This window comes from Silene latifolia, chromosome 3 (genome assembly GCF_048544455.1).
Source record: "Silene latifolia isolate original U9 population chromosome 3, ASM4854445v1, whole genome shotgun sequence".
In the NCBI taxonomy this organism is placed as follows: domain Eukaryota; kingdom Viridiplantae; phylum Streptophyta; class Magnoliopsida; order Caryophyllales; family Caryophyllaceae; genus Silene; species Silene latifolia.
Window position 1 is genome coordinate 7,757,564 of NC_133528.1, and position 137,415 is coordinate 7,894,978.

The 137,415-nt window shown below is 39.6% G+C and overlaps 9 protein-coding genes, 1 long non-coding RNA gene and 3 other non-coding genes across 13 annotated transcripts; 8 read left to right on the plus strand and 5 right to left on the minus strand.

Moving 5' to 3' along the window:
* Positions 1–38,175: 38,175 nt before the first annotated feature.
* On the plus strand, positions 38,176–39,444 carry LOC141645870 (protein LIGHT-DEPENDENT SHORT HYPOCOTYLS 10-like). Its single transcript, XM_074454045.1, has one exon. The coding sequence runs from the start codon at positions 38,503–38,505 to the stop codon at positions 39,100–39,102; it is 600 nt and encodes a 199-aa protein (XP_074310146.1). The 5' UTR covers positions 38,176–38,502; the 3' UTR covers positions 39,103–39,444.
* A 2,791-nt stretch (positions 39,445–42,235) lies between these two features.
* On the plus strand, positions 42,236–42,308 carry TRNAF-GAA (transfer RNA phenylalanine (anticodon GAA)). The gene has a single exon. It is a non-coding gene; the product is annotated as a tRNA-Phe (tRNA).
* A 751-nt stretch (positions 42,309–43,059) lies between these two features.
* Positions 43,060–43,962, minus strand: LOC141645871 (uncharacterized). Its single transcript, XR_012545193.1, has 2 exons — positions 43,672–43,962; positions 43,060–43,544 (listed from the first exon to the last, which is right to left on the minus strand). It is a non-coding gene; the product is annotated as an uncharacterized LOC141645871 (long non-coding RNA).
* A 3,579-nt stretch (positions 43,963–47,541) lies between these two features.
* TRNAF-GAA (transfer RNA phenylalanine (anticodon GAA)) lies at positions 47,542–47,614 on the plus strand. The gene has a single exon. It is a non-coding gene; the product is annotated as a tRNA-Phe (tRNA).
* Positions 47,615–52,345: 4,731 nt separating this feature from the next.
* Positions 52,346–52,418, plus strand: TRNAF-GAA (transfer RNA phenylalanine (anticodon GAA)). The gene has a single exon. It is a non-coding gene; the product is annotated as a tRNA-Phe (tRNA).
* A 755-nt stretch (positions 52,419–53,173) lies between these two features.
* Positions 53,174–60,033, minus strand: LOC141647018 (uncharacterized). The gene is made up of 8 exons (XM_074455050.1): positions 59,482–60,033; positions 55,874–56,008; positions 55,302–55,493; positions 55,111–55,172; positions 54,807–54,964; positions 54,214–54,362; positions 53,946–54,083; positions 53,174–53,506 (listed from the first exon to the last, which is right to left on the minus strand). The coding sequence occupies exons 1-8, from the start codon at positions 59,845–59,847 to the stop codon at positions 53,321–53,323; spliced, it is 1,386 nt and encodes a 461-aa protein (XP_074311151.1). The 5' UTR covers positions 59,848–60,033; the 3' UTR covers positions 53,174–53,320.
* Positions 60,034–61,948: 1,915 nt separating this feature from the next.
* On the plus strand, positions 61,949–65,312 carry LOC141647019 (multiprotein-bridging factor 1b-like). Its single transcript, XM_074455051.1, has 4 exons — positions 61,949–62,186; positions 63,786–63,869; positions 64,295–64,377; positions 64,845–65,312. The coding sequence occupies exons 1-4, from the start codon at positions 62,045–62,047 to the stop codon at positions 64,962–64,964; spliced, it is 429 nt and encodes a 142-aa protein (XP_074311152.1). The 5' UTR covers positions 61,949–62,044; the 3' UTR covers positions 64,965–65,312.
* A 339-nt stretch (positions 65,313–65,651) lies between these two features.
* On the minus strand, positions 65,652–72,701 carry LOC141647020 (tubby-like F-box protein 7). The gene is made up of 4 exons (XM_074455052.1): positions 72,177–72,701; positions 69,065–69,155; positions 68,599–68,728; positions 65,652–66,523 (listed from the first exon to the last, which is right to left on the minus strand). The coding sequence occupies exons 1-4, from the start codon at positions 72,537–72,539 to the stop codon at positions 65,959–65,961; spliced, it is 1,149 nt and encodes a 382-aa protein (XP_074311153.1). The 5' UTR covers positions 72,540–72,701; the 3' UTR covers positions 65,652–65,958.
* Positions 72,702–75,246: 2,545 nt separating this feature from the next.
* Positions 75,247–75,936, minus strand: LOC141648603 (uncharacterized). The gene has a single exon (XM_074457331.1). The coding sequence runs from the start codon at positions 75,934–75,936 to the stop codon at positions 75,247–75,249; it is 690 nt and encodes a 229-aa protein (XP_074313432.1).
* A 434-nt stretch (positions 75,937–76,370) lies between these two features.
* On the minus strand, positions 76,371–77,382 carry LOC141648604 (putative mitochondrial protein AtMg00310). Its single transcript, XM_074457332.1, has 2 exons — positions 77,326–77,382; positions 76,371–76,841 (listed from the first exon to the last, which is right to left on the minus strand). The coding sequence occupies exons 1-2, from the start codon at positions 77,380–77,382 to the stop codon at positions 76,371–76,373; spliced, it is 528 nt and encodes a 175-aa protein (XP_074313433.1).
* Positions 77,383–77,539: 157 nt separating this feature from the next.
* Positions 77,540–97,395, plus strand: LOC141648605 (uncharacterized). Its single transcript, XM_074457333.1, has 8 exons — positions 77,540–77,624; positions 79,711–79,745; positions 80,315–80,603; positions 82,465–83,003; positions 83,663–84,200; positions 84,273–85,673; positions 96,528–96,649; positions 97,357–97,395. Exons 1-8 carry the CDS (start codon positions 77,540–77,542, stop codon positions 97,393–97,395), a joined length of 3,048 nt encoding a protein of 1,015 aa, XP_074313434.1.
* On the plus strand, positions 87,017–92,206 carry LOC141647022 (uncharacterized). The gene is made up of 3 exons (XM_074455054.1): positions 87,017–87,105; positions 91,364–91,674; positions 91,775–92,206. Exons 2-3 carry the CDS (start codon positions 91,378–91,380, stop codon positions 91,964–91,966), a joined length of 489 nt encoding a protein of 162 aa, XP_074311155.1. The 5' UTR covers positions 87,017–87,105; positions 91,364–91,377; the 3' UTR covers positions 91,967–92,206.
* Positions 97,396–118,040: 20,645 nt separating the features above from the next.
* On the plus strand, positions 118,041–120,290 carry LOC141647021 (uncharacterized). Its single transcript, XM_074455053.1, has 3 exons — positions 118,041–118,138; positions 119,436–119,752; positions 119,854–120,290. Exons 2-3 carry the CDS (start codon positions 119,450–119,452, stop codon positions 120,043–120,045), a joined length of 495 nt encoding a protein of 164 aa, XP_074311154.1. The 5' UTR covers positions 118,041–118,138; positions 119,436–119,449; the 3' UTR covers positions 120,046–120,290.
* The last annotated feature ends 17,125 nt before the right edge of the window (positions 120,291–137,415 follow it).

A 137,415-nucleotide genomic window follows, 5' to 3' on the forward strand; every position in this document is an offset into this window, starting at 1 on the left:
GTTATTTTTTGGTTTGATAGATTAGCTAGGTCATTCTTTTAAATGAAGAGAATTAAATCAAATTAGGTTGACTTCAAATGACATTTAATTTGATGTTGTACAAATTTGAAGTTATATAGTCATGTGCATACAACTTATATGGTGCCATAACCGCATTCTTAGAGATTTTCGGGTATCAAATCTGATAGTTTAATATCTTTACTAATACAACATTTTTAGACATCTTTAGACAGTCGAAATCTGTAACTTTAACTATTTCTTTGGAATTTGGGGTAGCAAATTATGAAACTACTGTTGTCAAAAAAAAAAAATTATGTTACTCCTTATGTAACTCCTATTGCTATATTTACAACCTTATAATGTAGTAACAAAATACGAAAATATGTTTAATAGATTCGAACATTTTTAGGTGTCACAATATACTATAAAATGTAAAATTGCTAAGAATTTATATCATCACTTGAAGACAGGGGCGAGGCTACCATATGGCTTGGTGTAGCAGCTGCTACACCAAAACTTGAAAATTCCCTTACATAATTTACAACTTGCTACACCATAATTAATGCTTTCATACTTTAATTTCTTTAATATTGACTGCTATTTTCCATACATACAAAGTCACACAGATAAACATGCAATTTAAGTTCTGTATTTAATACGGAGTAAATGACTCTCTTCCCATCCTACTTCCTGCGTTTAACTCTCATTTACCAAAAAAAAACTCTCTCAATTCCTAATTAATGGCAATCCATAACATTCATCTTCTTAATTGTTTGCCTAAACATTTTTTTCTTTCCAAAATTCTCAAATTTTAATTGTAATTTGTAATGTCAAGTACTACATCTTTACTAGAGGTGATCATGGGGCGGGCCAATGCGGGCTTGGACCGGGCCCTTCTAACGAAAGCGGCCCATTTGTGTGGGCCGGGCCGGGTCGGTCCAGATGCGTGGACTTATTTAGCAAGCCTAAACCCGGCCCTTATGGGCTAATGCGGGCTTTTGGGCCTAAATGGGCTTTTTCGGGCCCTAAAATTTACGACTTACCCTAGGAAATAATTAGCGTAATACCTTCAGTTACAACTTTTAAAACATACAAGTGTATAAAATTGCACAAAATATGATGAAATGCATATTAATTGCTCTCTAAAATAAAATAATGACAAAAATCGCCACTTTAGAATGCTTAATCATGCATTCTTAGATATGATTTATGTTATGTATACTTTGTTTTATAAATCTAAAAAAATATACTTGATTTTTAAAGAGTCGAGTATAACTTTAACGCTACTTTAATAGGTTTTATTAGAAAAAAATATTCATTATTAATAAATATGGGCCGAACCGGGCCAAAATTTGGGCCAAACGCTTGGCCCAAACCCGGCCCCAAAATATTTTGGGCCTTTTTAGACCGGCCCATGGGCTTTTTTGGGCCAAAACTAAAGGCCCAAGCCCTTCAAAAAACCGGGCTGGGCCGGATCGGGCCAATGGGCTTGGGCCATTTGATCAGCTCTAATCTTTACTACTACCGGATTGTCTCCTCAAACATGTTTTTTTATTTTACATTTTGATATTGTTTAATATTTATTTTTTTGTGAATAGTGATTTGCAAAATCCGTGAAATTAACGGAATTGCTCTTGTAGTTATGTAGTATGTATATCTATGTTAAATATCACACTCTTATAGTCTTCTTTGATTTCTAATTTACACTTTGATGCAACTTTTATGAATTTGGGTAATCTTTCATGTGAATGATCAAAGAGAATATTTTGGCACCGCAATGGTGATATTCTAGTGCTTAGGAATTGAATTTTTAATATTGGCAGAATATTCAATCTGAATTTCAAGAATATATTGAATATCATACTAAAAGTATTTAAAACAATGATAGAGTTGTGTTTGGATCCGTTTTATAATTATGTTAGTACGTCTTACACAAGACTAACTATGAATGGTTGAATGATAGTTTTAGTTACTTTTGTAGAAAGTGATCATTTATTTTTGAAAGTTACGGTAGTTGAAATTGTGAGTAAATTTTTGAATATGAGATGACGTCAAATAGTGTAGATTAAAATAGTAATCTACGTTTTGTGTACTTTAAATATTAATACATTTTTTTTATCCGTGTACTATTTCGCTACACCAAAAATAAAATCCTGTCCTCGCCCTTGCTTGAAGAGTGTAGTAAGTAACTAAGTAAGGAATAGAAAATGATGCTGAGGATTGTTATTTCCGACCTTCTCTTCTACTTTCTCTTTAAAACCGATTAAAATATCGCATATTTTGTTTGATCCAGTGGACCAATTATCGATGGTGAGAGGGTAAATGAAGAAGGTTGTAACAGGGAGAAGGTGGATGTCAAAGCTATTTGTCAAGTCAATTAGCTTAATTACATTGTCTAGCTATCATTAAGAACTTTAAATTAGCCTCGGATTATTTAGACGTAAATCCAATACAACATTGATAACGAGCATGTGGTATTGACGAGTCACATGCATGGCATTTAAATCTGCAGATTAAATTAAAGATGTTAGAACTTACAAATGAAAAAGCCAATAGTGGCAGTGGCAGATTTAGAGGGTTAGCGGACGCCTGACTCTGCTGAACAATGCAAAAGTAAAATTCAAATTTTTAAAATTTTTTCGAGTTTGTCTTATGATATTACTTGATTTGTCCCCGTTTGAATTTTTTCGTCTTTTAATCATAAATCATGGCTTTGCCACTATATAAAGTATTAATCAAATATGTTCCTCGTAATATAAAACACAAGAAGGTTGCATATCTTTAGCTAGCTAGGGATTTCCTTGGTTTAATCTTTTCACAAGCGTTCATGGAGACATGGACGAATTCTACATGCGTGATTCATCGTGAAATAGTTGTGTATTTATAGAAATATTACGGTTCTTCTAACATTTATTCTAAGGGCATATAATAAAATACTCTGTACTTTCTTATATATTTATCATGAAAAGAGTCGAAAGCATTTTTGTACTTTCTATTTTGACACGCCAATGAGAAAATAGATAAAATGTTAATGTGTTTCCTGAGAACAAGAAGGTCCTGTTTGGCAAACAGTTGAAACACATTCATAATAGCGGATGACGTTAGCAGAATACGATTAGCAAATTTTAGTAACAGGTTTGACTATCAAATCAAATTAGCATATTAAGAAAGAGTGTTTGATAATTAGCATATTATAGGATAATTAGAATGATTTCATGAATAAACTGAATATGATAAATTGCTAATACAATATGCTGCTAATAGCAGCATATTAAAAAATAGTAGATTGCGGCTAATATGCTATCAGAATACGTTGTTTACCAAACACATGAAAATGGTAGATTGATAAGTCAACCTACTAATTAGGCCGGAATTTACTAATTTCACTCAATATGTAATTTACCAAACAAAGCCGAAAACTATTAAAATAGGGTTATGCTCTTTCATGGACGCGTTTATATGTCAATATACACCATTTTCCTTATGTGAAAACTATCTTTGATTGGTGTGATTCAGATTGGGGTGATTGACCTTTGACTCGACGTTCTGTTTCGGGTTGGCTCGTTTTTCTTGGCAATTCTCCCATCTCGTGGAAGACAAAAAAGCAATAGACCGTCTCTCTTTCCTCCACTGAAGCTGAATACCGATCTATGGCCTATGTCCTTTGTGAACTTAAATGGCTTCTCGGTTTGCTTGACAGTTTGGGCGTTTCTCCGTCCCGTCCCATGCGTCTATTCTGTGACAGTCGGTCGGCATTACATATTGCACAAAATCATGTCTTTCATGAGCGCACGAAGCACATTGAGATAGCCTGTCATTTTATTCGGGATGCTATTTCTGACGGTTTGATCCTTCCTTCTCACGTCTCTACTAATGATCAGCTTGTCGATATTCTCACTAGATCTTTGGGCTCGGTTCAATTTGATCACTTACTTCGCAAATTGGACATTCTTGATTTCCATGCTCCTGTTTGGGTGGGGGGAGGGGGGGATTAGGCCGATTTAGGCCGTGTTGCTTAATTAATGGCCTTGACCCAATATCATTTGTATTTATATATCGATTATGCTAATGAGAAGTGACAGACGATTTACACTAATAAAACATTTCCACAAAATCTCATTGAAAACGGCGATATCCGTCACAAGCTTGTGACGGATACCATTTCCTCTCACAAAATATCCATGAGAGGTGAGTGGGGGAGCACATGGGAGGTGCCCCACCTTGTCCCCTCTCCCTTTTTGTGAGAGGTCTTCAGCTTATGACGGGATTAGCCCGTCACAAGCAAAACGCTTTGATACATTTCGCACCTTAATCGGTTAATTCTCTTTACAAACAACACAACATGCCAACATGTGGACGCGGGCCCACGGGGGCGCTTGGGAACAAGCGTTTGCATTTGTGGAGTCGCCACCAATTTATTGTGGAAAATTGGAAACCGTTCGAATACTTCGTGTCATGTAAAGACACAAAGTAGTGACATGAACACCAAGACTCGTTACCTGATAGGCTATCGCACACCTATACAAAGATAATATTTATACCCTAGACAACAAATGAATGTAGTACTTAGGGGTCGAACCCAAAAGAGACGGGAGTTATTAATTAATTGTTATGGATTGAATTTTACCTTGGTAGATTATCAATTGATTGATTGGGTTGAAGTGGTGTAATGATAAAACAATAATAAAGAAAATGTCTAGGGAGGTCGAGTCACGCATGCTAATTATATAAATGCTCATGTCAAGTTAGGAAGTTGATTTTACGATAAATGTTTAGGCTTAAAGACATCCACCTTACGATATTAGTGTCAACCATAGACCGGGTTCTAGAGAAACTCTCTTCCATGACTAGGTCGTCCTACTACACATGCTTAGTCTAATTCAATTCCGTGCCTCTCGACTTTAGAACGAATGAACAAACTTAATCGATGAATAAGGCCTTTAAACATAGATTAAACATTATGGTGCTAACATGTGATATAAATAATTATACAATATTAACTTATCCTTATTTTGACATTTACATATTACTTAATCATGCATGGCTTCCTTTATTCCCTAGACAAATGTAACTACTTAAACATGATGAAAATGTAAACTACACTAATGACAAATGAAATGATAAACATAATGAAAATATGAAAAGAAATACCTTGCAATGGAAATGGAAATGGAACTTGGAAGAACAATACTTGAAATTTAAATTGTAAATGAACTTGAATGGAAATTATATTATAAATTGAAATGCTTAAGGAAAATGTAAACAAACTAAGGTAAACTAAAGTTAATCTAAGCTAAGCTACTACTAATATATAGAGAGAATTTTAGATGGAAAAATATGTGTGTAGGTTGTACCCAAGTCGTCCCTAGAGGCTTCTATTTATAGGAGATTAGGGAAACGTATGCATTTGACGGAGCATTGAACACATTCGTGGACTGTTCAACCCCGATCGGGGTGTGTGTTTCTCGCTTGTTTGTCTTCAATTGTGATTAATTATCAAATGTTATCCAATGCTTATGATTTAATGCTTGTTTAATCACCCGATTAATCACACTTTGGCATCCCAAGCTCCTCAAAGCATCCAAAGTAGCATCCAATATTTAGCATCTTATGTTTGCATTTTGTGGACTTTGCATTTGGGCTTGACTTTCATTTGACTTTGTTGCGCATTTCTTCATTTAATCCATCACTTTTGCTTATGCAAGTCCATGCATTATCTTCACGCTAGTCCATCTTACTTCTTTGTTAGCCAACCTTCTAGTTTACTTGCAAATGTGTAGGATTAAGCTCCTAAAAGCTCTTATACCTACAAAACATGACTAAACATACAAATAGAACTAGAAAGCAAATTTAACTCAATATCACTAAGGTAGTGCATAATGACATGTATATTGGATCTAAAATATGGGGATAAAATATATATAAATTGGACTTATCAAACTCTCTCAAGCTAAACCCTTGCTTGTCCTCAAGCAAAAAATCATCCCAACATTGCCAATCCCAAAATAGCTTACAAGCAAAATGATTCAAATCCCTAAACAACATGGGCATAAGGATAAGCAATATCACGGTTGAGATTTACACTACGGCGTAGCGTGGTCGACTTCAAGTAAACTTTTCGGCTCTTGCATGATCTTTTGACTTTCGGACTCTCACCATCCACTCATAACTCAATTTCGTGTAAAAGGCCATTTTGTGATTAATCACTCAACAATCCTCGACTTATGAGAGTGTGCCCGCAATCTAATATGGTAATCAATCAAATCATAAGCCAAAACAATCAAACGCAAGCAAAATGTGAAACCAAAGGGTAAGAAGAAGGCTTTTTGTGACATGGAAAATAAGGGGAAACAAAAGAATTATGGTATGTGGAGCTAAGGTTAAGCTAGCAACAACCATAAAAGGATGCTTAATCCAACCTAAATAACCCAAATAGAAATCAAATTGACAAATGACTTCTTACATTACTAATCATGAGAAATTCTCCATAAGATATTGATAAACACATGAGAACTCTTAATAACACAACCTCTTCTTCCTTTCTTCCAAATTACAACACTTTATTCTTTTCATTATTTTTTTCTTTTTCTCCTTTTTTTCATTCTTTTCGGACTCTTTTTTTTTTCTTTTCTTGCTCCAGTTCTTTCTTTCATAACTCCGGAAAACAACGACATATCCGGCAAACCAATTTCACAATGATATAGATTTTAAAGAGCATCCCAATTTTGAGCATCTCATCACCAAAAGAACTTAGCTACTAGCTTAACAAGGGTAAGCTATTTATATGTAGCTAGGGAATAAGAACATGTGAAAGGGGCTAGAAAATGGGCTAATTTATCAAAGTTAAGGGCTTCAAAAATGCATAGCAAAATGAAAGTAATGCTTAAAGAGATGAATTAAAGACCATACTTTTGTGTTTTGATGTAACACACACCATAAGGAGACCTACCATTCACTTAAGTGAGACCAAATAAAGATGAAATGGCCTTTAAGGAGGTTCTACCTTACCAATTTTGTAGCTTGCCAAAAGTCAAGATCAAGCCTACTTGGTTTAATTTCCATCTTCCACCTACTATGTCAAGACATCCCCATGCATGCTATATCCCGTCAAAAGTAGCAAATCAAGTAAAAAATGGGACAAACAAGAGGGCATAAGTAGGACAAGCAAAGAATTAGAAGCAAAAATTCACACAAATTTTTCAAAAATTCTCACTAAATCTATACTAACTAAATGCAAACTAACTAATATGCGAATGCAATCCCCCCCCCCCCCCCCAAGCTAAACAGAACATTGTCCTCAATGTGCCAACAATCAAATTACCCAACTAAACCATAAAAATGGCGCAAAGCACATAAACAAGAAGGACAAGAGGTCATTTTAAATGGGTTGTGAGAAATAAACTAAAATGCAAAGGAAAGAAAACTTACTAGACTAACGAGCCTCCCCCAAGCTAGCATAAACATTGGGGGATTCCTCCAATTAGCATCTCATCAAAAAAATGGATCAAAAATCCGGTGGGTACGAGGTCCTTGATGCTAAAAGAGGTTTTCGGAGGTGATTTGATAGAAAAATGAAGAAAAAATAGAGATAAGAAGTACCGTCCCTTACTTTTGAAGCATAAGGAAAAGATTAGCATATCCCGTCTTTTTATTAAAACGCGTAAAAAGGAAGAAAGTCACGACCCCGATCGGAGTTGACCGTTGACTTTTTTTTTTTTTAAATAACGGAAATGTTACGACCCCGAACGGGGTTACAACATGGGGTAGTATGCTATCCTTCAAAACGCCTCTTCTCCTCTTCAAACACCTACAAATCACAACTCAAAATAGCTAATTAGTCTAAAATTTATTCCTAATTCTAATAAAACATGAAATTGCGTAAAAATTGAAACAAAACAAACTAGTTATTTTCTAATGAATCCTCCATTATCCTCTAAAAAGCACGTCAATGCCCTTAGAAGTCTATCGTATATCTGCGCATGAGCAACATGAAAACATATGTACGCAATTGATAAGATTAAAACATGAAAGAGCAAGGGTAAAAATTTATAAATCTTATCGATGGGCGCAAGAGAGACTTCAAATATTACCACCGTATCACTCCACTCGTCAGCAAGAGATGGAGCATCATGCTTAAGACCATAAAATAAATCGTTAGAGCACAAATTATAATCATATATGGTCTTAAATGGGTGACATAATGAATGAAAAAGGAGAGGGTCATCAAAAATAGGGGGTTCATCCCACTTAATTTCCATATCAAAATCGCTTAGCCCTCTATCTTTCTCGAATGGATCAACAATATCTTCTACAAATAAATTGTCAATGGGGTCAAAAGACTCGGGAGAAACCTCATTAGAAGTACAAAGAATCTCGACAAATTCATTTATAGGAGGTGACTCATCTACTATGGGGTTAATGTCATCAACATGAGTCTCTACATTTTCTATTTGAATGACACTAGGGGAGATTTTAAAAGATAAAATCGGACCATCATCATCATCCAATAAATCAAAATCATTAGATTGAAAAGACTCACATTGGGGAGGTGAAAAAGCAAAATGAGAGAAGATAGGCTCACGTCGTCTCGGTTTCTCTTGAGAATTTTTTCCCAAACGAGCCTGTAACACTTTAAGCTCCTCTTCGATGCGCCAATAATGGAATTGGCGTGCTAATTCCCGACATTCGGAAGCCATGAAATTTAAGAAATTCAAAAGTTCCGGCCCAATCATGTTGTAGAGATTCCCATTACTCAATTTTAGAGTCAATCCACGGGTCTCGGAATCCATGCCGCCAAGCACAAAATGACCCAAGTAATCCCAATCAAGGACATGTCCAAAGGAGATGAGACTATCACAAAAGTAGTAGAATCGGTCAAGATAGTCAGGAAAAGGCTCATCTTGGAGTTGTGGGATGAATTCCTAACTCATTATGTAAGGCCAAGCTTTATTACCTACAAAAAAAAAGGCACTAAAACTACAAAGAACCCGTGAGATGATCCCAAGGAACAAGTGTTCCTCGAGAAAAAATAAAACAAGATAAATTCAACAACTAATTAGCAAACAAAACCGTCTCCCCGGCAACGGCGCCAAAATTTGATAGGCTATCGCACACCTATACAAAGATAATATTTATACCCTAGACAACAAATGAATGTTGTACTTAGGGGTTGAACCCAAAGGAGACGGGAGTTATTAATTAATTGTTATGGATTGAATTTTACCTTGGTAGATTATCAATTGATTGATTGGGTTGAAGTGGTGTAATGATAAAACAATAATAAAGAAAATGTCTAGGGAGGTCGGGTCACGCATGCTAATTATATAAATGCTCATGTCAAGTTAGGAAGTTGATTTTACGATAAATGTTTAGGCTTAAAGACACCCACCTTACGATATTAGTGTCAACCATAGACCGGGTCCTAGAGAAACTCTCGTCCATGACTAGGTCGTCCTACTACATATGCTTAGTCTAATTCAATTCCGTGCCTCTCGACTTTATAACGAATGAACAAACTTAATCGATGAATAAGGCCTTTAAACATAGATTAAACATTATGGTGCAAACATGTGATAGAAATAATTATACAATATTAACTTATCCTTATTTTGACATTTACATATTACTTAATCATGCATGACTTCCTTTATTCCCTAGACAAATGTAACTACTTAAACATGATGAAAATGTAAACTACACTAATGACAAATGAAATGATGAACATAATGAAAATATGAAAAGGAATACCTTGCAATGGAAATGGAAATGGAACTTGGAAGAACAATGCTTGAAATTTAAATTCTAAATGAACTTGAATGGAAATTATATTATAAATTGAAATGCTTAAGGGAAATGTAAACAAACTAAGGTAAACTAAAGTTAATCTAAGCTAAGCTACTACTAATATATAGAGAGAATTTTAGATGGGAAAATATGTGCGTAGGTTGTACCCAAGTCGTCCCTAGAGGCTTCTATTTATAAGAGATCATTAGGGAAACGTATGCATTTGACGGAGCATTGAACACACCCGTGGACTTTTCAACCCCGATCGGGGTCGTGTGTTTCTCGCTTGTTTGTCTTCAATTGTGATTAATTATCAAATGGTATCCAATGCTTATGATTTAATACTTGTTTAATCACCCGATTAATCACACTTTGGCATCCCAAGCTCCTCAAAGCATCCAAAGTAGCATCCAATATTTAGCATCTTATGTTTGCATTTTGTGGACTTTGCATTTGGGCTTGACTTCCATTTGACTTTGTTGTGCATTTCTTCATTTAATCCATCACTTTTGCTTATGCAAGTCCATGCATTATCTTCACGCTAGTCCATCTTACTTCTTTGTTAGCCAACCTTCAAGTTTACTTGCCAATGTGTAGGATTAAGCTCCTAAAAGATCTTATACCTACAAAATAAGACTAAACATCTAAATAAAACTAGAAAGCAAATTTTAACTCAATATCACTAAGGTAGTGCATAATGACATGTATATTGGAGCTAAAATATGGGGATAAAGTATATATAAATTGGACTTATCATTACCCTTAGCATTCTATGTCTAGAATGACTCTCGTGGATGTCAATGAACAAGGATGTTCACAGAGATCTGGAGTAAGGGGTGAGAGTACGTATTAGGAAGCTCTTTTGATCGAACACCTAATCCCGCCCGCCTCGATAGCGGCCTCTACTAATGATTAGGGAAGTTGTCTATACTTGATATATTGTCAATTATATGCAGCTATGCAACATCCAATAAATTAATCCTAGCATGTGAGAATTAATACTAAGTCGGTGAACACGTAATTTAACATGCAATTGAGTCAAAGTAGGAATTTAAGTTGATTACATGTGAGAACATACAAGCAATAATAAAATGAATACAATAATAAAAATACAATAAAGAAAATTGCAATAATTACATCGAATTAATTGATTTATGTCGAAAATACATTTAAAACGGATGTTTTAGAAAAGAAAGAATAAATAAATTAACGAACGGAAATTAGGGGTGATAATACGAATAATAGTTAATTAATACGTAAACTAATAAACTGGGTCAAGCAAAATGGGAGTTCAGAGACAGAAATCAACCAGGAACAGGCGCAACAGAGCTGCGTCCCTTGGAAGAGACGCAACAGTTGTTGTGTCCGTTCCTTGGCTCAGTTCTGGCTGTGATGCTGGGATTGCAAATCGTTAATATTCGTTGGTGATTTTAATGATCGATTATGAATAATTGACTCGGATGAAAGTGATTAACAGATTATTTACATGTGATTAAGGTCATAAAAACAATAAAACATGAGATAAAACTAATTAGGACTAATTATTTACAAGATTCAAAGGATTATTAACAAATTAAATAAACTAATTAGGTTAAACAAACTATTAATGATGAATTATGATGGATATGATAAAATAACAGATGGGAATATATCAAAGATCGAATTCCAGAGACTCAATATGGGTAAATCGAACCTCTAAAAACCGAATTTGATTTTAATGACGAAAACCCGCAAATATGGATTATAAGGGATTTAAGTCGGGATTTAATGACGAATTAAATACTAATGATGATGAATAATATATTAAATTACTATGTTTAAATCGTTATATCAAAGATTCGAAGAACAAATGAAAGAAAATAAAAGAAGCGAATTGACAAAAGACGAAGGAAGAAGAAAGGAAGCAAGAACAGCGGCAGCCTCACGAAGAGGCGCAGCAGTTGCTGCGTCCTTTCTCGACGATTGTCTTCTGATAATCCGTAAAAAGGGTTTAAAACAATGGTTTCATAAATCGGTTTTAAGAATACTTTCGACATAAACCTTACATTATGGTTACAAAAATAAAGAACAATAATAAAAGAAGGATTTACATCCTCAGACTTACATGTTTGACAAAACGAGATGAACTAAGTTAACGTTTAGTGATGCTCGACTCGAATGTACGACGAAAGTGCCCTCTAGGTGGAAAACGAACAAAGTTGATTAAAGTTGATTGATGGGGAGTTGGTCAAATTGGTCGGTCATGCAAAACGAGGCTCGTACTCAGAAAGATCCGAGCTTACGTGGTCGAAAGTTCAAGCACGTAGACGCCAAAAAAGTAAGAACGTGGTCTAGAATGCAAAGGGAGAAGAGAAGGGCGGACACTCGCGTGAGAAATATGTGAGACCGAAGGTCTCTATTTATACTAATCACACGACGGAAGTAGGGTTTTTCGGAGAAACTTTGGAAGTGAGTCTCAAAAAGATATGAAAAGATACGAAAAATACGCAGAAAAGGACTTGGGAAGAGGCGCAGCAGGCACTGCGTCTCTTGGAAGAGGCGCAACACTTGCTGCGTCCTTTCCCAAGTGGTTTCCTCCTAAGGAAGAAAGATTTCCGTATTTTGTTTATGGAATAACGGATTAATCTTGTTTTCCTTAATATTTTATGTGAATATTACGGGATATTCTTTACCAAAGATTAAAAGGTTGGAAAATATGGAATAGAAATATCCGGAACATTCCAGAACCTTCTGACTCGGTTTTAGAAAATGAAGACGGTTTTTTGACGCGGACTCCTAATGTACTCTAATTACTGCCAAAACGACCGTATCGGCACGTAGATGACAATTAAGAGGTAGACACAAATGTTTGAGCGACCACTTGACGATAAACTTATGAACTGTCACAAATCGTTCCGTATACCAAACATGCTGCCCAATCATCACCGGGTGGTTTGCGGGAGGTGCAGAAATGAGGTATCTACAGAGCCCCCACTTTGACTGAGGCTTGGACAAGGCGAAAGTCAAAGTATAGCCATCAGGTCAATCGAAGATTACAACCTGACGACTATGGCGACACGAGGCGGTTCAAGGGGTCTGAACCAATGACCTATCGTCGGTAACATTTTAGAGTCTGTCGACTATCGGGGAGGGTCTTTTAAAGTCCATTAGACTACGTGAGGAGGCTCGCCAGCGGTAAGAAGATACCATACCTAAAATTCCGTGAAACTCCATGGGAAACAAACTGCGATATGGGGGAGAAGACAGCAGGACATAGTCAGGAATTGCTGGAGAAATCTGCTTGTGGTCAGCTTCAAACAGTTTTCGGAAGAGCTTGGGGTCGATGTTGATCTCCATGTCTCGAGAAGGAATGTCTATCGTGTACTCTCGCTGGGAGAACATAATCGGGAACTGATCTCCATGTCTCGAGAGGGAATGTCTATCTGTGTACTCTCGCCGGGGAAACATGATAAAGGCGTGTCGAAACACCTGTCAAAGAAGAATTGCTCGTTGTGATAAGCTAGGTCTTGGCAAAGACATGGCAACAGTTTGCTGTTGGCTTGAAAATACGGGTCCGGGCGAAGAATATACGTCAAACGGACCAAATATGTGATATGGCATCGAGGAAGAGGCACACCAAAGATGGGCCCACAAAATAACGAATCTTCGAAAATTCATATGGAGGGAAACTGAGGAAGAGGCGCAGCAAGAGCTGCGTCCCTTGGAACAGGCGCAGCACCTGGTGCGTCTTTTCCTGAGCGTGTCAATCCTGCGTAAAAACCCAATGAAACAGGGGTTTATGTTTCATTATTTCGAAATACAATTCCTCAATTTCTCTCTCAAATTCCAACCATTTCCGTCAAAATTTGATCCAAAAGCTTGAATTTGCATGACTAATCGAGGTATGAGTATTAATCTTGCATTTATCTTCCGTAATAGATCAAATTGGACCGACAAAATTAGGGTTTTCAACCCTAATTAGTCGAAAATTTGGGGCTTTTCCCCCAAATAATTTTGCCTTGCAAAATTGACCTTGTAAATGGCTAATTGGTAGTATAATGATCATAATCATATTAGAGCTGATCAAAAGCGGGCTTGGGCCGAACATGGGCCGGGCCTAGTCGTTAAAAAAGTGTCCGACGGGCCGTATTTTATAGCCCGAGCGCGCTCAGCAGGCCATTTTTCATTGTCCGTATCCGCCCACTTCATGATAGCGGGCCGGCCCGCGGGCCTGACTAAAATAAAGTACAAAAATTAGTGTTTCTATTAAAACACGAGTTTGTTATCGCTACATCCCCTAAATCTTAACAATCGTCTTTAAAAGCTTACCCTTAAAAAAGTATACTAATTTTCAAAAGATAAGTTTACTAGATTTTGGAAAAAACACAAGTTTGGCAATGTTCTGCTACAAACATCAAAAGTTCATTTTTGCCTCGGTATTTGTGCGTCACTGTTAGCGGTTACATACACTCCCGTGTAAATACTTGAAGATAGTATATTTATACAACATTCCCGTTAGCATGTCCATTCTCGGAGAATCTTTATACGACAAGTGTAAATACTGACAATCTCCCACTTATACGTAAGCTATAAGTATTTATTTGCGCTACCTAATTGGTTTAGAGTGTACAAATTACAAATGAAATGAGCAGAGAAAGTCCGAGGATTGAGGGTTTTTATGAGGTCACTATTAATAGCGGGCCTAGCGGGCCGCCCATGGGCAATTTTGCTTAGTCCAAGCCCGTCCATTTATTCTAGCGGGCCTAGTTTTCTTGTCCGTTACCCGTTTAATTTTTGATTTTTCTTGTCCAAGCCCGCTATTTTAGCGGGCCGAACGGGCTGGGCCAAACGGGTCAGCCCGCACTTGATCAGCTCTAGATCATATCCATGTATTTGTTTCGAATTTTCATTAAGTTTTGAGCATTTGAGTGAAATTGTGACGGTCTCACAGCTAAACCGTAAATCGCTTCAAAAGTAGCCTTAGGATTGCCCATTTGTGACAAAATTTAATATTTGGAATCCCTGTATGATAGGTAAACTTCCTACCATCTCGGAATTTTGATTGGTGACGGCTTTTTCAGGACACTTTTTAGGGCATAATCGTCGTTATAACGAAATGCTGTCGAAATTCCGACTCGAACCCATGACTAGGTTTCAACTTAGGCTTGACTTAACCTAAATTACCACATGAGCGGACGGGTTTATGGAAAAAATTGCCAAAGATGGCGAGGAAAGAGCGATTTCGGAGCTCCGAAAACTCGAAAATCCCCTAATTAAGGCTTGTCGTCACTTGACGCGGCCTAAATTCACTTTAATTTTGCAGATGACGAGGGTTCTACATCTGGGAGGGATCCCATGGACGTGGATACTGCTCTTGACCCTTCTCAGATGCTTGAGGAGGCGTTAGAGGAGGCTTTCACCGCTGCGGTGACAGCTGCTGAGGACGAGGTCCTCGAGGAGGTTGTTGAGGAGGAGGAGGCCCCGGGACGGGCCAACGTTGGACGGGGTGGTCGCCAGCTGAGGGGAACACCTACGTGGGCTGAGACCTGGGACAGTAGGCACCTACTTTATGCCGCAGAGGGTCACATGTCCTACAGGACTGTGAAGAGCTTGGTAAATCGAATTCATCACTCTTCATTCATCTTCTTTCATTTCCATTTGTCAATTCTTTTCATTCAAACTAAAGATAGCTTTTGTTTCAAACCAACATAGGAGGCTGGGAACATCAGATCATTCTCGGGCTACACGACGACGATGGGGTGCTACGAGAGGCTGTCGGCGGAGGAGCGAGCCAGGATCGAGCGGGGAGTGTTCGGTGCTTTGGTGCAGGCTTGGAGGGATATCGCGAGGAGGAAGCTTCGGGCTAACCTCAGTCTGGTCCGAGCTTTCTTGGACCGGTTTTGGGACACGACCTCCATATTTCACATGCCTTTTGGCAAGGTGGGGGTCACATTAGAGGATTACGGCATGATTTCTGGTCTGCCGTGTGGGACTGAGGTGGTGGAGTGGCCGGAGACAGCCATGAGGGTAGACTCGGCCGAGGCGAGGAGGTTTATTGGCTGGAACTTGGCGCCGAAGGCTGTTGCGGTACCCGGTTTGGTGCCTAGTTCTTACTTTCGGGATTACTTTACGGGGAAGACCCCGGCATCGGTGGTGATCGAGGGGAGAGAGACGACTCCTCCTCCCGGCACTGCATAGCAGAGAGTCCGTTTGTGGCTCTGGTGGTTTCTGTCTTCGATCTACCTCGGAGACAAGGGAGAGAGGCTTTTGACGAAGCTCCTCCCCTTTCTTTCTGACCTGAGCTCCCTAGGCCGTTGGGACTGGGTCACTGCTGGTTTCGCGGTCCTCATCCGCTTCATAAGGGCCATGGTTCGTCCGGAGTTAATGGAGAAGGGGACTTCTCATGCTGCTGTCGGCCCTGGACTGCTGTTGGAGGTATGAACCTTCATTTCATTTTATGAAAGATCATTTCTTTTATTGTCAAATCACGAAAGATCATTTTTGATTATCTTGATTTACAGGCGTGGGTGTACTCCTACTTTCTAGGCCTCGCGCCCAAGAGGACAGAGCCGGTGGAGAAGGCCTATCCCGTTGTGAGGGATTGAGTGATGTGTTATACGAGGAGCCGGCGTTCCTTCCACGACGTCTGTCGGCGGGAGATGAACGTTCTTCAGTTGGACGACGTAAGTACTTCATCTTCGTTCATTTCTTCATTACCTTTTTCAGAACTGATAATAAGAATGACTTCTTGTTTGCTTTTCCCAGTGGGTGCCCAGGCCTTGGGTAGAGTACGCTGGCGCTCCTCCCTTTGTGGCTGAGGTCCTTCGACCTAGGAGCTCGAGCAGGTTGCTGCTGAGGACGTCGACGAGTCCTGTGTGGTACTTGGGTGAGTGCTTGGCTCGTCACTGCTCTTGGGATGTCTTGACGGTTCCCATCGATCCTCCTCGGACGATGTTTAGGGAGCCTTCTGAGGCTGAGAGGGAGGCTGACCTGGCTGGCGTTGGTGGTGACGCCCTCTTTCTTCCAGGCGAGGTCTACTCGGCGTTCCTCTACGAGAGGTTGGCGTACTGGCCGGTCATGTTAAGTGTTTTACTTTCCTTTATTTTTGATTATTTTGAGAACACGATGAATGATCATCGGTTAATGGAAATCACTTGACTTTGCAGGAGGTCGAGGCGGCGGGCATCGAGCCCCCAGAGTACCCCAAGACCCTCGAGTACACTGACGCGACGGGGATGACGACGATCTCCGAGCTGCGTGACTTTGATGCGGCAGTGAGAGATGCTGGCTTGGACGAGTGGAAACATCTGATTCGGACGGTGAGTCTCCTAACTTGTATAATTTTGTGCCAGAACACATTTGCTTGAGTTTGTCCAATCGTTAATTTCTCTTCTTTTGAAATGTAGGTTGCGCCATCTCGGTTCGTGGCTTTGTGGAGGGTAGCCAACCGGCTGCGGGCTACTGTCGACGAGACACTTGCTGGCGGCCGAGGACGTCAGGTATGAACCTTCCGTTTACTTTTTTTTCGAATTTACTAATTTTCCTTATGTTTGAAATGATTGACATGATCCAATTCTTGTTGTTTACAGAGGGAGCGTGAGCTTGCCCAGTCTCGGGAGGAGACAACTCGCCTGCTGAGGGAGCTCGAGGTCCGTGACGCCGAGGTTGCTGCTCTCGAGGCGAGAGTTGCTGAGCTAGGCGGCGACCAACAGTAGTTTGCTTGTTGTTGTTTTTGTCTTTGGCTGTATTTTGCACATTTTGTACATTTTTAGGACCTACATTTTGGACATTCGGACTTTGTTTTGGGGCTCGAGCCCCCAGTTTTGTGTACATATCCCCTCTTGGTTGTATATATGATGGCCTGAGTGCCTTTGCTGTTGGGTTGTTTTGTTTGTACCTGCAGGTTAGCTTTGAACAAGTTTGGTAGATGACGGTTTGCGCCGTCATGCTGTCGAAATTTACATAGAACATACATTTGTACACATGGCCTAAATTAGCGCAAAACAATGACTCGAAAATGCAAAAATTTTGACGAGAAATGACCGGACGGTAGGGAGGCGGGAAATGACCGGACGGTAGGGAGGGTTACCCCCTAAAAAAAGAAAAAATAGAAACATATAAGTTTGAAGGTTAATGTGTGATGTGAGTGAAATGATTCCCAAAAAAAAAAAATGCATAAGTGTGCTAAAATGACGAAAATGTCGGTATCGCCTCGAAATGCGTGCTCGTGAAATTAGAAAACACGAAATATGGCAACTTGACGTATTTACCAAAATAATAACCCGTATGAATAGGAAACTAGTTTTGTGACCCGTGAAAATCACGGGTTTGAATGTTTTTATTCTTTTATTTTTGCAATATCGTTCATGAATGCGTTATTCGGCTTGTTTGTCTTCTTGCTTATTATCTTGAAGACAATAAAGAGGGTTCTGCCACAGTTTCTGAGGATAAGTATATTATAATATCTAAAGAGGCTTGAAAATTTATTATATTATAATAGTTGGAATTTGTTGGAAATCACAAACTCTTTATTGAACAAATGATACCAAAATCCATGAATCCCTCATTTTAAAAAACATACGAATGTCCATTCTCTGATTTCGAAGGCTGGTATTGCATATAAATTAACTGAGAAATTGTATTGTTTTGTGTTTCATCAGAGCACTTTAAACAACTTATTCTCAAAGCATAGAAGCAAAAGTAAACACAAATTATGGGAAAACGTAAAATTGCATTCAAACAGTAGAATATTAAGTTCGCAAACTACTCTTATTTTGCTAAGGTCCTCGTCGTATTTGTCCATTCACTGATTGTTGTCTTGTTGTGTTAATCACTGTCAGTCCCCTTTCTGTTTTTATTCCCTGCTTTTTTTTTACGGTGTTTAGATTGTCTCTGGATTTCGAGGGCGCTTGGCTTTGTCACGGTGGTTATTCAGTTCACTCAACATTGTCGGCTTTTGGTATTCTAGTACTTGATATATTGTTTTCAGTGTTGTTTTGGTGCGTTCTAAGAACCTTAGTCCTATTTTTATCCGGCAATAAAACAAAAAGTTGGACACTTGAACATCTAATTCTATTCCTTATTACTTAACGTATTCTAATGAAAAAAGAAATGTAAAATAAAGTAAATATGTAAAATATATAAATGAATGGATAATAATGATATTTTATAACTGGATTTTACATATTATCTTTAGTCAATTAGAGACGATATGAATAATGCGTAGAAAGCGCTCTGTTATTATACAACTTATGTTTATCTTACTAATTAGGCTAAAATTACAAGTTTGTTTTCTTAAATGCAAAGGAGTTTGTTAAACTTTTTCAGCAAATAATACATTTATAATTCTTGTCGATTTGTCGGTCTTACAACATCGTCCTTGTAAATTCAATTGATTTCCAATGTATCGGGAAAAATATTATTGAAATGATTTTTGTATAACGAAAGACCTAAGTGATATACTTAAAATATTAGCAAGGAGTTGATGACATGTGATTTATACAAATAAAATTTTAGAATAAATAAGCATTTAATAATTTTTAAAATAAATTTTGTGTGACCAATTTTGTAGAGGATACACGAGAAAATGTATATGTTCAACAATGACATCATTCTAGTTTCATTTCTATGTCTCTTGTCAATAAGAGTCCTCTCTATATCTCTTGTTGTTTGTGAACTTTTATGTGAGAAGCTTTAACGCCTATCCCAATGAATTCCAAAGAAATAAGAATGCACAGTTTGTATTATTATACTTCCATTTTTTTAATTATCACCTCATTTACTTGTGCGCAATAATTAAAATTAGGAAAAAGTTTGCAATTGGTGGAGTAATGGGAGAATTTTACCTTTAAACGATGACATTTATTTTGTAATTTTTAAAAAAGTTATAAGAGGCATTTGGTAAAAAACACGTCCCAAAGTAGAAATTAAAGAAAAAAGAGTGATAATATAAAAATAGACAAAAAAAAGAGAAGTGATGTGATAATTAAAAAATATTCGTAACAATTGATTATGAGAAAAGAAAAATATATACAAATCATTACAAAAAAAATAAACATTTCTCGAAGAAATATTGAGCGTGCTAGAAGAAAATATTTGATGGAAAACAAAAATGATTTAAAGGCTTGAAAACATTCAAAGTTGAAACAATGGATTGGAGAATGATCATCAGATTCCAATCAAAAACCATGCAAATTATTTACCTTGATCCGCATTAAAATATCCAATTTATATCCTTGGAGCATATAACTTCAACACTTCCATTAAGACATTTGATTTATAATCTTGTTTGTCGACTAAAATATTTGATTTATAACCTGATTCACAAAATACAAGTTGAAGAGTACACGGAAAACTAATACAGTGCATGAAAAGATGTAAGACAATTTAGTACAATTTACAAAATTTGTCAATTAATATTTCAAGGGTTGGAATATATAATAATGTAACATTTCACCAATAATTAGAGATTCATACTAAAAATTTGATATTGCGCATACACAATAGTAATAAAAAAAAGGAGAACTCAATAAAAAATGAAAAATATATTCAAGTCAAAAGATAATTGCAAAGAAGTTCCATAACCATTAATTCCAGATTTCATGCAATGTTTTTGATATGTGAGTATGTCATCCTCCTGCAATTTTAATACAAACACAACAATAATAATTAAATATTATTCTAACTCTTAATTAGTTCAAAAAATAATAAGAATAAAAAAAAGTTAAATAATTCAATTGGTTATATATGCATACTTTACCTACCAACTTTTTGGATAAAAATGAAAAATTGGATTGTTGTAATATTTATATAAGAAATTTTTTGTAATTAATTATATAATTAATTTCAAGAATTTATTTGAGAGAAGAAGAATGTTTTGTGAACTAAGGGGAAGATAAAAAAAAATTATAGTGAAATAAATACAAAATATAATAATTGTGAGGAAAACCAAAAGACCATTTATTAAATAAAAGAAAAAAAATTTAAATAAATAGGTAGATTGATACCAAATTTATGAGAGGAAAATAAAGAGTTTGTATTAATTTGTTTTTTGCATTTGCAACTAATATTTTTTATTTTGTTTGTATTTTATAAGTATGTAACACATGGTATTTAGAGATTACTTTTAGTTAGATAATAAAGTATCAAATATAATTGAATTATTATTAACCAATAGAAAAATTACACAAAAATAATAATTAAATATTATTTTAACTCTTAATTAATCCAAAATATAATAACAATAAAAAATTTAAATAATTCAATTGGTTATATATACATACTTTACCTACCAACTTTTTGGATAAAAATAACAAAAAGGATTGTTGTAATATTTATATAAGAAATTGTTATAATTAATTTCAAAAATTTATTTGAGAGAAGAAAAACGTTTTGTAAACTAAGGGGGAGATAAAAAAAATTATGGTGAAATAAATACAAAGTATAATAATTGGGAGGGAAAATCAAAAGATCATCTATTAAATAAAAGAAAAAAAAATAAATGAATAGGTAGATTGATATAAATTTATGAGAGGAAAATAAATAGTTTGTATAAATTTCGTTTTTGTGTTTGCAACTAATATTTTTTATTTTGTTTGTATTTTATAAGTATGTAACACATGGTATTTAGAGATTACTTTTAGTTAGATAATCAAATAATTAATATAATTGAATTATTATTAACCAATAGAAAAACTACACGTGGATTAAAATTAAATGCTTTAAGTAGGCATATTTATAGATTTACATATGTATTCAATTATTGAAATTGAGCAAGTTTATTGCAATAATATTTAAGAAGGAGTTGCACATATAAATAATTTTAAATTAGAGTGATGTAATTTTTTTTATCCGTTCAACCAATTATACTTTTAAAAATTAAAATGTCAATGTTTAATGTTAAGTATGTTATTATTTGCCCTTAATATTTACAAATTCTTTATTATTTCATAAACCGCGTAAAATTAGAATTATGTGATATTTATTTGTTACTTAAAATATCCTAAGAATAAACGTAGAAATTTAAAATTTAGTATGACTTTTGATTTTTAATTTATCTAGAAATTAAAAATGCCAAAATTTAATGTTTTTTATACTAATTTATTTTTTATGTAAATATTTTAAATTTGTGTATCGTTTTAAATGGATCATTATACGAACATGAGTTACGCTCTTACTTAAACACGTCACACTACACGGAGGATTGGTGACGTGGAATTTTGGTAATGCAAGGTGGCATTTAGTAATGCGAGGTGGCATTGTCTATGTGGCCTTTAAAGTTTAGCCTTTTAATAGTATTTATAGATTATTCTTTAAGTAATTTAGGAAAGATCCAACGCGGAAAATCACAGAAAGAAGGCTGAGGAAGAGGCGCAGCAGGTGCTGCGCCTGTTCCCCGGTGTATCCGTCCTGACGGGTTTTAGGAAACAACTTTTTAGTATAAATAGAAACGTCGAGGGAGGTTTTATTCACATCATTCTTCCGTCTTTCTTTGTCTCATTACATAAAGCTCTCAAAATAAGCATACATCATGAATACTCTCGAAATTCGTCTAAACGAGTGGACAAATGAGTTCTCTAATGTGGAGAAACACGACATGGGTGCTTATAATCTTGGATTGCTATTGATTTTGAAGATGATCAAGGTAGTCAAGCCGTTCCTAGATGCTTGTCTTGATTATTGGGACCCGAATTATCACGTATTCGCCTTCCCCGGAGGCAATATTTGCCCATTTTCCGAAGAAATTGCTGTGAATGGTGGTTGGGACCCGGAACATTTGCCTGCTATTCCCTCCACTTCTCAAGGGTATAAGAACAAGTTTAGGGACTTGCTTGGGTTGGCAAGAGCTGATGTGGACCGTCTTGTAACCTATAAAGGAGTGCGAATGTTGGATTTCATCGATCGATTCATCAATAGGGCAGATCCCACCATCTCTTATGTTGCCAGGCGAAGGGCGTTCGGGTTTTGCCTACTACATGTATATGTCCTTCAAGAGCATGTTGATGAGGATTTGAGAGGCGACCCTCGTTACTTGAGCTTGATTGAGCAAATGGAGCTGCGCAGGAGCCCAACTTGTCTGTGCTTAGGAGAGATCATGTCGGGTTTAGATAACAGGAAAGCCAATCATGACCTCCCTTGTCTGTGCTTCTGGTAGGTCTGGCTTATGGAGCGTCTTCGATTGATCGAGCCCCCAGTTAATGTTCCTGCTTATCATGCTCGCTCAATTGTAATGAGGACCAGGCTCTACATGGTGGACTTCACTCGAGTCTGCAACTACTGGGAAAACAAATTGAAGAGTGAAGATGGCCCCTTGATTTGATGGATCGTACCATGGTGGCATCTTAAATCTGTCACTGGAGTATCATCCTTGGACCCTATCCGGTCTGTGCGCATCCCTGGCTTAGAGTTTATGGTATGCATCTTCCCAGAGAGGTTGATGAGGCAGGTTGGGTTGAAGCAGATGATTCCGAAGCTTGACACTGTCCCGCAGACTGCCGTGGCGCTTACTACTGAGAGTCGAAGAGAATGGGCCATCAAATGGGCTCAAAGGAACATATGGTTCTTGAATTCTTCTATTAGTGCTCTATGGGTGTCGGATTCCTATCTGCGGTGGAGGAAAGCTACTACTCCGGAGGAGCGCGAGCCTGTTGACTACAAGGTTCGCGAGTGGAAAAGGAGAAAGAGAAGCATTTGACTGAGGGAGAGGAAGAAGCTGGATTACGACTTCTCCTGCCGTCGAGATGGTCGTTGACAAAAATGGCAAAGCAAGACCACGAGAGAGACCGTTGGTGATTAGGTCTGAAGTGGCGCAAGAGCGTACGACTCGAGGTCGGGACAAGAAATTTGACATAAATGACAAAGGCAAAGGGAAAATAGAAGAGTAGCCTAAGTCTTTATTATTATTTATTATTATTATTGTAAGAAGAAGTTGGGGTTTTTAGAATCCTAGCCTATTTATTTTTATTATGTAATGTACTATTATTGTTAAATAAATGAAATTAAAAAGGTTAAATGGTCATGAAACCGTTATGATTTTCTATGATTATTCTTGTCGAATTTCAAATGCAATTGCAAATGTCCTTCTATTTACATTTAAAATAAGTAAATGGGTTGTATCCCGTGAAGGATTGCCTATGTATTCATTTAGAAAATGAAATCAAACCCTTGCGCGTAGTTCGAGTAAATGTAAAAGAATATTTGTTCTAAGCAAGAGCTTGTAATGAACTTAGAAAATAAGCATGAGCTTTACTTACTCCTAAAATGCAATTTAGTTTGTTTGATGATATGAGGATGACAAATTGTCAAAATGCAAGAGCAAGATGACATTAGCTTAAATTAGCTTGGCCAGGGGCCGTTTATTTCGTGCCACAAGAGCGACACGCGAGGTTACGCACGTTTTTGCTCCTATTCTAGGCATAGTAGCGTTTCAGTTGGTCGAGGTTTGTTGGGCTGGCAAATTCGTTCCCATCTAGGTCTGTGATTTTAACCGCACCCTCTGGAAGTATGGACTTGACTAGTAATGGCCCGGCCCAATTGGGTTTGAATTTTCCTCGTGGATCGACGGGTAAAAGAACTCTAATTGATTTGAGGATCAAGTCTCCTTATTTGATGTTCCTTGGCTTAACCCTTTTGTTGAAGGCTCGTTTGATACGTGCTTGATATGCTTGCACATTATGTAATGCACGTAACCTTCGTTCATCCAAGAGGATGAGTTCTTCATATATGTCCCTCTTCCACTCGGCTTCTGGGATTTGACTTTCGAGTAAAATACGCAAGGATGGTATTTCTAGCTCGACTGGTTGTACAGCTTCCATGCCGTAGGTCAAATAGAAGGGGGTGGCCCCAGTGGGCGTCCTAACAGATGTACGATATCCCCATAAAGCTAAGGGTATCTTGCTTGGCCAATCTTTATAGTTGTCAATAATTTTCTTGAGAATCGTGACAACGTTCTTGTTTGCCGCCTCTACCGCGCCATTGGTTTGTGGTCTATATGGCGAGGAGTGGTGATGCTTGATTTTGTACGTAGCTAGCAATTGTTCAGTCTCAGCTTGGAAATGTGATCCATTGTCACTGATGATCTCATGTGGGCAACCATATCGACAGATAATGTTGGTTTGTATGAACTTTGCCACGTTCTTGGCTGTAAGACTGGTGTAGGAAGCCGCTTCCACCTACTTGGTGAAGTAACCGATTGCTACTAGGATGAAACAGTGACCTCCTGTTCCGGCTGGAGTGATCTTGCCGATAATGTCAATTCCCCAAGCAGAAAATGGTCAGGGAGATGTCATGGTGTAAAGCAATGAAGGAGGGACATGTTGTACATTCCCGAAGATTTGGCAATTATGGCAATGTCTTACATATTTGATGCAATCAGATTCCATCCTGGTCCAATAATACCCCAAACGTGTGATTTTCTTTGCCATCATGGGTCCACTCATGTGAGGGCCACATTCTCCATCATGGACTTCTTCCATCACTTTTCGTGCCTGTGAATGATCAAGACAACGTAGGATTACACCAAGAGGTGTTCTTTTGTATAATTCTCCTTGCATGAGAACGTATTGGGAAGCTAGCAAGCGGATAGCGCATTGTCCCCATTTGTCCATTTCTGGTGGGTAGGTGCCATTGAGCTTGAAGTTTAGGATTGTTTGGAACCAAGGTTCCTCTGTGATTTCCTCTTCATCGGCGATTTGGTGCACATAAGCTGGCTCTGATCGTCGTTCGATGCATAAAGGCATTTCTACCATGATGTCCGGCATGTTAATCAAAGATGCAAGTTTTGCAAGAGCATCTGCAGAATGATTTTCTTCTCGAGGTAGATGTAGGTAGGTTACTTGATCGAAGAATTGGGCAACTTGGTCTATTCTGGCTTGATAAGGTGCTAAGCTTTCGCTTCGGATTTTCCAAGATCCCGTAATTTGGTTGATGATCAAAGATGAATCCCCATGTACTCGAAGATTCTTGATGCCTAAACCTACTGCAGCTTGCAAGCCAATGAGACAAGCTTCGTATTCTGCAGCATTATTTGTCACCTCGAAGTCGAGTTTGACAGAGATTGGTGTATGCTCGCCTTTAGGAGAAATGAGCAACACTCCTATTCCAAATCCTCTTAAGTTCGATGCTCCATCAAAATAGAGGTCCCAGGAGTCTACATCCGTTTGGAGTATATCCTCATCCGGAAACGACCAGGTGTCTATCGTTTGTGTATCATTGATGGGATTTTCTGCGAAGAATTCGGCAACGACGCGCCCTTTTATAACCTTCAAAGATACATATTTGAGATCGAACTCTGAGAGCATCAAAGTCCATCTCGCTAAACGTCCATTGAGAACGGGTATCTCGAAGAGGTATTTGACAGGATCCATTTTGGAGTATATTTTGACGGGGTAGCTAAGCATGTAATGGCGCAGCTTCTTCGTTGCCCACACAAGAGCGAGGCATGTCTTCTTGAGTACCGTGTATTTGCACTCGTACTCCAAGAATTTCTTACTAAGGTAGTAGATAGCTCTTTCTTCTTTTCTTACGGTTTGAGCTAGCATGGCGCCCATGGCCGTTTCAGTTACCGTGAGATATAAACCAAGATGTTGATCTCGTTGAGGTAGCATGAGCACTGGTGGTTTGGCTAGTATTTCCTTGATTCGGTCGAAAGCCTTCTGACAGTCATCATCCCACATGGTGGGATCTGTTTTCTTTAACTTCTTGAAGATAGGTTCGCAGATCATGGTGAGTTTCGATATGAATCGACTTATGTACTGCACCTTGCCTAGGAATCCTCTAACTTCTTTCTCCGTTTGAGGTTGAGGCATTTCGATTAGAGCTTTGATTTTGGAAGGGTCTATTTTTATACCTCATTGGCTAACAACATATCCTAGGAGTTTGCCAGATGTTACCCCGAATGCGCATTTCTGAGGATTGAGCCTCATGTTGTACTTACGTAGCCTTGAGAAAAACTTGCGAAAGTTCGCGATGTGCCCCTCTCTATCCTTGGACTTGACAATCATGTCATCTACGTATACCTCAACTTCTTTATGCATCATGTCATGTAAGAGCGTAGTTGCGGTGCATTGGTATGTAGCTCCGGCGTTGATTTACCCAAACCGCATAACCGTGTAGCAATATGTTCCCCATTGGGTGACGAGGCGGTCTTATGCATATCTTCTATGGCCATCTTAATCTGGTTATATCCTGCGTATCCATCCATGAAGGATAGTAACGTGTGATCTGCCGTATTATCCACCAATTTGTCGATATGTGGTAGAGGAAAGTCATCCTTGGGACTCGCTTTGTTTAAGTCTCTAAAGTCAACACAAACACGGATTCTCCCATCCTTTTTGGGTACGGGTACTATGTTAGCTACCCAGTCTGAGTACTCGTAAACTTTGATGAACCCGGCTTTGAATTGTTTATCGACTTTTTCTTTGATCTTGAGAGCCCATTCTGTCCTCATTCGACGAAGCTTCTGTTTCACGGGTTTGAAACCTGGTTTGATTGGGATTCTATGCTCTGCGATGTCCCTGTCGATTCCTGGCATGTCTTTGTAGGACCAAGCAAAAACGTCTTTGAACTCTTGCAGGAGGTCTATGAACTTGGCCCTTTCAGTAGGGCTCAAGGTCGTCCCTATCTTCAGTTCTTGGGGTTCTAGTTCAGTTCCTACGTTGATGGGTTCAGTATTTTCTATCACTGGTCCCCCTTCCCCCTCTTGTAGTATTTCTTTGGCTATGTAGGGAGGTATTTCGATTGAGTCTGGGTCTGGGTCATCCTCATCATCATCGTAAACAGAATTGCATTCAAGATAACACGAAGAGTAAGCAGAACCTGATTTATTCATATTAAAATTTAAGAAAAGTTGGAACAAAGAAGCCATCTGACCTGTAGTCAGTGGCGGTAAAGGGACAGTCGTTGGGACATTTAGCGAACTACTGTTACTATTTGACACTAAGCTAGGAGAAACAACGGGAGTGGGAATGACGACAAGAGAAGACTCTCTAGGAACTTCTCTAGACTCCGACTCTGACTCTGACTCGAATTCATCGTCTTCTGGTTCTCCTTTTAACATCTCTCCTTCTCCAGTGGTGAGCTTGAAGAGCCTTCTTTGATGTTTGTCCACTTGATCGATTTTCTCCATCCTTTCTGCTGATTGGTGTTAGTTGAAGTGATCGTCTTGAGTATCATGGTAATGATCTCATCCTGCGCGGCTCTAACAAATTGATCCTCTCCAAATAGTAGACTCACGGCTTGTGCGTCTAAGCAAGGTGCTTGACGAGTCTTGACGGTAGGAACCGTTTCTGGAGGAATGAAGTAGCAATCGTGAAAGATCTCGATTCCAGCTAGCTTCCTTTCGAGATAGTGCCAAGGCTCGGGAAATCCGTGAAAGATATCTTGACTTCCTTCCCTAACAAAGTATCCATTTAGGGTAGGGAGGTAGAGTCGCATTTGGATTCCCACATTCTTACGGTTTTGACCTTGAGCGAGCATCTCGAGAACTTCCTCTTTAGTGGGTTTGTATCCTAGTCCAAGGGGTATTCTTTGTCAGTTACCCTCTTTGTAGGGTGCAAAGGTGTTTCTTCGGATAGGATTCAAAGGCAATCCCGGGAAGTATCCATGGGATTTGAGTATGTGGTTGACCACAAAATTAGAGTAGGGATTGAAGTATAAGGGTGCCAACTCACTTTCTATGACATTTATGATATGGAAGGCCCCAAGTTCATGTACTGGATCCGCAAGGACTTTATTACTGGACTTCTTTTCGATTACTGCCTTGATGGGTGACGAAGTGATCGTCACCACCTTACCATTTAGTGGGATTTTGATTTTCTGGTGGAGTGTGGATGTTACCGCTTTGGAAGCGTGAATCCAGGGTCTTTCCAGAAGTATGTTAAAGGATGCCTCAATGTCCACTATTTGGAAGTTGACCCTTCGCTCAATTGGCCCTGTGGCTATGGTTAAGTTAACAAGTTCGACTACCTTTCGCCGTGTACCATCATATGCGCGAACAACTTGATTGGTAGGGGTCCAATCCGACTCTTTCATGCCCAATTTGTATGCCTTTTTCAGGGGTATGACTTTGACCGCGGAGCCATCATCTACCAAAGTCATTGGCACATTCTTCTTTAGGCAAATGACAGTGATGTAAAGAGCAAAGTTATGACTAGCACCAAAGGGTGACAAATATTCATCCGAGAAAGTAATAGGATTACTTAGCTTTGGTGATTCTTGGAAGACCAAGTTTACCACGTCGTCGGGTGTGGAGTTATGTGCCACATTTAGTTTGGTCAAGGCTTACAGTAAAGCTTGGCGATGTGGGAATGAGGTTGCCACGAGTTGCCAGACTGAAAGATCAGCCTTTGTCTTTTGTAGTTGCTTTAGCAAATGGTCAGTAGAGCCATCTTCATTATCATTTAGTGTGACCACATTGGTTGGACTGTTTGCTGTGGGGTCGTTTTGAGAAGTGTTTTGGTATGGGCGTCCCGAACGAGTAAGGTGGTCTACATCTTGGTTTTCACCATTTTGGACTATTTATTCACTGATTTTGACTAGGCAGTGTTCAGTGAGATACTCGTCTTCATCATCATCGGCCCATATCCCATTGATGGCAGCAAGTTCCCTCATTCTCATGATTTCGGCTTCCAATTGTATAATTTGGTCGACTAGCTCATAAATCATGGCTACTACTTCTTGCATTGTAGTGTTTTGAGAGAAGACTAGTGGTGCACATTATTTAGGTGTGGCGTTGGGATTACGTAGGGTTGCCACTGCATTCTCTAGTTCCGTGACTTGCCTATTCGCAATTTTTGTCCATGCAATGAAATCGGTGATAGTTGGAGAAATGGTAGAGTAGCTCTCTTCATTATCTATTGCATGAAGTTCATCTTCAACTGGAGAAATGAGGTGTGAACAATCTATTGTAGATTCTTCACTTGTAATCACTAGAATTCCAAGAGGATTCTGAGCGTTGTTAGGCTTACCTCCAGGCGGTATTGGTAGGCGACCGTCTTCAATCATATCTTGAAGTACATTTTTCAGTTTGAAGCATTTCTCTGTATCATGTCCCTTACCTCTATGGTATTCGCATTACGAATTCTCGTCCCAGAACTTAGATTTCTTTTCTGATTCGGGTGTAGGGCCTATGGGTTGAAGTTTAACCAGCTTCATCAACCTTTTTAGAGCATTGGAATACGTGTCCCCTAGATTGGTGAATTTCCTTGGTGGGGTATTCTTCTTAGATGGCTCGAGAAGGTTAACTTCATCAGTTTTGCTAGTAGATCCGTAAGAACGACTTGTTGAGCCTTGATATCCACGACCTATCGTTTTGGACAAGAGCCCTTTACGGATGTCATCTTCGATCCTCGTCCCTAGTATGGTTAAGTCTTTGAAGGTCTTGATGTTTTGATACCTCGAATGATTTGCATAGATGGGCTTTAGGTTGTCCACGAATTTCTCCACGAGGGTAGCTTCATCTGGACGTTCAACAAGTTGAGTACTAGTCTTCCTCCACCTACTTAGGAAGTCAGTGAAATCTACTTTGTCATTTTGGGTAGTAACCTCTAAGGTGCGCATGTTGACTTGGATTTCAGCATTATCCGTGTATTGCTTAGCAAACTCGATTGCGGCATCATCCCAGGTAGCGATCTTCTTATGTTCTAGAGAATAGAACCATTGTTTTGGGATGGTGTCAAGAGATGAAGGAAAGATCCTTAAGAACATCTCGGGTTTAATGCCTTTGATAAACATGTAATCCTTGAAAGCACGGATATGGTTCAAAGGGTTTTCATGCCCCTTGAATTTAGGGATATCTTTCATGTTGAAGTTGGTTGGCAACTTGGAACTCACGGCTTCATATTTGCGATTATTTTCCCTATAAATGCCATCCCCTTTGATATACATCAATTGTTCTTCCAAGTATTGGAGTCGTTTCTCAGCTGCAGTCACACCTATGGGAGGGTTTTCGTCCCCGAAGTTATTCACAAGTTCATCAGACACTTCACTTTCTCGAGGAGGCATCCTCGTTTCCACGGCATATATTCGGCCCTCAATTGTGTCAAGGCGATCATACACTTGGTCTTGAGTGACTTGGAGACGAGCTAGTGCGGCTAGGATTTGATCATTACTATTCTGGAGTTGGTTGAAGTTCACGTCGCTTGTTTCAGGTATCTTGGAAACTGGATAAGAGATTGACGACGAATCAAAACACGATCGACCATCCTAGCACACTTACTTGAAAAGAAATGTTTTGACTTGTAAAGGGGAGTGTGCCACTTGTGTCAAGTGAGTTTTGAGGATATGACGAAGTTTGAAAATGTTGGTCCTAGTCAACTTTAGTGTAGTTGTAGGAGTGGACTCGAAGTGAGGCTTTGAAATGGGTTTTGAGGCCCGAATTTTGACTCGACAATTGAACATAGTTTCGAGTGGTTTTGCGCTAATGTTAGGCCTAAGTTTCGAAATTTTTACATTTTAAAGAATGATTTTGATTTTACAAAAATCGTCATGGTTTTGTTTAGAAATGGTGATCACATAAGGTACAAACATTATACAAATATTATAACGGGATGCTGAGTGCATTTAGAAGGGGTTTGGTTTAAAGGGCGGGTTGCCATACCGAACAATCAAACCCAAAGTCTGTGGAGAGGCTCGTACCAAACAAGAATAAGGTCGATTCCTAGTCCATTTCCTCAAGTAGTGAAAGTCCTTGATACAAACAAGAGTAAGTACCATGATATGTATGACGTCAATCGCTATCCATCCTTAGATCCAAATAAGAATTAGGACCGTTTAGACGGGACGATTGGTCGAATGGGTTGGGTTGGGACCAGGAAGGCCGAATGAAACGATCTAGGAAGACCGAGTTATGAAAACCGACAATTGTCTTGTACAAACTATTCCCTAACCTTGTTCAAGTTTCACCCTTTTGGCTACACGTAAGTGTATTATCCCCAGCGGAGTCACCAAATTATGGACGCGGGCCCACGGGGGCGAAAAGAGAAGCAAGCTTTTCTTTTGTTGCATTTGTGGAGTCGCCACCAATTTATTGTGGAAAATTGGAAACCGTTCGAATACTTCGTGTCATGTCAAGACACAAAGTAGTGACATGAACACCAAGAACTCGTTACCCTTAGCATTCTATGTCTAGAATGACTCTCGTGGATGCCAATGAACACGGGTGTTCACAGAGATCTGGAGTAAGGGTGAGGGTACGTATTATGAAGCTCTTTTGATCGAACACCTTATCCCGCCCGCCTCGATAGAGGCCTCTACTAATGATTAGGGAAGTTGTCTATACTTGATATATTGTCAATTATATGCATGCTATGCAACATCCAATAAATTAATCCTATCATGGAGAATTAATACTAAGTCAGTGAACACGTAATTTAACATGCAATTGAGTCAAAGTAGGAATTTAAGTTGATTACATGTGAGAACATACAAGCAATAATAAAATGAATACAATAATAAAAATACAATAAAGAAAATTACAATAATTACATCGGATTAATTGATTTATGTCGAAAATACATTTAAAACGAATGTTTTAGAAAAGAAAGAATAAATAAATTAACGAACGGAAATTAGGGGTGATAATACGAATAATAGTTAATTAATACGTAAACTAATAAACTAGGTCAAGCAAAACGGGAGTTCAGAGACAGAAATCAACCAGGAACAGGCCAGCAGAGCTGCGTCCCTTGAAAGAGGCGCAACAGTTGCTGTGTCCGTTCCTTGGCTCAGTTATGGCTGTGAAGCCGGGATTGCAAATCATTAATATTCGTTGGTGATTTTAATAATCGATTCTGAATAATTGACTCGGATGAAAGTGATTAACAGATTATTTACATGTGATTAAGGTCATAAAAACAATAAAACATGAGATAAAACTAATTAAGACTAATTATTTACAAGATTCAAAGGATTATTAACAAATTAAACAAACTAATTAGGTTAAACAAACTATTAATGATGAATTAATGATGGATATGATAAAATAACAGATGAGAATATATCAAAGACCGAATTCCAGAGACTCAATATGGGTAAATCGAACCTCTAAAAACCGGATTTGATTTTAATGACGAAAACCCGCAAATATGGATTATAAGGGATTTAAGTCGGGATTTAATGACGAATTAAATACTAATGATGATGAATAATATATTAAATTACTATGTTTAAATCGTTATATCAAAGAATCGAAGAACAAACGAAAGAAAATAAAAGAAACGAATTGACAAAAGACGAAGGAAGAAGAAAGAAAGCAGGAACTGCGACAGCCTCACGAAGAGGCGCAGCAGGTGCGTTCGAAGAGGCGCAGCAGTTATTGCGTCCTTTCTCGACGGTTGTCTTCTGATAATCCGTAAAAAGGGTTTAAAACAATGGTTTCATAAATCGGTTTTAAGAATACTTTCGACATAAACCTTACATTATGGTTACAAAAATAAAGAACAATAATAAAAGAAGGATTTACACCCTCAGACTTACATGTTTGACGAAACGAGATGAACTAAGTTAACGTTTAGTGATGCTCAACTCGAATGTACGACGAAAGTGCCCTCTAAGAGGAAAACGAACAAAGTTGATTAAAGTTGATTGATGTGGAGTTGATCAAATTGGTCGGTCATGCAAAACGAGGCTGGTACTCAGAAAGATCCGAGCTTACGTGATCGAAAGTTCAAGCACGTAGAAGCCAAAAAAGTAAGAACGTGGTCTAGAATGCAAATGGAGAAGAGAAGGGCGGACACTCGCGTGAGAAATATGCGAGACCGAAGGTCTCTATTTATACTAATCACACGACGGAAGTAGGGTTTTTCGGAGAAACTTTGGAAGTGTATCTCGAAAAGATATGAAAAGATACGAAAAATACGCAGAAAAGGACTTGGGAAGAGGCGCAGCAGGCACTGCGTCTCTTGGAAGAGGCGCAACACTTGCTGCGTCCTTTCCCAAGTGGTTTCCTCCTGCGGAAGAAAGATTTCCGTGTTTTGATTATGGAATAACGGATTAATCTTGTTTTCCTTAATATTTTGTGTGAATATTACGGGAAATTCTTTACCAAATATTAAAAGGTTGGAAAATATGGAATAGAAATATCCGGAACATTCCAGAACATTCTGACTCGGTTTTAGAAAATGAAGACGGTTTTTTGGCCCGGACTCCAAATGTACTCTAATTACTGCCAAAACGACCGTATCGGCACGTAGATGACAATTAAGAGATAGACACAATTGTTTGAGCGACCACTTGATGATAAACTTACGAACTGTCACAAATCGTTCCGTATACCAAACATTCGGCCCAATCATCACCGGGTGGTTTGCGGGAGGTGCAGAAATGAGGTATCTACACAACACGAGTTTTGTTTTGATTTATTTCCTAAACATTATTCCACATCTATTTTAGATAATAGAGTACTAGATAAACTCTCTAACTCATAAATCATATGGTAATTAAAGTTTTCATTTACTCCGTCTGCCTGTAAACGTAACTAACACATTACTGATAAACCGTTAAATCTACATTTCTTTAACTACATTCGTACTTACTTTTCTTAGATTCGTTATAGTTAACTACAATCGTAATTACCTTTCTTACATACGTTATAACAAAAACCGTAAATCTTGTCATTATCATCCATCCATCCCTACCTCTAACACTCTAAACCCTTAATTATCATCCATCCATCCCTACCTCTAACACTCTAAACCCTTTTAAGTTTTAGATGCATGACTACTTTTTGAAAATTGACGAAGGCGGCATGAAGACGTGACATTTTCTCTATAGGTTCATGGACTTGGACGAGAATCTTGACCATTTTGTTTGATTTTTGGAAACTTATTGGAGGCAGGACAGAATTTGACGAATTTTAGCTGCCACTATTGACATTATATGTACTAATGTTTGCTAATAAAAACATGAAGAATGTTGTAATAATAGTGCTCAATTATTAGCTCCTTATATAGTAGTGCTCAATTATTAGCTCCTTATATTTTCTTTTCGAATATAACACCAACAACAATATCAAAGCCTGTCCTAATCCCAAAATGATTGGGGTCAGTTGACATGAATCATCATGGGTGACACACTCAAAAAGCGAAAATATAGTAAAGGAAAAGTGAAAAAAAAAAAAAATGGGGAGTGAAACATAATACAAAAGTTAAGTTAAACTTATAGGTTTTAAAATTGAAGCCCATATTTTTTTTATAAAAGAGTAAATTGATAAACAGTACCAATATAAAGACCTTTTTTGTAAATAGTACCAACATAATCAATAATTCATAATTAATACTCCATTTGTCTCAGTCATTTGTTATCTATCCATTTCGGCACAAAGACCAAGAAAATAAATAACAATTGACCAGGACGGAGGGAGTACCAAAATATTATGAACTATTGATTATGTAATTGATACTGTTTATAAAAATGACTCCAATATATTGGTATTGTTTATCAATTTACTCTTTATTAAAAATTATAATTTAAATCGTGAATAAAGATTAAAACGATTTTTGAAATTCGAAAAAAAAAATACTCTCTTTGTGGCTTTTGATTTCCATGCGTTCATTATCTTTATTATTTCATATATTGGTCACATTGTTACAACAATGAATAAAGATAATAATTGGCCGGTAAATAAAATTACAAGCAAGTTGATTAATATTAGTAACACTTTACAACGAAAAAAAAAAAGTCCGTAAAATGGTACTCCCTCTATACCAGGTCAATGGTAACATGGTAAAAATGGGATTTTTAAGAAAAGAAGGTAAAAACAGGGGTAAAGAGGAAAAAAAATAGGTGGAGTAAATATCGACGACGTTTTTATTCCAAAAGACAATTTTGGCCTTCACATCTCACTAACTCTCTTCTTTACCCTCTAACTCCAAAAATCCCCAAATATTCCCAACATCAAACACCATCACCATCACCACCTCCTACCACCACACCGTCACCAGACGCCGCCACTGCCGTTTACCGTCGCCACCGCTACTGTTCATATTCGTTTTTTTTTTTTTTTTTTTTTGTAATTAGTTTTGAAAGATAGATTGTTGTTTGTATTATTGTAATTGTATTGTTGTTTTTGTTGGCGAATCTTTTGCTAATTAGTTGTAATTGTATAGTTGTTTGCGTAGAATAAGTCAATTATATGTCGAATAATATTTTTGTTGGTGTCGAATTTGAGTCGAAAAAAATGGGGAAGGGGACACCATGGATGAAACGTGAGAATTGGTTGTTTCATCCATGGTGAAATGTGAATTTTGGACGTTTGGCCATGGAGGAACGATGGTTTTCGTCATTTGCCCATGGACAAACGTTGGAATCCCACGTTTGGCCACGGTGAATTTTTTTTTTTTTAAAAAAAAAAATTAAAAAAAAAAAAAATTCCCGTGGCCAAACGTGGGATTCCAATTTGGTCCATGGTGAACGTGGATTTCCATTGTTTGGACCATGGTGAACGTTGATTTCCAACGTTTGGACCATGGGTTGAACGTTGGATTTCAACTTTGGTCCATGGTTCAACTTTCGGGGGACAAATTTCAGATTTATGCAGAAAAATCGCAATGTTTGCTATTACTAAGTTAATATGTGACGTAAATTAATTATCGAACAGATTTAACAGTGCGAAAAAAAAATTAACCAAATAATGAAGCGATTAAGTTGTTTAAGTACCGCTGATTCGGGATCCGTCATGTTGTTAATTGTTGTTGTTGGTTTTTTTTTTAATTTAGTTGATTTTTAGTTGAATTTGAGAGGAAATTTTTTAGAGAGAGAAAGTGTTTGATGGGTGGAAGGGCAATTATCGTTTTTTTTTTTAAAAAACGTCGTCGATATAAATCAGCCCCCTTTGTGTAAATATCAAAAGGGTATAAGGATAATTTGGTAATATTGTGGGCCAAATAAGGAATGTTACCATTGATATGGTACGACCGTATTAAGTAAATGTTATCATTGGTCTGATATGGAGGGAAGTACTATATATGATTTACAAATGTCACAAAACCATGTTTATGTTGACTGAGAAAAATAATATAAATACAAAAAAAAACATATATAGCCAAATGTCATTAAGAAGGTCGCATTAAGTTAACTGGGAAGAACCTATAATTGGGAAAGAAATATTATTGCAGATATCAATTAACTTAGTTGGTAAAGTTATTAACGGTGATATTTATCACTATTGACCTATGTTGGTTAGCTAGCATCAAAATCACCTTTATAAGAGCATCTCTAATGGTTAAGCAAAAGGACTTACTTGCAAATAAAAAAGTTTTCAAGCTACTTGCTTAACCATTGGAGCACTTTACATGTACTAGCTTAAATTGAGCTAGTAGCTCCATGGAGCTATTAGCTCAAATGGGCCTACAAGAAAAAATCTACCAATTAAAACAACACTTAAATATTTTTACTTTTTATTTTCTAGGTAAAATAAGTAAATGTATTAATTAAAAGGGTGTTGTGGAAGGTAGTTGACATATGGGTCCATTTAAGCCACAACACTAACTTACCATTGTAGTAGTTTGTAGCTTAAAAATATTGTAGCTTGAAAATCTTATGTGGCAAAGGTAAGCTAGTGGCAACTAGCTTACCATTGAAGATGCTCTAACTCCCTTTACCTCAGAAAAAAAAAGTATTATTCTTTGATTGGTTGCTCATCTCACATCATTATATGATTTGTTACTCATGGATCTTTTTTATAATGGTAGTATTGTGCGTGAACGTTGTTGTATGATGATAAACATTGATCATTTTATGTTAAAATGTTATCACCTTAAAATTAGTAACTTTATTAAAAATAGTCACTTTTTAAAGATAAATGGTCAATTTTTGATACGATCGCACCATATAACGTATAATTTGTATAATTAATAATGGTGGTCCGACCAATATTTCATCAGATTATCTTCCCCTAATAATGATTTGTAGACTTGTAGGTTGTAGTATTATACTACTCATAGATTAATTAATGGAGTAATTAAATACTATATTTGAACCAATAGTTTGATTTCATAGATAATTTATTCACACACTTGATCGAGTGTAGTGTGAATAGCGATATAATGGCCTACATACACAAAGTTTGGCATCATCTTGGTTATTTAATTACTATACTATTCATGATAATTATTGCTTGTATGATGGAAACATAATGATAATCATTCTAGAAAAAAAGTAACCATTACCCCTAAAAGTCCTAAAATCGTACAATTGATTTAACAAAAATAATATTTTATTTTGCGTTGATTAAGAGTATTCCTTACCGACAGTTATTGGACCAATCTTTCTCAAAATATAACTTACTTGTTAATAGATAAACCCTTCTCTAATTTAGCTCTTTCATTCGCAAAAGAGCCAAATATCAAACCCTAAAACCACTTATTTAAGAGATCAAAATCCTTACTATTCATACCAACAAACTTTGGTAACAAAAAATAATGTGAAAGAGAAGAAAATTAGTGCCCTAAATTACTTTTAATTGGTCCCATTATCTTTTGTCTCTCTATCAATCACTTTCTCACTAATCACTATGAATCAATTCAAATAATGAAATTGATCTACTATCTTCCTCCTCTTTTCCTCATTACACATAAATCTTACCTTCTCCCATCAAAAAAAATAAAAATTCCACACCTCTCCTAAAAAAATTACCTATATATTTATTATATCGTCTCAGTTTTCCATCATTATTTTTACATAAATACATCAACCAGAGCGAGTCCAGAACTAATTTAAACTAGTTCTATTATCCTAATTGTAAACATGTCTAAAAATGGCATAAACGGCGATACCGGGGAGGGTAGGACCCACCAAATAAGGCAATCAACGGGTCCAATAAGCCGGTACGAGTCCCAAAAGAGACGAGATTGGAACACGTTTAGCCAATACTTGAAAAACCTACGTCCACCCGTGTCGGTCATGTCCCATTGTACGGACAGCAACATCTTAGATTTTCTTAGGTACTTGGATCAATTTGGTAAGACTAAGGTGCACCACTTGGGTTGCGTGTTTTTCGGGCAACCTGACCCGCCTGCCCCGTGTACGTGCCCCGTTAAGCAGGCATGGGGTAGCCTTGATGCCCTCATTGGCCGGCTTCGGGCTGCCTATGAGGAGAACGGAGGCCCGCCCGAGACTAACCCGTTTGCAAGCGGGACTATTCGGGTTTATTTGAGGGAGGTTAGGGATTCTCAAGCTAAGGCTAGAGGTGTCCCGTACAAGAAGAAAAAGAAGAGGAGGACGACTCCGATGAAAGGTGCAACGACTCCCGTTGTTACTACTGTTACTGATAATTATAATAATAATGATAATTATTATAATTATAATAATGATAATAATGCTACTAGTTCTTCAAGGTCTCCTTAATTTGCAATAATAATAATAATAATAATAATCTATCGAGTACTCGGTTATTATATTTATATTTTATATATAATTTTGTTTAATGTTGACGAGTTTTGTGTAAGGGTATTAAATATGTACCAATTGTAAAATACTCCCTTATTAAAATTTCAGGGTTCAGGTCAGTTTTGATGTAGACAAGTTTTGTTGCAGGGTACGGTACGTCTCCGTATTAATTAAACGAGCTTGATCATATATAGCAAATATATATAGGTAGGTAATGTCCATTTAAATGGACGGTCATATTATCATCCCTCAATTTCAATTTCATTTCCTAAATGCATACCTAGCTATAATTATGTTTTGTCTTTTTTTCCTCAGTGTACTCCGTATTTTTTACCGTTTGTAAAAAAAAAAAAAATTAGGTAAGATAAAATTAACAAGACTTGCTTGTTTTTTTTTTTTTTTTTTTTTTTTTTACTGTTTCATTCGCTGTTAGGGTGCGAGAGTTTTAGAAAGAGGCAAATTATATTACTAAATTAGAAGAAATCGAAAATTTCAATTAAAAATATGATTAAATTTTTATTGTTCAGAGAGGTGGACGTTCACGTTAACTCCCTTGAATTGGTAAATTGATTGATGTGAAAAATAAGGAAAATGCATAGAAGTTGCTTATTAGCTCCACCCACATGAAAATAAGAGTGCGTAAAATATAGTAAAACCCTAGGTTGGCTAGGCATGACCTTGGTGGAGCCAAAACCCTAATTTTTTATGCACTAATTTACTATTTACTTTAAGGTAACAAATGCAAAAAGACAACATATTGTTATTGTTTACTTTAAGTTTACTACAGTATACATAGGTTAATTTGTGATATGTTTATTACGGAGTATTACTTTCTCCTTCCCAGTAAACAGAGGAGGTAATTCCTTAATTGTCTTTTAAAATGTTCATTTTTATTAGTATTAGATATATACTTTGTACGGAGTATAATTTTATCACTTTTGACATATGACACAGACACAACACATATAACACATTTACACATTCTCATACGGAGTAATAATATACTAACGCGTTATTCTTATAATAAGTTCGATCATGATATTCATGGAATTACTTTTTTTTTTTCCAAACTCCAGTATTTTTCACATATACTCTGTTTATGTTAGTGGCGGCTCTTAAATATGTTTAGTGACTTTTTTAATTAATACATATACTATCGACCACTCACGATCGTCTTACATTTCTACTTAATAATAACTCATTTTATGTTACTATTGATTATTTAAGAACTCTTATAAAGAACCATTTTAATTAATGATTATGAGGAAGCAAGCTACGGTCAACTCTATGCAATATTTTATTTCAAAAAAAAAAAAAAGCTAGACTTTAAAAACTTCACACTAAAGTTTTAGTATCAAAAGTATACATTCATGCAAGTATATTCGTACTCGTACGTATTTACTCGTATGCTTCAATTTAGTAGATGTCCATAAATGTTACTCATAAAATTCACACTAAAGTTTTAAGTTTATTCACCCTTACGAGTTATGAGGACGATTGACGACTTCCATAACGTCGTCTTTAATGTCTACATGTCACCATGGTAAAAAAGATGACTAAGATTTTTCATTTTTCGCATATTTATTAAGAAAAAAAGTTACAAATTAAATTCTACCGTTACATTACACCCCATAAAATCGAGTCAAATTTATGTTGTCCATCTCAAACAATGTCAAATTTGAATTATATTTCTCACAATGTATATCATAATAATATTATTTTACATACAAAATATAGTCAAATGAGTTATAACTTATAATAAGGGCAGTGCATCGAAAGGGAATCGAATTTGAATTTGCGTATCTATCATCAAGAGCTTAAACAATGTACGTATTAGATTTCATGTCCCATTCTATTATTGTTTTGCTTTATATTATAGTATCAAAAATAGTGCTTTGTTTTAATATTGTGCACTATCTTATGCCTACCAATAAAGTTAATAAATATTCACAATTATTATGTTAAATGGTCGCGGGTCGCATCATATACATAGAATATATTACAACATGGTCAATTATGGGGTAGCATGCAAAAAACGATAACTATTAGAGGGACCCTAGAGATCAGCTATTCCATTTGCATTCAAATTCTTTACTTAAGTCATTTGCTTGCTCAATTAGTCTCTCGATATTAAGACTGATATATCCCTCATAAGATTAAAATGGGCAAAATAGGAACCCACGCCTATGCACTTACATAAATAGGACAAGATTTTCGTGAATAATATCTAGACGTTCTCCTTTTATCTTATCTATTAGTCTATTACATTATTATATTTGACTTCTTTTAAGTTTATTAAGAATTTATGGCTTTTGGAATAACGTCCTTCTAATTATTGTAGCATGCAATCATGCATGTCTCTTTCTTGCTTTCTAGGTTAGCAAATCAGGCAAATTATGTGATTTATATCTATATCATATGATTATTTTAGTATGCATAACCATTGATTAGTTGTACTAATTTTTAAGCTATGGTGATGGTACATTTTAAGGCATATACAAATACGTGGTAATGGTAGACCAAATGTTATGTTCATGGTATATAATTCTCGAGCATAAAATTATTGCACTTTTAAGTAGGCAGAGCGTGGATTCGATATCCAATCTAGAAATTCCAAAGGATAGTTTACTTGAATGAAGGGTTGGAATAATGTTGAATACGATAATTTGTACTACTCGTATGTATGTATTTTTTATTTCCAATTGATATATAACAAGGCTATAGTTCCACACTTCCACCACATAATGATTTTTGAAGTTGCGAACTTAAAAAGGTGCCAAAACAATTTCCCTTCCTTCAAAAACAGGTTTATCTATCAATATACATTGTAATGTTTAGTACTTTTGTATGACACAACTTAAAGCTTCTAATATACGACAATTCACTTACCGTCCTAAAACCCGATTCTATCTATCTCTACTAATGAAATGATCAGTTAGCGTCATGTCGTGGATAAATTTGTCACGAGTTCATTTGAACTTACAAGCAGTGAATCAATAGAAATGCGCGCTGTAAGCAAAGACAAGGGACGGGTCTGCTCCTATTATAGTTTTAGCGAATAGATACAACTTGTTAACATAAGAAACAACAAGCGGGGATAGCTCAGTTGGGAGAGCGTCAGACTGAAGATCTGAAGGTCACGTGTTCGATCCACGTTCACCGCAATCTATTTATTTTTAAATTTTTTAAAAAATTCCTGTGATCCGGTAAGCTTACAGATTAAGGGTTCGATCCCCGTTCAACGCAAATTATTTTTTCATTACATAATATTCAATGCAAAACTTTTCCTTGATTCCGTATTGAATTAATCAGTTTGGAAAAATAAAATAATAAAATTTCGCTATGAAACTTTATTTTACCCATGTGGTGCGAACTTTCAGCGACGAATAAAGGAAGCAGCCAAACTTGTGGGGCGCTGCCAGGGGTCGATTGAGAGTGTCATCCACGCTTTAGTGCAATGCCTATATGTGCAGGACATATGGGAGGTGGCATGTATGATCTTAGGGGCCTGCTGGAATTCGAGAAACAATGATATTCATGGAAGGGATCGACTGGAACCGCAGCGTGTAGTGGATGATGCCTGGAGCTACTGGAAAGCTTGGAAATTAAAAGTGCACAAGAGGAGAAAACGATCACAAAACATTGGGGACAGGAAAGGGAAGGAAGATGAAGACCGATTGTCAATATTGATCGAGTCATTTTAGCATCAAGTTCAAGTTTGTTAGACGAGACGCGAATAGAGCAGCCCACGGTATGGCTCACATTCCTCCTCTCGATTACTCGACGAGAGTTTAGGTAGGGGCGGTACCAGAAGCCATATCTACTATTGCTACGGTGAAGAAAATTCAGAAAAATGAATAAATAATACAATTAGTTTTTTACATTTACAATTTCACAAGCGATCCGGTTAGCTTAAGATAATAATGTTGTGCTCTAATTATAATATTATGCAGACGATCTTATACAAAACTTAATCTTTGAAGGATTAAGGAAGTGATCTATTTATAACTGATAATTGGCCAGAGTCTCCATTCAACAAGAAAACCTCTAGTGGAATGTACGACGAAGATGACGCCACAAATGAGCTGAATCTGTAAGTTGGCTGAAGGATCTTGCTTCCATCAAATAATTGAAACCAATACAATTTTCAATTTATTTTTGTCTCTATTTCATTCACGTTCATAAGTCCCAAATTTAGGATGAGACACAACAATACTGACATCGATCTTGAGTATTATAACACTGATTTGAACCTGGCCATTGCATGCAACACCAAGTATCAAATCCATATCTACTTCTACGTAAACTGCAATTATTTAAATTTATCAATTTCCTGCCTCCTGACTTATGATTTGTATTTTCTACCACATCTTTATGCCCGCATGATGGATCAAGTGCGCCTGCAAGTAACACCACCGGAGAAAATTGTGAATGTCATTTTAAGTTAACGGTTTTAAATAAGAATTTGTATGTGTAAGCCAAAAGACGAACTTGGATGTAAGGAAAAAAAAAATATAGAAAACTCACCATTTACGATGGTTATGGGGGAGAGAACAAGGAATACGCACAAAATGATGCCTACAAATCTACTAATGGCCATGGCTAAGCTCTTGGGAGTTTAAGAGTGGAGAAAATGGTGAGGTGTATATATGGAGTGTGGGGTTTGATGAAGGTAGAGATGGAGAGACAGGGGGAGAAGTGAGAAAGTGCGTTAATAATGAAGGTTTCAACTCTAACTTACTCGGTCGTATATGTATCGATTGCACTAGCACCGCACAACCACCTCCAATTCTGTGCGACAACCGTCACACTACCATGGCATCATCTACTTACTCGGTCGTATATGTATGTGAGAGAGAGAGAGAAGGGGGGAGATGTATGGCGGAAGTAGAGCACATGAGATTTGTTTTATTCTATGTGTCAATTTTGGTAGATGGGTAGATGGGTAGATGGGAGTCATGGGACAAGGTTTTGGTGGTCCGATTTAGACAGATGATAACACTTAACTAAAATGGATAAATCACATCAATGGTAACATACCATATTTGACATGAAAAAAAAAACTAAATTAGCCTTATATTTACTATCTATTTACAACTTTATCATCCACTCATCCACTCACCAACTACTTATTTAATCCACCTAAATTCATGTAGCCCGGTCCCAATCAAACTTTCCTACTCTACCTCTCACTTTTCAACCTTTCCTTAAATAATCACTTTTTCCCTATATTACCATTTATCTGGATCGGAGGGAGTATTTTATATTGCCATAATTGAAATTGTGTAATTTAAGATTCAATTAATGTTGCCAATAAAAATTTGATAATAAAATATCAAAATATGCATATGGAGCATTTCATTTGAATATGCATATGGGTGTGTTATGGGCGTGTATTCAAATCAATACTTGAGCAAACTGGTGGGTCATTCAATGATTTCAAAGCTCTCGTCTATAAGCTCACTAATTTAGGGCCCGTGCAAAGTTACATGGGTATATGTAAAAGAATTTTCGAAGAAATAAATCCATAATTGAAACTTTGTGTTTAGCATCGAATTTAGTCATTTACATTATCAATTTAGATACTAATTTCGTTTGTTATTTTATAATTAATCATTATTTGCCTCAATCATTTATTCACCTTTCATTAACATATTCTTCACATAAAAAATAAAAAAAATAGTACGGAGTATACATTTAATAATTCTCAGTTAAGAATTCTGAATCTGTTAGACCATCTTAAAAAAAATGTGTGAAATGAAATGAAGCAAACAACACAATTATTTGTGATAACATCTTGCCCTGCATGAAAAATAAAAATTGCTAATTCAAAGTTATGATTATAATCTACATCTTTTTTTTGAAAGGAACATTTCTTTTTAATGCTCAACAAGGTTTCACTTGGTGTCAAGATGGTGAGGCCTAAAACAATACTTTGCATTATCATCATATCATATCCTATGATATCATATCATCATCATATCATATCATATCATATCATCATATCATATCATATCATATCATATATTAAAGCTGAAACCATCTGCCACATGTCATGAACAGATGGCTTCAGCCACGTGTCAATTGCAGAATATCAAGTAATAATTAGTTGCTATTCATTTAAAATTTAATTTAGGCAATAAATAAACAGATTCTATAAAAAAGGTAATGTTACCAATGACATAAAATGTGGCATGAATATTTTGACTTCCCAAAATAATAATGGAAATTATCTTAATGTTATCTAATTCACGTTTGGCAAAATGAGTAATTCCTTTAATAATAATAATAAATTTTCTTTTAAAAAAAATGACTACATAAAAATCCCGTTTTGGTAATATGTTTTCGACTTAGGAAGATGCTACGGTTACACTTGGGTTCCGTTTGGCATGACACTTGAAGTAGCTTTTTTTTTTTTACCAAAGTAGCTTATTTGACCAAAATTTCAGCTATCTAATTTTTTTGCAAGTGTTTGGCAAGTAGTTTATTTGGTCAAATAAGGTACCTGAAATGAAATTCTACCTCAGGTAGCATTTGAGAAATCAGGTACCTGAAATGACTTATTTTCCATTTTGTATCCCTTTATTCTATAATATTAAATAATTTTCATATCCTTTTACGTCATTTTACCAAAATTAGCTACCTTTTCAGCTAGTTTGCCAAATATATTTTTATATAATCAGATACCTTATCAGCTCCTAATTTTTAGTTACCTTATCAGTTACCTTTTCACGTTTCAGTTACCTTTTTAGTTTTCAGTTACCTTTTCAGGTTTCAGCTACCTTTCAAGTAGTTTTGCCAAAGAGAGCCTTGATATATAGAATCTTCATACATTTATATTGCTTAGCTTATTTGACTAATAATCAAACAATGTCAAATGAGTTATAAGGACAGTCCATCGAAAGAGAATCGGATTTGAATTTGCGATCTATCATCAAGATCGCTCATTGACGATCTTAAACAATGTATTAGATTTCATGTCTCATTATATCCTATTGCACAAATTCTCATTGAAGACATGACATATCCGTCACAAGCTGAAGACGGATACCATTTTACCTTATAATGTACCCACTTTTTCTCTCTCTGCAACACTATTTATGTGGTCCCCTTTCTCCACTAACCCATTTTGTTACCATTTTATCTCACAAAATATCCGTCACAAATGGTAACCCGTCACAAGGGAGACCAATTGATCCTATTATTATGCTTTATATTAGTATAAAAAATAGTGCTTTGTTTTAATATTGTGCACTATCTCATGCCTGCCAATAAAGTTAATAAATATTCACAATTATTATGTTAAATGGTCGCGGGTCGCATCATATACATAGAATAACACAAATTACAACATGGTCAATATGGGGTAGCATGCAAAAAACGATGATTATTAGAGGGACCCTAGAGATCAGCTATTCCATTTGCATTCAAATTCTTTACTTAAGTCATTTGCTTGCTCAATTAGTCTCTCGATATTAAGAATGATATATCCCTCATAAGATTCAAACGGGCAAAATAGCAGCCCACGCCCATGCACTTACATAAATAGGACAGGGTTTTCGTGATTAATATCTAGACATTCTGCTTTTATCTTATCTATTATAGTACAGTATTATATTTGACTTCTTTTAAATTTGTTAAGAATTTATGGCTTTTGGAATAACGTCCTTCTAATTATTGTAGCATGCAATCATGCATGTCTCTTTCTTGCTTTCTAGGTTAGCAAATCAGGCAAATTATGTGACCATTGATTAAGTGTACTAATTTTTAAGCTATGGTGATGGTACATTTTAAGGCATATACTAATACGTGGTAATGGTAGACCAAATGTTATGTTCATGGTATATAATTCTCGGGCATAAAATTGCAGTTTTAAGTAGGCAGAGCGTGGATTGGATATCCAGTCTAAAAAATTTGAAGGGTTAATTTACTTGAATGAAATGTTGGAATAATGTTGAATACGATCATTATTTGTACTCTGTATGTATTTTTTTTATTTCCGATTGATATATATATAATAAGGCCATAGTTCCACCACATAGTGATTTTCGAAGTTGCGAACTTAAAAATGTGCCAAAACAATTTCCCTTCCTTTAAAAACAGGTTTATCTATCAATATTCACTGTCAAGTTTACTATTTTGTATATGACACAACTTAAGCTTCTAATATACGACAATTCACTTACCGTCCTAAAACCCGATTCTATCACAACTAATCAAATGATCAGTTAGCGGCATGTCGTGGATTAATTCGTCACGAACTCATTTGAACTTTCAAGCAGTGAATCAATGGAAAGTATAATGCTGTACGTTGCTTTAAAGCTAAGATAAGGGACGGGTCTACTCCTATTATATGTTTACCAAATAAATCAAAGCCGTTAACATAAGAAATAACAAGCGGGGATAGCTCAGTTGGGAGAGCGTCAGACTGAAGATCTGAAGGTCACGTGTTCGATCCACGTTCACCGCATATTTATTTATATTTTTTTATATTTTTTTTTATATTTTTTTAAAAAAAAATATGTGATCAGGTTAGCTTACAGAATAAGGAGTTCGATCCACGTTCAACGCAAATTATTTTTTCATTACATAATATTCAATGCAAAACTTTTCCTTGATTCCGTATTGAATTATTCAGTTTCGAAAAATAAAATTTCGCTATGCAACTTTATTATACCCATGTGGTGCGAACTTTCAGCGACGAATAAAGGAAGCAGACCGAACCTGTGGGGCGCTGCCAGGGGTCGATTGAGAGTGTCATCCACGCTTTAGTGCATTGCCCATTTGCCCGTATGTGCAGGAGATATGGGAGGTGGCATGTAGCTCGGAAAAGTGGCCTCGGGAAAGGGAAGGAAGATGAAAACCACCACAAGTCAGCTTCAGGAAGGTTAGTGGCCTCGGGGTGGTTATTAGGGAACATAATGGGTGTGCCAAGAGAGCGGGAGTGCAACGAGTGACGGAAAGGTGGGAGGCTAAGACGGTGGAATTTGGTATGCAATGGCATCGGACTGTTCTGCCCTCGTAAACCTGCTGACATCAAAGAGATTACCATCTAACTATTCTGATAATATTTATCGAATCATTTTAGCACCAAGTTCAAGTTTGTTAGAAGAGACGGGAATAGAGCAGCCCACGGTATGGCTCACATCCATCCGACGTCATGTTGGGTTTACCCGAATCATGAATAAAAATTAATTATAAAGTTTCGCCGCGGTGAACAAAATTCAGACAAATGAATATAAATAATACAATTAGTTTTACATTTACAATTTCACAAGTGATCCGGTTAGCTTAAGATATAATCTGCTCTAATTATAATATTATGCAGACGATCTTATACAAAACTTAATCTTTGACAGATTAAGAAAGTGATCTATTTATAACCGACAATTGGCCAGAGTCTCCATTCAACAAGAAAACCTCTAATGGAATGTACGATGAAGATGACGCCGCGGTTGAACTGAATCTGTAAGTTGGCTGAAGGATCTTGCTTCCCTTGGCGCATTGTATTGTTTTTATACGTGGACCTGTTCTCATCTGCCATATCTGTCCAGCAGGAAAAGTGAACGAAACCATTAAAACAAAACATAGGCTTAATCAAGCTAGGCTCGAGCACAATCTAGTGTAGTTCGTAAGCCAACTCATCTTACTTGTGCTTTAAGAAACGCATCTATGGCGATGTAAGGGATTCAGATGTAAGCTGTTTAAATGTAACAAGTGCAGACGGTACAGGCGACAAAATCTTGAGGTGAAATTAAGTCTTCTGTAAAAACGGTTTTCTAATAAGTAACTATTATGCCTCTCTCAACCCATTTCCCAGAGCCACGGAATGGTAGAACTATCAGTCCATCTTAAAATCGGTCTCTGCACTAGTGAAAAAGCCGCAATTTAAAATTCTGTGATCCGGTAAGCTTACCGAATAAGGGGTTCGATCCACGTTCAACGCAAATTATTTTTTCATTTCATAATATTCAATGCAAAACTTTTCCTTGCTTCCGTATTGAATTAAACAGTTTGGAAAAATAAAAATTTTCTCTGAAACTTTATTTTACCCATGTGGTGCGAACTTTCAGCAAGGGCCTGCTGGAATTCGAGAAACAATGATATTCATGGAAGGGATCGACTGGAACCGCAGCATGTAGTGGATGATGTCTGGAGCTACTGGAAAGCTTGGAAAATTGCACAAGAGAAGAAAACGATCACAAAACATTTGGGGACGGGAAAGGGAAGGAAGATGAAGACCGATTGTCAATATTGATCGAGTCATTTTAGCATCAAGTTCAAGTTTGTTAGACGAGATGCGAATAGAGCAGCCCACGAAATGGCTCACATCCATCCTCTTGATTACTCGACGAGGGTTTAGGCAGGGGCGGTACCAGAAGCCATATCTACTATTGCTACAGTGAAGAAAATTCAGACAAATGAATAAAAAATACAATTAGTTTTACATTTACAATTTCACAAGTGATCCGGTTAGCTTAAGATAATAATGTTGTGCTCTAATTATAATATTATGCAGACCATCTTATACAAAACTTAATCTTTGAAGGATTAAGAAAGTAATCTATTTATAACTGATAATTGGCCAGAGTCTCCATTTAACAAGAAAACCTCTAACGGAATGTACGACGAAGATGACGCCACGAATGAGCTGAATCTGTAAGTTGGCTGAAGGATCTTGCTTCCATCAAATAATTGAAACCAATGCAATTTTCAATTTATTTCCGTCTCTATTTCATTCACGTTCATAAGTCCCAAATTTAGGATGAGACACAACAATACTGACACCGATCTTGAGTATTATAACACTGATTTGAACCTGGCCATTGCATGCAACACCAAGTATCAAATCCATATCTACTTCTACGTAAACTGCAATTATTTAAATTTATCAATATCCTGCCTCCTGACTTATGATTTGTATTTTCTACCACATTCTTATGCCCGCATGATGGATCGCGTGCGCCTGCCAGTAACACCACCGGAGAAAATTGTGAATGTCATTTTAAGTTAACGGTTTTAAATAAGAATTTGTATGTGTAAGCCAAAAGACGAACTTGGAGGTAAGAAAAGAAAAAAAGAAAAAAAAAAATAGAAAACTCACCATTTACGATGGTTAGGGGGAAGAGAACAAGGAATAGGCAGAAAATGATGCCTACAAATCTACTAGTGGCCATGGCAATGCTTACTTGGGAGTTTAAGAGTGGAGAAAATGGTGAGGTGTATATATGGAGTGTGGGGGAGAAAATGGAATGGTAGATGGGGAAGTAGGAGAGTAAACCATAATGGAAGGACCTCAAGTTTCATCTGGTAGCTATAAGTACTTCAAATGACTTCACCGTACATTCGTACAACATTATGACTTAAAAAAAACAATAGGTCTTGGTATAGACGGGTGGGGCGAACAGACGGGTAAAAACCTCTAATAAAATGGATAGGGAGGACAAGGTGGGGCACCCCCCATGTGCTTTCCACTTTATGGCAAATGGGTATTTTGTGAGGGGAAGTGGTATCCGTCTATACGTATAGACGGATAGTGTCCGTCTATAATAAGAATTTGTGTAAAAAAAATATACTCCCTCTGTCCCAAGTCATTTGTTGTCCTTTTCCATTTTTAGGTGTCTCAGTCATTTGTTGTCCTTTCTATTTTAAGAATGCAATTGATGAGTAATTTGATCATTCTCATTCAATTTGTTCCACTTGTCATTTAGTTATTGGCTTTCTCCCTTTTCCTTGGTCTTTGTGCCAAAACGAAAGGACAACAATTGACCGGGACGGAGGGAGTATATTTTTATGAAAATCTTTTTGGTAAAAATAAATGTAGATATTTTTGTATCACATCATAATTATTTATTTATTTACACAAATTCTATTGTACGATTGTTGTTACTGTACGTGCGATGTGAAAAATGTGACCATTTTTGGGTAAATAGTGACCATATTTTATGACTAAAAAATGACCATTTTATGGAAAACCAAAAAACAGGTTGGCTTATTTTTATTGGTGACTCTCCCGTTTTATGGAAAACCAAAAAGCAGCACACTGTCTCGCTCTCTTCTGCTGAGGCGAAATATCGCTCCATGTCGGCTCTTCTTTGCGAATTGAAATGGCTTCAGGGGCTGCTTCTTGGACTCGATGTCACGATACCCTTGCCTATGAATTTTTATTGCGATAGCCAATCGGCAATTCACTTGGCTCACAATCCCATTTTCCATGAACGAACGAAACATATCGAGATTGATTGTCATTTCGTTCGTGATGCTGTTACTGATGGTTTGATCATACCCACACACGTCTCTACACATGAGCAATCGGCGGATATTTTTACCAAAGCATTGGGCGCTCCGCAGTTTACATTTCTTCTCCGCAAGCTTGGCATTCTTGATTTACATGCTCCAGCTTGAGGGGGTATTAAAGATATTAGTGTGCTAATTTTCCATTTATGTTATGGCCCATATGAGCCCAACTTATGTAACTATATATTTGTGCCTTGAGCAAGTAATACAAGACCATCACATTAATCCGTAAAACAATCGTAACAATGGTGACGGTACATTTTAAGGCATATGCTAATATGTGCCGTGGTAATGGTAGACCAAATGTTATGTTCATGGTATATAATTCTCGGGCATAAAATTGCGCTTTTAAGTAGGCATAGCGTGGATTCGATATCCAATCTAAAAATTCTAAAGGATAGTTTACTTGAATGAAGGGTTGGAATAATGTTGAATACGATAATTTGTACTACTCGTATGTATGTATTTTTTATTTACGATTGATATATAACAAGGCTATAGTTCCACACTTCCGGCCACCACATAATGATTTTCTAAGTTGCGAACTTAAAAATGTGCCGATACAATTTCCCTTCCTTTAAAAACGGGTTTATCTATCAATAATATTCAATGTCATTATGTCTAGTACTTTTGTATGACACAACTTAAGCTTCTAATATACGATGACAATTCACTTACCGTCCTAAAACCCGATTCTATCTATCACCACTAATCAAATGATCAGTTAGCGTCATGTCGTGGATAAATTTGTCACGAGCTCATTTCAACTTTCAAGAAGTGAATCAATTAAAGTATAATGCGCGTTGTACGTTGCTTTAAAAGTTTAAAGCAAAGATAACGGACGGTCTACTCCTATTATATGTTTACCGATTAAATATAACGCGTTAACAATAAAAACCAACAGGCGGGGATAGCTCAGTTGGGAGAGCGTCAGACTGAAGATCTGAAGGTCACGTGTTCGATCCACGTTCACCGCATATTTATTTTTTTTAAAAGTGATCCGGTTAGCTTACGGAATAAGGAGTTCGATTCACGTTTAACGCAATATTATTTTCTCATTTCATAATATTCAATGCAAAACTTTTCCTTGCTTCCGTATTGAATTAAACAGTTTGGAAAAATAAAATTTACTTTCATCGAGGGCCTGCTGGAATTCCAGAAACAATGATATTCATGGAAGGGATCGACTGGAACTGCAGCGTGTACTGGATGATGTCTGGAGCTACTGGAAAGCTTGGACAAGTGCACAAGAGCAGAAAACGATCACAAAACATTTGGGGACGGGAAAAGGGAAGGAAGATGAAGACCGCCACAGCCCACAAGTCGGCTTCAGGAAGGTTAAATAATGGGGGAGATGGGAAGTGGCCTCGGGGTGGTTATTAGGGAACATAATGGGTGTGTCAAGACAGCGGGAGTGCCAACAAGTGAAGGAAGGGTGAAGCCACGACATTGTGCAGGATAAGGCGGTGGAATTTGGTATATCAATGGCGTCCGATTGTTCTGCCCTTGTGAACCTGCTGACATCGAAGAAAATACCATCCAACTATTTTGGTAATATTGATCGAGTCATTTTAGCATCAAGTTCAAGTTTGTTAGACAAGACACGAATAGAGCAGCCCACGGTATGGCTCACATCACATCCATCCTCTTGATTACTCATTGTTTCCTCCGACATCATGAATAAAAGTCAACTTTTTTCCTCGCCAAAAAAAATAAAAGTTTCGCTACGGTGAAGAAAATTCAGACAAATGAATAAAAAATACAATTAGTTTTACATTTACAATTTCACAAGTGATCCGGTTAGCTTAAGATAATAATGTTGTGCTCTAATTATACTATCATGCAGATGATCTTATACAAAACTTAATCTTTTGAAGGATTAAGAAAGTGATCTATTTATAACTGACAATTGGCCAGAGTCTCCATTCAACAAGAAAACCTCTAATGGAATGTACGATGAAGATGACGCCATGGAAGAACTGAATCGGTAAGTTGGCTGAAGGATCTTGCTTCCCTTGGCGCATTGTATTGTTTTTATACGCGGACCTGTTCTCATCTGCCATATCTGTGCAGCAGGAAAAGTGAACGAAACCATTAATACAAAACATAGGCTTAATCAAGCTAGGCTCGAGCACAATCTAGCGTAGTTCATAAGCCAACTCAGCTTACGCGTTTTGCAACAATGTTACTCCAGTGCTTTAAGAAACGCATCTATGGCGACGTAAGAGATTCAGATGTAAACTGTTTAAATGTAACAAGTGCAGACGGTACAGTCAACAGAATCTTGAGGTGAAATTGAGTCTTCCGTAAAAACAGTTTTCTAATAAGTAACTCCTATTTGCAGAGAGTATTAAGCAATTCAGCGTGTCTGAAGTCAAGGGTAAGCCCATTATGCCTCTAATCCCAACCCAATTCCCAGAACCTCGGCATGGTAGCACCACCATAAAATCGGTTTCTGTACAAGTGAAAAAGCCGCAATTTAAAATGTGAAATGAGACAGCTACCTCGATAATTCCTTTCTTAGGAGCGTGGATAGCGAGGCACAAGCAGTAATCACTTTTCTCGTGCTCGTGATAGGAAGTTGATGTAGAGTCTTTTTTTACAAGCATTTCCATAAAGAGACAGTTGGCATCACGATATCCCTGTGGAAGCACGATTAGCATGAAGAGTAAATTATTAAAACTCCAAACAGCAACAACATTACTGCGGTGCATCAAGGGCTACCTTATCCATGTGTTAACTACAAAGAAAAGTTACAACGAGGGATCAAACCTTCCATAATCGCACCACCACAAGCGCTTGAGTGTCCAATAGCAATATACGACCAAGCGAGTCCGTAATTGCAGCCAATGTACCACTGGGAGATAAGGTGAGCTTTTCTCCTTTTCTTGGTGGGTCTTTCAAGCAAGTCAAAGGAGAGGCTGTGACATATTAGGAAACTAAATTAACAAGAGAAACTTGGTTGCTCCAAGAAATTGACTCCACGGATGAAATATAAGGGTCTGTTAAATATTAGACGGAAAATTGGGGTATAACAAGAAATTCAGTCGTGCTTTCACTGCTATGTTACTCCGACTCTTATAATTTTCTCATGTACCCGTGTCCGACACTCGACAGTCGACACTCGGACATGGGTATGAACTTGGACACCTCATTTTAGACCAAAAAATGCATAATTTTCAAAAAAATAGCCGTGTCCGACACTTGGACACGCACCCGTGTCGGATACTTCTAAACGAGTCTGAGTAACATAAGCTTTCAGTAGTTAAGAAATTACTGCATTTTTCAAGGATTTACCTTAGTGGACAAATTCTTTACTTAACACAATTGAAGGCTTCTAAGAGTACAGAGTAAAGTGGTTTTACCTCGAGCAAAGGGTTGAGGCTTAGGTTCAGGTTTAGTAGGCGGTGATTTATCACTTCGCCAAATCAATTTGGAAAATGACGCAATTGTAGAAAATGTTGCAGGCACAACTTTTGATAGTATAGCTCCAACAAAAGACCTATTTTTGTTTTCTGAAAGCCTGTTAAACATCGAGAAATCCATTAATACATACGGCAAGGCAAAACACTTAGTTGACAATGGTACTTGAATGATGAACCCAAGTAACACGCACCGGAAGACTTTCAACCAAATAAAATAATTTAGCCGAAAACATTACAAAGTTACCTGTAAGCAGAAATCACAGCATCATTGCCAATAGTGATCGCACGATAGTAGTGTTGGCTTGACTGCTCAACAATAAAAGCAGCTGAATTCAAATACCATATAAATTCAGATAGCTTCCATAGTTTCATGAATATGCTATAAACAAGGTGTGGCCAACAAAGAACAAGCAGTTCAACGACTTACGAAAGTACCTCAAATTCCATCAGTGGAGGCGGCATAACACCTGTGATTGCTGCATCAGCAGAAGCTCCATATTTGTTAACACTCCACACTTGATAGGGCACTCTTTCAAACGGACTATCAAATTCATCATCGTCTCTTGTTTTCCGTTTCTGATCCCAAAAATCGGTTTGTGTTTCTTGGAACCATTGCTGCAGCATACTCTGCATTCGTATCACGAGCGTGTTATTAGCACCCATTACCATAACAGAACTAACTTGAGCACATAGCATAGAGCATAAAAAAAGGATTTTGGTAAAACGAGAAGAGATGGATGCAAAACCAGTATCATTTGAAACAAAAAATTGTTAAATTGCAGTAGATTCTGACTCGGGACTTAATAAGATAAACCAATTTTTTCCGTAGCTACATCTACGTAAACAGAAAGAAAAAAAAAAACACTTTTTGGATGAAGGTAACCTCAAGTGAAATAGCTAAAAGGGTCGAAGAAGGCTTTGAAAGATCTACAGCATATTTACAAGATAGGATTCAAATTACTCGGGAAGGTTCAATGTTAAAAAAAAAAAAAAGTAGGATCAGTTACCTGTAAATCAGCTCCATCAAAACGTGCAATCACTCCATCCATTACAATGCAAACCTCCTCATTTGAAAGATCATGCGATATATCTTTCTTAGTTCCGCGGACCCTAATTTTTAGAATCCGTGCAGGATATATAATCTATGAAAACATAACAACACCAACAAAATCTTAGTTTCAGCAACTTGAGGCAATGAATGCACTGAAGCCGTCTGAAGGAAACGAACTTAATTATTACACTTCTCACGCTCTTAACTTAAAGGCGTAAAATGTTTTAAAAGTTAGCGAGTGCAGTAAATCACAGTTACTCTACTTTACTATTCATATTCTCGTATTCGTATTTCAACTCAAAAAGGCCAGGATGGAAAGCATGAGCTGCATTGGCACCAAAACAACAAAAAGTTTAATAGGTAATTTATTCATTTGATCAGCAAATTATCCTCAAAATTACACAAAAAATCAGTATGATCATATCGTAAGAGCCAGCAACAACATATACCTAAGCTCAAAATTCCTCAAATCACACTCATAAAATATGATTGAATAAACACACTAACATAAGCTGCCTGAAAACAACAAGAAATCCAAAAAAATTAAAAAATTTGATAAATCATTGATATCGTTCAATCAGCCACTCATCACCAGCAAAACCAATATAATCATATGCCACATCTACATAGTATAAAAGCCAAGTTTTTCTTTGGCTTCTCATTGGTTGATGAATTTTAGGAATATAATTTATGTGGGTCCCCCCATGTTTTTTGTGTCAATTAATTATCCTCTCTCCTCAATTTAATTCATATTCTAATTAATTTTAATTAATCTTATTCAAATGTCTATTTTTAAATTGAGAGATTACGTATTACTGAATACTAGGGCAAAAAATGGTAATTTAAATAGCCATTATTTATTTAAAATAAAAAAAATTACCATAAAAACTATGAAATCAAAATGCTTTAATTATTGGAAAAAAACAACCGAAATCAAATATACTTCTAAAATTTAAAAATTCTCTAATTTCTAGATCTAAATTTAATCATGAGATATTATCAAAATAATAGTTTAAAAAAATTGAATCTTTAATGGCAGATTAGGAAAATTGAATCTTTAAAAAACAAGAAACATATTTAAAAGATTGGACCGTTAACAACAAATTTAAAAAGATTCAATCGTTATATATGTCATGAAATCATAATTACTTAGAACGTGTTATAATAGCAAAATAAATTACCAGAAAAATGAAGAACTTGCTTGGAATAAAAGAAAAAAAAGGTTAATTTTATAGAAAAAAAAAACTATAAAAATGTTAATGAGAAAATTAACATATCTTTGTACAATAATATCAATAATTTTTTTTTTTTTTTTGAATTACCGTATGCAAAAAGAAAGAAATCATCTTCACTCGATTTATAATCATTTTTATATTTATACACCTAAAAAAAATAACACTTATATTTAAGGAGATAGAGTGAGAGAGGGACACAAACAAATAAAGATACATCCAAAGTGGTACAATAGCATCATACAACCAAGTTAGATCTTATCGAGCTTATGTGTAATTTTATTGAGCTTTGTTAAAGTTAATTTTTTTTATGTTTAGGTGAGTGAATTCAGAAATTTTATAGTATAGCTCGACTTCTTTAAAACAAAACTCGAAAACTTTATTATATAGCTCGGATTCTAGAGCATACAACCTGGTACAGGTCTGTTGGTTGTAGGATCTATTGCGAGAGAGGGATGTGTGAGATGCGTTTAAGAGTAGTATATTTGGGGTGATGGATTATTACTTATTAGTGGGTAGTTTTACTTTTATGGTTTTAGGTTAGGGTTTCTTACTTTCTTTATGGTCCAAATTTGTCGATCATTTTTTTTTACTTGGATACGTAACTCCATTTTAATTGATTTCTTATGTGGGCAAATGTATGCACAAAGTTATAATAAAAATTCACAAATTCTCATTTATAACGGGTATATCCGTCTTAATTTTAAAATGAGCCAGGTAGTTAAAATAAAATAAAAGGAGAATGCATGTGTATAAGCAATATATTTGTCTTATATGCAAATGGAAAATAATATTAACCTATTTTAATGTTAAAACAGATATAAAAGAGACATATTGTTGAAATTTATCATAGACATGGAGTACATGGCTCAATCAGTCAACCCACACTTTAAATACTACTAAAAACGAGTACTTTTATAAGTTTAATTTAAAAAAAAATATTTTATTTTATCGAGCGTAGTTAAGTTTTCAATATTTATGCATTTACTTTATAATAAAAAGTACTCCATAGTTATTATGGTAGAATAAATGATACGTTATTTTTAAAAATATACTATATCCGTGCAATTTTGTTGCACGGGCTTAAAACTAGTAACAATCAGAAAGTTTAAAACTTTTTAGATTTCTCGTCTCATAAATAAACAAAATAACCATAACAAACACATAAACAACAACATAAGATGCTCAAACAATCATAACAATCATGAAGATTCAAACTTTATAGATTACCCATCTCATAAATTAATAAAGCCATGACAATCACAAAAAAATCATAACAATCAGAAAGATTCAAACTTCATGGATACCCAACTTACAAAACAGCAAATTAGGGGATCATCTATGAGGAGACTTGCACCAATAATTGCACCAAGGGAAATGAACTTAATGATGATGATTGCTTCTCAAGTTCTAAATTAAAAGGATGATAAGCTTTAAATAATTTGTGAGTGCATTAAATCACAGTTACTACTCATATACTCATATTTGGATCCGGATGAGAATTAGGATACAGATTATGACACCAAAAGGCCAGAACTTAGAAAACCATATCGAACATAGGCATATCCCCATGCCAGAAATCTAGATATCTTAATGAACATACAAGCATGCACGCAAGCATGAGGCGCATCGGCCTCCAAAACACCAAAAAGTTTAGAAGTTATAGATAGGCTATTCAATATTTCAGCAAATTAGCCTCAAAACTACACAGAGCATAAGGCTGATCAAAATTCAAATCCTAAAAGCCAGCAATAACATCCACCTAAGCTCAAAATGCCTGAAATCACACTTGCAATAGTACAATACTCCCTCCGTCCCATGTCTCAACCATTTGTTTACTTTCAATTGAAATACCCATCACCAAGAATATCAAAGGTGCACAAATGATGACGGAGGGAGTATAATCGAATAAATAAACATACTAATATAGTAATATAAGCTGCCTCAAAACAACAAGAAATCAAAAAAGCTTGAATTTTGATGCAATCATTGATATCATTCAATCAGCCAATCATCAGCAGCTAAACCAATATAATCAACAATCAGAAAGATTCAAACTTTATAAATTAGCAATCTCATAAATCAACAAAACAACTATAACAATCACATCAAATTCATAACTCTCAGAAAGATTCAAACTTTATTGATCACCCATCTCATAAATCAACAAAACATCCATAATAATCACAAAAAATCAACAAAACAACCATAATAATCACAGAAATTAATCATAACAATCATAAATTCAAACTTTATGGATTGCCAATCTCACAAATCAACAAAAAAAAATCACACACAAAAAAAAAACCATGAAATGCTCAAAAAAAATCACCTGTTTATGAATCAAAGATCCATCCAAAGAAAAAATGAGCAAATACCCAGAAGAAGTACCAACAGCAAGAACACGAACATCATCAAAAACAAGCCATTCAATAGCAGAAATGAATTCACCATTAATTGGGGAAAGGGTAGGATGAATCTTAACCCTAGAATTATTACCAATTAAATCATGATTATCAGACCAACCAAGAACAAGAATTAGGGATTTATTAGAAAGAGCAAGAGAATGAGTATCAAGTGCAGATAAAAGAAAAGGATTGTCAACAAGCCATGATTCTCTTGTACCAGCACCTAATTCACTTAGTTCTTCACATGATATGAACCCTAGTGATGTTGTTGCATTGTTTCTTTTTGTCATTGTAATGGTGGTGCAATAAACATGGAGATTAGTGTGTGATTGATGTAATAATTGGAGAATATCAATGGACAAGTTTAGGGAGACAAGAAAGAGTTCTGGGCTTCCTCAACTAGGAACTAGTCATGGCAATGAGGGTCATTGTAAGTTGTCTGAAAAACCGACACGAACCCGACACAAAATTTTAATACTCCGTAAGTTGTTGGAGTTAAAAGTTTACGATTATACGGAATTTGGATGATAATTTGTTTATGGGTTTTTCTAACGTGTGCCTTTAGGGCACACATTAAGAGGCTAAATATAGAAAGAATCAAACGAATATATTTGTTTATTAGTACAAATTACGGATAGAACTAAAATGAATAAATTTACGAAGTTTATTTTCGCAGTACATATTTTACTCATCTCAGTACATTTTGCACCAAACTTTCCACTTCTCTACCCTTGACTAAAAAATATCAACCTACCTTCTCTCTATTGTTACATCCTTGAATTTTCTCAACCTTCGTTAAATTATTCACTAATCCATTACTAATAATCAAATTGGTACATTGACTCTTAGTTATAGTTTTGAATATTTTTAATTAGGGTTTATGTTCAAATTAATTATTGTTAATTGGTGTGGAATGCTGGGAATATTGGTGTAGTCGGATGTCGACGGCGATAAAGACTACCGGCGGTTGCCGGATTTTGTTCAACAGGCAAACATACGTACTACATTTAAAAATAAAAATAAAATCAAAATAGTAAAGAAACAACGCAGTACACACAGGACCGCAAGCATATAGCGCATTATTGCATATGTAAGTACTACAGCGTAATACATCATTAAATTAAGCAAATTACAAAAATCCGTTCGATTTGGCATAAGTAGTACATATGTATGTCGTATTACTCGTATATAGTAAATTAGTAATGTAGTACACAGTGCTGTAACGACGGCGATCTAGTCGGTAAGCAAATCCCTTTACCCAACGTCGACAACAACCATTTGAATACTGGGTTTGTAAAATTAGGAAGGAATGAAGGTTTGAAATTAGATGGAGGTTTGAAATTAGAGAGAAAAACATTAGAGAGGGGAAATGAAAGGAGAAATGAAAGGGGTATAATTGTCAACGTTGTACTGAATTGAGTAAAATATGTACTGCGAAAATCAGGACCCTAAATTTATTATGTAAACTGGTGATAGGTTTGAAATTAAATAGTCATTTTAGGATATGATCAACAATAAAAAAAGTCGTGAAAAACAGATAGAGGGGTGCAAAAAAGTGAAATTGGAATAATTTAGTGAGATATCGTCTATGTCAATTGTCAAGTTTTAGTGATATTTCAGCTAGCACCCGCTTTCGGTTAGGTTTAAATTTCGGAAAATTCACGCAGTACTTTGAGGTTTGACATGTTACACGAAATACCCACTTTTTTTAACCGAAAAACATTAAATGGTCATAGCGCGTGTTTACGAGCTCAGAAAATAACGATTTTTTTCATATCGATCGTCTTTCCGAGAACAACAATTTGAAAAAAAGAGTGTCGAAGTTTGAAACTTGTGACTAGAGATATGGTCACTCAAAATTTGTTCTTTCAAAAAAATCTTTTGACATACAAAAACTCATAGCTAAGAGATCCAAATACGACTATTTTTTTTTTTTAAAATCCGTAGTTTTAGAAGACGATCGATTTAAAAAAGAAATACTCGTCATTTTATAAGTCGTAAACACGAGTGATGACTACTAAAAATTTTACGATTCAAAAAGTTTGGTATCTCGTGTAAGATTTTTACTGCGTATTTTATTATTCACCGTCTCACAAACATGGTGGCATTAGTAATTTCGAGGTGATATTATACCGCCCCTATATATACAAAGCGTCTTGCTTGTGACGGGTACATTTCGTCACAAGCTGAAGACGGGGTAAAATGTGACCCATTTAAGAAGAAAATGTAACCATTTTAATTAAAAAGTTACCAGAACAATTTCCTAAGCTATAATAATTTGTCATTAAAATGGTCATATTTTGTCGTTAAAATGACGACATTTAGCCCGTCTTCAGCTTGTGACGAAAAGTATCCGTTTCAATGATAATTGGTGCTATAAATATAGGTGACAACTTTGTGGATAAAGCTCATATTGTGTACCAACTCCAGAAGAAATATCCCCAATTCAATCAAACCAATATTCACAAATCCCCTTTTTCGTCAAAAATGGCAGGAATTGGACCAATGTCACAAGATTGGGAGCCAGTTGTGGTGCGCAAGAAGGCGCCTAACGCCGCCGCCAAGAAAGACGAGAAACTCGTCAACGCTGCTCGTCGTGCCGGTGCTGAAATCGAATCCGTTCGCAAAGGTTTCCCCTTTCTTTTTCTTTTTTAGGGTTTCGTCGTTTTTTCGATTGTTTTGTTTCTTTGATGTGTTTTGGTGATTGGAATGTTAGGTTTTAGTTGTGGATTGCGATTTTTTGTGTTAGGGTTCGATTGATTGGATGAGATTTTGGGGGTTTTGTGTTCTTGTTGTGTATTGCGATTTCTGTGTTAGGGTTTGATTGATTGGATGAGATTTTGGGGGTTTTGTGTTCTTGTTGTGTATTGCGATTTCTGTGTTAGGGTTTGATTGATTGGGCTAGATTTTGGGTTACTTGAACTGCAAGATTGATGCTAGGGTTTTTTGTGCTCGTAATTTTGCTACTGTGATTGGGTTTTTGTGTTTTATTTATGGATTGCGATTTTGGGCTAAGGTTCGATTGATTGATTGATTAATTGATTACGGGTTCTAATTCGGATGAGATTATAGGGTTTACTTGAATCGCAAGGTTGGTGATAAGGTTTCTTGTTTTCTTTATTCAAATACATATAGTTGATTGTTTTTTTGTGGAGTCGTGGATTCCGGTCTATGTGCTAGAGTTTGATTGATTGATTGACGATTATGATTCGTATTGGATGCGATTTAGGGGTTACTTGAAGTCTTGAACCGCAAGGTTGATGCTAGGGTTTTTATTTTCGTAATTTTTGTTCTTTTATGTACTGTTGATTGATTTGGATTGAGGAATTAGGAGTTTGTAGCTGAATTTGAGATGGAGAGATTGTTCTTTGTGCTGGGTTTAGATGAATGCGTAAGCTTGAAGTTAGATGTTATGACTTATGATGTTTGACATGCAAGATTGATTCTCGTACTCTTAGTATCCTCGAAATTTGACGAGCAAAGATTTATTGAAGTTGAGATGAAAAGGTTCAAGCAATTAAGGAGTGTTCGGCTGATATCCTGTTTAACTTTTGAATTCAAATAGTTCGTAGAATTATAGCCTTATAGGGTTATTAAGATATGGAAAACCCAAGAGCTTTCGGCCGCTGGTCAAGTCCTGTTTTGTGATATTATACTTGTAAGTTATGTGCACTGTGGTACATGACTACATGCCGTACATCTGTTGTCTTTCTTGCATGTATGGGTTTATATGCGACACTTTTGGGATGCTTTCTATTTGCTTCTTGTTTGTCATCAAACAAATGATAAACATTCAATTTGCAGGATGAAATTGAGTTGTACACTTCTATCTGTGCTTACGGCTTCTTTTTCGTTTTTTTTTTTTTTTTTTTTTTTTGTGATTCACAATTGTTGGCTAAAGTAGCCAAAACTCAAACGAAACATAGTGTCTGAAATTGTTGGCTACTTTAGGCTGTGGCTTCTCTTCAGTTGGGACCTTTTAGGGTTGTCACTTACAGTGACGTATTACCATCTAATGACGCAATAGTTGTAATTGTGTTGCATTTTCGTTTGTTTTTATTTCCTTTTTGGCGCTTCTGTTAACAGAGTGAAGGATCTGATTTCGATGTTCTATTAGGTTATTATCTATTAGGTTATGATTCGAGCGTTACACTCAAATGGGTCACGGAATACAGCAAATGATCTGTGTGCCTGTTCCTGTTCTAACTGTTGCCGTGTTTTATTACAGCTGCTGCTGGAACAAACAAAGCTGCTTCAAGTGGCACCTCTTTGAACACTCGTAAGCTGGATGAAGAAACCGAGAATCTTGCTCGTAAGTATCCGTATCAGTGCTTCATGAGTTCCTTGGTTGAGTGCTATACTGCTATCTATTGTATCATTTTCAGAACAACAATAGATGCATATTTTTGAGCTATGACTAAGTTTGGGTAATTCCGTATTTTACAAGTTATACTTGTAACTGAGTTTGATGAATACTCGTATACTTTTGGTCAAGACTTGCTAAAGAAACATGATTTTTTATTTCTTCCTACATTCACACTTCACAGAGAGACATTAGCCACACTAGCCTCATCATTTGGGTGCGGCTACAGTGGCTGACCTAATCTCTGATATTCATACTAGGATAAGGCCTTTCATGCTCTTGTACAGTTGAATATCAGAGGGCTTTACAATTAATCAAATGATGGCATAATTGATAACCTGGTGGCTCATTTTAGTTAATTGAACTTGAAACAGATGATCGTGTTCCAACTGAACTGAAAAAGGCCATTATGCAAGCTCGAATGGACAAGAAGCTCACACAATCTCAACTTGCACAGGTTTGTTATCTACTAACATGGCTATCTGTGCTTGTGTGTAGGCCTACCAAACGTGACCGACCCAAATCTGACCTAACATGAAATGACTATAACAAACTGACAAGCCTTGCTTCAGTTTTTTGAAACAAAAACCTAAGGCCACAACCATTAACCTGAAACCCTGAACCCAACCAGACACTACCGAAGATGACCTGTTAAAAGTGTCCCAAAAATGACCCGTTTGACAGTTTTATATTGCTCCGATGAGTGTTGGGATGTAGAGGTCATTTGAGTCATGTTGACAGCTGATGGTGTTAGGGCATGAATGGATCTAGGTTTTAAAATTCGATTGCATATATCACTATGCTAGTCAATCAGTGTCCAGATTTTCTGGGAAACCGGGTGTGACAAATATAAGGATTCCAAGCAGGGAAAGAATGTCAATTGATTTCACAATGTAATTGTAAATGTTTGTGTTGGTTTTGCAGGCAATCAATGAGAAGCCACAGATCATTCAGGAATATGAATCAGGGAAGGCAATTCCAAATCAACAAATCATCGGAAAACTGGAGCGTGCTCTTGGGGTCAAACTGCGTGGAAAGAAGTAGGCTCATCATCACTAACCGGGGTCTTTGATAGTTTGCTTAAAGTGTCGTTCATGTAGTCTGAAACTGGTGTAAATAAGTTTTCCGACTGTTGGTTTTCATCTAAAGAAGTATGGTTTGGACTTTTGGACCACGTTAAGTCGTTAATGGATATGATGCTGCTGATGGAAGGATGTTTGGGGTTACCCCATCAGTATCTGGCCTGATGCACCGTTTCTTGAGCATTTATGTTATTTGTGAATTGTGATATCGTAGTGGTTTGTCTAATTGTCCTGTTGTCTCGGCACAAATATCATTGGTTATCAATTTTTCCATGATACCGTTTGGTGATAAAGCTGGATTTAATTGTCATTCATTTCATTGTATGAATATTCTATTACCGACAACACCAATTCTCATTTGAGACGGTCTTATAAGTATAAAAAGTTCCAAGTATATAATTAAAATTGGCACATTCTAACAATGAACTCGACAACAACTCTCTATCCGGAAATGTTCATATTTTATTGTAAAATGGTCATATTTTATTCGTCTGAAATTTAGATACCTCCCTTCTGAATTTGTACTTGGTGTGCCAGCAAACACGGCGTGGTAATGTTTACTGTTTTGTACGATTTGGTAAAAACTCAATTGAATGTAGCTTTCATAATATAAAAGGGTTAAAACTCAAATGAAATACAGTAAATATCATTTGTTTCTGTTGAACAAACAATTCACCATTTCTTTTGTTCCTAGTAATATCCAAAGCCCTTCTAAAGGCTACCGAATCACAATTAATATAGGATTAAATGTACAAGGCATCTCGTATACAAATCGTATACAACAGCAGCATATACATATGGACTGCCTGTTATATATAATACATACAACAGCAGCATATACATAATTCGAAATAGGAAGGAATGAAGTACTAGAAGAATAAATCTTACATATTTCCCTCTCTTGCTTATGATTAATCAATAACCATAATATATATATATGTATAAATTAGAAGACTTCATTCACAAGCAAGCTTTGTTCCGAAGCTTGTTAAGCAAATGGCGAAGGCTTGGAAAGCTGAAAGTGGTTGTCGATAATCCATGGTGAAAGTATCGTCCCCAACTTTGCCAAATTGAAGCAGAACTACCTCTTCGTCACCTTTACCATCAGGTTGACTTTGGTCAAGAGTAGCCATAAGTTGAAAATTCTTCACAGATGCTACAGTAACACGGCCGTGAAAATTCAAACACCAACACTGCAAGTGTTCATGCCATCTTGGCGCTTTGTTCTTTAAGACAGTGATATCAGAATCCGTTGACTTAGACTTGAGATCCATCGTATTGTTTGAGGTGGTTTGACCTAGGCCCGGACATTTAAGGGAGCAGTTCATTCTTCTCGGACCTCTTGATTTTAAGAGGTTGAACTTGTATGCCACATTCCCTACTTCGAAATTTCCGGTAGGAACCTGGGGGCTTATCTGTTTGTTGGCAAATCGACGGGTGGATCTGCTACTGGAGGGCTTTGCTCCCTCATAGGGTGGCTCGCTGTCATAGATTGTGAAGTTTGTGCCGAGAAAGTCCGAGCTGCAAATCATAATTGCAGAAACTTGTAAAACAATTTCTTAAGGGCACATCCGCACATACACCAACAAGATTTATTTATCACGGTGGTCAAAAAAACCATTAGAGATGTTTGTGCCAAATAAGTTTCAGTTGTCCAACAAAGCAGAAGTTATGTTTTAACTCAGAATGCTTCCTAGTTCCCACATACCCATTAGAACAATAAAAAAAAAATAGAATTCAAAGGAAATAGGGGTCACTTTCTTGATAATTTTATAATGAGACGGGTCTCCATATGAGAAATTATGTTTTATAAAAAGAGTGAAAATGCAAGCTGATAGGAAGATGAACTGTCATCTCATGGACTCGTGGTAGTCAACCTATTAGCCAAATTGTGATGTATTGAACAAGAAAAGGCCAGGACAAGTAAAATTGAACACATTTGGCAGCTGACAAAGACGCAAGCTACAATGAAACCTAAAAACACCCGCCACCCACCTCTTTCAAACACACCAAACCCGCCACTGTCAAAACAATTTCACCACCTATCATCATGTCTACCACCGAGAACACAGTCCCAAACCCTCATGATGCCGCCTCTCCTCTCACCTCACTCAATCTAAACCATTGTGTGAAACTCACCTCCACCAACTACACCTCCTGGAGGTTTCAATTGACACACATCCTATTCGGCTTTAGCCTATTAGGATTCATTGACGGCACCAATCCACCACCGTCAAAAACCCTTGTCTCTGATTACAAAACTGACCGTCCAAACCCCGCGTATTTCACGTGGCTCAAGCAAGACGGTCTCATCTTAGGTGCCTTAATGGGTACCTTATATCCACCACGATTCAAGCGTTAATCGTCCGCGCAACCACCTCGAAAGAGGCGTGGGACATTCTCGCTCAAACATATGCCAACCCATCTCGCACTCACATATTACAACTTAAAGATCGCCTCGATTCGATCATGAAAACCGCTGACCAATCGATCACTGAATATATGCATGCTATTAAAGCATGTATCGACCAGTTAGCCTTAATGGTCAGCGGTTTTCATGATCGAATCGCGGCGATCTTTGAGTTGTAATATGTGAATGCGAGATGGGTTGGCATATGTTTGAGCGAGAATGTCCCACGCCTCTTTCGAGGTGGTTGTGCGGACGATTAACGCTTGAATCGTGGTGGATAAGGTACCCATTAAGGCACCTAAGATGAGACCGTCTTGCTTGAGCCACGTGAAATACGCGGGGTTTGGACGGTCAGTTTTGTCATCAGAGACAAGGGTTTTTGACGGTGGTGGATTGGTGCCGTCAATGAATCCTAATAGGCTAAAGCCGAATAGGATGTGTGTCAATTGAAACCTCCAGGAGGTGTAGTTGGTGGAGGTGAGTTTCACACAATGGTTTAGATTGAGTGAGGTGAGAGGAGAGGCGGCATCATGAGGGTTTGGGACTGTGTTCTCGGTGGTAGACATGATGATAGGTGGTGAAATTGTTTTGACAGTGGCGGGTTTGGTGTGTTTGAAAGAGGCGGAGCGTAGACAGAGGTGGGTGGCGGGTGTTTTTAGGGATCGTTTGTGGCTTCTCGATACCATATAAGATGAGAAATGTTATGTGTATTGAATGAATGTAATTACAGTAGAATGGTATCATATATATACAAGGAGATGGACTCTTATGCAAGAAAGGTTAACCTAATATTTACAAGATATTTGTGTGGTTAATTTGAGTAAATATAATGCTAAGAGATACATTGCAGATTATGTGACGATATGGGAGATACTTTGCTTGATTGAGGAAAAGATATGGGAGATATATTGTTAATAAATGTCAGATTCCAAACTTGTACGTGATCATTGTATTCAGTGGTGATATGACCAAAAGAGATCACCAGAAAATGATGAGATAGCTGTATCTCGCTCGTATACTATACATAAGTACATAACAGGACTTATTTTTCAATGGTGTATTGGTGTTCCATACTTCCTGCGTTGCAATTGGCAGGTCACCTTAACGAAAAATCTAATTCAAAATTGACTATAATAGCAGATCTACTTGATAAATGGAACAATGTAACAAAGAGAAAGAGACATACCTTAACTTCCCAACATATTCTTGACTTCCCTGGGAAAAATCATCAGCATCAAGTGATATAATATACTCGGTGTGGGCACCACGCCGAACTTTCTTCGCAGCTAAAAGAAATTTACCTTTTTCTGAAAAAGCTGCAGAAGAAATATCATCCGAAACTATCAGAACGATCGTATACAATGAAAGTATTTGAACTATCACATACTAACAAGCTACCATATATTCCCACACCACAACTTTTACATGAAGGGGACCGCAAGTTTCTCAAAACATCATCATTTAGAGACATAAAGGGCCTCCTTAGAAACAATTTTGTTAATTTAGCCAACATATGTTCCAGTTTTTCTCAAAAGGCAGCTTTGACATGCAAAAAAAAAAAAAAAAAAAAAAAAACTTCCAAGATAGAAAAGAATTACAGGCAAAAAAGAAATTATGACTAATTGGAGTACACAAGCGTTCTTTTTACTTACATGATGGTGATACAGAAAGATAGAGATAGAACGTAGAGTTGTTCTTGTCACGCTTTATTAGACATTGAACAGCATTGTCACGTGGTCCTTGCTGTGTCCATCAGAAAGACCAAATGAGGCACACCAACTTAGTAAGTTAAATGTATAAAAAATAGTTTAGCTTCTCGACACGTGAGCAAAATAGCAGATGCAGAGCACAACACATAAGGAAAGCCAAACCCAAAACTCGAAGTAGAAAATAATGCAAGCATAACAAATTGTAGAACAAAAAAGGAAAAAACTGAAGGAAAATACCAAACATGTAGATCAGTGTACCACGATGCCTCAAAGACTCCCGCAAATGACAGGGTAGGGGGATTGGATGTATGCCTCTTTACTCCTATTTAGGTTGTTCCCGCATGACCCATAACTAAAACAACATGAAGGACTATTAATTTAAAATGAAAGAAACGCAGCAGCTTAGTCAGTCATTTTGTTTATTCCACTGTAATCTACGAAAGGAGATTTTAGGGCAAAAAATGTACATCTGTCAATAAAATTTTTTCACTTGCATGACATTTATCCTTCTCGAGCTACCATCCATTAGTAGCTTTCCTACAGTATATACTAGTAGCAGCAAAACTTCTTTAAAATTGACCAATATCAGAGGGATATAGTCTGATATAAAGTATCGATGCACCTACAACCATCGCATGTATCTCTAGAGGTAATGCGCCAAAGGACAAAGCTACATTCTCAACCTCAATTCTACCAATCGACAATCCCTGAGACATCATCCCTCAGCAATGGTAAAGTGTGATCTAAAACCATTATAACATAGTTCTAACAAATATTCCTGCAATCATACGCACCGGAGAAACCAAAATTCAAAATAGAACCACAAATATGAACTCCAGTAACATGTGCACCAAGCCACCAAACCACCAATATGAATTCAAATGAGCACCAGACACTCAACTAAAACTTCAACATAAGAGACAAAATCTACAGCTACACAACCTGACATATCAGTGATCTATTCAACATTAACACTCAGTAACAGCAGAAAGATGCTCCCAAACCACTGTACAAAGTTCTGATAAGTACTGTGATGATCACAAACAACATTTAAAAAAACATCAACACAACCACCTCAATTGATCTCGAAACTCCAGTAACCCCTTTATTATCAATTGCAGACGGAAAATTCAAAAGCTGAAATTTGGTTCCAAGTGCACCAAAAGCTCCGTAACAGTAACTCTTGCTCTTGATAGTCAGCTTACCCGCCACCAGCTAGAACAACCAAAATGCACGTTTCCTAAATTCTGTCCTCCTCTAGCCTAACCAGTTTCCAAATTCTGTCCAACTGTGTATCAGAAGCAGCCATTACAACTTCTAGCACTGTTTTACTACAAAGCCATCTCACAAAAAAATCCGGTCAATACTCTCCGTTCATTTATTGGATACCCAAAAACTTAAAACAGACTAACCAGGAAACATGTTTAAACAAACATATCCCCCACAGAGCTACACCATTACTAGGTTCAAAATCTCAGCCGAGTTGTATCGTATCGGCCGAGTTGTATCCGATTTTCACTCTACCGATAGGAGATATCGCCCGAGAAATCACCGAGAATCACTGCGATCCGTCCGTTACGACCGATTAAGGACCGATTATACCGACACCGCGACTACGACCAATACCGAGATTTAAAACCTGACACCAAGTCACAAAAAAACAATTTCCCCAAGTCTCCTTACTTCAAGCAACACCAAACACCTTAGCGTAAACACATGGCTGAGGTCAAGATGTACACAATCTTACCCTAACACAGTGCCGGAATAAAAGGGGCTAGCAAGGGCATCCTCCTCCCACCAATGGCAAATATGACATTTTTAGTTAACAATTCCAACTTTTGTTACCCTCAGCCTATTCCATTACCAAGGCGCTCTAGTATTGAGCACTTGAGCAGGAATCTTGTGCTTTACAATATGGAGGTCTAGATGTACACACTTTGACTTAGGGGAAGGGACTTTCAATTACGATTTATCCTAAGTTTGAACCATGACTCATGGTGTCCAACCTAGTCCAAGAAAGAGAACATTACCAATGCTCCTCTAGCATTTTAGTCTATGTTTTAGTCCCCTAATATCAATCAAAACAATAAATCATAATTGCAGCGTCCCAACCAAATACAAGATAGAGAACTTAACCAACGCGTCCCTAGATTTTCAGTTATGTTTTATCCCCATAACTTCGAATAGTGATTTACACTGTCGAACCGAGTCCAAAATATAGAACATTACCAACGTCAACCCGACCCGCCACCGTCGTTACACAACCCCAATAAGATGGGATGTGCACCTTTAGGCCCATTATTTGTCCTCACTTAAACCCAAAGCACAAGGCGTTGTTACTATGTAGTGGGCGTAATCCTTTATAAACACATCACAAGCCTCCTATTTTCCAGATCCCCTAGAGTCTCAATCAATGTTTTAAGTTTCCTATATTGAATCGTGATTTGCAGTGCCCAACCTAGTCCAAGATAAAAAAAAAACACTACCAATGCTCCCTTCGAATATAAGTCAATGTTTTAGTTCCCTAATATCAAATCGTGACTTGTAGTGTCCAACCTAGTCCAACACAGAGAACATTACCAATGCTCCCCTAGAACTTCGATTGAAGTTTTATCCCCTAACTCCGATCGCAACTAGCAGTCTCCTACCTACTCCAACATAGAGAAATTGAACCACCAGACCTCGTCTCAACTCTCAACAAACACCACAAAAAATAAAATAAAATAAAATCAAAACAAAACAAAAGCCTAATTATTACAAAATATAACTAATCAATCAACATAGAGTCGTAGTTTCTCGAACTTTCAACCTTGAAACACCTGAATTCATCACAACATACTTCACACAAAAACTAAATCAAAACAAAACCTAGTTATCACAAAAATCAACTAATTTATCAACATAAAACCGCATGTTTCTAGAATTATCAATTATCAACCTTGAAACACCAGAATTCATCTCAACACATCACACGATAGCAAATCAAAAGATAATTATCACAAAAATCAACTTAATAAATCAATCAATCAATCGAATCGACAATCATATGGAGTACCTGCTTAAGACAAGAAGGAAAAGTAATAATTCCTGATTTAAACGGAGAATCAACAACATGTTTAACAACATCTCTCCATCGTTTACAGACGCAAGCACAAGCGACGACGTTTCGCCGACTTGGCCACCTCTCCTCGCTCTTCTCCACACGACCGATGATATCTTCTAGAATCTCCGGCAACAGCTCCGACCACCGCCCGATGCCGACGCGTACGTCGGCAACGGCTGAGATTGCGGCGGAGGATACGGCGGCGCGTGAGGAGGAACGTGACCTGGAAAGAGAAAAACACCGGAAAGACGATAACGACGACGCGCGACGCGAGTTGATAGATCGCGTTAATGACGATGATGATGATGATGCCATGGTTGAAGGTTGATCATGGAGGAGGTTTAGAGAGAGAAAGTGTTACTTTTAGAGAGAGAACGTGATGGTGGGAGAATGAGGGAGGGTGGAATACTGGAATGGTGGATGGATGTGGTAGAGCGAGTAAGCAGGAGACAGAAACTGAGAAAGAACGAAGAACAGACTCATTACTTGCGTAGTAGACCGGGTAAAACCCGACCCGATTGACACGATCCGAAAAGGGTGATCAGAGATTCAAAATTGATCTGAACTGTCGCACCCGAATAACACCCGGAACCGAATTAACCCGTGCTTTCATAGTCCCGTATTAACCCGACTCGAAATGACCCGATCCGAAACTACCCAACCCGAAAATGATCCGACAAAACATAACTTTAATTGGCCTCAAAAGACTTGAAATGTCTTTTTCCTTCTTAATTTTGACCCGAAAATAACCCGACCCGAAGTGACCCGATCCGCTTGACCCGAAACAACCCGGCCAACAAACTCGAAACGGACTCGTAAACCCGAAATGACCCGACCCGACCTAACCGAATATTTTAGAAACCCGAAATGACCCGACTCGTATAAAGCGGTTTCAAACTTAGCTGGTATTTTAATTGAACCGTAATAGTAAATATATTTCCAATAAGTTCTTGAGAGACCAATTACAAATTGATAGAAAATGGTACGAAAAGAAAGAAATAAAATGTACGTATACACTATTTAATGGGGAGTAGGTCTCCTGAGAGACGGTCTCTTAATAAGCTTTATTGAGAAACTATTGTACAATTTTAAGAAAAAAATGGTACTAAAGGTAATAAAATAGGTACAAATCATGATTAATGATAAAATGGGTACATTTATTATGTAAATAGGTACGAAATTGTTATGTCACGAACAATAATAAAAAGGGTACGAAATACAAATAAAATGGTACGAAAGATTGGTCTCTCAATAACTTAGTGAGAGACCGTCTCTCACAAGTTTTAGTGTTTAATGGGGGTAATAATAAAAATGGTTACAATATATAATAAATAAATTCGTACGATTTTTATGAAAACAGGTATGAAATGATATGCATATTTTGAGCCACAATCTTTAATAAAAGGGGTATGAAAATATAAACAGATAGGTATTACAAAATATTTTCTCAATAACTTAAAAAGCTCTCCAAAGTTTTTATGATATACCCCCTCACAACGAATAATAATAATAAGGCAAATCTAGCAAAAATAACTCAACGTTTGTTAAATTCCGAAAATAACCCAACCTTTTGATTTTAACAAAAATAATCTAACGTTTACTTTTATGTTACATAAATGTCCCGACATCTAACTTAGTTAAAATCATCTAACGTTTACTTTTATGTTACAGAAATGTCCCGACATCTAATTTATATTTCGTAAAATGATAATTCAATCAATCCATTAACTTGAATAGTGATGAAAAATTAATTTAAGAATAATTTTAAAACATGGAAAAAAATTGAAAAGAATTTATAACACCGTTCAAAATCCTAAAAGGCGTAAATTATATGGTTTAAAAAATTAAAAGTATATCTCTCATAAGTATTTCCACTAATTTAAAATTTTATCTTATTTCTTTTCAAAAAATTATATATTTGTTTTATTAATTAATTTTCCACTAATTATATATCTCTCATAAGTATTTCCACTAATTTTAAAATCCTAAAAAGTGTAAATTATATGGTTTATGAAAACATCGCCTTTAATAAAAAAAAAAATTGTGAAATACAACCATTAGAAATAAAATTTTGCAAAACATCACATTTTTGCCGAACTTTGACCATAAAAATATAACAACGGTAATGTCCCACCTTTACTTATAAAATCACGTGTTGACGTATTTCCCTTCCCTCTTTTTTTGACTTTTTCTTCGTCTCTCTTGATTCTTTTCAAGTCAAGTATAACCTAATTTATTTTCTCAATTTTTAGCTTAAAAGATTTAAATTATCCGTTGATTTTTCAAATCCATCTACAAACATCGTTATTAATTGTATTAGTCTTACAACCAAAGAGATGAGTAAGGAGTAAGGGTGTTAATGAGTTGAGCGAGCCCGAGCTTGACCTTGCTCGGCTTGTACTTAAGAACCAAAACACGAGCTCGTGCTTGAAAAAAATGTGCTCGTTATAAACCTTGCGATTTTTAACACGAGCTCGAGCTAAACTCGAGCCTATATAAAGTTGTTTATTTTTTTTCTTCCAATATTTTCAATAATAAGGCTCAAAGGTTTGTAAAAATATTTGGCAAATCAGCGAGACATTTGATATGTGTGATACAAAGATATAATCATGATAAAATATTTTTATAAAATATGAGCAATATCTTATGTAATCACACAAGTTTGAGCTGCTTGCGAGCTTTCCGAGTCGAGTCAGCCTTTGCTCGGCTTGACTCGTTAAGCTCTCGAGCCGAGCCCGAGCCAAACTCGCACGAGCCGAGCTTTGATCGAGCTGATCTCGAGTTGCTCGCGAGCTATCTCGTCTCATTAATACCCCTAGTACGGATGTCATTCGTACCTGAAGTAGGAGTGCAAAATGAGTAATTAATATCGTTCATGTACGAAATTGTCACCTATAATCAATAATTACATATCCAATTACTAACTATTCTTTTTTTTTTTGAAATCCCTCCGCAGAGGTTAAGACCTTACTATTAAATCATTAGAAGCAGCTGAAACAATGTTCAACGGGAAAACAGTCGACTATTCCCGTCTACCAAGCTCCCAAGGTGCCAATCGAGCAAGCTCATGGGCCACCTTATTCGACTCTCTACCTACAAACGACCACGTAACGTTTCTAAAAGAATTACAAGCGTAAAAAATATCCTCTAGAATAAGATGAAAGTCGCTTCTACCATCCACACGGTTCTCCAAGGACTTGATCAAAACTTGGCAGTCACTCTCCATCGTCACGTCTCTATAGCCTCGCCTAACAGCTTCTTTCAGGCCCATTAGAACCGCTTCCGCTTCCTCCTCCCTTGGCTCCCTGACTCCTCTACGTTGCTGCTCCACCACCATCCACTTCACCGTCCCTTCCGCATCCCTACAAACTGCCCCTAAACCAACACCAATCCCCTCCTTGACAAAGGCATCAACATTCATCTTGACTTCACCATGAGATGGTTTCGTCCACCCTTGCCCTCGACCTGCTTTACCTCCCTGTACCGCCTGCTCCACTCCCTCAGCTCTCTCCCCTTCATCCATCTCCTTGCACAAATCCACTACCCTCCTCACCACCTCTCCAATGCCCCTAAATTCCTCCTCAAAAACCCATTTATTACGTCTTTCCCACACCGCCCAACACCCCACCATAAAAATGACTTTCTCCCTGCGATCTAAGTCTTGCATAACCTTCCACACCCACTCCCTCACCCTCTCAAACCCCTCTTCCATCACACTCCCTATCTCCAACCGTTCCCATAACCCTCCCAACCCCCCCCCCCCCCCCCACAATCCTTTACCATATGAATATGGCTCTCCACTTCCCACAGGCAAATCGGACATCAATCATCCAAGCTCGAAATGCGTCTGGCGATATTGCTTTTGGTTGCTAATAATTCGTTACAGAATTGCCACATAAAGGATTTTATTCGCGGCAACACCGGGGTGCTCCATATCATATTCCAGAATCGTCTCTCCTCGTCACTAGAAGATGCTGACGGTAGCTCTGTTTCCTCACTCGCAAGGAGCTTGTACGCAAATTTAACGGAGTAGCAGCCATCCTTCTCCGGTTCCCAACACCAATTATCCGCCGGCCTATTGACACTAACCCGAATCGCCATAATTCTCTCCTGCTCGAAAGGGAGAAACAGATTTCGCAGCCGGGCTCAGTTCCAACCATGACTGCTACCATCCATAAGATCCGCAACAACCATATCTTCATCAGCTTGTCCCCGTGGAGATAAGACACGCCTCGTTTGTGTTCCCGAAATCCAGGGATCCTTCCACACTCTCGTACTAAGACCATCCCCCACCCTTCTCCGCACCCCTTTAAGTAACACTGTCCGAGCTTCCCATATACCCCTCCAAGTAGAACTTGGATTCCTCCCCAAATCCGCGTTTATAACAGACCCATCCGCACAATATTTACCCAATAAAACCCGAGCCATAAGGCACTCCCTATTGGTGAGCAATCTCCATGCCTGTTTCCCGAGAAGCGCCATGTTAAACTTATGGAGTTCCCGAAAGCCCAATCCTCCATAGCACTTAGGAGCACATAGCTTTTTCCACGCAACCCATGGAATGTTTCGTTTTCCATCCTTTGATCCCCACCAAAATCCCGAAATAAGCGCCTTAAGCTATCGCAAAAATTCATAGGTAGCTTGAACACACTCATAGCATATGTAAGGATAGATTGGGCTACCGGCCTACCGCCTTAATCAACACCTCCCTCCCCGCTTTCGAGAGTAGTTGTCCTCGCCATCCTTGCAGCTATTCTTTGATAACTTATCCCGGATTATGTTAGTAATATTTCTCTTTGAGTGCCCTACCGAAGTGGGCAAACCAAGATACTTTTCTTGTTTTGACACCACCCGAACCCCCAGCCTGTTAGCAATCGCAACTCTCCTTTCCTCACTAACACACTTACTATTCTAATTAATCATCTTATAACACCTAAATCCTAATTACTATCCCCCAATTTTACCCAAATAGATTAAAGATTCAATACGATAATTAGTAACTAACAACATATGAATCTAACCATAACTTACTAATAGATTAAAGATTAAAGATTAAAGATGATGATTAGTGACACCTTAAAGTAATGAAGAAAAAACAAACTTTGTCCCTATCTAGGTTTCCTAGAGAATATGCACAAATTTCAGTATAAACGGACATTATCCGTTTATAGTTATAGACGGATAGTATCCTTCTCACAAATGAAAGTGGGTAGTACAAGTGGGTGGAAAATTGATACCCCACTTGCCCTCTCACTTTAATTTTGTGATAGAGCCAATATTCATCTATAGCTATAAACGGATAGTAACCGTCTATAATGAGACGGACTGAAGAATATAATAGTGCAATTGCGTTTGACAAGGGTTTTCGTAAAATAATGAGGTCTCACGAATTAATCAAGGGTATAAGTTAAAGTCAAAGTCAAAATCTGACGCTACATAGTAATCGACCCAGCCGATGGACCGTCCTCTATGATCCACCAGGCGCCGAGACCAACTTAAAAAATTCCAACAATTAGCTATTAAAACTCACACAAATCTCAAATTCACGAAACTGATGGCTCGGCCGGTTGCCATAACTCTTAACTTACGATAAATGATTAATATCTGAGTTCGCCTAGGAACAACGGTGTCATACAGGGGAAACTTAGAAATGAAATTTTGGGTAGCGAATTTTTCTAATATTGTTTGATACTTATGTTAAGGTTCATATATAAGAATTTCGAGGTAGCAAAAATCGATAATTTTAACCATTTTCCGAAATTTTGGGATAGCGAGTTCTACCCTTTGCTACTAGCTAGGTTTCTCTGGTCACTATCTATGTGTTACGGAAACGATATTATAGGATAATATTGTTAGCATAATTGATTCTATTGCCTTATTGTTAGCTGCATATCATATTGTTTCCTATTTACTAGGTCAATATGGTTACTGATGTACACTACTTAAGGCATTTGCCAAACCTAATGCAAACTACGCTTCACTCTCAAATCAGTATTATCATGGTATCGAGCCTTCTTCTTTCTTTTTTCCACAAATTTTTTCTTTAAATCCTTCGTCACGAAAATCATACGACTACCTCTCATGGCTGAAGACGACACAGATGCTAATACGCCCGTCGTTTTCCCCAAAATCGATCCCTCCAGTCCCTATTTTCTCGGTTCCCAAGACTGGCCGGGGGCTAAAATCTCAAATATTGTCCTTCGTCACGATAACTACGACGAATGGCAAAAATCAATGAAGATGTCGTTAAAATCACGACGTAAATTCGGATTTGTTGATGGCACAATCAAGAGACCCACCAACAAATTCGATCTCGATAACTGGGAAGTGGTTCATTGTACTCTTGTACAATGGATCCGTAATATGATCGACCCCTCCTTACTCGCTAATATGTCCTATGGAGATGACGGTGTTGTTCTATGGTCCGAGTTGGAGTCTGATAGGCTATCGCACACCTACGCAAAAATACCCTTTGGTACAACAAATGAATGTAGTATTTAAGGGGTCGAATTCCACAGAGAGCTCGGTGGTTATTATTTAGTTGTTATGAAATGAGTTTTATCCTAGTAGAAAATGGTTGGTAGGATTGAGTTGGTTTATAAATAATGATGTAAAAACTGTGAATAAAACAATATATGAAAATATGCAAAAACAATATGATTAAAAGATTGTCTAGGGAAATCGGGTCACACATGCAAATTTATAAATGTTTCATGTTAAACTCGGATTAGGTAGCGTTAACTAATTGTTTAGGTCATTAGACACCCACCTCTCGGCATTAGTGTCCCAACCATAGAACGGGCCCTAAAGAAACTCTCGTCCATGACTAGGTCGTCCTACTACACATGCTTAGTCTAATTCAATTCCTTGCCTCTCGACTTTTAGAACGAATGAACAAACTTAATCGATAAATAAGGCCTTTAAACATAGATTAAACATTATGGTGCAAACATGTGATAGAAACAACTATACAATATTAACTTATCGTTATTTTGACATTTACATATTACTTAATCATGCATGGCTTCCTTTATTCCCTAGACAAATGTAACTACTCAAACATGATGAAAATGTAAACTACAATAATGATAATTAAAATGATAAACATAATGGAAATGTAAATAGAAATTACCTTGCAATATGGAAATGAACTATAAATGGAAGAACAATGCTTGTAATATAAATAACTTGTAATGTAAATTGTTTTATAACTTGAAATGTAAATAACATAAAGTAAATCTAAACTAAACTAAACTAAGAGCTAATCTAAACTAACTACTAAATTTAGAGAGAATTATATGTAAAAGTGTGTAAGAGATTGTGTAAGAGGCGTCAACCAAAGCTTCTATTTATAGGAGTGAAGGGAGTAACGGAAATAAGCTACAGGGGGCTAACCCAGATCGAGGCCACCAACCTCGATCGGGGTCGTGGTATTTCTCAAATTTCTCTTAATTCCGTCTTAACTTTGCACTTAATGTTGATGCAGAATCCGATGCTTATGTCTTAATGTGTCCGTCTAAGGTATATTAAGCATCCTTTGGCATCCAATGCAAACTCTTATCATGGGCTTTCATTTGGATTTCATTTCTTTACATATCCACCAACTAAGATTGGTTTCCTCTTGCTCGGGTTTTCCAATTTCTTCCCAAAATGCCCCTATGCTTCCCGAAACTCCTTTGCATGATCAAGACTTGCTCTCATTAGCCTCGTGAACTCTTGTACTTGCTACTTTGATAGGAAAAAGCTACTAAAAGCTTAATTTCCTACAAAACACAATGGAAAACAAGCAAGCACAACTAGAACACGGAATTAGCTCACAAACACTAACATTAGTGCAAATGACATGTAAAATAGAGGTAAAATAGGAGGTTAAAATGTATATAAAATGGACCTATCAGAGTCGCAGTTCGCTGTGGTAGACGGTACGAAAATTCACAATCTCAAAACCCAATTGCATAATTGTCGACAAACCAAAGGTATGAGTGTAACCTCCTATTTCGGTAAACTTAAGTCAATTTGGGACTCGATTTTTTGTCCATGAACCACCGTTTGCTTGCAAGTGCGGTAAGTGCGAGTGCGGAATTGGTCAGGCTGCTATTAAGCGTCTCGACAATGAGCGTTTGCATCAATTTTTCATGGGTCTTGACCCGACTTTGTACGGTCAAATTCGATCCCAACAGTTTCAGCAGGATCCTTTACCGTCTCTTAATCGTGCTTATAATCTCGTCCTCCAAGAGGAACGATTGCGCGCTGTTGATGTTCTACCTGAGGTTTCTGAGGTTGCTGCATTTGCTATGCCGACTGAGAACCCGCCAATTGACCGGCGTGTTCTTCGCGATAACGAGCGTGGGGGGCGTAATAAATTGATGTGCTCTCACTGTAACACTAGAGGTCACGCTGTTGTGAGTTGTTTTTTCAAAACTCTGAGATTTCCCAACTGGTGGGGTGACAGGCCGCGTACCTTGGCCGACTAAAAACGCTACCGGGGGTCTCGGGGTGGAGGCTTGGTTCTGGTGGTGCTGCGGGGTCTGCTGCGGGTACCACGGGTGCACTACTACAAATCCAGGCAACTACAACGCCCCTTTAACAACGTTTATGCACGAAAATCACAATAGACGTTGTAGAATGTATGGCGCGATTTTTACTAAACTTAATTACAACGATATGGTTATATAACCGTTGTTATAAGTTTTAACAACGGGTCACACATGCACAACCGTTGTTAATAATTTGGCGCAAAGTTAGTGAAAAGTAATCACAACGGGTATTTTTAAACCCGTTGTTAAAACTTATTTGACAACGGTTGTTAATTTACAACCGTTGTTAAAACTTATTTAACAACGGTTGTTTAACAACCGTTGTCAACACTTTCCATACTATAAACCACACAAACACAGATCAGCTACAGCCACAAAACACATACATAACCTAACACAAACACAAACACAGACAAACACAAACACAAACACATCAAACACACTTTCTCATCGTCTCTTTCTCCCTTTCTCATCGTCGCTTTATCATCTCGCCGCCACTGTTGGTTTCATCGTCTCTTACTTTCTCTAATTATCAGGTAAATCTCGCCGTCACTGTTGGTTTCATCGTCTTTCATCGTCATTGTTTTCTTTTTTTAATTATTTCATTTGCATGTATATATGATGGGTTTTTATCGATCATTATTATGTTATTATTCGCTTAATTAGCTCGTAAAACAAATTAAATAAAATAAAACAAAGAAGAAGCAAGATGATAGAGAGGAATGCATGATAAACTTAATTAATAATTCATTAATATATATATATATATATATATATATATAAATACATAAATTAAAAAAAGAATTACATTTCTAAAAATGCAATTCTTATATTTTCATAGAGAGTCTTATTCTCTTCTATGATATCCCTCCTCTTCTCCTTAGCTATTTGGAGGTTTCGTTCAGCAGTTGCTATATCGTCATATAGCTGCAACAACTGTTGCTCTGTCAAGCCATTTCTTTTGGTGTCCTTGAGTGCGGCTTGAGCATCCACAAGATAGCTCCTAAAACTGTCCTCGATGTGGAGCAACCGGCGGATGAAGCTGTTGTTGTTCTCGGTCATAGTAAGAGTTTTAAGGATGTAATCGTTCATTTTGTTGATGAACTTTGGAGTTGTCTGAAAGATTAATTAGGGTTTGGAAATTGTTTTAGCAGTTAGGGTTTGAAGATAGTGAGATAATGGAATGGTGGTTGAGATAATGTATGTATTTATACTAAGTAATGTGTCCTTTGAGTTGTTTTTTAATTAATATAATATATGCATGTTTAGGAAGTTGTGCCATAATCATCATATCTCCCTGCTTCAAATCTTATGTAAACCCTTCTCATTCCATATATTGTCCATTCATATGCACAGTACAAGGATGGCAGTAATAATGCATGCATCGGAATTATAACGGGCCCCGTAATTATGCATGCATCTAGTAATATTTAATTTAATTTTTTTTATTTTGTAAAAACAAACAACAACGGTTATGTAGAAACAACCCGTTGTCTTTAGTTATAACAACGGTTCTTTGTAAATTAACCGTTGTTATAACTTTCCCACCAAAATTGAGTCACACTTTTCACAACGGGTTTTGATACTTAAAACCGTTGTTAATAGTTGCTTAAGAAAACCAACCGTTGTTAAAACCTTTTACAACGGACGCTTTAACAACGTCCGCTATTTTATATAACAATGGTTTTTAGTCGTTGTTATAGCCTGTATCTGTAGTAGTGGTGCTACTGCTGGAACAGTTCATGCCAATGCTGTGACGACTGATGTCGCGGCTCATACTCTCTTCTCTTCCGATCGTCACAGTGGTAGGTGTAATTGGATAATAGATACGGGAGCCTCCAATCACGTAACGGGCAATTTGTCATGTTTGCAGGATCGCGAAAATATAGATGGACGTTCTGTTGGTCTTCCAAATGGCCAACAAGTCGTATCCACCTTGATAGGATCAGTTTATGTCAATGAATTTTTAAAACTTACGCATGTGCTTTATGTCCCAAGTTTAAAATGCAACTTAATGTCTGTTGCACAGCTTCTATCGGCCAATAATTATTGTTTCGAGTTTGCTAAAAATTATTGTCTTATTCAGGACCATTCCTTGAGGACGACGATTGGAGCCGGTGAGCTACGGGATGGACTGTATTGGATTTGTGCGGGGGAGAAATCATTGACGGTGCACACGGTGTTCGAGAAGGGCGATTTTGATCTCTGGCATCGACGCTTGGGTCATCCGTCAGATAAAGTGGTCAAGACTATTCCCTCTTTTAATCATTTTATTTGCAATAAAAACTCCGTTTGTGAGACATGTCATTTTGCGAAACAACATCGTAATAGCTTTACTTTGAATAATAAGCGTGCGCCGGATTTGTTTGAACTAATACACTGTGACCTGGGGGGACCTTATCGTATCTCTTCTTCATGTGGTGCAAAATATTTTTTGACAATTGTGGATGATTTTTCCATGCTACATGGGTCTATTTATTGCTTGATAAGATTGAAGTCACCGATATGTTTAAAAGTTTCCTCAATATGGTAACGACGCAATTTTCAAAAGTGGTTAAAAATGTTAGCAGTGACAATGGGACGGAATTTAATTGCATGGCATGTTATTTTTTTTCTCATGGGATAAAATTTGAAATTTCTTGTGTTGGTACGCCCCAACAAAATGGGCGAGTGGAGCGCAAACATCGCCATATTTTGAATGTTGCGCGTGCTCTTCAATTTCAAGCTAATTTACCAACGACTTTTTGGGGAGAATGTATTTTATCTGCCGTATATTTAATTAACCGTACTCCTACTCCTTTGCTTGATAATAAAACACCTTATGAGTGCCTCTTTGGAGTCGGTCCGTCCTACGCTAATTTACGAGTTTTTGGATGCTTGTGTTTTGCACATAATCAAAAGACAAAAGGCGATAAGTTCGCAAAAAGAGGACGGAAATGCTTATTTGTGGGATATCCTCTAAACCAAAAGGGATGGAAGCTCTATGACCTTGACTCGGGAACATACTTTGTCTCTCGTGATGTACTATTCTATGAATCCGAATTTCCGCTCGCATCTACACATGAATCCATTCCACAATCCGACCCATTACTTGACATTTTTGAAGATCCCATATTTGATCATACCCCTGCCAATGTCACTGATCAGCCCATTGACACACCTGAGCCCACAGACACACATGAGCCCACGGGTCCGGAGGGGCTTTCTGGTACGGGTGAGTCCACGGGGTCTGCTGGGACGGGCCTGGACACCACGACAGCCACGGATACTGGGTCAGTTGCCACGAATTCCGGTGCTGCCACGGACAGTCAGGTTGAGGAACTTGGCCGCGGGCACCGTACAAAATTCCTAAATTCTCGTCTTCGTGGTTTTGTACTTGATACCGCACACAGTCCATCTCCGCCGTCTAGCTCACCAAGCTCGCCCAAGTCGCCCTCAGGTACGCCCTATACTATTGCAAACTATCTTGATTGTCATTCTTTCTCGACCAAACATTAACATTTTCTTGCAGCTGTAACTGCTGGATTCGAACCACCTTCTTTCAAGGAAGTCATTCTTGATAGTGGGTGGTGCGACGCTATGAAAACAGAAATTGATGCGTTAGAAAGGAATGATACATGGGAACTTTCCGATTTACCGGAAGGTAAAAAAGCTCTCGGTTGCCGTTGGATATACAAAATTAAATACAAAGCTGATGGGACCGTGGAACGCTTGAAGGCACGGCTTGTGGTCTTTGGGAATCACCAAGTTGAGGGTTTGGACTATGGTGAGACTTTTGCTCCCGTTGTTAAAATGGTCACTATCCGAATTTTTCTCGCAATTGCAGCCATCAATAAATGGGAACTTCACCAAATGGACGTACATAACGCATTCCTCCACGATGATTTGGATGAAGAGGTGTACATGAAAATTCCTCCTGGTTTCAGTCGTGGAAAGGAAGGCAAAGTGTGTCGTTTGAAGAAGAGTTTATATGGTCTTCGACAAGCGCCTCAGTGTTGGTTTGCCAAGATAACTTCATCACTTAAGAGTTACGGTTTTCAGCAATTTTATTTAGATTACTCACTTTTTTCTTACTCGCAAGATAATGTATGGTTATTCATTTTAATTTATGTTGATGACCTTGTCATTGCGGGCAACGATTCTTCTGCTGTTGCTCAATTCAAGACTTATTTGGCGAATTGCTTTCATATGAAAGACTTGGGTCCCTTGAAATATTTTTTGGGACTCGAAGTTGCTCGTAGTGCTGAAAGAATCTACATTAGCCAGCGAAAATATGCACTTGACATTATTGCCGAAACCGGGTTACTTGGTTGCAAGCCCGCAACTACACCAATTGAACAACACCACGGCTTAGGATCAGCTACAGGTCCTTTACTTGAAGATATTGAGTCATACAGGCGGCTTGTTGGGCGTTTGGTATACCTTGCCGTTACTCGCCCCGATTTATCCTATGTCGTTCATATTCTCTCTCAGTTCCTTCAACAGCCGCGGCAGGAGCACATGTCAGCAGCCCTGCGCGTTGTTCGATACCTCAAGGGGAGTCCGGGACAAGGCGTATTGTTTCGAGCTGATAGTTCTATTAGCATTTCACGGTGGTGTGACTCGGATTGGGGCGGTTGTCCTACATCTCGCAGGTCAGTTACGGGCTGGTTCATCCTTCTTGGTGGGTCATCTATATCATGGAAAACAAAAAAGCAACCTATGGTGTCTCTATCATCCATTGAGGCCGAATATAGGTCCATGGCTAATATCGTGTGTGAGTTGAAATGGCTCAAGGGTTTGCTTCTTAGTTTGGATGTAGTGGTGCCCCTTCCCATGCACGTTTATAGTGATAGTCAGTTGGCCATCGGACTTGCCCATAATCCCGTATATCATGAGCGCACAAAGCATATTGAAATTGATTTGTCATTTTGTGCGTGACGCAATTATAGACGGTTTAATAACAACGAAACACGTCTCCACCACTGCACAACTGGCTGATATCTTCACAAAGGCATTGAGAGCTTCACAATTTCTTCATTTTCTCGGCAAGCTGGGCATTCTCGACCTCCATGCTCCAGCTTGAGGGAGGGTGTTACGGAAACGATATTATAGGATAATATTGTTAGCATAATTGATTCTATTGCCTTATTGTTAGCTGCATATCATATTGTTTCCTATTTACTAGGTCAATATTGTTACTGATGTACACTACTTAAGGCATTTGCCAAACCTAATGCAAACTACGCTTCACTCTCAAATCAGTACTATCACTATGAGTAGTCTAAAACTTCTATTTTAAGGTACTAAAATCCCGAGTATCGTATTCTATGTGGTACGAGATAAGATAATTAAATTCTCCACTAACATAAAAAGAAACGAAAGAAAGGGAAATGAAGAAGGTGTGTGGTTGAAAAAAATTACTCCGTACAAAAAGAACACAAATTTTTATTCTCGATTTGGAGAACTGAAAAGGTCCTAGGGATAGAGGGAGACCGAGACAGACATGGTTGAGAGTGATAGAGCACGATATGAGATTTCTGGGGCTTGAGGAGAGTATGGTGATGGAAAGGGCACAATGGAGGGAAATGATACATGTGGATTTTTAGTATTTGATGTTATTCGACAGATTTAGTGTTTTTATTTAATTTTTTTAAAAAAAATTATTTGTTCTTCTCTCCTTTATTACACTTTTTTAGCAACCACTTTCTTATATATTTTACTTGGTTTACGTTTAAGGTATTCCGGATCCTTAAATTCTACTTCGGTTTTCAAAATCGTTTTAATCTTTATTCTTGATTTAAATTTTAAGTTTTTATAAATGAAATCCGGAATTTGATTTTAAAACCTATAAGTTTACATTGACTTTGTATTATGTTTCGCTCATTTTTTCGCATTTTGAGGTGTGCGTTTACCTATGGACGGTTCTAAAGGATGATTCATGTCAGCCGACCCCAAATCATTTTGGGATTAAGGCTCTGATGTTGTTGTTGTTGTTGACAAAAAGAACACAAATTCTCATTTGTGACGGGTGTGAACATGTCACAAGTTAGCTTGTGACGTGAGACAAGCCTGTAAGTGAGATATACAAGTGAGAGTACCCCTTTATCTCACGTCACAAGCTTATGAACGACGGCCGTCACAAGCAAGATGGACCAAAGAAAGAAAGATAAAGGGCATCATATTCTATGAGATATGATATATGTGGACACTGTGAAATAATATAAAATATAGCTAGAGAGTAGAACTTCCTATAAATAGGATGAATGGATGAGTGTTTTTATAGCATAGCAACACTGCAACACATAACCTCATAAGTCATAAGAATTAGAGTGTTGTAGACTTGTAGTAGTCAAAGACTCAAGGTATGTTTGGGTTTTACTTTGTAAAGTAGTACTGTATATCTTGTTTAAAATCGTTTTAAATTAAATGTTATCTTACAATTTTCCTTTTACTTTAGTTTTATTTAAATCTATAGTAAATACTACGGTATCTTAATTTAGGACGGTTTTAACCAAGAACTAGTTTTGTGACCTGTGAAAATCACAGGTTTGACTTTTTGTTGTTGTTTTGTTTTCGGTGTATTGTTCGTGAAAGTGTTTTTTGAATTTTTCTGTACTTTCTTTTTTACTTGGAGATATATTAAAGTTAGGGTATTTTGAAATTTTGTGATATAAGTCAAAACTATGTAATGAGGAATGACACCAAAACTCCTAAGTTTGTATGATGGTTTGATTTATCTTAATGACAACCCCTAAGTTAGTATTCTATTTTAATATTTGAGCATTGTAACCACTAAATTAAACTTACTTAAGCGAAACAGAAATACTTGGTATATGTGAAATAAAAGTAAAAAGAATAAAATATTAATTGTTTATACCTCGACATTCACGTTTAGATCCTTAGTAAGTAACTCTGAAAATAAACAAAAATAAATTAGAATCCAATTAAATAGAGTGTAAAAGACTAAACAAAAGTATGCAAATAAAAAATTATAGGTGAATGGAAGTCCCCCCGCCTTTTTGTGGTCTTATTTATAATCTTGGATTATATGACTTTTAATTGATATATCTCTTGAGTTATCGGTTATAATTGATCTAAATAAACCCTCGTAGTGCTAACGATAAATGATATTTATTGAAATTAAACTTTAATGAATTATAATGAGTTGATGTAAACATCATTTTAATGAGTTAGTTTAACCAATTTTTATTTTTTGTCTTTTTTGTTGCCAAGATCATTAACGATAATGGAGTAATGAAAAATTTAATGCATATTTTCTTAGAGAGTTTTTGAAGGTTCTTACATAGTCATTTATTTAACCAATTTTTATTCTTTGTCTTTATAGTTACCAAGATCATTAACTCATGTAGTTATGAAAACATTAGTGCATATTTATCTTTCTATTTTTTTTGTCTTTTTAGTTACCAAGATCATTATTCATGGTTATGAAAAATTTAGTGCATATTTATGTCAGAAAATTTATAAAAGTTCTTAAATGATCACTAAGTTAGAGTAAGATGATGTCACTTGATACTTAAAGAATTGCTCAAAATATCATTTTTATGTTATTGTAATAATAATAATAATAATAATAATAATAATAATAATAATAATAATAATAATAATAATAATAATAATAATAATAATAATAATAATAATATTAGTAGTAGTAGTAGTAGTAGTAGTAGTAGTAGTAGTAGTAGTAGTAATAATAATAAAAATAATAATATGAATGAATGGATTATAAAAATGTCATGTGAATTAAAATTAAATGATTAGGTAGCCTTTTGATTGTATATTCGTTTTGTTACTCGTGCAATGCACGGGATAAATATAAGTTTTCTTACTAAAATTTAGACGTGCTTCTTAATACTCAAAAGTGAACAATAATGTTTAATTAAACTAAATGTACAACAAATTCTTGCACAAATTAAGATATAATAGTATAGTAGTACAAGTCAATAATTACACATTGTGTTTGAAATAGAAATAGTTTGATCTACGAAATTAAATATGAGAAAGTGAAAAACAATTACCCTAATATGAACAAAATAGTTATCCAAAATCTGTTATACAAACTTTACAATCCATTGTCATTTGACACAAAGTACATTTTTTTTTGTCTGTATCTACTAATAAAACGATACATCAATAGCTACTAGCACTTTCCTCCTCCACAAAATCAGTGAGCACAGTTACTTTGTGGATGTGGTTGCAGCACTTAATAGCTAGAACTTCTCATATATACTACATTCTTTTGAATATTGACATACTTGTATAGTAACACATAAGGGGCATTATTTTGGTACAGTGTATAGGGGATATATTCTTGTAAGAACTCATGTAATCCTCTCTTTTTGGAATATATGAGACATACCTTCTTGCAAAAAAAAAAAAAAACGATACATCAATAACTTATTAGTTTATACCTTAAGTTTTATCTTTAATTTTCACCTTAGTCTTGTGCCTTTTGATTATCTTCTTTCTTCAAACTACTTGCATGAGGCTCTACCATATCTACATTCACGTGCCTTTGATGATGCTTTAGAGTTGATACACATGTTTTATTGACCAAAGAGAAAACATCAACATGATGAACATTTAACAAAAGAATCAAAATATTTTCACATGTAGGCCATTTAAATTAACCCACATGAAAAATATGAATTCCAATATAAATCAAACGATTCATATATAAGAACGGATAACATAAAAAATTAAAATAATTTATCATACTATAAAACAACAACAATAACAATTTCATATAGGAGATGTTAATTTCATTTTTATATACCATACGTTCATACTCATCATAATCAAATATAATATTCAACCATGAAATATAGTATGTAATTTGAAAATTTATGATCAATGGATATTACATGGAGGATTATGAATGGAAACTATTAGTTTTATATCCATTATACAACCATTAGTTTTAAACTTTTCATTTTACTTTTCATTTATTTTGTGAGTTATGAGTATTATTAAATAAGATAATACAACCATTGATTCTCATCTTTTCATATTCATTTTCAATTATTTTGTGAGTTATGAGTATTATTAAATAAGATAATTGATTATGAGGACCTTAAGAGGTAAATTAATTAAGAAAAAGGTTAATGAAAACTGTGGGTGTTCAATTGCCTTGTTTTTAGATGCGTGAATAGTTTTTCACATAATAAGTAAATTGGACTAATGTGAAAAATGTCATAGTTTTTTAATTGCTTTGTTTTTAAATAGTAGTTGAAGTAAAATGTCATACTTTTACTTTTAGGAATGTTATTGAACTACAAAATTATTTTTATTTTTAATTAAAAAGGTTTTAATTTTAGGAAAGTAAAGTATTAACAATTTATAGAAAAAAATACAATACTTCCAACAAACACTTCATCAAATTTATAAATTATAAAAATAAGTATGAAAAAATTTTAATCAATTCATTAACAGGTTTTATTACAAAAAATTTAAATAAAATGTTAAATTTTATTTGTGAATTTGTATAAATTTCATTACTTTTGAATTTTTTATTAACTCATGAAATATTTAATGTATAAAATTAATTTAAGAATAATGATAATATCCTTCGATTTGGTTTAACTTATATGTTACAAAAATTATTAAATTTGTAAATGAATTTGTATAAATTACATCACTTTTGAAATTTTTTTAACTCAAGAAATATTTAATGCATACAATTAATTTAAGAATAATGATAATATCCCTTTATTTACTTTAACTTATATGTTAAAAAATATATGATGACACTTTTGTGAGAAATTTTAGTAAATTTAATAATCAATACAAATTTAAAAATTATAAAAATGCAACATAGAATAAAATTTAATGATTATGCCACATGGAATTAAATTTAATGATTTTAAAGGCCTTTTACTTTGATTTACTTTAACTTATATGTTACAAAATATATGATAACACTTTTGTAAGAAATTTTAGTAAATTTAATAATCAATACAAATTTAAAAATTGTGAAAATGCAACATAGAATAAAATTTAATGAGTATGCCACATGGATTTAAATGTAATGCTTTTAGAAGCCTTTTAACTATATTGTATAGATATAGTCACAGTAATATCATACGAAGTAATGTATTATAAAATGTCATTTGAAATAAAATTAAATGGTTTATGTAGCCTTTGTTTAACTTTACCCTTTTAACTATAATTAATAATAATATAATATTTTATGGATTAATAAAATTAAATGGTTTATGTAGTCTTTTATAAATTTTATAGATCTATATAGATCATAGATATATAGTAGTAAGGGGATGAAGTTGGTATTTTGGTGTCAGTGTAATTAGAAGTGAAATTGGATGAGGTTGGGTAAAATGTGAATAATAAACTACTCTTCTTTTTTGTCATATTTTTTTGCTACTCCTTTTTCTCCTCATCTTTTTGGCTTGTTAATTAGTAAATAAAATAAGTAAAATGTATAGAAAGTAAATTGATTGCTAATCCTATGTGGAATTAAATTAATTGCTAGTGACATGTGGAATTAAATTTATTGCTTTTACCTAACCTTTTAATTATATAGTATAGATTTGTGTCCATGAATAGTATGTTTTAATGTTTGTTTGATTTACTTTTTACCAACAGAGATCAAACAAAGAATGGCTTCGATGCAATTGGAAAACCAAGTGTCCGCGAAGGAGCAGCTCACTGCCAACCTGAACAACCAATCCCCAAATAAGATTCATCCGGAACGTTACATTAACTATTCCGAGTCCGAGAAAGGCCCTGACCCACCTACTATTGACATCGGTGAGGAAGTGACATTTAACGAGTTTGTGTCGAAAGGAGCAGTAGTGTATACTCCACCCAGCGGTGGAATACCCGGTTTATCGCCGGCTTGGGTCCTAGCTTGGGATGCAACTGGTTACACGGTCATCCCTCCCAATCCCAACAAGGTACTAAACATAGCTATTATTGCTATTTTTGATTTTTTTACGAGCGTTACTAACATTCATGAATCGATACTTTATAATTATACATATGTTTTTTTCGTAGGTTTATGTCACTTGCGCGTCTACTAAAATTATTGAAAAGATGACCGACGATGAAATTCTTAAGAAACTGGATAAATCAACTTCGGCTGACGGTTCATACACCGACCCGTTCACCAAGGCCACTATTAACGCCAATCTGACTCATTCGTTCCGTAGTGGCAATTCGCTCAAGGCAAACTTCGGACAAGAGTAAGCTAAGACAATGAAACAACCAAGTATATATACTATATAAATAAATAAACGCAAATTCTTGTTTCAGACGGCCACTTTTCCTCTGAATCATGAGTATTGCGACATAATCCGGCTTACTTGGTTATACTTATCGTTTTATATCTACTACCAACTTACTCCGTATTATGGTGTTATGAAAACAATGTATGTAATGCATGGTTGGGGTTCTTAGCCTCTTATATATACCATTAAGTGTTATTTCTATTACCTTAAGATTTGTATGAGTTTGTACTTTATAAGATAATACATCCCTTGTTTAAGTCATTGTCATAATACGTTTGTTCGAAATTTCTTTCGTCTAATTTGAACAAACGTATGAAATTGACTTGAAATAAGGGAGTAATATTTTCAGGTAAATATTATAAACCCCTTTCCGATAGAACCTGAAATTTTGGTGAACCGAAACCGACATAATCTACCCGAGACTAAACTTATAATTTATCACAGCGTTGTTTGTTCCGGCCAGAACCCGATCTAACCCGACTAGTGATCCAATATTGACTCAACCTCCGATGAATGACTTAATAACAAATTAGCTTAATAATGGTGAAAGTAAGACCAAATTGACATTCATCACATTGTTTTCACGCAAAGATAAAATAATGTACGGAAAACATTGTTTTTACTTGAATTTACCTATTCAAAAATCAAATACATAAGGTAAAATATATGCTGAAAACCTGATTTGATACTGACAAGAACTGAACACGACTCGACTTGTTATCGGATAATGACTCGACATGAGTTATAACGGGCCTGAACCCGTCATTGACTCAACATAACCAAAACAGACATGACCTGACCCGCTTCCAGCCAAACCATAGCCGACCCGAGCTACTCGATTGTCACCTTTTCCTGTACCAACAGGTTCGAAGCAAACTAATAACTCGATCTAACCAGAGTATATATGTAACACGTACGAAATGGTATGTGTCCGTTAATAGTATGTTTAAATTAACCGGGTGACATAAGGAAGTATTATCTTTGTTATGCGGAAGCGTGAATATCCTTCTGATGGGCCTCTACTGCATCTGTGTCCACTGCTCATAATAGTACGATATTGTCCGCATTGGGCCAAGCCCTCACGGATTTACTCTTGGGCTCCTTCCCAAAAGGCCTCGTACTATTATATCCTCTAGACACTTATAAAGATGATCTTCCATCTTTATTCTACCGATGTGGGACATGGGATTGCACCCTAACAAATCCTCCCCTCAAATCAAGGACCATCATCTTGACTCGTACCTTGACCTCCATGGAGAACTTCAACTTCCCACACCCTACAGCTCCAACTTTCTTCTAGACACCCCTTAGCATCACCAAGACTTAACCTCTCCTTAACCGACACACCATGTGTCTCTCCAGGGGTCTACTGTCCTTCCATGCGACTCTGTGCTACACTTGCGTACCAAACTCCTCTGCATCCAACCTGGATTTGGTCCTCTCGTCTCACGGTAACTACCGTGAAATCAATTTTGCCTCCACTAAGCCTCAGCCTACCCCACCGGGTCGCTGACGATCGTCTTCTCTTGGGTGGCCTTCCGTCTCAATACTGTGAGACCAATGTCGGAGTCCCGCGCCTTATAGTCTACGCCACCTTCAAGTCTTGTCTCTATGCTTTAGCAACGTACCTCCCATGGACTTGAGCTTTGCAAACAGTCTGCCAGATCGAGCCCATGCGTCCATGACTCGCGAATGCTATCTGTCCGCTCTCCAAGCTCCGCCATTTGTACGTCATGGGGCTTAGGCCCAAGCTTTTTAACCTTGGGCTCTGATACCACTTGTTATGCGGAAGCGTGAATATCCTTCTGTTGGGCCTCTGCTGCATCTGTGTCCACTGCTCATAATAGTACGATATTGTCTACTTTGGGCCAAGCCCTCACGGATTTACTCTTGGGCTCTTTCCCAAAAGGCCTCGTACTATTATATCCTCTAGACACTTATAAAGATGATCTTCCATCTTTATTCTACCGATGTGGGACATGGGATTGCACCCTAACAATCTTTGCTACTAGCTAGGTTCCCTGATCAGTATCTATGAGTAGTCTAATACTTCTATTTTAAGGTACTAAAATCCTGAGTATCGTATTATATATGGTACGAGATAAGATAAATAAATTCTCCACTAACATAAAAAGAAACGAAAGAAAGGGAAATGAAGAAGTCATACGAAATGGCATATCCGAACAAACTCGACCCTGTTAAACAGTTTGCTTGGTGCTCTAATAAACGGGTATTATCCGTTTCATTGGAATCCCGAGGGCTCACTCCCCGATTAGGCTCCTTGTGGACATGAATCCAAACTTGAATCATTAGTCTCTGAGTTCCGTTTATTTGTTTGCCTATTTTGTTTTTGAGTTTCTCGTTCATTTATTTACCTTTTTATATTATGAATGATTTTGATGAGAAATTTGACAAAAGTGGCAATTTTTCCCCTTAACTCTCTTCAATGTAAAATTAAGCCTTTTATTCAATTGTACTTCCTCCGTTCCATTGAATTGTTTACGTTTGCTTTTTGGACACTATTTATAAGTGAGAAGAATCTTCAATACAACTTCTAATGTATAACATAAAAGATAGTCATGTGAAATCTTGTTTAAATTGTCTTACCGAGAGTATTATGAATATCAATTTTTTTTATAATTTTTTATGATATGTAACTGTTTTCGCAGGATTTTCCTGGAGGGATCCGGCTTAGTTATATAGTGATTAGGGTATCTAGTTCTGTAAGATTAGAATGGTATGAATAAATGACCAAGGAAGAAATAAGTATAAAGAATAACGTCTTTATTATTTTGATAGGCCGGGCACAATGTTGTATGAATATCTGAATGCTCAAGAGTGGAAGAAGATAAAGTATAGATAGAATTAGCTAATAATGAATGTCCTTTACAATTGTTAAATTCTCCTATTTATAGTACTCTACTGCCCTCCCAACGTTACAATGAATAACGTTATAAATGTATAACGTTCTCCCCAAAGATAGGAGTTGTTAGAATAATAGGGCATGCTTCCTATTAGTTCGCTTGACCCGTTCTCAGCTCAACCAATCTTTAGCCTTTTCTCCTCTTTCCGTCCAGATTCATGGATTAAATAGTCTTAGGCTTGGACTTGGTCTTCCTTGAGAATAGGGCATGGTTATCTGGCTTATACAATCGCATTTCCTGTTTATCTGCTTAATCCAGGCGTGTGTCTAGTACTCCGCCAAGCTATAATATCTCGACTATCGGGCTTCCTTTCCAGGATTTAGTAGTCTTCTTGCCATAATATTCTTGACTAAATAGTAGTCGATTTGTCCGGTTCTGTCTTGATCAATCGGCCTTGCCTTGAGTCGAGGCCAGTTATGGTCGAGACCAGCTAACTGGGCCTAACAATTGCCCCTTGACATTTTACCCGTCTTTGGATCCGGCCAGGGGTGAGATGTCAAATTTACCGGGTTAAATAATTAGGAGACTTACACTTAATCAATGACTCTTAGACTCCTAGTTACCGTTGAACACTATAACGGCTAGGTGATGTCATGCTGAGAGTTTTGCAATCCCTAGGTTTTTCATGCCGTTTATTCATCTCCTATAAATACGGTATTTAGGGCAAGGTTGTTTTTCATCAAATTTCCTCCTCTTTCTTTGCTGCACATTCTTCTGAAATTCTTCTGAAATTCTTCTCAAATTCTTCTCAAATTCTTCTCAAATTCTTCTCAGTAACCCTGTTCTGCTATTTTGTATTTTCTCGACTCTTTCAATAATAAATCAAACATTTAAAGATATGGGAGCCAAAAACGCCCCTGCATCCCAAAAGCTGCTGCATTGCATTGTTGAGCTGAACTCGTAAACGTCCGGGAAGAAGAAGTGATGGAGATTGATCCTCCTTTCATTTGTTGCTTTTAAGTACCAGGATTCTGTTTTCACCGCCCTTCAATCTTTGGATCCTTACTTTCTGAAGAGAACTTGTTGAAAACAAATTATGACAAGATACTAAGGGAGAAGAAAATAATTCCTGAATCGACCGAGGTATGGATTCGAGTCTTGTCCGATTAGGGCTAACGGGTATCACCTGGTTGGTTCTGTATTTTCGAATGGGCATTCAAAGCTGGCTGTAAGTTACCTTTTACTCCCTTAATGATTGACACCATCCGTGCTATGGAAGTGTCACCTTTTCAGATTATGCCGATGGTTTGGAAACTTGTTCATTCCATAGAAAATTTATGCGCTAAACACAATCTTGTGATTACTCTCAATGATATTAAGGCAGTATATCATTTTAAAAATCCTTCTGTTGGTCGTTTTAATTTGAGAATTAAGTCAAAGATGACTCCATTGATTACTAACCTGGATTCTGGAGACGACAAGAGTTGGGCAAAGACTTTCTGTTTATCCGGATTTGAAACTCGGGATCGGGCTTTGATTACGAGATATCCTCCTTTGGAGAGTGGTAGGTTTCTGTACTTTTATTTTGTAGTTATATTGAATAAGAGTGAGGTACATAAGTCTTACCTGTATATTTTGTTTCTGTAATGTTTGTAGCTCCTGATTGGAATCACGATCCTCTAGATGAAGAGGCTATTGCAAGGATAGATGCTTTCCTTGCCATTCCTGAGGAAGAGAGGGCCTGGCCAGCTTGCTTGGGCGGGGAATTGTTGCTCCCGGTATATGAAGACCAAGCCGACTGGGGTTAAAGTACCCAAAGGCAAGCCTAGTTCTCGCTCTTTCTGTACGTCTTACGCTTGCTTTTATGTTGCCGTTGTCTGTCTTCTGTTGCTTTTTGGTTTGATATTTACGTATATTTTTTTTTTTTTTTTTTTTTTTTATATATATCCGGTGTTTAGGTCTTCGCTAGGGTGGCTAGCTTTTCTCGCAAAGGATTTGAAGGTGGGGTGGCTAGGATTCTTTGAGCGGTCAAGAGCCAGGAAACTAGTGGGAGTGACAAGACTTTGGATATCCCGATTTCGATGTCCCGGCCTCCTCAAGATCGCCCAGGATAGTGTCACCGAGAGGTCGTCCAGGCTCAAAAAAGAAAGAGGGAGGATGATATTCTGGAAGAGGAGGAAGGAGGGAAACGACCTATCCGGCTCGGCCACTCGGGAGTATAAGGCAAGTGCACTGCTAGGATTGATGACATGGATGATGCCGGGCTCGGATAGATGAGTTTTCTGCAAAGATGGGCGACCAACTATTGTCTGCTAGTACCCTTGATTCGTCTACCAGGGTGGTTTCTATTCTGACTTCTCTTGTAACAAGGGTCTTGAACTCGCTTCCCGTGCTAGAGAGGTTAGTTGTAGAGGGATATTTTTTAATTGTTTATGTGCTTTTTGTTTTACCTTGTATTTGCCTAATTGATTTTGTATGTACGCAGGGGTTGGATCTTTGGTGGCAAGCACGCTTGTCGGCTTAGGGACGCCTGAGGCCAAGATTACCAATTTGGAAGAAAAGTGGATAGGCTAAACCGTGACTGCACACATCCGGGGGTAATGAAGTAGTGCTCCAATCTCGGTTGGCAATGACTAAGGAGTCAACCAGGGGCTGCTATAGTTTGTGAGGTGGTGCGAAAAATCTTTGAGAAAGTTTGTCAGTGGAGTTGGAGGTCGAGAAGCGGGCAATGCGGGATCGGTTGAAAAAGAATGAGGAGCTTCTTTGAAAAGGAGTTAGTGGAGGCGAGGTTGGTGATGCGGCTCGGTACTTCTTCGGGAAAGGTCGGGTTGATGCTATGAGGGACCCAGAATCTGACCGGGCTGATTGGAATCCGGACCGAGATGAGACGACTTTGGATGCTCGGTATCGACTTGGCCAACATGGGTCAAGAAGAAGAAGTGGATTCTCCTCCTTCCAAGGCAAAGTCCGGTGATCAGGAGATGGTGGATGGTTGTGAGTCGGTTACTGGCTCAAAAATAGCTTAGTTTTTTTTTTCTTTTGGGTTTTGGTCTATCCAGGGGGAATGTCCCTGGAATGAATATTTAGAGTATATCAGAAACTTTTTTGGCTCATCCAGAGGGGATGTCCCTGGAATGGATGTTTATTAGGTAGGGCCAATTATTTTGGGTGAATAAATATTTGGTCTTTGTTTTGCTTCTTTTTGTGTTTTGACAAAGTACTTTTGTGATGTTGGACGTGTCTTGGATCGGCCGATTATACGATCGGATCAAAGCCAATTTTTTTTGGATCGGGCCGGTTATTCGATTGGATCAGCCGTTTAATGTGTTATGGGTGGGGTTGTTGCACTGCCTGGAGGGCTTATGTCCCTTGCCTGCCTGGGAGGGCTTATGACCCATTTATGTCATACTGATCTAGGAATAGATTTTCCAGGTTTGTATGTTATGTTGAGCTCAATATTTAAAGGTTCTTTTGCAATTGAATTTTGGATATCAGTTGGATATTTGGTGGGGGTGGCCCCAATCTTTAAGATTTGTTTTTAACTAAGATGCAATATGTAAAACAAGTGTTGAAGATTTCACTAAGTAAATATGAGAGTATAGGTAAGTACTTGGGCACATAATTTGAAGAAATCATATACGGCATTTATTCATATAATTGCAAGTATTATACATGTAGTTTTCAGGCAAGAAGTGTTTAAAGTAAAAAGTTATACCTGGATTGTGCAAATATATTCTATATGTGAAATAGTTTTAAGTGTGTAATATTCCAAGCTCTTGGGATCATTTCTCCAAATCCGGGGTTTGTAGTCTATAAGCTCCTGGCCGACTATTGAATCAATCGAGATAGGGGCCTTCCCAGGTTGGGGCCAATTTGCCAGCATTCTTCTCTTTTGTGTTTTGGAATACTTTCCTGAGAACGAGGTCTCCTACCCTGAACACCCTGGCTTTGTGGTCTTGTTGTAGCTTCTTGCAACTCTTTTCTTTGGTATCTCGCTAATCGATGCTTCACGCATCTCTTAGCTCTTCTGTTAAGTCCAGGCTATCCTCCATTAGAGGTATGTTGTTTGTTGTTGTGTTCAGGCTACATCCGGGTGATGGAATGTCCACCTCGGCCAGATTATCGCTTCACATCCATAGACCAAGGAGTAGGGGTTTGGCCGGTGGATGTTTTAGGCGTGGTTGTCACCCAAAGGACCGGGGGAGCTCTTCACCCATCTACCTTTTCTTCTTTCCAGTTTTTTCTTTATGCGGTGATCACCACTTTATTACTTGGATTACGCCTGACCGTTGGCCTTTGGATATCCTGGCGTGGATGTTACCAGATTGATGTTCCATTGGGGAGGAAGGTCATTGTTCTTTTTCCCACAAATTGTGTGCCATTGTCGCATACTATTTCAGAGGGGATGCCATATCTACATATGATATTATGTTTGATGAATGCTATGACATCTTTCTCCTTGACTTGCCTGTATGATTCAGCTTCTATCCATTTGGAGAAGTAGTCAGTCATTGCTAGCATGAAAACTTTCTGTCCGGGTGCTTGAGGTAGTTTTCCTACTATATCCATGCCCCACTTCATAAATGGCCAGGGTGCGGATATGGAATGTAGTTCCTCAGATGGCTGATGGATGTATGGTCCGTGAATCTGACAGGCTTTGCATTTAGAGCTAAAATCCAGGCAATCGGCTCTTAAGGTGGGCCAATAATATCTGTTCGAGTACTTTGCTTGCCAGGCTTCTTCCACCTTTGTGATTTCCACAAGATCCTTCATGGATTTACGATAATATCATTCGACTTCCTGTGGTTCCAGGCATCCGAGGTAAGGTCCGCCTGCGATTTCTTAAAAAGCACGTTGTCAATAATAGTATACGAAGCAGCTTTTATTTTCAGTGCTCTGGCATCTTGTTTATTTAAGGGTAGGATTCCCTGTTGTAGCCAGTCATAGTAAGGTTTCGTCCAAGAATTAGCAATGTAGATTGGGAAACTTTCATCTTGTTTGTTTATTGCAGGTTCTAATAAATGCACAATGGGTATTTTGTCAAAATCAAGGGGACTAAAGTTGGACCCTAGGCCGGCTAAGGCATCGGCCTGGGTATTTAAGTCCCTGGAAATTTGGTCAATATCAAAGTTTTTAAACTTTGATTTTAGCATTTGAACAACATCTAGATAAAGCATCATTTTGGGGTCTTTTGCAGTATATATGCCATTTACCTGGTTGGAGACAAGAAGGGAATCAGTGCGTACCTTTAAATTTTGCACACCAAGATCAATACATACCTTTAATCCGGCTATCAGGGCTTCATATTCTCCCTCATTGTTGGTAGCCTCAAATGCACTGACTTATAGCCTGTACTATCTTATCCCCCCGTGGTGATTTTAGTACTACACCTAGGCTCGTGCCCCTTGTGTTGGTCGCTCCATCGACAAATAGGGTCCATTCTAGGTCTGTTTGGTCATTTGGTCGGTTTATTTACTTCTTTTATTAGGTCGGGTTCTAGGGTCGGACTAAAATCAGCCACAAAATCTGCTAGTGCTTGTGACTTAATTCTTTGTCCTTGGTTCAAACGTTATATTGTATGTGCTTATTTGGATGACCATTTGCACATTCGTCCAGGACAATTACGGTCTCCTAAGTACGGACTTAATAGGGAAGATTTGTTTTGACTATTATAGGGTGACTTTCAAAATATGGTCTTAATTTTGTGCAACTCATTATTAAAGCTAAAACATATTTTTCTAGTAGGCCATACCGATCTCTCGCATCCAGTAGACTTTTACTTACATAATAGACAGTGGTGTCTTGTTGTCCGTCTGCTTCTTTGACCGGACTGCATCGACAAGAAGATTTGTGGATGGTGGTTATCTTGTCGGGGTTCATCTTTGATTTGGTTTTGCCAGCAAGGGGGAGAGGATAGATATATTTTCGGTCTTCAAAGGCGGCTGATGATCGGGGGTCCATTGAAAGTCCTTGTTCTTCCTTAGCAGGTTATAGAATGATTTGCATCTTTCTGATGATCTTGAAATGAATGTCATTGGGGCCGCTATTCTTCCAGTCGACTTTTGTATGTCTTTGACCGTTTTTGGTGGTTCTAGCTCCAGGATAGCTTTGATCTGCTCAGGGCTGGCTTCTATTCCTCTTTTTGTCACCATGTAGCCGGAATTTGCCTTGAGACTCGAAGTGGCATTTTTGTGGGTTGAGTTTCATATTGAATTTCTCCAGTATTTGAAAGGCTACTTCCAGGTCTTTGACGTGGTCTTCTGCCTTTTTTGATTTGACTACCATGTCATCTATGTAGACTTCCATGGTGTCTCCTATCTGATCTTTGAACATCATGTTGACTAGCCTTTGGTAGGTTGCACTGCATTTTTAATCCAAAGGGCATAGCAAAGTATAACAATATATACCTCTTTCGGTGATGAAAGTGTGCTTTCCTGGTCCATTGGGTGCATTTTTATCCGGTTGAATCCATTTGGAGGCATCCATGAATGTCAACATTTCGTGGCTGCAGTGGCATCTACCATTGCATCGATGTGTGGTAGGGGAAATGGATCTTTTGGGCAGGCTTTGTTTAAGTCGGTGTAATCTACACAGACTCTCCATTTGCCATTTTTCTTTTGGACGACTACCACATTTGCAAGCCAGTCAGGGTACATCACTCCCCGATCATTCCCATGTCCGAGAGCTTGTCAACTTCTTGGTTGATGATTTCATGCCTCTCTGCAGCAAATTTTCTTCTCTTTTTTTTGTGACGGGCTTAAAGGATTTGTCAATGTTCAACTTATGAGTAATAACATCAGCATCTATACCAGTCATATCAAAATGTGACCAAGCAAAACAAGACATTTTAGTTTTAAGAAAGTCGACGATTTGGTCGATTGAGTCGGGTGCATCGACCCTACAAGTACTTTCTGTCGGGAAGTGCAGGTCTAATATGACTTCTCTGTTTCCATCTGTGTTTGTGCTATGTATTCTTCCTGACAGGTGACTTTAATTGCTATGCAAGGGACTTACGTGACTTTGAGGGTTTCAAAGCTTTGAGTGTAACATTCTGAGCAGTCCTTTGTTCTCCTCGATGGTGGTTATCCCCATTCTGTTGGAATTTTCACGCATTGATGGTATGTTGATGGGATTGCTTTGACATTGTGGATCCATGGTCTGCCCAGGATTACATTATATGAGGATAAGCAATCCATTACTCCAAATCTCTCGTATGAAGCCACGCCCTCCACATAGGTAGGCAAGCTGATTTCTCCTAGGGTGTTTTTTGTTTCTCCACTGAATCCAACCAGGACGCTGGATTTCTTTATGATCTTGCTTTCGTCTATCTTCATAGCTTTAAGGACATCAAGCATCACCAGGTTGATTGAGCTTCCTCCATCTATCAGGATTCTTGATACTTTGGGTCTTGCCGATTTGCATTGTGATTACCAGGTGTCATGGTGTAGACCGATATTCCTTGCAGATCCGAGTCATCAAAGGTAATAGCAGGCAATGACTCGGGCCTGGAAGGAGGTTGGAGTCTGGATTCCCTGGATATTCTCTTGGCTGCAGAGTCTGGTCGGACCACAGATTTTCGATCCTCCATTTATGAATTTGACTTCATAGATGGGAGGAGGAGGAGGAGGATCTCTGCCGCTTCCTGGGTCTCTCTTATTTTGTCCTTCATCTTTATTCTTTGGGCTTTGGATTATATCTTTCAAGTAGCCTTTCTTTAGAAGATATGCCACTTGTTTCGATTTGAATGCATTCTTCGTGGTGTGTCCGATGTCCTGATGGAAGTCACACCATCTTGTTGGATCTTTCCTGGGGTTGTCGGATTTCTTTGGCCATCTGATTGTATCTCCCAGGTTTTCAGCGTTTGATTAATCTGCAGTATTAATAGAGAAGTTATATTCGGGGATAGTTGGGAGGCTAGAGAGGTTACCTTTATGTTCTTGTGCCATATTGACTTCAGATCGTTCAGGCCTGGAATAAGGTGCTGATCTGGGATTGCCTCCTTTACGGTAGGAGCTTTTCTGTTAGTATGTCCATAGCCCCGCTTTCCTCCGGATGAGTTCGTCCCGAAGTTGAGGTCCTCTTCTAATCGACATGCTCTAAGGCGATGGATTGAACAGTGGCAAAGGTTGGGCATGCTTTCTTGGTTAGATCTGCATAGATGTCACTGTCAAGCAAGACTCCTTGCTCGAATGCTTCTCTGCTTTGTTTCTTCATCACATCCGGGAATGGCCACCTTTTCTTTGACAAAACGGCCAGGAATTCCTTGAGAGATTCTTCGGGAAGTTGCTTTATCCTGAGCAGGTTGCTTGGTCTTTTGGCCATATCTCTGCTACTTGCGAATTGTTGATTGAAGGCATTGATCAATTCTGCAAAATTCTTGATACCTCCATTTGGGAGATTGATGAACCATTGTAATCTTTGCTCCGGTCAGGGTTGTACAAAGCCTTTGCACATGCAGACTTGCCTAAGTTCACGGGTATTGAGGCGACCAACATTTTTTGTTTGAATATGGCAACATGATTTTGTGAATCGGAGGTTCCATCATAAGTTCTCATGGATGGAACAAGTAAATTTCTTGGGAAGATCAATCTTTGCAATTTCATCTGCAAAGGGTGAATCAGCAAAGTTGTCAATTTCTACTTGACCCACGGTGCAGTATCAGGGTATATTTTCTATTTTGTTGTGGAGTTTTTGGATTTCTTGAAGCATAGCCATCATTATTGCGGCTTCGATTTTTTGTTTGTCTCATCATTGGGAATGATTGGAGTCGGATAATGTATCCTTCTCCGGGGTTCCAAAATTAGAGAAGTCTATGTTTTTGATAATGGATGAGAATGGGGTTCTGGTTCGAATACGGTCTTGGAGCCCGAAGCTTTGATTTTCCAATTTCTTCTTCAGGCTAGACTCAGATTCCTTGACTATTGATTTGCTTCACTGAGCCGCTTTCTCTTGGATTGTTTCCAATTCCTTGATTTTGGCCGGAGCGTACCGCTAATTGTTGTTCAGCGGTGAGTTCCACCATTTTTGTGTGTGAATATTAATTGAAAGATAATAAGGAGAATTTTATTGGTTGAAGAACTAGATGCCCCACGGTGGGCGCCAATTGTTTTCGCAGGATTTTCCTGGAGGGATCCGGCTTAGTTATATAGTGATTAGGGTATCTAGTTCTGTAAGATTAGAATGGTATGAATAAATGACCAAGGAAGAAATAAGTATAAAGAATAACGTCTTTATTATTTTGATAGGCCGGGCACAATGTTGTATGAATATCTGAATGCTCAAGAGTGGAAGAAGATAAAGTATAGATAGAATTAGCTAATAATGAATGTCCTTTACAATTGTTAAATTCTCCTATTTATAGTACTCTACTGCCCTCCCAACGTTACAATGAATAACGTTATAAATGTATAACGTTCTCCCCAAAGATAGGAGTTGTTGCCGGAATAATAGGGCATGCTTCCTATTAGTTCGCTTGACCCGTTCTCAGCTCAACCAATCTTTAGCCTTTTCTCCTCTTTCCGTCCAGATTCATGGATTAAATAGTCTTAGGCTTGGACTTGGTCTTCCTTGAGAATAGGGCATGGTTATCTGGCTTATACAATCGCATTTCCTGTTTATCTGCTTAATCCAGGCTGTGTCTAGTACTCCGCCAAGCTATAATATACTGACTATCAGGCTTCCTTTCCAGGATTTAGTAGTCTTCTTGCCATAATATTCTTCGGCAGCTAAATAGTAGTCAGATTTGTCCGGTTCCTGTCTTGATCAATCAGCCTTGCTGAGTCAGGCCAGGTTATGGTCAGACCAGGCTAAACTGGGCCTAACAGTAACTAAAGATATAAACAAAAGAAAATAAGCATTGACATACGTGCATAAAGCAAACGTAAACTATCATATGGAACAGAGAAAGTAACAATCAAGCTCCTTAATTTTGACAAAAAGTGAATTTTATTAATAAATTGGTAGATACAATTGTGTTTATATAGGGAAGTTAGTTACACTTCTAACTACCTACCTTAACAACTTCCCGAACAACTTTTCTAACAACTTTGGTAGTTGATTTCTAACGGAAATGGATCTTCTTCATTTCCTTTATCTCCATTTCCTCTCATAATCTATTTAAATAATAATTACCCCTTTCACTCTCATTTCACAAATATTACTATACAACTGGTTGTATAATAAGCATTATACAACCATATACATTAATCCGAGCTTATAAGCAATTTTATCGAGTTTTGTAAGAGTTTATTTTTTTTATGTTTAAGTGTGTGAGTTCAAAAACTTTAAAGTATAGTTCAGATTCTTTTTAATAAAACTCGAAAACTTTAGTACACAGCTCGGATTCTACACCATACAACCATATACAACTGGTTGTATAATCTACTAATTGCTCTCATTTCCTCTTTTTTTTTTTCTTTTTTTTTTCTTTTTGACACTAATTTGCTTATCTTTCCCTTTCCTTTTTTGGTAAGTGTTCCGGGTTTAATTCCAGAGCAGGTGTTTGTTACCACTCGTAGCTAGTAGAATGATGTCCTTGCTTGAATCCTCCTTGCGGTCTCCTGAAACGATGAACAAACTGAGGGCTCGGCTTTGGCCGAGCGTACTCACTCCGACGCTCAAGTCAGTGAACTGAGAGAGAGGTTGTTGTAACCTGGCTAAGAGTGTATTGTAGAGAGATAAGGAAGATATTACCAGATGAATAGTGGTTATTAGGTCAATTTGTGGATCTCCTCCTCAATGAAGATTGAGGAGTATTTATAGGCTTTCACCTTTTGTCACGTAGTGGCCAAGTGGCTATCAGGTGAAAAGACCGTTATACCCTCGGCCGATGGACCTGTGGCAGGCTCGCCGAGGGTCTTGGATATGAGTACGCGGATTTGTGTCCCGGCTGGCTAGTTGTCTGGCCGAGACCCCGGTGACAGGCCGATGGGCTTCACCGGCTAGTCTGTCTAAGTCGTTGACTTTGCTGTGAATACCCTTGACCTTGCTCAATGTGTTGACTTGGTCAGCGGTGCAGAATATGCCCCATCAATTTGCCCCCAGCGTAGTCTATGCCGTGGTATGGGCTCCGATGTATGTGAACGTATATTCTGCGTAAGTATTTTTGCAAAATTTTTGGTAACGGCTTCTTCTGAAGCATCGGCGTGGTTCTTGTTAGGCCGTACCATATATCCCCCCTCCACATGGATGCGTAAAGGGTATCCGATGTGGGAAGTAATATGACGCTGGCCGAGACCAGGGCTGAGAGTGCCGGTTCTTTTTTATTGCCCCCGGCCGGTGCTTCTTGGCCTGGTCGATCATGCGGCCGGCGGAGAGCAGGTGCCTAGGAATTTGTTGAGGGAGATGAACAGGCGAAGGGATGTGAATGGGCGTGTTGAATACGCTTGGTAACTGTAGCATTGATTGACATTCAACTGTTGCAACGATTGACATTCCGTGGTTGCATGTCTGACACGTGTCCGCTAGCTGATTGGTTGACGCTTCATGGGTGTGCCCTGATTGGTCCTTCTTCATGGGCTTTTCCCTATAAATAGGGTAGTTACTCCGTGATTTTGGCCATTACTTTCATTTCCTCAAATTTTGAAAATTTTCTCCCAAAATCTTCATCTCTCTAAACCTTCAAGGGCTTTCTTTTCTTCCAATCTTCGGTCTTCGATCCGGCGAGTGTATTTCCTCAAGGTAATCAAACAAATTTTCTTTTATTTCGTTAGTAATTTGCGAACATGTCCTCTGTTGATGCCGGGGCTAGTACTTCTGCGCCGGGGGGTTCCCCGTCGCGCTTTGACGAGGAGGAGATATTAGAAGCCGTCCCGTTAAGGTTTGGGGGCCCTAGGTCTCCCTCTCCCATTGTTGGTGCCCCTCCTGGAGGAGTTGGAGGATGAGGATGATGACGATGATGAGGGGGCTCCCGTTGATGGTGGAAGGACGACTAATCCGGATCATGGTGAGGCCTGCACGACTGGCCTCGACCGTGTATTTACAAATAAATTCGCAAGCGATTAGGAGAGACTCTTTTCGGAGATCATTTCTCCTTCGGTGAGGGGTATAAGATTGTTATCCCTGAGGAGGGTCAGGCGGTCTCTTTGTCCTCCCCGGATCATATTGGCGTGTATATTAGGCATTTGGAGTATGAGCTCCGGTTTCCTTTGAATGAGCACGTCATGGCCATTATCAAAGCTATGAACGTTGCCGTGGCCCAACTGCATCCGTTGGCCATGAGGACGATAGTCAGCTTTGTATGGATCTGTCTTTTTAGGGGGAGGTCCCATCGATTAACTTGTTTCGCCGCCTCCATAGTCTTCGGCCGTCAAAATCCGGCAAAGTGGGGTGGTACAGCGTACGGGCGGAGCGGGCTACGTCTCGTGAACAAACTCACTTCTTGCAAGGATCGCGCAAGGGCGATGGGTGTACGCCCAGTGCCGGATGACTACCCATTGCCTCGGTCTTTCCAGAGCCCCGTTCACTTACGGTGTGAGACCCGGGATGAGTATGAGAAACACATCACCCGGGGTAGCAAGGTTAAGATGGACGCTTCGTTTGTCCCCCTTGCTGCGGATGAGAAGCGGGCGATGCAGCTGTTTGATGCCAAGGAGGGATGGCTGGCCCCGACTCAGATCATTATCCAGGATGAGCTGCTATGCCGCGTCGGCCTCATACCGGACCCTGTTTGGGGTGAGTGGGGTCGGTGTGAGGCCCACTTGCTTGTTATGTTTCTTTTTCGGAGCGTTGTTTTACTTCCTTTATGTAACTCTTGTTTGATTTCTTGCAGATCGGTTTGGGCGGGATGCGTCCGAGAAGGACTTGAAGAGGCTAGGGCTTGACAAGGACGGGAAGGTTGTCAATCTGCGTCCCTACGGTGATTCGAAAGATCGAGCTATCCCCCAACGAAATCATGGAAAAGCAGACTAGGGGATTGGATCAGGAGACGGCCCATGCACGGGTTCTTGTGGGCGTGCCGAAAAGATCGAAGAAGGCGGCGTCCAAGTCGGCGGCGGTTTCAACGCCAACTCCTCTTCGCCCCGGTGGTCCAAAAGGATCATGTGGAGGTGATCAACATTGCGAGGAGGAGGCGACCGTTGCTAAGGTCCCTTCTCCGAAGAAGAGGAAAGACCCACCGTCCGCTTCCACCGATCCGGGAGAAGCTCGCTCTCCGACCCTCCAAAAAGAGGGTCCAAACTGTACGGATCTAACTTGTGGTTCAGATTTAGCGGCTCGTTGGGCGTTCTCGATGACAGACTTTTCGATGTGCCAATGCACGGTGACATGGATGCCTGTGTAAATTTTTTGTAGATACATCATCGGCGTGGCGTTCTCACCGAACGGCAAGGGGGAAGACTGAAAAGACGATTGAGAAGGCGGGTGACAAGAATGTCACCGTTGACTCCTCACCCTGAAGGCTACTCCTACCGAGCTCGTGGCGGAGGGTGAGAGAATATATAAGAGGTTGGGGAAATGGAGCCGTCTAGCCGCCTCCCTCATCATGGAGCAGGAAAAGGCCGCGGCCCAATCTGGGCCACTGATTGCAAAGCTCAAGCTTGATCTCTCTGCCGCGAGAGGGGAAGCCGGTAAGGCTAAGCTGGATCTTCGTGTTGCCGAGAAGCGTGCGGAGGAGGCTGAGAAGCTGCTGAAGGCCGAGAGGGCCAAGGTTGAGGAGGCTGATGGCGCCACGGCCAAGATGATGGAGGAGGCGGAGAGGTATAAGGGTGCCTACGACGCCGTGGTTGCCAAGAGGGACGAGTGGGAGGATCGGTTCGAGCGAAGCGGAGGTGCTCAGGAACACACAGGCTATCCTTGCTCAAAAAGAGAAGGATGTTGACATGCTTCAAGATGATCTCCTCCCTAAAATGTGCGTTGATTAGGGACCGGCCGAGGAGGCGGCTAAAGAGGCAATCAGAAGGCTCGACCCCGACGGCACTTTCCCGTGGGATAAATATGACCAGCTCCTGGATGAGATAGCTGAAGCTGCGGAAGCAGCGGCTGCTGAGAAGGCGGAGGCGGCGAAAGCAGCTCAGATAGCGTTGGCCAAGGCGGCCTATGATGCAAAGGAGGCCGAAAAGGAGGCTGTGAGGCAAAAGGTGCCTGAAAATGTCGAGCCTTCTCTTGAGCCGGCCACCGCAGATGCTGCTGCCTCTGATGGAGGGAAGCAACAGGCATAGGGGGACGGGCGGTCGTCTCCAGACTCACCCGGCATCTCGGATAGCCTTAGCTGTTCGGGGGCCAACTATTGAGCCTTTCCTCCCTGCCATCTTTTGGCGCTTTAATTGATATGCTTGTAATCTTTTGCTTTTCTTTTCCCTGTTTGTAAAAACTTTCTTGGTAGGTTGTGTTTAGGCTTACCCCTATGGGGACGGCCGTCGTCTGTATTCTTCTTACAACTCTTTTAACAAAGTTTATCCTTTTGGCCTTTGGCTTGGCCGAGGCATTGATCAACCATCTTTGTTTGTCCTTTTTGCGTTATTAATTGAGTGCCTTCGTTTTTACCTTTGGTATGGCCGAGGCAGTTCGAATGTATATCTCAACTGCGTAACGTCTTTGGTGTACTGACCGGTGCGTCCCCGTCGCTCTCGGCAAGTTGCGGAGGTAACGGGGGTTACGGCTCGATAGCAATTCTTCTAGCGTACCGGTCATTGTGTCCCCGTCGCTCCCGGCCAATTGCCAAGGTAACGGGGTTATGGCTCGGTAGCAATTCTTCAAGCGTACCGGTCATTGTGTCCCCGTCGCTCCCGCCAATTGCCAAGGTAACGGGGTTATGGCTCGGTAGCAATTCTTCTAGCGTACGGTCATTGTGTCCCCGTCGCTCCCGGCCAATTGCCAAGGTAACGGGGTTATGGCTCGGTAGCAATTCTTCAAGCGCACGGTCATTGTGTCCCCGTCGCTCTCGCCAATTGCCAAGGTAACGGGTTATGGCTCGGTAGCAATTCTTCAAGCGTACCGGTCATTGTGTCCCCGTCGCTCCCGGCCAATTGCCAAGGTAACGGGGTTATGGCTCGGTAGCAATTCTTCTAGCGTACCGGTCATTGTGTCCCCGTCGCTCCCGGCCAATTGCCAAGGTAACGGGGTTATGGCTCGGTAGCAATTCTTCTAGCGTACCGGTCATTGTGTCCCCGTCGCTCCCGGCCAATTGCCAAGGTAACGGGGTTATGGCTCGGTAGCAATTCTTCAAGCGTACCGGTCATTGTGTCCCCGTCGCTCCCGGCCAATTGCCAAGGTAACGGGGTTATGGCTCGGTAGCAATTCTTCAAGCGCACGGTCATTGTGTCCCCGTCGCTCCCGGCCAATTGCCAAGGTAACGGGGTTATGGCTCGGTAGCAATTCTTCTAGCGTACCGGTCATTGTGTCCCCGTCGCTCCCGGCCAATTGCCAAGGTAACGGGGTTATGGCTCGGTAGCAATTCTTCAATCACCTCATAGGGACCCTCCCAGTTGGCCGTTAGTTTACCGTGAATATTTCCTTTGTTGGTGGCGGCCGACTTTCTTAGGACTAGATCTCCTACTTTTAAGTCCCTCTTGTGGACTCTTCGGTTGTAGGCTCTTCTCATCCGGTTTTGGTATACTGCCAAGTTGAGGCGTGCCGTATCTCGGCTTTCTTCGACTAGATCCAGGGAGGCTTTAAGGCCTTCCTCATTTTCGACTGGATTAAAGGTAGCCGTTCTGAATGTCGGCACCGTCGCTTCAATTGGTAGGACTGCTTCGGATCCGTAGACTAAATGGAAGGGAGTGTACCCCGTTGCTTCTTTCTCGGTGGTCCGTAGGGACCACAGGACGCCGGGTAGTTCATCGGCCCATCTTCCTTTAAGGTCTTCCACTGTCTTCTTCAAACCGTTGAGGATTGTCTTATTGGCTGCCTCCGCCTGTCCGTTGCTCTGTGGGTGGCAGACGGAGGAATACGCATACTTGATGCCAAGCTCTTCTAACCAGTTCATTATCAGGTCACTCCAAAATTCTCGGCCGTGGTCAAATACCATGACTTGGGGCAATCCAAAACGGGTTATAACATTTTCCCAGATTACCTTTCTGACGGCCGCTGTGGTCTTTGCCGGTACTGCTACAGCTTCAACCCATTTGGTGAAGTAATCAACGGCGACGATCAGGAACTTCCTTCCTCCGGAGGCCGTTGGAAACGGCCCTAGCATATCCATCCCCCACTGTGCGAAAGGGAGGGGGCTAAGCACCGGTTGTAGGTCTCGGGAAGGAGCATGTATCACCGGGGCATGCATCCGGTTCGTGCACTTCTTGGTCTTTGTCGAGTCTTGAAGCATGGTGGGCCAGAAGTAGCCGGCTCGGAGAGCTTTGTGGGCTAGTGTTCTTGCCCCATGTGGTGTCCGCATATGCCCTCGTGAATCTCTCGTCAAGATAGCTCTGCGTCGGTCGGGCCGACACATTTCAAGAGTGGTCTTATTACGGACCTTCCGTACGATTCCCCTTCGAATACCAAGTACACTGGCGGAGATCCTTTTGAGCTTAGCCGAGAGATTGCGGTTATCCGGTAACTCGCTTGTGAGTTTGTATTTCATTATCGGAGTCATCCACGTCGTCTCGGTTTCCACGTCCCCTACCATGCCGATGGTCTCAGTGATGCTCTTCGCATTCCTGATGTCTACAAGCACGGTTCGGCTGACGTTTTTGACGGTTGAGCTGGCAAGCTTTGAGAGAGCGTCGGCTCGGTTGTTCTCGGACCTGGGGACACATTGGATTTGGAAAGATTTCAATTTTGCTATGTCGGTTTTTACCCTTTCCAAGTATCTCACCATCCCGTCATCCCGATCCTCAAACTCTCCTCTGATTTGGTTAGTAACCAAAAGTGAGTCTGTCTTCAACACAATGTGTTCGCTCCCGTGGCTCGGCCATCTCGACTCCGGTTATCACCGCCAGATTCGGACTCGTTGTTCGACGCCGAGAAGGTAAATTTCAAAGCGTACTCAAACTCGTCTCCGTTTGGGCTGATGATAAGGATGCCGGCTCCCGAGCTGTTCGTCGTGGAGGAGCCGTCGGTGTAAACCTCCCATACACCTGGGTTTGGCTCTTCTTGATATGTGCATTCGGCCAGGAAATCTGCAAGTGCTTGCCCCTTTATCGAAGGCCTTGGTTTGTACTGAATGCCGAAGCCAGAGAGTTCTACCGCCCATTTGATAAGCCTACCGGATTGTTCGAATTTCTCCAAAGCTTTTTCCAAAGGCTGGTCGGTTAGGACCGTCACGGGATGAGCGTCGAAGTAGGGTTTTAACTTCCTTGCGGCGACGACGACGGCGAAAGCTGCTTTTTCAATTAGCGGGTAATTTCTCTCGGCGGGCAGCAGTGTATGGCTGACAAAGTAGATTGGGTGTTCTTTGTTTGTCTTCTTCCTCGATGATCACGGACCGACCGTGGCCGAGGTAAATCGCTATGTAAAGGTATAGCGTCTCCCCCAGCATCGGCCTGGACAGAGTTGGGAGAGTCTGAAGATGAGCTTTTAGCTGCTTGAAAGCTGTGCTTTGTTCCTCCCCCCAGCTGAAGTCTTTATTCCCTTTCAACACTTTGAAGAATGGAGTACTTTTGTCGGCTGACCGAGAGATGAAACGGGCGAGAGCCGCCATTCTCCCGGTCAGCATCATAACCTCTTTTCGATTCCTTGGTTCCGGCAGATTTAGGATTGCTTGGACTTTAACTGGATTAGCATCAATGCCTCTGGCACTGACGAGTACACCGAGGAATTTACCTGCCCGGACACCGAAGTTGCACTTCATTGGGTTGAGCTTCATCTTGTATTTCCTTAGCGAACAAAACGTTTCCGTAAATCGGCCGGTGTGCTCATTTGTCGGACTTGCTTTTCACGATAGCGTCGTCGACGTAAGCCTCAATGTTTCGCCCTTTTTGACTTTGGAATACTTTGTCCACCAGTCTGGTGTACGTTGCACCGGCGTTTTTCAAACCAAACGGCATCATTTTGTACATGTATGTGCCGTTCGCGGTGATGAATGCGCATTTAGGCATGTCCTCCTCATCCATGAATACCTGGTGATATCCTGAGAAGGCGTCTAGCAGGCTCAGCATGGTGTAGCCTGCCGTGGCGTCGATTAAGCTATCTATTCGAGGCAAAGGGTAACAATCCTTGGGGCATGCTTTATTAAGGTTGGTAAAATCTACGCACATTCTCCATGCCCCCGATGATTTCTTCACCATTACGACGTTGGCTAACCACTCAGGATAAGTACAAGGCATAATAAAGCCTGCTGCTAGTAATTTATCTACCTCGGCCTTGATGGCGTCATCTTTCTCGGCTGAGGAGTTTCTCATCCTTTGCTTGACAGGGCGAGCGGTGGGGAGTACGTTTAGCTTGTGAATGATTACCTCCCGGCTCACGCCTGGCATCTCGGCCGCTGAGTAGGCGAAGACGTCTTTGTTTTCCTTCAGCAGATCTAGGAGAGCGGCTCTGAACTTTGGCTCCAAGTCGACACCGATAGTCACGGTGCGGCCTGGGTCAATCTCTACCTCCTCGGTCTCCGCTCCCTCTACCATGCCGACGGTGGTATCCGTGTGTTTGCCATCCTGTCGTAAGGATGGGCTCTTCCCCTTTTCTGATTTCTTCGCCGCTTTGAAGGATTGCAGTCGCCCCGGCGGATACTTGGATATTGACCACCTCATCGGTCTCGTTCTTCGAGACGAGCTTATGCGCTTTCCCGGTCCGAGACATACATCAATGTCGAGCCGGATGGACATCACCGCGTCTACCTCACTCAGGGTGTCTCGGCCTATGAGGACGTTGTAGGCGGATGATCCGTCAATGACCACGAATTCCGACATAACGCTCTTGGCTGCACCTCGCTCTCCGAACGTTACTGGCAGCCTGATTGACCCCAGGGGTACCATGCCGGCCCCAGAGAAGCTGTACAACGGGCTGGTGCAGGGGGTCAAGTCCTCAACCTTCAGACCGAGGCTAAGAAAGCATTCCCCGTACATAATATTTGTGTAAGCGCCTGTGTCAATTAGGCACCTCTTCACCAAGTGGTTGGCTATGTCCAGGTGGACTGTCAGTGGATCGCTGTGAGGAGCGACGACTCCTTCGTAGTCCTTCTTCCCGATTGTCATATCGGGGACGTTGGAAGCGGGGGTTGCTAGGTTGGGCACAAAGTTGATGGCTTGATATAGCTCATTCAGGTGCCGTTTGTACCCACGAGTGGACTCGCCGCCCTCGTTGCCCCTGATGACGACATTAATTACTCCTTTTTGTTCTAAGACGGGTTTTTTATTTGATCCGCCGGCATCTGCTCTTCGGCCTCCGGCAATATATTTGCCTAGGCTTCCCCTCCGGATCAGTTCCTCAATGGCATTTTTCAGATGTCGGCAATCGTTTGTTAAGTGGCCGGTGTAGCCGTGGTACTCGCAGTATTGGCTTGTGTCACCGTCGCCCCTTGGCTTAGGGGGCCTTTCCCACTTCTGACCTTCGCTTTTGCTCAGAGCGAAGACTTCTGCGGCGGATACAACCAGGGGGGTGTGATCATCGTACTGCTTTCGGTAGTGAGGTGCCGAACTCCCCCGCGCCCGCCGAGTTACATTTCTGGCGGACTTATCGGACCGTGACCTATTGTCGCGCGGCGTCTCTCATCCGGACTATCATCCCGGCGGCTTTTCCTCTCTGAGGGCTCGGCGTCGCTGGGCCTACCAGGTCTTGTGGTAATCTTCTACCTTGATGGCCCGATCGGTCATCTTCCGGCGGCGTCCAGTGCCCAAACCCCGTGCTTGATGAGCTCGTCTTTTAAGTTTCCCTTTGGGAGGCCCTTCATCGGCGAAAGCCGCAAGTTCGGGGTTGATTTCTCGACTCTTTGGACCTTGCGGTCGAACCTCTTCATATAGCTTCGTAGAGACTCGCCCTCCTCCCGCTTGATAGTCGGGAGGTCCGACGTTTCCACGACCGTCCTTTTGTTGCAAGAGTCTTCGGGCTAAGAAGGCGTCCTTTAGGTCGGCGAAAAAGATACCGAACCGTCGGGAAGTCCCTTGTACCGTTTTGAGCCATCCCATGCAGAGTCGTTGGGAAGACTCGGCACCGGACCTCATGGGCTGCTCCCATACCGACATGTAAGACTCGAAAGCCTCGGCGTGGTCGGTCGGGTCGCTGTCTCCTTTATATGTGAACGCCGCAACTTCGACTTGGTTGGCACGGCGGTGTCTAGGACATAATCACCGAGGGGTGTTTGACCACGTGTCGGATGACACGCGGCGACCGACTCCTCGCGTTCCTAGTCCGACTTCTCTCCTCGTAGCGGGAAGGACTTCTTCTCCGGCTCGGGCTTCTTCTCCGCTCTCCCGAGTCGGGCCACTGGTTCCCGGGGTGTGCCTCGTCGGTGTTGCGGCGGCGATGTCCTCTCCCAAGTACGAGAAGGACTTACGTTTACCACGACCACTTTGGGCTCCTCCGCCCCTGGTAGGGTCCGCTTCTCCCAGGTGCTCCGTTCGGGTTTCTTGGAGTCACGCCCGGGCCCCTGGTCTCTGGGACGGCTTCCGCCACTCGTGTCGGCGTGCCTATGTGAGCTGGTGTACTCCCAATCAAGTCCAGGAGTGTCTTCGGTTTTTGCTATGTCAACCACCGTCCCATGATGGTGACCTGGTTGGCGGACGGCGGCGTGTCCGATGTTATCGGCATTCGAATTCGGTTGGACTACTCACGGTGGAGGGTTGTACTACTCCGAATGATGAAATGTATCATCTTGGTAGAATGTGGCTTCGTCGGTTGCGACTACTTGTTGTTTCGACATCTTAGCTTTTTGGGTGGGTTTTTTGTGTTTTTGTTTTTGTTGTTTGGGAATGAATGTGACTAGCTTCTAGTGTCTTTCCCCACAGACGGCGCCAATTGTTCGGGTTTAATTCGGAGCGGTGTTTGTTACCACTCGTAGCTAGTAGAATGATGTCCTTGCTTGAATCCTCCTTGCGGTCTCCTGAAACGATGAACAAACTGAGGGCTCGGCTTTGGCCGAGCGTACTCACTCCGACGCTCAAGTCAGTGAACTGAGAGAGAGGTTGTTGTAACCTGGCTAAGAGTGTATTGTAGAGAGATAAGGAAGATATTACCAGATGAATAGTGGTTATTAGGTCAATTTGTGGATCTCCTCCTCAATGAAGATTGAGGAGTATTTATAGGCTTTCACCTTTTGTCACGTAGTGGCCAAGTGGCTATCAGGTGAAAAGACCGTTATACCCTCGGCCGATGGACCTGTGGCAGGCTCGCCGAGGGTCTTGGATATGAGTACGCGGATTTGTGTCCCCGGTGGCTAGTTGTCCGGCCGAGACCCGTGTGATGACAGCCGATGGGCTTCACCGGCTAGTCTGTCTAAGTCGTTGACTTTGCTGTGAATACCCTTGACCTTGCTCAATGTGTTGACTTGGTCAGCGGTGCAGAATATGCCCCATCAGTAAGTTTTATACATTTTTTATTATTTTTTTCTTAAAAAATCAACAACTTCCATAACTTTATTCATTGTTTATTTTTTTTTTCTCTTCTATGTAAATTTACAACTTACATTACTTTATTCATTTTTTATTATTTTTCTTATTTTTTTGTGTCCAAATAAAAGGAGAAAATTTAAGAAACTTGGAGGAAGTATGTACTAATGAGGGTGTAAAATTGATTGGCGGAAGACAAGCAACAGAGCTCACCCAAAAACAGTCGTCACCCTCTATACCCCCAAAGAGTAAAAAGATGATAAAAAAAAACATTAATTAATACCCTTTAAAAAAAAAATCAAATGAAATTACTAAGGAAAGACAGTAACGGCTAACAATCGAAGATTTATAAACAACCTTACAAGCGTTACAACTTACAAGAGTTTGTGTTAATCATTTTTATTGGATACTCATAGAAACATTTTCGAAAGAGATCCATGTGAAGTGTAAATAATCTAGTACCAACATAAATACTTTTATCTGTACTTAGGCTCGATATTATCTTTGTTTGACCTCAGAATCGGATTTTACCTCATCCAAAATCCGCTTCTGAAAAAGACAACCTAGCCCAAGAATTAGCCTGAAGGTTAGGACATGTCACGGTATGAGCTCCACGAACAAGAGCCTTCAGATCCGACTGTTATTCCAAATAATCAATGGCGGATCTTAAACACTCACGATTGTGGATTAAGTCACCCGCTATTGCAACACAACATGCGAAATATTATACATTTCCAAAATACCCTTCTGGTAATTTCGGATCGTTTAATCTGGACCGCCTATCTGTATATATAATTTAACGTCTTGATCGTCTGCTAATCGTTAAATTAGTCGACCTGACCGGTGGACCGCCCTCTATGGTCCACCGGGCGCTGAGACCAACTTGAAAAATTCCAACAATTAGCTATTGAAAACTCACGCAAACCTCAAATCCACGAAACCGATAACCCGGCCGGTTGACCGGTCGGACACCCATCAACCTACATCCCCTTGCCGTCAACATCTAATATAATAACAACTTCCCACAACTTTTAACTTACGATAAATGATTAATATCCGAGTTCGCCTAGGCAACAACGATGTCACTATCTAATAGTCTAATACTTCAATTTTAAGGTACCAAAATCGCGAGTATCGTATTCTATGCGGTTAGAGATAAGATAATTAAATTCTCCACCAACATAAAAAGAAACGAAAGAAAGGGAAATGAAGAAGGTGTGTGGTTGAAAAAAATTATAAAAAGAACGTTAAGTCTTGTTTAATATGGATTATCCACAAATAGGATTATACATTCAGTTGTATATAGAGCATTGTACAACCAAAGTATAAGAATCCGAGTTTATATATATTTTTTTCTGAGCTAATTTCAAATTTTATATTTTTAATGTGTAAATGGATGAGTTCAGATCCTTTCTAATAAAGCTCATATTGTTTAACATAAAGCTCAGATACTTTATTATAAAACTCGGATTCTGTACCGTACAACTGGTTGTATGATCCATGAATTGTGGATTATCCGTCTTAAATCTTAAAACGGGTTAAATATTACCATTTGGCGGTCATAAGGACAAAATTTTGGTATTTCTTAGGCAACTTGGAATGTAATTTGATATGTAATCGACTCGTCATAAGTTTAAGACAGATAATGTCCGTTTTAAACGAGAATTTGAGTAAAAACAAAGGTAAAGGGCATCATATTCTATGATATGATATGTGCAGATTGTGGAATAACGTGAAATATAGATAGAGAGCAAAACTCCCTATAAATAGGATGAATGGATGAATGTTTTTTTTATAGCATAGCAACACATAACCTCATAAGAATTAGAGTGTTGTACTAGTCAAAGACTCGAGGTATGTTTGCGTTTTACTTTGTAAAGTAGTATCGTATATCTTGTTTAAAACCGTTTTAAAATTAAATGTCTCGCAATTTTCCTTTTACTTTAGTTTTATTTAAATTTGTAGTAATTATTATATCAATACTATATATTAAATCTAGAAACCAAGGGACTTCAATGTAATTAAAGAAAGTTATACAAATTAATTATACTATATAGTTTTAAATCAATAGCACCGTGTGATGGACCCGATTAAGGGATCTCAATGCAAATATTATATAGTTTGGGTTAAAATTAAATTATATAAGAGCTTGGTAATTTTCCTAAACATGGTCAATTTCCTTAAAATAAAATAATTAATTAATTTTCCTAAATATTTATAGAAGACTAGAAGATGGTCAATTTCCTTAAAATAAAATAATTAATTAGTATAAACATGCACACTTATGGTATTAATTATTATCATCATAAAATTATATATTAAATTTAAAATCTATGCAACTTTATTAAACTTTATAGTTTATTAGATGTATAGAGATGTTAATTATTTAACATACAAAAATAAAATAAGTAGGTTATAAATAATTCAAGTTAGATTCCATAATATATAATATTGCATAATTCTTTCGATTTGACTTAATGCATATATGTAATATATTTATATAAATATATAATCCTCTTAAAATTGCATGCCTAAGTAGTAAAAGTAATTTCGTCAGTAAAGAAAAGAATTGTAGTAACATTGAATATAGTTATATGATAGTAATCACTCATTTGAATAGTAAAAGTAACAATATTATCAACGAGATTAGTGAGAGTGGTAGAAACAACAACGGGAGTAGTGAAATAATCAATATTAATGCGGCAATAGTGAAAGTAACAATAATTACGGCGGGAGTAGTGAAATTATCAATATTAATGCGGCAGTAGTGACAACAACAATAATTACGGCGGGAGTAGTGAAAGTAACAATGATTACGGGCAAGTAGTGAAATGTTATTACTATTGTTTCATTAATTAGAGTAAAATATTAATAGCGGGAGTAGTGAATTTGTCTCAAAATTTATTTCATCGTAATTTTAGGATATGATAAAAAATATATTAATGATAAATTTATGGGTTATACAACTTTAAGTAATTTTATTTAATGAAAAAAAAAATTAATGATAAGTAGAGGTAGCCCGGGCGAAGCCGGGCACCAATACTAGTAGTATCTTAATTTAGGACGGTTTAAACCAAGAATTTGTGTCGGTGAATAGTATGTTTTGCTTAAGAACGTTTTAATGTTTGTTTGATTTACTTTTGACCAACAGATATCAAACAAAGAATGGGTTCGATGCAAGTGGAAAACCAAGTGACCCTGAAGGAGAAGCTGACTGCCAACCTGAACAACCAAACCAAAACTCAGATTCATTCGGAACGTTACATTAACTATTCCAAGTCCGAGACAGGCCCTGACCCACCTACTATTGACGCCGGTGAGGAAGTGACATTTAACGGGTTTGTGTCGAAAGGAGCAGTAGTGTATGCTCCACCCAGCCCTAGTAAGGGAATACCCCGTTTATCGCCGGCTTGGGTCCTAGCTTGGGACACAACTGGTAACACGGCCATCCCTCCCATTCCCAACAAGGTACTAAACATATTTATTATTGCTATTGTCGATTTTATTACGAGCGTTACTAACATTCATGAATCGATACTTTATAATTATACATATACGTTTTTTCGTAGGTTTATGTCACCTGCGCGCTTGATAAAATTATTGAAAAGATGACCGACGATGAGATTCTTAAGAAACTGGATGAATCAACTTCGTCTGAGGGTTCACACACCGACCCGATCACCAAGGCCACTATTAACGCCAATCTGACTCATTCGTTCCTTAGTGGCAATTCCCTCAAGGCAAACTTCGGACAATCCTAAAGCTAAGACAATGAAACAACCAAGTATTATATGTACTATATAAATAAATAAACGCAAATTCTTGTTTCAGACGGCTACTTTTCCTCTGATTCATGGGTATTGCGACATAATCTGGCTTACTTGGTTACTTATAGTTTTATTTCTACTATATACTATCAACTTATTATGGTTATGAAAACAATGTATGTAATGCATGGTTGGGGTTCTTAGCCTCTTATATATACCATTAAGTGTTATTTCTATTACCTTTAGATTTGTATGAGTTTGTAGTTCATAAGATAATACTTCCTTCGTTTAAGTCATTGCCATAATACGTTTGTTCGAAATTCCTTTCACCTAATTTGAACAAACATATGAAATTGACGTGAAATAAGGGAGTAGTACTTTCAGGTAAATATTATAAACCCCTTTCCCATAGAACCTGAAATTTGGGTGAACCGAAACCGACATAATCTACCGAGACTAAACTACTTATAATTTATCACAGCGTTGTTTGTTCGTTCCGGCCAGAACCCGATCTGACCCGACTCGTGATCCAATATTGACTCAACCTCCGATGAATGACTTAATAACAAATTAGCTTAATAATGGTGAAAGTAAGACCAAATTGACATTCATCACATTGTTTTCACGCAAAGATAAAATAATGTACGGAAAACATTGTTTTTACTTGAATTTACCTATCCAAAAATCAAATACATAAGGTAAAATATATGCTGAAAACCTGATTTGATACTGACAAGAACTGAACACGACTCGACTTGTTATCGGATAATGACTCGACGTGAGTTATAACGGGCCTGAACCCGTCATTGACTCAACATAACCAAAACAGACATGACCGACCCGCTTCACCGAACCATAGCCGACCCGAGTTACTCGATTGTCACCTTTTCCTGTACCAACACATTCGAAGCAAACTAATAACTCGATCTAACCAGAGTATATATAACACGTACGAAATGGTATGTGTCCGTTAATAGTATGTTTAAATTAACCAGGTGACATAAGGAAGTATTATCTTTGCTACTAGCTAGGTTTCCCTGGTCACTATCTATGAGTAGTCTAATACTTCTATTTTAAGGTACTAAAATCCTGAGTATCCTATTCTATGTGGTACAATACAATAGATTGGATAATAAGAGATTTATTATTGATTGATGTGGTTCTAGTGATTACAATACAATAGATTTATAGTAGCTAGTAAGCTAACCCTAATACTCTAAACCATAGACGATAACCGCGCTCCGATAATACCTAATTATTCTCTTCGGTACATTCTAGAATACCGATATTCCTCAACATCCCCCCTCAAACTCATGGTAATTTGCTAAAATTTCCATGAGTTTGCACAAAAGAAAATCAAAATAAGAAAGAGAAATTCAAATCTTCATCTTTTTTCATCTTTATTAATAGTCTTCATCTTCGCAAGGTAGGCAAGATAAACGAGCATAAAACTCGCTAGAAATTTCTTCGAACAAGAACGTTAAGCTTTTCGGACTTGTCGAATATCAAATGATTTGTTAGGAACACTAATCGGACCTAAACAAATTTCAGTAAAACGGAAAATTATCCGTCAAATTTAATATTTGGAGAACGTTAAGTTTTTCGAACTTCAAATATTAGGGAGTATTTCTTATTTATTGAATAAAACCTAGGCCCCACCTTCCCCTATATCTTCCTCCACCCCGTATCCTTCACCAAACCACCATAGTCAACCATCCTTCACAGATCTGACCATACATCTCACTGCCATGACGCCATCTTCATAACCACCTTTCGCCTTACCGTCACCCTAGGCCTATTATTATTGTTCCGGGTGTAATTCCAGAGCAAGTATAGTTACCACCCGTGGCTTGTTGAATGATGTCTTGAGTTGGATTCTCCTTTGGTCTTAATCGTTCCTCTCGGCCTCTCCTGCAACAATGAAGGCGAGGGCTTGGCTTTGTGCCAAGCGTACTCACTCCGACGCTCAAGTCAGTAAACTTAAGGGATAAGTTGTTACTTGGCTGAATGTATATTGTAGAGAGATAAGGAAGATATTACCAGATGAATAGTGCATTTAGGTTTAGTTGTGTATTTGTTCGATCCCCTCCTCAATGAAGGTTGAGGAGTATTTATAGGCTTTCACCTTTTGTCACGTAGTGGCCAAGTGGCCAAGTGGCTAGCAGGTGGAAAGACTGATCTACCCCTCGGCCGAGGGACCTATGGCAGGCCGGCGGGCCCTGTTGACTCACCGCCGAGGGGTCTTGGATGTGAGTACGCGGGTATGTGTCCCTATTTGGGCAGGTTGCCATGCCGAGACCAGTCGACAAGCCGATGGGTCGCATCGGCTAGGCTGCATAAGTCGTTGACTTGCTGTGGATATCTTTGACCTTGCTGAATATGTTGACTTGGTCAGCGGTGCAGAATATGCCCCATCAATTTGCCCCCAACGTAGTCTATGCCGTGGTATGGGCTCCGATGTATGCTTGAGCGTATATTCTGCGCAAGTAATTTGTAAAAAATTTCCTGCATCGGCTTCTTCTGCGGCGGCTTCTTTTACCTCGGCCCGGTCTTTCTTAGGCCGTACCATATCCCCCCTCCACATGGATGTGTAAAGGGCATCCGATGTGGAAAAGGAACTGACGCTGGCCGAGACCAGAGTTGAGAGAGACGGTTGTTTTTGATTGCCCCCGACCGGCGCTACTTAACTTGGTTGATCATGTTGCCGGCGGAGAGCAGATGCTTGGGAATTTGTTGAGGAAGGTGAATTAGGCGGAGAGATATGAATAGGCGTGTTGAAGACGCTTGGTCACTGTTGCATTGATTGACGTCTAACTGTTGCAACGATTGACATCCCGTGGTTGCATGTCCGACACGTGTCTGCACGCTGATTGGTTGACGCTTCATGGGCTTTTCTCTGATTGGTCCTTCTTCATGGGCTTTTCCCTATAAATAGGGCAGTTATCCCGTGAAATTGGCCACCAATTTCATTCTCCAAAATTTTCTCCTCTCTAAACTTTCAAAGGCTTCTTTGTCTTCTAATTTTCAGAGTTGTTATTCCGGCGAGTATTTTTCTTCAAGGTAAACAAACAAATTTCTTCTTTTTATTTTGTTAAATAATTATTGCTATTATGTCTTCTGCTGACGCCGGGACTAGCACTTCTGTGCCGGAGGGTTCCCCTTCGCGTCTTGATGGGGAGGGGATACTAGACGCCATCCCGATAAGGTTTGGTGGTCCTAGGTCTCCTTCTCCCGTAGCCGATCCACCAACTTTGGGGGGACGGGAGGATGAGGACGACGATGCTGATGAGGATGAGGGGACTCCTTCTGATGGTGGGAGGCTGTCTATCCCGGATCATGGCGAGCCCCGCACGACCGGGTCTTGACCGTGCTTGGTCCCATAAGTTCGCCAGTTGTTCCGGCGAGACACTTTTCGGAGGCCATTTCTCCTTCGGTGAGGGGTACAAGATCGTTATCCCTAAGAAGGGTCAGGCGGTCTGTTGCCCTCCACCGGGTCACACCGGCGTGTACCTCAGGCATCTAGAGTATAGGCTGCGGTTTCCTCTGAATAAATACGTCATGGCCATCATCAAAGCTATGAACGTCGCTGTGGCTCAACTTCATCGTTGGCCATGAGGACGGTAGTTGGCTTTGTGTGGCTCTGTCTCTTTAGGGGGGAGATCCCGACAGTCAACTTATTCCGCCGACTTCATAGTCTTCGGCCGTCAATTCAGGTAAAGTGGGGTGGTACGGCGTACTGACGGAGCCGAGGCTATGTCTCCGTGAACAAGCTTACTTCTTGCAAAGCGGCACGGCGGTGGGTGTACGTCCAAGTGCCGGAGGACTACCCATTGCCCCGGTCTTTCCAGAGCCCTGTTTACTTGCGGTGTGAGAACCGGGAAGAGTATGAGGAGTGTACCTCCTGGGGTAAAGTTAAGATGGACGCTTCGATGGTCCCTCTTACTGAGGACGAGAAGCGGGCGATGCAACTGTTTGATGCTGAGAAGGGATGGCTGCCCCCGACTCAGATCATTCTTCAGGATGAGCCGCTCTGCCACGTCGGCCTCATACCGGCCCTCAGCCAGGGTGAGTGGGGTCGGTGTGAGGCCCATCCTTGCCTGTTATGCTCCTGTTTTTAGAGCTATGTTTTATTTCTCATGTAATTCTTGTTTGGTTTCTTACTGGACCGGTTTGGCAGGATCGTCCGAGAGTACCTTGAAGAGGTTAGGCCTTGACAAGGACGGGAAGGTCGTTGAGCAAAGATCCTACGGCTGAAAAAAAAGTGATCGTAGACCGGCTCCCAACGAGCTTATGGACAAGCGGTGAAGTCACTAGATCCGACGGCGGCCCAAGCGCGGGTTCTAGGTGGCGTGTCGAAGAGAGCAAAGAAGGCGGCGTCCAGTGGCGAAGGCATCCGGGTCGACTCCTCTTCGACCCCGGTGGTTCGAAGGAGCCTGTGGAGGTCATTGATATTATCGGGGGTCGGTGACCGTTGCTAAGGAGCCACCGCTTGCTTCCACCGTTGCCGGGGAGAAGAGGAAAGAGCCACCGTCTGCTTCCACCGTTGCCGGGGAGAAAACTGACTCAGCCGGCCCTCGAACGAAGAGGGTCCAAACTGGTACGGATCTAACTTGTGGTTCGGATTTAGCTGGTTCGCCTGGACATCCCGGATGACCGGCTTTTCGATGTGTCAATGCAAGGTGACATGGATGCTCTGTGTAAATTTTTTGTAGATCCTCCTTCGGCAACCGCCGTTCTTACCGAACGGCAATCGGGAAGCACTGAGAAGGCTATTGAGAAGGCGGGTGTGAAATGTCATCGTTGACTCCTCGGCTCGAAGATTCCCGCCTCCGAGCTTGTGGCGAGAGGGTGTGAAATTGTATAAGAGGTGGCGAAATGGACCCAACAAGCCGGCTCCTACATCACGGAGCAGGAGAAAACCATGGCCCAAGTCGCGCCGCTTATGCGAAGCTTAAACTTGACCTCTCTGCCGCAAGGGGGGAAGCCGCGAAGGCTAAGCTGGATCTCTTCGCTGCCAAGAAGCGCGTGGAAGAATTTGAGAAGTCGCTAGCGGCCGAGAGGGCCAAGGTTGAGGAAGCTGATGCTGCCACTGCCAAGATGATGGAGGAGCGGGACAGGTACAAAGATGGTTATGACGCCGTGGTTGCCAAGGGGGAAAAGTGGAAGGATCTGTTCGACAACCAGGCGGAGGTGCTCAGGGACGCGCAGGCTACCCTTGCTCAAAGGGAGAAGGATATTGAAATGCTTCAAGATGATCTTCTTCCCAAAATGTGCGCCCAATTCCGGGACCAGGCTGAGGAGGCGACCAGGGAGGCCATTAAAAAGCTCGTCCCCGACGGCTCCTTCCCGTGGGATAAGTTCGACCAGCTTCTGGATGAGATGGCTGAGGCTGCGGAGGCAGCGGCTGCAGAGAAGGCGGAGGCGGCGAAGGCGGCTCAGATAGCTGAGGCCAAGGCGGCCTGTGATGCAAAGGTGAAGGAGGGTGACGGGCTAAAGGCACTTGAAAATGTCGAGCCCTCTTCTGAGCCGGCCACCGAAGATGCTGCTGTTGCTGATGGAGGGCAGCAAAAGGCATAGGGAGACGGGCGGTCGTCACCAAACTCACCCGGCGTCTCGGATAGCTTTAGCTGTTCGGGGGCCAATTATTGAGCCTTCTCTCCCTGCCATCTTTTGGCGCTTCAAATCCCAAGTCTGTAACCTTTTGTTTTTTGTTTCCTAGCTTTTGTAAAGCTTTGGTAGGTAGAGTTTAGGCTATCCTTAAGGGGACGGCCGTCGTCTGTACTCTCCTTGCAATCATTTTCAATAGAGTTTTATCTTTTTGGTCCTCGGCTTGGCCGGGGCTTTGATCACGAACCATTACTTATCTTGCGTTATTAATTGAGTGCCTTCGTTTTTTTACCGTCGGCAGGGCCGAGTCAATTAGAAAGCATATCTCAACTGCGTAACGTCTTTAGCAATTCTTCTAGCGTATTGGTCGTTGTGTCCCCGTCGCTCTCGGCTAAGGCCGAGGTAATCGGGGTTATGACTCGATAGCAATTCTTCTAGCGTATCGGTCATTGTGTCCCCGTCGTTCTCGGCTACGGCCGAGGTAATCGGGGTTATGACTCGACAGCAATTCTTCTAGCGTATCGGTCATTGTGTCCCCGTCGCTCTCGGCTAAGGCCGAGGTAATCGGGGTTATGGCTCGATAGCATTTCTTCTGGCGTATCGGTCATTGTGTCCCCGTCGCTCTCGGCTAAGGCCGAGGTAATCGGGGTTATGGCTCGATAGCATTTCTTCTGGCGTATCGGTCATTGTGTCCCCGTCGCTCTCGGCTAAGGCCGAGGTAATCGGGGTTATGGCTCGATAGCAGTTCTTCTCTTTGAGTGCCCGCCTGGTGGCAATTATGGAGGAGACAAACACTTCGATGGAGAACTTGGGTGATTCATTTGTTTGTTATGATCGTGCGTTGGGGTGTCCACAATGGGTTTGGACACCTCCGCCGCTATACAAAGTATTTTCTTAAGTTATCGGCGTTCCAATGGCTCATCAAAGGCACACCTCCCATGTCTGTCAGCCGGTATGTACCCGGCCTCATCTCTTCGGCCACTTTGTAGGGACCCTCCCGGTTGGCCGCCGTCGTTTACCATGAATATTTCCTTTGTTGGTGGCAGCCGACTTCCTTAGGACTAGGTCTCCCACTTTTAAGTCCCTTTTGTGGACTCTTCGGTTGTAGGCTCTTTTCATCCGGTTTTGATATACGGCCAAGTTGAGGCGGGCTGTATCTCGGCTTTCTTCGACCAGGTCTAGGGAAGCTTTCAGGCCTTCCTCGTTTTTAACGGGGTTAAAGGTAGCCGTTCTGAATGTTGGCACCGTTGCTTCAATTGGTAGGACTGCTTCGGAACCGTAGACTAGGTGGAAGGGGGTGTACCCCGTTGCTTCTTTCTCCGTGGTCCGAAGGGACCACAGGACGCCGGGTAGTTCATCGGCCCACCTTCCCTTAAGGTCTTCAACTGTCTTCTTCAAACCGTTGAGGATTGTTTTATTGGCTGCCTCCGCCTGCCCGTTGCTCTGTAGGTGGCAGACGGAGGAGTACGCAAACTTGATGCCAAGCTCTTCTAACCAGTTCATTATCAGGCCGCTCCAAAACTCTCGGCCGTGGTCAAATACCATAACTTGGGGTAATCCCGGCGAGTTATAACATTTTCCCATTACCTTTTCGACGGCCGGCTGTGGTCTTCGCCGCATCGCTACGGCTTCAACCCATTTGGTGAAGTAATCAACGGCGACGATTAAGAACTTCCTTCCTCCGGAGGCCGTTGGGAACGGCCCTAGCATGTCCATCCCCCCCATCGTGCGAAAGGAAGGGGACTAAGCACCGGTTGTAGGTCCCGGGAGGGAGCGTGTATCACCGGGGCATGCATCCGACGGTTCGTGCACTTTTTGGTCTTTGTTCGGGAATCTTGAAGCATGGTGGGCCGAAGTAGCCGGCGCGGAGAACTTTGTGGGCTAGTGTTCTTGCCCCATGTGGTGTCCACAGATGCCTTCGTGAATCTCTGTCGATGCTCGATTCTGCGTCGGTGGACCGACACACTTCAAGAGTGGTCTTATTACGGATCTTCTGTACAGTTCCCCTTCGAACACCAAGTACCTGGCGGCGATCCTTTTTATTTTGGCCGAGGGATTGCGGCCCTCCGGCAATTCACCCGTAAGCTTGTATCTCATTATCGGAGTCATCCACGTTGTCTCGGCCTCTATGTTTCCCACCATGCCGATGGTCTCAGTGATGCTCTTCGCATTCTCGATATCTACCAAAGCACGGTTGGCCGACATTCTTGATGGTTGAGTGGCAAGTTTGGAGAGAGCGTCGGCCCGGTTGTTCTCGGATCTGGGAACGCATTGGATTTTGAAAGATTTCAATTTCGCTATGTCGGCCTTTACCCTCTCTAGGTACCTTACCATTCCGTCGTCCCGAGCCTCAAACTCCCCTCTGATTTGGTTAGTAACCAACTGTGAGTCTGTCTTCAACACAATGTGTTCCGCTCCGGCAGCCCTAGCTAGCTCGACTCCGGTTATCACCGCCTCGTATTCGGATTCGTTGTTCGAGGCCGAGAAGGTGAATTTCAAGGCGTACTCAAACTCGTCCCCGTTTGGGCTGATGATAAGGATGCCGGCTCCGAGCCGTTCGTCGTGGAGGAGCCGTCGGTGTAAACCTCCCATACGCCTGGGTTTGGCTTTTCTTGATATGTGCATTCGGCCAGGAAATCTGCAAGTGCTTGCCCCTTTATCGAAGGCCTTGGTTTGTACTCGAATGCCGAAGCGTGAGAGTTCCACCGCCCATTTGATGAGCTCACGGATTGTTCGAATTTTTCCAAAGCTTTCTCTAATGGTCGATCGGTTAGGACCGTCACGGGGTGTGCGTCGAAGTAGGGTTTTAACTTCCTCGTGGCAACGACGACGACGAAGGCTGCTTTTTCAATTAGTGGGTAATTTCTCTCGGCGGGTAACAGCGTATGGTCGACAAAGTAGATTGGGTCGTTGTTGCTTGTCCTCTTCTCGACGATCACTAAGACCGACCGTGGCCGAGGTAATCGCTATGTATAGGTATAGCGTCTCCCCAAGATCGGCCGGACAGAGTTGGGAGAGTTCGAAGGTGAGCTTTCGATTGCTCGAAAGCCGTGCTCTGTTCCTCCCCACTGAAGTCTTTATTCCCCTTCAACACTTTGAAGAATGGGGTGCTCTTGTCGACCGACCGAGAGATGAAACGGGCGAGAGCCGCCATTCTCGGTTAGCATCATAACCTCTTTTCGATTCCTTGGTTCCGGCAGGTCTAGGATTGCTTGGATTTTGTCTGGATTTGCATCAATGCCCCTGGCACTGACAAGTACACCGAGGAATTTACCCGCCGGACACCGAAGTTGCATTTCATTGGGTTGAGCTTCATCTTGTATTTCCTTAGTGAACAAAATGTTTCGTGTAAATCGGCCAGTGCTCATTTGTCGGACTTGCTTTTCCCAATAGCATCGTCGACGTAGGCCTCAATGTTTCGCCCTTTTTGATTTTGAAACACTTTGTCCACCAGCCTTGTATACGTTGCGCCGGCGTTTTTCAAACCAAACGGCATCATTTTGTACATGTATGTGCCGTTAGCGGTGATGAATGCGCATTTAGGCATGTCTTCCTCAGCCATGAATACCTGGTGATACCCCGAGAAGGCGTCAGCAGGCTCAAGCATGGTGTATCTGCCGTGGCGTCGATCAAGCTATCTATTCGAGGCAAAGGGTAACAATCTTTGGGGCATGCTTTATTAAGTTGGGTAAAGTCTACACACATTCTCCATGCCCCCGATGATTTCTTTACCATCACAACATTGGCTAACCACTCAGGGTAAGTGCAAGGCATAATAAAGCCCGCCGTAAGTAGTTTATCTACCTCGGCTTTGATGGCCTCATCTTTCTCGACTGAGGAGTTCCTCATCCTTTGCTTGACAGGGCGAGCGGTGGGGAGTACGTTCAGCTTGTGAATAATTACCTCCCGGCTCACGCCTGGCATCTCGGCCGCTGAGTAGGCGAAGACGTCCTTATTTTTCCTTAGCAGGTCCAGGAGTTCGGCTCTGAATTTTGGTTCCAGGTTGACACCGACGGTCACGGTGCGGCCTGGGTCAATCTCCACCTCCTCTGTCTCCGTTCCTTCAACCATGCTGATGGTTCGGTCGTTCTCGGACCTGGGAGTGTGCTGTATCTGGAAGGATTTTAATTTTGAAGCGACGACTCTCACCCTCTCTAGATACCTTGTCGTCCTATAGTCCCGAGCCTTGTACTCTCCTTTGATCTGGTTGGTCAATAAGAGCGAATCTGTTTTCACCACGACATGCTCCGCCCCGGCGGTTCTGGCTAGCTTGACTCCGGTTATTACTGCCTCGTACTCGGATTCGTTGTTTGAGGTCACAGAGGTAAGCTTCAAGGCGTGCTCAAATACGTCTCCGTTTGGGCTAAAAATAACGATGCTGGCTTTCGAGCTATCCGTCGTGGGAGGGCCGTTAGTGTGGATCTCCCATACGCCGGGATCCTTTTCGTTCTTCGAGACGAGTTTATGTGCTTCCCCCCGGTCCGAGACGTATATCAATGTCAAGGCCCGGATGGAAATTACGGCGTCGGTTTCACTCAAAGTGACCCGGCCTATGAGCACGTTGTGGGCAGACGTGCCGTCGATAACTATAAATTCAGACATAACATTCCTGGCTGCAGTTCCCTCGCCGAACCTCACCGGCAGTCTGACCGACCCCAGGGGTACCAGGCCGACCCCAGAAAAGTCATGACGGTTGGTGCGCAGGGGCTCAAATCTTCGACTCTCGACCGAGGCCGAGAAAGCATTCTCTGTACATAATGTTTGTGTAGGCGCCGTGTCAATCGGCACCTCTTCACCAAGTGGTTGGCTATGTCCAGGTGGACCGTAAGTGGGTCGCTGTGAAGAGCGACGACTCCCTCGTAGTCCTTCTTCCCAATGGTCATATCGGGGATATTGGAAGCGGGGGGGCTGTGTTGGGCACAAAGTTGATGGTCTGACACGGTTCATTCAGGTGCCGTTTGTGCCCATGAGCGGACCCACCATTATCGTTGCCCTCGATGATAGCATGGATTACTCCTATCCGTTCAAAGACGGACTTGCTATGCGACCCGCCAAGCATCTCGGTTTTTGGCCACGGCAACATATTTGCCGAGGCTCCCCTTTCGGATCAGTTCCTCAATGGCATTCTTCAGATGTCGGCAGTCGTTGGTTAAGTGACCGGTGTGGCCGTGGTACTCACAGTACTGGCTCGTGTCACCGTCACTCCTCGGCCTAGGGGGTCTTTCCCACTTCTGGCCCTCGTTCTTGCTCAACGCGAAGACCTCGGCGGCCGATACGACTAGGGGGGTGTGATCATCGTACCGTTTTTTGTAATACGTTCCCGAGCTCCCCCCGGCATCCGCCGAGTTTCATTTCTGGCAGATTTGTCCGACCGTGACCTATTATTCTCACGGCGTCTTTCATCGGACCGTGACCCGTTGTTGCCACGGCGTCTTTCATCCGGGTTGTCCTCCCGGTGGCTCTTCTTTTCGGAGGGCTCGGCCTCGCTGGGGCCGACCCATGTCTTGTGATAGTCTTCTACCTTGATGGCCTGGTCGGCCATCCTCCCCGCGGCATCTAAGTTCAGGCCTCCGCACTTGATGAGCTCATTTTTTAAGTCTCCCCTTGGGAGGCCCTTCATCGCCGCGAAGGCCGCGATTCGGGATTAGTTTCCCGAATCTGCTGGACCTTTCCATCGAACCTCTTCACATAGCTTCGTAGAGACTCGCCCCCTCCTGTTTGATAGTTAGGAGGTCCGATGTCTCCACGGCCCTTCTCTTGTTGCAAGAGTACTGGGCTAGAAAGGCGTCTCTTAGGTCGGCGTAATAGTATACCGAGCCGTCGGGAAGCCCTTTGTACCAACTTTGAGCCATCCCATGCAAAGTTGTTGGGAAAACTCGGCACCAGACCTCATCGGGCTGCTCCCATACCGACATGTAAGACTCGAAAGCCTCGGCGTTGTCGGGCTGGATCACTATCTCCTTTGTATGATAGGGGTGGCGGCTTGAGCTTAGTCGGCACTGGACTTCTAGGACGAGGCGTTGAGGGGGTCGACCACGTGTCGAACGACACGCGGCGATCGGCTCCTCGCATTCCTAAACCGGCTCCTCTCCTCGTAGCGGGAAGGACTCCTTCGACTCGGGCTTCTTCTCCAACTCCGAGTCGGACTCCTCTGGTTCCTTTGGGGTAAGCCTCGTTCGTGTTGCGGGGACGCTGTCCTCCCATGAGTGCGGGAAGGACTTAGGTCTACCACGCCCACTTTGGGCTCCCCTGGCGACTTGGCTGGGTCGGCTTCTCCCAATGCCCCGTTCAAATTTCTCGGAGTCACGTTTTGGGCCCCGGTCTCTGGGCGGTTTCCGCCGCTCTTGTCGGCGTGACGGTGTGAGCGGGCGTATTACTAATTAGGTCCAGGACCATTTTCGGTTTTTGCTATGTCAACCACGTGTCCCATGATGGTGACCTGGTTGGGGCGGTGGCGTGTCCGGCATTATTGGCATCCCGAACTCCGGTTGGATCACTCCGCCGGTGGAGGGCTGCACGACTCCAGAATTGTTGAAAGTATCATTGTGGTAGAATGCGGTTTCGTCGGTCACGACTGCGTCTTGTTGTTTTGACATCTTAGCTTTTTGGGTGGGTTTTTGTTGTTTTTTTTTTTTTTTGTGTTGTTTGGGAATGAATGTGACTAGCTTCTAGTATCTCTCCCCACAGACGGCGCCAATTGTTTCGGGTGTAATTCCAGAGCAAGTATAGTTACCACCCGTGGCTTGTTGAATGATGTCTTGAGTTGGATTCTCCTTTGGTCTTAATCGTTCCTCTCGGCCTCTCCCGACAACAATGAACGAGGCGAGGGCTTGGCTTTGTGCCAAGCGTACTCACTCCGACGCTCAAGTCAGTAAACTTAAGGGATAAGTTGTTACTTGGCTGAATGTATATTGTAGAGAGATAAGGAAGATATTACCAGATGAATAGTGCATTTAGGTTTAGTTGTGTATTTGTTCGATCCCCTCCTCAATGAAGGTTGAGGAGTATTTATAGGCTTTCACCTTTTGTCACGTAGTGGCCAAGTGGCCAAGTGGCTAGCAGGTGGAAAGACTGATCTACCCCTCGGCCGAGGGACCTATGGCAGGCCGGCGGGCCCTGTTGACTCACCGCCGAGGGGTCTTGGATGTGAGTACGCGGGTATATGTCCCGGCTGGCAGGTTGCCATGCCGAGACCAGCCGACAGCCGATGGGTCGATCGGCTAGGCTGCATAAGTCGTTGACTTGCTGTGGATATCTTTGACCTTGCTGAATATGTTGACTTGGTCAGCGGTGCAGAATATGCCCCATCAATTATTATATTAGGAATAAATATATGTCTCGCTCTACCCTCCTCCGTTCTTAACGTTGCTATGTCCCTGCCATGTCACTCGGTTGACTCCGTCCACGCCTATACCGCTCTCATGCTCGCCGCCCCGTCCTCCGTTGCTTCGGCAACCCTATCTCGCCGCGTTGCTTCGGCAACCGCCATGATGCCCTATCTAAACCACCGCTATGTCCCGTCATTGTCTTGCCATTTGTCCGCCTCGGGTTCGCCGGCAACCACCGCCGCCTAACGGGCGGTTGGTATGACTTCATCGGCCATATGCTTTAGCAATTTTGGACGTGTGCCTAGTTTTGGTTTAGTCATATTGTTTTAATTCTGTTTTTAGTTTTGCACTGTTGAGTTTGCTTCGGCCCTCACAGTTTCGGTGTTTCACGAGTTTGCTTCGGCCCTTGTGCACCATTTATTTTGTTTTTATATTGTCGGTGTTTTACGAGTTTGCTTCGGCCCTTGTGCACCTTGACGTTTTAGTTTCGTGTCTCACGAGTTGTTTCGACACTCGTGCACATTTAGTACTATTATGTTATATTACTTTGTGTGGCTTTTTTCAATTGGCATGATCTCTGACAAAGGCAAGGCACTACAACCGGTTCAAGCGCCGACAACGATCAACTCGTCTCATCTACGTGGTATCATCAACTATTTCTTTTTTAGTCCAGTCAAAGTGTCCGTTAACTACCGCTTTGACTGAGGGGGTGTATTAGAGATATTAGTTAGTGTATAAGATATTAGGAAAGATATTATTATGGGTATCATAATAATATCCTATAGAATATTAGGAATATTCTTGGATTATCCTCCAAGACGGTTTACTATATAATGTAACCGACTCATCAATAAGAATCATCTCATTCAGTTACAATATCTCCCCTCTATTATTTGACACATACGAAATGGCATATCCGAACAAACTCGACCCCGTTAAACAGTTTGCTTGGTGCTCTAATAAACAAATATTATTCGTTTTATTGGAATCCCGAGGGCTCACTCCCCGATTAGGCTCCTTGTGGACATGAATCCAAACTTGAATCCTTATAGTCTCTGAGTTCCGTTCATTTGTTTACCTATTTTGTTTTTGGGTTTCTCGTTCATTTATTTACCTTTTTATATTATGAATGATTTTGATGAGGAATTTGACAAAAGTGGCAATTTGCCCCATAACTCTCTTCAATGTAAAATTAAGCATTTTATTCAAATGTAACAATCAAGCACTTTGACAAAAAGTGAATTTGATTAAAGAATTGGTCGATACAATTGTGTTTATATAGGGAAGTTAGTTACACTCTAACTAACTACCTTAACAACTTCCCGAACAACTTTTCTAACAACTTTGGTAGTTGATTTCTAACGGAAATGGATCCTCTTCATTTCCCTTCACTCTCATTTCCTCTTTATTTTTATGCGTAAATTTAGAACCGTTAGATGTTGCCAAAACGCGATCCGGACCGTTAATAAAACTTGCCTTTCCATTTCTTTTTAGAAAATGGAGAGAAATTGGCCTCGTTTCTAATTACCTATATTTCCATAATAATACTCCCTTTTAAGTTTCTTATATCTTCTCTTTTTTTTTTTTTTTTTTCTTTTTGACACTAGTTTGCTTATCTTTCCCTTTCCTTCTTTGATACGTTTTATACATTTTTTATTATGTTTTTCTTAAAAAATCAACAACTTCCATAACTTTATTCATTCTTTATTTTTTTTCTTTTCTATGTAAATTTACAACTTACATTACTTTATTCATTTTTTATTATTTTTCTTATTTTTTTCTGTCCAAATAAAAGGAGAAAATTTAAGAAACTTGGAGGAAGTATGTACTAATGAGGGTGTAAAAATCATTGGTAGAAGACAAGCAACAGAGCTCACCCATTGCTTGGTAATCAGGCATGGAGGTTACTAACTGATGAGGATAGTTTGATGACAAGGCTTTTAAAAGGTAAATATTTTTCTTCTACTTCTTCTGGAGGCAGGTGTGGGGATCAATCCGAGTTATTCTTGGAGGAGTATATGGGAGGCTCGGTCGGTGCTTGTGATGGGGTTACAGCGCAGGGTGGGGGATGGCCAGTCCACGGTGGTGTGGCGAGACCCGTGGATTGGGGGTTCTAGTTCGGGAATGGTTATTTCGCCTCGAGGGGAGTCTGACCCGGACTTACGTGTGGCGGATCTAATGGAAGGAGGGGGTAGGGGATGGAATACTGAGTTGGTCGAATCAATGTTTCTTCCGTTTGAGAGTGAGAGGATACTCAGAATGCGAGTTTGTGACCAGTTGGTTCGTGACGAGTGGTTTTGGAGTGGAGAGAGAGATGGGGTTTATACTGTTCGTTCGGCCTATAGACTTTTGGTCAAGCAAGATGGGGATGTGGAGGGACCATCGAGTATACTATCTGATAGCTGGTTGTGGAATAAAATTTGGAAAGCCCATGTTTTACCAAGGATTAAAGTGTTCTTGTGGCAGCTGTGTAATGAGGCCATTGCTACTAGAGGTAATATTTCGGCGCGGATGGGATCGGTTGGGAACGAATGTGCTCGATGTGGGGATTGTTTGGAAACTTGTTTACATGTGGTACGCGGGTGCGGGTGGGTTGGTGGTGTCTGGGAGGGGCTGGAGGTGGAGGTGCCGTCTTGTCTAGGATTTGTAAGGGTTCAGGACTGGGTGGAAGTTGCCTTGAAGGAGCTGGAGATACGGGAGCAGGTGGTTTTCATGACTGGGTGTTGGGCTATTTGGGAGAGGAGAAATAAAGCAATTTTTGAGGATGGGGAATGGAGGGCGGACTTAGTTGTAAGACGGGTAAGGGATTTGGAGGACGAGATGGAGGGGAGGGGGAGATTGGAGGAGGCAGTGGGGGTTCGGGGGGTGGCGGAGGATGGTGGCGGTTGGAGAAGGCCGGGGGACGGGGCGGTGAAGGTGAATGTGGATGCAGCTATTGTGGAGGGTGTGGGAATAGGACTGGGGGCAGTGTGTCGAAATGATAGGGGGGAGGTTGAGTGGTGTAGTGTGGAGCAGGGATCGGTGGTGATGGAACCTGAAGAAGCAGAAGCAGCTGCTATTTTGTATGGACTCAAGGAGGCTCGCAGGATGAATAATCGAAAGGTTATACTTGAGGGTGATTGCTCGAATGTCATCCATGATCTACAGCTGAAACGGAAGGGACGCAGTAGTATTTTCTTAATTTATAATGACATTTTTGTTTTATGTAATTCTTTTGACTTTGTTTCGTTTAATTGGTCGCGTAGAAGCTTTGATAAGATCGCTCATGAGCTAGCTCATATGAGGCCATGGACTATAGGTTCTCGTAGGTGGTTGGTGTCTATTCTGTTGGACATTTCTGATGTAGTTCGTGCTGATTCTGATAATATATCTAATTAAACCCGTGTGGGTTTATTTCAAAAAAAAAACAGTCGTCACCCTCTATACCCCCAAAGAGTAAAAAGATGATAAAAAAAAACATTAATTAATACCTTTAAAACAAAAATCAAATGAAATTACTAAGGAAAGACAGTAACGGCTAACAATCGACGATTTATAAACAACCTTACAAGTTACAACTTACAAGAGTTTGTGTTAATCATTGTTATTGGATACTCATCATAGAAACATTTTCGAAAGAGATTCATGTGAAGTGTAAATAATCTAGTACCAACATAAATACTTTTATCTTTACTTAGGCTCGGTACTATCTTTGTTTGACCTCAGAATCGGGTTTACCCCATCCAAAATCCGCTTCTGAAAAAGACAACCTAGCCCAAGAATTAGCCTGAAGGTTAGGACATGTCACGGTATGAGTAGGGATGTCACTGGGGCGGGTAAAAGTGGGTACCGCCCCGCACCCGCCCCAATTGGGGCGGGGGATGGGTATAGCTTTGACGGGTGGTGGGGCGGGTGCGGGTACGAAAATTGTACCCGCCATGGGTAATGGGGTGGGGATGGATTTTGCAGCTTACCCGCCAGTCATTAAAAAAAATTAATACGATTATGACAATTTTTTAAATCTTATTTAGTTATAATTAAGATATAATGTTAATAATAGCTATTTTATAAAGTTTTTACTAACTTCTTTGGTGAAAAACTAAAATTATAAAGATAAATTCAAAAAAAATGGAAATTAGTAATGATTAAATCAACTTTTGCGAAAGAATTTATGGAATAAAGTTATGGTGTAGCGGGTTCATGGGTAAGCGGGGCGGGTACGGTTTTATATTTTTGCCCGTTGGGGTGGGGATGGTTTTGGAAACTTGTACCCGCCACAGGTGATGGGGCGGGGATGGGTACGAGTGTTTCTTGGTGGGTACGGATACGGGTATCCATCACCGTCCCGCCCCAATGACATCCCTAGGTATGAGCTCCACGAACAAGAACCTTCAGATCCGACTGTTATTCCAAATAATCAATGGCGGATCTTAAACACTCACGATTGTGG

Coding starts and splice junctions, on each gene's coding strand:
- LOC141648603 (XM_074457331.1), bottom strand. CDS start 75,936: ATGGAAGAGGGGTTTGAGAGGGTGAGGGAGTGGGTGTGGAAGGTTATG.
- LOC141648605 (XM_074457333.1), top strand. CDS start 77,540: ATGAGACGGACTGAAGAATATAATAGTGCAATTGCGTTTGACAAGGGT. Junction 84,201..84,272: donor CTCGCCCAAGTCGCCCTCAG/GTACGCCCTATA, acceptor ATTTTCTTGCAG/CTGTAACTGCTGGATTCGAA. Junction 96,650..97,356: donor GCGGGGAATTGTTGCTCCCG/GTATATGAAGAC, acceptor GTATGTACGCAG/GGGTTGGATCTTTGGTGGCA.
- LOC141647019 (XM_074455051.1), top strand. CDS start 62,045: ATGGCAGGAATTGGACCAATGTCACAAGATTGGGAGCCAGTTGTGGTG. Junction 62,187..63,785: donor AATCGAATCCGTTCGCAAAG/GTTTCCCCTTTC, acceptor GTTTTATTACAG/CTGCTGCTGGAACAAACAAA. Junction 64,378..64,844: donor CACAATCTCAACTTGCACAG/GTTTGTTATCTA, acceptor TTGGTTTTGCAG/GCAATCAATGAGAAGCCACA.
- LOC141647022 (XM_074455054.1), top strand. CDS start 91,378: ATGGCTTCGATGCAATTGGAAAACCAAGTGTCCGCGAAGGAGCAGCTC. Junction 91,675..91,774: donor TCCCTCCCAATCCCAACAAG/GTACTAAACATA, acceptor TTTTTTTCGTAG/GTTTATGTCACTTGCGCGTC.
- LOC141647020 (XM_074455052.1), bottom strand. CDS start 72,539: ATGGCATCATCATCATCATCGTCATTAACGCGATCTATCAACTCGCGT. Junction 69,156..72,176: donor TTCCTTCTTGTCTTAAGCAG/GTACTCCATATG, acceptor TGATGGACACAG/CAAGGACCACGTGACAATGC. Junction 68,729..69,064: donor TCTTTCTGTATCACCATCAT/GTAAGTAAAAAG, acceptor TTTCTTCTGCAG/CTTTTTCAGAAAAAGGTAAA.
- LOC141648604 (XM_074457332.1), bottom strand. CDS start 77,382: ATGTCCGTTTATACTGAAATTTGTGCATATTCTCTAGGAAACCTAGAT. Junction 76,842..77,325: donor GAAACCTAGATAGGGACAAA/GTTTGTTTTTTC, acceptor TTTTTGCGATAG/CTTAAGGCGCTTATTTCGGG.
- LOC141645870 (XM_074454045.1), top strand. CDS start 38,503: ATGTCTAAAAATGGCATAAACGGCGATACCGGGGAGGGTAGGACCCAC.
- LOC141647018 (XM_074455050.1), bottom strand. CDS start 59,847: ATGACAAAAAGAAACAATGCAACAACATCACTAGGGTTCATATCATGT. Junction 56,009..59,481: donor GATCTTTGATTCATAAACAG/GTGATTTTTTTT, acceptor ATGTTTTCATAG/ATTATATATCCTGCACGGAT. Junction 54,084..54,213: donor TGGTGGTGCGATTATGGAAG/GTTTGATCCCTC, acceptor GTGCTTCCACAG/GGATATCGTGATGCCAACTG.
- LOC141647021 (XM_074455053.1), top strand. CDS start 119,450: ATGGGTTCGATGCAAGTGGAAAACCAAGTGACCCTGAAGGAGAAGCTG. Junction 119,753..119,853: donor TCCCTCCCATTCCCAACAAG/GTACTAAACATA, acceptor GTTTTTTCGTAG/GTTTATGTCACCTGCGCGCT.